This window comes from Protopterus annectens, chromosome 16.part0 (assembly GCF_019279795.1).
Source record: "Protopterus annectens isolate FY-2018-M chromosome 16.part0, PAN1.0, whole genome shotgun sequence".
Taxonomy (NCBI): domain Eukaryota; kingdom Metazoa; phylum Chordata; order Ceratodontiformes; family Protopteridae; genus Protopterus; species Protopterus annectens.
Window position 1 is genome coordinate 589,135,369 of NC_056750.1, and position 144,179 is coordinate 589,279,547.

Sequence of the window (144,179 nt, forward strand, 5' to 3'; positions counted from 1 at the left end):
TACGTTTTCTTGCATCACTATTACAGTCTGCTTTCATTCACTGTAGTACATAAGCAGAAACCACTAAGAAAAAATGTGGGCAGTCAGAGGAAAGCTACTTAATGTATAAACTGATGAACTGTTAGAATTTACACTATGGACTAATTTTCCAGCTTAAATCTAAGTAATGTCATGTTCTCATGATCACTTCAGAGAACTATGTATAGTGTCATCTCACAAATAACCCTGTTTTTTTTCTTTTAGGAATTGGGGTTATTTGTATATCTATATCAATATCTATGATGTGTATATATATATATATATATATATATATATATATATATATATATATATATATATATATATATGTCTAGATCTTTATCTATCTATACATAAGCATGTACACACGCACACTTTGTGTGTGTGTATACATGTACATGAATATGATTGTGTGTGTGTCTGTGAGAATATGAATGCCATGTGTTTAGGGTAAGTGGGAAGTATATTAGGTATGTGTGTGTTTGTGTGAATTTTTGTAGGTAAGGGTTGGATAAGTGATTAGATTGTGTGGGTGTGTGTGGAATTTAGGGTCAGGGTTAGGTTAGGACAGATTTTGTGTGTGCGCGTGTGTGTGTGTGTGTGTGTGTGTGTGTGTGTGTGTGTGTGTGTGTGTGTTGAGAGTCCAAGCTGTCTTGTTTTGAGGTAGTGTTATGGGTTAAGATACAAATTAGGATTGGGGCAGGGAAGGGTTAGAGTTAGCTTTTATTACTAAGGTGCAGCTGGGGAATGGATGCATCATCTTTGATTGATAGAAAACAACAACAGGTGATAAACAAAGGTGAATGTTGTAATTTCAACCCTAATTCACAGGGATTAGTGCTCTACCCTGGTGGCAAATACAAGTAGATAAACAAATACTGTAAATTACATGTAGCCAACTATAAAATAAATATTCCAAGCTGCATATGTCCAACTATAGTCCCATTTACCTTCAGACAATAAATGTAAACATAATTTAATCCTTTATCTTTTATAATGCAAATAAACGTAAAGTTTATGTTTTTGGATGCCTGGTTCCATGGTACAGTGAGATGGAGCCCATACTGTGACCCAGATGGCCAGGGGTTCAAGTAGCCACCTTACCACTGGAGGATCCAGGCACGAATGGTGAGCAGTGAAGGGGCGCGGCCCACTTACCTTTCTTAGAGGAAAATGAGTTGTTTAGCAGCTTGGACAGCACATATGTAAGGTGTGATTTCTCTAGTGGAGTGTAGAGAAACTAGCTTCTGTGCTTGAAGGAAGGAGGAGGGAGCTGCTTGCTGGCAATGTCCTTTGCAGAAGTGCAGAATTCCAGCACTGTCAGCCTATGGTACATTCCCTCTTCTGATCCTCTAGTACTTAAATTAGAACAGTAGGGAAAAAACAAAAATCCTTGAACCACTCTTGATGGCTGTCTGTATGATGGCTCCTCCTGGCTGACGCTCTCCCTGATGACAGATAACTAACGGACCAGCCTAAACTTTTGACACCACTAAGCACCAATACAAGTATGACAAAAAACTTCTTAAAAAAATAAAAATAATCCATGTCTGAGACAATTGAAAAAATGGCTAATTAGAAGCCTCTCACCCATCTTTACAAACTGTGACAAACTGTCTTAATGAAAGTCTAAGAAAATAAATTTATAAGCAGAACTGACACCCAATACAGTAACGAAAAAGTAGTTCAGCCATCCAGAAAAGCAAAGCAAAACAAAACATTGATAGATGGATGGATAGATAAATTGATATTGATTAGATAGAGGGATAGATATGTAGCTAGAGAGAGCAATTGTGAGCTGTAGGATATAGTCAGGCAAGCAAAGTACAACCGACATGAAAACAGTTAAGTCTTGAGTGACAGCTGGATGTGACATATTCAGTATAACATTTTGACCATCACAGGAACCATTAAACTAACAGCACTAAATGGTACACAGATGCGCACGCACACACACACACACACACACACACACACACACACACACACACACACACACACACACACACACACACATATGGATAACTTGCAATGGGTAATGATTCTTGTACTTAAGTTACATAATTGCTTCCTGCAGCTTTCACATCAGTAAATGCATCTCTGAATGCATATCAAACTTACCAACAGTGGTCACCCTGTAAATTAATGGAACTGACATGTACTGACTTTAGTTCTTTCTAGCAACATTTAGAAATGTCCAAAGGCAGTCATGACGCAGCATTGTTATAGCAGAGCTCATCTTTACAGTATTCTTTTCTTGCACAAATTGTGACCCCGTTTCACTATCATATAATACATTCTGTAATTTCAAAGTTGTGCTTTATAAGACAGGTATATTTTCATCAAAATCTGTATGTATAGGAACAAAATATTTAAATGTTATCATCTCCAGCTTAGTAGTTTTCTCCTTTTTTGGCTTACATAAAATGAAGTCTTCATTTCCATCATATGTTTGGTTTTAAAGTACTGAGGTAAGCTTTTCTAGATCGTATTTTGTTCAGGTGGCACTTTAAACTTGCAACACCTAAAATAAGTGGTAGCAAGCCTTTTTTTGAGCAAAGTGTCTAAAATCATGACTTCTAATGTAAGATGTGTGAGCCCCATCTAGGCTGGCTGAATTCTTGTCACCAGAGTCAGCTGGTAGCCAGTCTGTGGGACAGTGATACTTGTGATAGCCGAATATGTACTTATAAAATAATACAGTAACAATATTAATCATTAATTACAGTCAGTAAATCTTAAGTTTGCAAGAAATGTTGTTGGAAAAGTGATAAACGTGAGGCTACAATGTCACTTAGCAAAATACTCTCCCCTTTGCTGCTCCCCAGTGGTGTGCAAAGCAAAATGTGCTGGCATGCCAGTCACTACCTACCCATGACTTAAAATGCTTTAAATGTGTGAAATTGATACCTTAGTTTGTAGCTTATAAAACAGCAGATTACATCACAAGCTAACTAGGTAAAGTCAGTCCTAAGGCTAACAATGAAAATAAAATGTTTTTTTCAGCCTGAGTTCTACGTGAGGTAGTCCATGTTTTTTTTGTTTTTTTTTTTACAAATGAAACCACTGGAGCTCAGTACTATACATTTCTCAATCTTGGAATAAAAGGAACCTGAAACATGAAAGCAATAAACAGGATATGCTGAACACATATTATATTAAAAAATACCCTATGTGTTTAAGTGTTAGGATCCCAACATAACAAGTTGGAAACGTCTGCCCTGTAATGCTAAATCATTGTATTCTTCTTAAAACTAGATTTTTTTCTTTTCATTTTCTGGCCACACCCCGTACCTTAGCTGCTAAGCAAATAATAAAGTTAGATGTGTGTGTGTGTGTGTGTGTGTGCTGTTTATGGTGTGTGTATGTATGTATGTATGTGGGGGTGTGTCTGCATGTGGGCGTGTGTTTGTGTGTGTGTGTGTGTGTGTGTGTGTGTGTGTGTGTGTGTGTGTGTGTGTGTGTGTGTGTGCGCGTGTGTGTGAGGCTAAGCAGAAAAGTAACAGGATACAGTACACATTACTGAGCCATTACCTTTTGAAGGTTGAAAAGGGAAATAAACCAGAATGTTATCCATTCTGCTACAGCAGACATTTCCTTTTGTCCCACCCCATGATATGTTAATTCTTTTAATTAATAAATCACTAATTCCTGTGGCTTCCATTTGGAGAGGAAAAAGGAACCTCTGTTTTTGTAGCTTTTTTCCAAAAAGCTTTGACATGGCTCTGAGAATGGAAATAATAGATCCTTTGGGATCTTCTTGCAAATATGTTTCAACATGTTTATAGCACTTGCTATTGTACAGGTCACTGCGAGCCCCACCCAGGCTGGCTGCATAATTCCTGCCACCAGAGTCAAGCTTCAGAAGCCAACTCATATGAATGAAAAATACAAACTGCTATAGTTTTCCACTAACATCTTGTGTGGATAATTCCCTTCACTTAATCTTTATTCTTCTGACATTTTCATAAATGGTCTGTACTTCACTTGTTATGTGCTGTGTGTTTATTGTCTGACTTTCTTCATTGAGTAGTGGCCTAGTGCCCTCAGCTCCTTCCAAAAATGGACTCTTAGGTCCATCACACTACTATGGAAAGTGATGGCTACGTGTCCAGTACAAAAAGGCTACACTCAGTTGTCTTTTCATCCTAAACAAGTAAGTCATATGGCCAGTGTGTGCTGAAGAGTTAATGCCAGGTTTAGAAGTGTAAAATATTTCTATTTGTTCAACATTTGTGCAGTCCCTGAAACACTTTATGCCAGACCGTACACTACATACAAACTAAACACACTTTTCACATGTCTTTAACTGCTTACGTAGTAACTAGGCATGTGGTCTATTGAACCACTGAGGAACCTAGCCCAATTTCACCAGACCACTGTCTTTAAAAGGAACTTGCTAAGAGGGAATCAAACCCTGGACCACAGGAAGCAGGTCATAGACATAATCCTCAGCACTAAATGCCAGACTCCAGAAAAAAATTACACACACACACACACACACACACACACACACACACACACACACACACACACACACACACACACACAATGAACAGAAGTAAGGACTGAACCCCAGAGGATGGAGCTGTGAGACAAAGATCTTAGCAGTCACCCACCATGCTCGATGCTGCATGGATCAGGTTATAGCCATAATTGCTCTTAGAAGTTTAATGACAATGGTTCAGCAATATAATTTGTTGCAACTACAATAAAAATAAAGGACTACACATAAAGAGTGTTAATTATTCAGAGAAATTACAAAAAACAATGGCTTTATAGAATCTGACATAAATGGAGAATAAAATCCAGACATCATCAGAGCAAATATGTTTAAAATCAAAGAATCCCCACTGTTTATAGCTGCTTTCACCAACAATCCTTACCTGTATTTATTTTGTATCTGCAAGAGACATTAATTCCCACCCCAAACTCACCATACACACGCACTTACCGGTGGCAATACCAGACAGAAACAATTCATTGCAAACAGTCTTTTGACTGCATTCAGTTAGCAAGAGAAGAGTAACTGGGGGGGGGGGGGGGGGTTAGCAAGGAGTGTAAAAGACATATTTAAAAGATTTTTGACATAAGTGACTATGGGCCCTTGTTACATAATCTGCCAAATAGGAACCAATTAGTGGAGCTGCAGTGATGCAACATATTTTTCATTTATTACATTCAAGAGCAGGGAAAGGTGGCAAGCCACAGCAGTGGGTTTCCTGAGAAACCTTAAGCATTTCAGAGTGCATGGACAAAATGCCTATCAGCACTACTCGCCTTTTATCACAGTGCTTTATCATAAATCACTTTACAAAATAGATGAAATTGGAACAACCAAATACTAAGTAAAAGTTAAGAAAGCAGTTACTTATGTACTAAATAAAATATTCGTATATAAAAAAAATTAAACTGTAAGTTTCAGAATGATAGCAAAGCAACACAAAATTTAAATTCAGTAAGCAACAAAATAATTTAATAACTCAAAATCACAACAAAACATTAACATTTCAAATTAAAAATGTGCTTCAAAATACCGATAATTATAAATGATGCAGTTTACTTTCAATATAAAACTCAAAATATTAAACAACAGTAATCAAATAAAAAGTAAAAAAAAAAAAAATAAACTGGAGAGTAGATAAACACTGTAAATTCAGTTTTCCCTAAAATCATGTTGGAACAAGTCTTAGAATCCCTGAAAAATAATAAAAATAATATATCTGTGGGATAAGATAACATACTAGCCTGCAACCTAATCAGTGTCAGGTAGTACCCAAGCTTCTTCTTAAATTGCTCAACCTCAGCTTTTCTACAGGGTTTGTGCCTGATGCCTGCAGAACAGCCAGAATTACTCCCCTATATAAAGGTGGCCCATCTACAGACCCAGGTAATTATAGGTCCATCAGCCTCACCAGCCATATATGCAAAGTGATGGAATGTATCCTAGCAGAGAACTCATTTATGCAGACATAGACAAATTAAATGATCTAGACCCAGGGGCAGCTCATGCCATAGGACTGCAGCCCCCCCACCTAGTAGAAAAGAAAGAAAAAAACATAACATTCGTATAGGAGAGAACGGCATCTCTGCCCTGCAGCCCAGAAGTCTGTGTGGTAACGACCACACAGAAGAGAAGGAAACCGGCACAGAAGAGAAGGAAACCAAACTGCGTTGTTTGCAGGATCGAGGCTCCAGCCTACTATCGCGGGAAAACCAGCCACTCCAGCCTACTCAGCCAAACCGGAAGCCAACCGTTAGCTTGCACAGGCTGCCAACCGAGACCAGAAGAGTAGGAAACCTCATCTGGGGATCAAGGAACTTTAACTTTGCAGTTTGAAACCTCGTCTGGTAACTACAGGTTGCTGTTAGCTTGCGCGGGCATAGGAAACCCAAACCTCGTCTGTGGAGGGATTAGCCTGCTTCAGGGGACAGAGGAACTTGCAGGTAGTAGGAAACCTCATCTGCGGAGGGATTAGCTTGCTTCAAGGGATGGAGGAACTTGCAGTGTGTGTGTGTGTGTGTGTGTGTGTGTGTGTGTGTGTGTGTGTGTGTGTGTGTGTGTGTGTGTATGAATAATTTAAATATGTAGGATGGAAAAGGTCTTATGAGCAATTTATGCAGCTATTTTTATTATTTTTAATCTCAGGACTGGCTTTAGGCACACAAACACACACACCTACCATATTCTCATTCTAATTTGTAATGGACCCTTGAACATTTGCTTGCCTCAGGAATAAACAGACCATACAAAATATGATAATATGAGAGATACTGTTGCATACCAGTTTGTAATAATGGGGGGGAGGCGGGGGTTAATTAGCCAGTCAGCATCCAAATCTATCTATTAGTCTATTATTTTAATGAAATCAGCCACTGTCTTGTTTGCTCAGACAGTGTTTTTCATGTGACTTTCTCTCCAATAATAAGTGCTGGTTGTTGACACTGTGGTCCGATTTACGTTTGACTAGACAGATTGTTGATTTACATCCACTTGACTTGACAATTTAATCCCTTGGATTTAGTATACAGGATCAAACCCAGCCAATCAAGAGTGAATCCACATATAACTCACACTCCACTGCATATTATTGCATAAATAACCAATAAAAAAGACCTGCATCCTGTACACACAGGCAGGTAAACAAATTTAGCAGTTTAAAAAATCTAGTTCCTCCTAGTTTGTTCATTTAGGGTCTGAAGTTTGTCCTTTTTTCTGCAGTTATAAAAATGTTTAATACGGTATGGAATGAGTAGCTAAGAAAACCATGGAGGACTATAGCAGAATGATTGATATGTCTGTGGATAAGAAGAAGGAATGCCTTTCTTGAGAAAGTGCAATCACATTGTGCAATATCCAGTGCAACAGTTTTCTAAAAGCTGAATTTGGGTCAGGACTTGGTCTCTGAAGCTGCCAATTTGCTCATAGGACAAAAAGGAAAGTTTATGAGATTAATTACTAGAAATACATGAATGACATGTCCAGAATCTTTGTTTTCAGAGTTAAGGCAGTAAACTGTGTTTTCATGATACCATGGATAACATTATTTTTTATGTTAAATCAGTGGACAGAGTATGTTACTGTAATTGTTGCTATTTCTGGTCAGACCTTTGAAGGGGACTTTGAGAGATTCACCAGGTTATAAAACTATGTATAATTTTAAGAAGTTCCACTATTAATATGATTGATACCATTACTTACTGAAAACCTTTGGTAAGGTCCATCTAGTAAAATTTATCATGTGTATGTGTGTAATGCCCCACATGCTGTCTACTGGTGGCTAGAGAGAACCCATGGTGGTGAGTAGAGAATACTCAGGCTTGAACCCTGTACCTTGGGTGGAGGTGGCAAGGGGCCTGAATTCCCTACCCACCACCATTTGTAAAATAAAATTGCAGATTTTTGTCTCATATTTGTTCTGTTCCTCATAAAAGCCGTGGTTTCCTTGTGTTTGTTTTTCCTTGCAAAGTCAGTAGTGCAGTGGTGCACTGGTAGCATTGTTGCCTGACAGCTACAGGTTCTCTTGTTTGATTCTTGGCTGGGGTGCCTTCTGTGAGTCTGCATGTCCTCCCATCTTACAAGGAACATGTGTCTGGACTGTTTCTCTCTGCTCTTCTGAAAATTGGCCTTTGTTCCAAGTCAGACTTTCCTGGTTAACAAATGTTAAATAAAAATAACAGGCATTTGAATTTCAGAGTTCATATTCTTCAGAAAGTACATGATAACACAAAACCTTTTATTCTAGCAATTTTATAACGTGGATATTTGAAATTTGTCCCTATGTTTGGGACTGTATTCCCCCATTATTGGCTTTCTTCCAGGTTTTTTGTGCAAAGGTTGAAAGCTATGGTGATGACTGAATTCACTGAATATGTTTGGGGGCTGTATTCCCCCATTACTGGCTTTGCCCACGTGTTTTTGCTAAGAGGTTGAGAGCTATGGTGAGAACTGAATTCAATGAATATGTTTGGGGGCTGTATTCCCTCATTATTGGCTTTGTTCAGGTGTTTTGTGCTAACAGGTTGACAGCTATGGTGAGAACTGAATTCACTAAATGGTAGTAATTTAAGTTTCAGTCTTCCTCTGTTTCACAAAACAGATGATTTGGCATAGTGGTATGTTGTTCTGACTGTTTTGCACAGGGTCCCCTGGGTTCAAGACTTGGCAGTGAAATGTATGGTGGTAACACAGCATTTTATTCTAGCAACTTTCCAACATTATACAAGCAATGTTTAAAATGTGTCCCTTGTTTTTGGGCTTTTGCCCCCCCCCCCCAATACATTTTGGCTTTTTCCAGATTTCTTGTGCTGCAAAGCTCAGAGATAACAGAAGTTTAGTGCTGCTTATGCTGAGTCTGCTTGCATTGTTAATAGCACAACTTGCTTTTAATGCAGAAAGCTGTGGGTTCTACTCCCACAGTAGGTAGATGCATTGCTAATGCTGTACTGTGTTGCAAAGGGGGTGGATGCTGCAGTCCCTTTTGGCGAAGATACCTAGCAACTATGAACCTGTTATCAGTTTGCCATCCATTCCCTATTGCAATATTACTAGCTTATCATTCTTTTTAATGCAACACAGGTAATTTATTCCTCAAGGGCAACAGATTTATTTGTAGATGAAACAATGAAATATAAATTTGTTTGCTAGTACAACCTCTTCTTTAGTTACAGATTTCTTTAATATGGAATTATTTAGATCACTTTTACTTCAGAGATTGTGCACATTTACTGATACTGGTAGACTGTAGAAGTTTGAGTAGACTTTTATGATGGAAATGTTCTGAATTGGGCAGTTTTGTCATTATTGGTGCAAGCATTTGTTTCATTGTTTACTGGAAAAATGTTCAAAACAAGAAATTTAAAATGCCCTCTAATAACTGTACTGTATTGTGCAAGGAATTGCAAGGAATATAATTTAATACAGTCAGGAAGGTGTATCAAAGTGCACGTGTATGTTTCGTGTTCAAGGGGCCAATGATTTGAAAACAGCCCAAAGTTAATCTTTATCTGCCACTGGCAAAATGTATTTTATTTGAATGTGGGTTTCAATGCTGTTTCAATGAATGTGAGTTTCGAGGGTAGAGAAGTTTTAATGATAAGTCTATTTTCATTGTGAGACTGCATTGCTTTGTTTAGAAGATATCTATTAGTGTTTGTGATATAAAATGCAAAATAAAACTTTCAAATGAAATCCAAATCATCGCAGAAGTAAAGCAGTATGCACATTACAATGTTTATGGTAAATGGGGTAAAATAACCAAGGAATGGGACATTGGAATGGCTGCAGGGGGGAGGCTCCATTCATCCATGATTTTGTGAGGGGGTGGGCAGCAAATTCGAAGACAGCCCCAGCTGAACTATACCTCTCAACTGTCCAGATTTTTGCAGAATTAATAGATTTTTGCTTCTTATTTTGGATTTGTTCCTCATAATATTTGTGGTTTTCTGGCAAATCATTTAGAAATGAAGTCACTAAATAATGACAGACATTGAGTTTCAGACATCATAACCCTCATAAAAATGCATGATAAAGCAAGATCTGTTCTATCAACTGTCTTAAGTTTATACAAGAGCAATTTTTAGTACTGTTTGTATGTTTTCCCCCAATATATTTGGCATTGTCCAGATTTCCTGCATTAAGAGGTTGAGAGGTGCGTGCAAATAAATCGCTTTATAGAATTAGAAATATCCATACCTCTCAACTGTCCCCAATTTTGGCTCAAAATGTTGCTCTACCCCTAATAATCCCTCCGCAAAATGGCAATTTTGGAAGAAAATATGGAGGGTTTACCATTATAAATAACTGTAATGATCAGAGTTATAGATTACTTTTATTTCAGAAATGCATGCAGTTGCTCTTATTTTGTCAGCTGCTCAAGCTAACAGTACTAATATTAAAAATGTGTTCCTTCTTTGATACGTTACCAGCTGTATTGTGTGGCAATTTTGTATTTTTGCATCACATTTTAGTCTGTTTTTCATAAAATTGTGGTTCTCTGTCAAATTAGTGGCAAATCATTAGAGATTGAAGTTAGAAAATAATGGCAGACATTTGAGTTTCAGATTTCATACCCTTCAGAAAATTCATACTAATGCAAGACCTACTACTTTCTAAGTTTATAAGAGCAATATTTAAAAAATGTCCTTATTTTTGGGCCTGTGTCCCACTTCTGTGTATGGCTTTGTCCAGATTTCTTGCTCTGAGGTTGAGAGGTATGAGTGTCAGAGCCATCACCATCAGCCAGAGACATTTCAAATTGTGACATACAAGCAATCTGTCTAGTCAAAAGTAAACCGGACCACAGTGTCAACCACCAGCACTCCCCATTGTAGTTCCTCTGGATGTGTCCAAGCAAGGCAAGGAGCAGTTATGCAGTGTAAGTGTGCAGAGCATTCCCCCATCCAAGGAAGACCACAAGAACGACCGTGGCTTTTCATCTGTCCTTGATTTTGCAGAATGTTCTGGTTTTCTGTCATATTTTTATACTGTTGATTTATGCTTCTTATTATTCAGAAAATGCATGCTGTCGCAGTGCCCTGTTGCTCTGTGTTTAAGTAGCAATGCTTTAATAACCATCAGATAAGCTTGTCAGCGATTGTAAGATGCAAGTAAGCTTTAATAAGCATACTGTTAAAGAATTACCAACATTGAAAGCCTTTTCATTGTTGCCATGCAGAGAATATTTACATAACTAAATAAGGTATAGGTATTGAAATGCATATGACAGTATTTGTAATAAAGGACAGGATTACAGTATTTTCAGAATCTCATTACATTTGTTGGAGACTTGCAGTCATCTTTGCAGGCTTTACCCGTAAACTAGACAGAATGCCAATCTATCATGTGTGGTCCATAACTTGTGCAGTAATCCTTTAAGCAATTTATCTTGAGCTTGTTTCTTGTTCATTTTTTGCTTTTATCATGTCTTCCTCATGAAACAAGTAGATAGTTGTTGTCAGGCAGCAGGTCATTTTTGGATAAAAAACATTTTTACAAGTGGGGGTATCACACAGAGATTGCTACTTTCAGCATGTTACATGGTAATTTTATATAGCTGAATATAAATTATAATTAGAACTGCAGTGCAAGGAGAAGTGGTTTCAGTTGAGTGCTGCTTGTTTTTTTTTATATATATATACTTGATTTTGACTGGCATTCCAGTTTGTTTGTTTGTTTGTCTTTTGGCTTTTTCCCGGTTAGGGGTCACCACAGCGGAACTCCGGTCCACTAATGATTGGCAGTGGATTTTTTTACGAAACGCCGAGGTGCCAGCTCGATGCCCAACCTTCAACTAAGGCACGCCCATTACGCACGCTTGTCTTTCGAACGCTACCCAACCGCAGGGAGGACATGCAGACTCCACACAGAAGGCACTCCCAAGCCACGCCCAGAATTGAACGGGAGAACCTCTTGTTGTGAGGTAACGCTACCGCTGTAATGTATTTAAAAAGTACTTTATTTTTTCATGCCTCACAACCTTTGTGTTTCAATCTAGATATTAAGTAAGTTGTCATGTAGCCAATGCATTGAAATATTTTTTTCTTGTACACTTCATTTTGTCTTGATTGGACTCTAGTGATGACATTTTGGCACCCAGGGCAGCGTATTTAACTAAAGTTCTAGTTGTTGTGGCTTTGAGCATAGCCCCACCCCTTTCTAGTTAGCCACACTCCTTCCCATTGGCCCCACCCATTCCTCTGTCTCCTGCAGCCTCCCTTTAATTTTAAGTCACCAGCCGCCACTGTCTAGACCTCATTCAATCTGTTTTGTGAAGTCTGGTTCTGCCTCCTCAACCTAGTAAACTTCTCTGAGAGGGTTACAGAGGCAGTGGGTAGTGGTTACTCCATGCAAACTGTTTTTCTTGACTTACCCAAGGCTTTTGATGCTATCCATCATGCTGGTGGTATTGATAAAATAGACAAATTTAATGTAAGCCCCTATGTTGCCTGCTGAATTTCAGACCGTCTTTCCAACAGATCCCAAGTTGTGAAAGTTACTGATACTCTCTGAATGTAAAATTTTAATTAGTGAAGCGCCGAAGAAATCAGTGCTGTGCCCTTTCCTGTTTGGCATTTATTTTGCAGACTTCGAAGGCAATATCTCAGAAGTATGGTTGACCAGATTTGCTGATTACTGCAAGCTGAATACTGTTATCCACACATCTACTGTTACTAAACTGTTCCAACAAGGGCTAAAATATGAGCATGCATGCATGGTGTACTGAAAACACCATAAAGCAAAATGTAAAAATGTTTCTCATAGTGGTATTTGGCCAAAAAGCTGCTTCCACCTCAAATGTTATAAATAGTACTCCTCTTCAGATAGATACAGTCATAAGAGACCTGGATACCCATGTGGATAGTTTTCCCATTCAGTCATCATATTTTCACCTTAGTCAGGAAATCCTTCCATCTGGTCCAATTAAGTTCCAAGAAAATATCTTCAAGATCTTACAAAGTCCTCCTACCACTGTATTCTTCGTTATCAGACTCATTGTTGAATACAGTGCCCCCTTTGGTATGTACAAAGCCAAGCATATCACGCAACTGAAAAGGTCCCAGAGAATTTTAACCAAGACATTTAATGTTCTTAAATCCTTCAACTGTCCTGATAGATTCAGATTATCACAAGTCTCCTCATACTCAGCAGTATAGAGGTTGCTTTGAGGTTACCTGTTTCTCACTTTTTGAGCTATGAAAAACCCATCCTATTTGACCTCCTATTTCTTTTCAAAATCTACAAACACCTGTATTAGTGACACAAATGTACATCAACAAATAAACAAGACTCGCTGGTGGGATAGGTTCCTAAATCAATGTATTCCCAGCTGTTGGAATACGTTACCACTACAGGTCAAGCAAAGTACTATGTTCTGTACTCTTAAGGATGGTCTTGATAACTGGATGGGTCGATACCAATTTATTCCAGCAGAGCTGTAGCAGGTCAAATTAGTGCACAGTGCTGATCCCCTGGTGCTGGTGTACCTCAGCTATATGTTGAAGAGAAAAAAAAGGTCTGTTTTCTGAACTGGCACAGGTCCAATGTCCTGTACTCTCCTACTTAATGGGCAAAAAAATCTGCTTTAAAGCTGTTGTAACAAGCAGTTTGCTACAAGTCACACCATATACAAAGCACCAAAGCAAGTGCTTTGCTTCAGACTCCTAACTACAAAAATTGTTTTTTGTACAGGTGTTCAGAAATGCTTGTACAGAAATAAATACACTACATACCAATTAGCTTCTGTCAGTCATGCCCCCTAGCAACCTGTGTCTTGGGAGACTGCCCCCTTCACCCCACCCCAGCTACAATAATATTCTCCAGGGTTATCATGTACAGCCATGCTCTATTTGTAAGGTGAGCATTATTAAATACTTGAAAAGGGATGTATGACATTTTAAGTGCATTTGCTTCAAGGTGCATGTGGCTAGGCATTTTATGGTTCCTGTATTCACTTGCCTAGGCCTGTTGCTATAGTTCTATGTTTGTCCCAAACCAGAGTTTATTGTAGGATAGAATCTCCACACAGAGCCCCTCTTGGCCAGCTTATTTTAGTCACCTACAAGGCCATCGATACTCTGAAAAATATAGTTTTCCCAAAAATGCTGTAATTTAACTTGATGAGGGCTCAAGTCACTGAGTTAAACTGGTCAAGATTTAACTTGCTGAATAAAGTTAAAATTGCTTTTTGCAGGAGACCAAGGTCCTTGCTCCCCTCCCAGACACAGACACACACAAACACAGGACTCGGGGACATGTTCAGAAATTAAAATGATAAATACTTATTTTCCACAAACTCCATTTATTTGTCTCCTTTCTTCTGGAACTTCAAAACAGGAAAAAGCATTTCCAGTAAGTGTGCTGAAATTTCTCAGATTCATGCAGTTGCTTTTCAGAAAATGATACAACTTCCAATGGCAACAGTATGCTTCCAAAAACTTAAGGTAAATGTAACTTAGTGAGTTTATGTTGGTAATGGCAATTGCAAAGAGCATTAATTTTCCTGCAGGATAAAAAAACACTATCCATTCCACTTCTGCTTTTTTATTAATTTGTTAATCAGATAACTGAGAGCCACAAAAACCTCCCAAGATCGTTCTAAATTTCAACAACTAAGAAACGCCACTAAAACTGCTATTACCCAAGATAAAAAACAATACTTCTGCCACCTCCAGCAAAAACACCAGAACAACCCAAAGAAATTCTGGGCATGTTTTAACAACCTTCTGCACCCAGGTAAAACTTCCACCCCAACCCCCGAGAAATTGATAGAGAAAGGGCAGGAAGAAGTAGCCAACACCTTTAACTCCTTCTTCACTGAGACTATCCAAACTCTAGCCAGTCAACTAACCTCCACTCCCCCATCTGCTGCTCAACTGCATGTTGACACCCCTACCCCTTTCAATTTAAAGCCAGTCTCTTCCTCTTATATACGCTCCCTCTTAAAAAAACTCAAACCAACCACCCTAGCGGCTGACCACCTTCCTGCAGAATTCTTACAAATTGCGTCTGATGTTATAGCCTACCCCATATCAATCCTTATCAATAGAACTATAACTGAGACGAACATCCCCTCTATTTGGAAGACTTCTTATATCATTCCGCTTCACAAAGGAGGTACCTCCATGGAAACGTCAAATTATAGACCAATAGCAATCCTGTCCCCAATAGCGAAAATCATGGAAAGATGCATCCACAAACAACTTCTTCACTACCTAACCTTTAATCATCTCTTGTCCAATGCCCAGCACGGCTTTCACCCCCACCATAGTACAACTACTGCCCTCCTTTCCTTTGTTGACTCTATCAATAATCGTAATAACAAACTCATATCCTCTGCCCTCTTTCTGGACCTATCAAAAGCATTCGATATGGTCAGTCATCAGCTCCTTCTTAACATCCTTGAAACCCTACATCTGGACACTTCAGCACTAAACTGGTTCAATGCCTACCTCACTGGTAGGCAACAAGCTGTCCTGTGGCAAAACAGAATATCAGGACTTCTCCCTAATACCATAGGTGTTCCTCAGGGCTCGATACTGGGCCCACTTCTGTTTTCCATCTTCATAAATGACCTTCAATCAGTCATCCCTAAATCCACCTGCATCCAATATGACTAGTTGAAAAATGGTTCACTGACTTGAAACTCCTACTCAACCCAGCTAAAACGAAATTATTACTATTCTTCCCCAACGTCTTCTCACCCCTAGGTAAAGAACTCCCAAACACTAACAACATAACCTTCCATGTTAAATCCAACAATGGGACCCTCATAACCCCTGTCACTAGTACCAAATTGCTAGGTGTTACTATTGATCATAAGCTCAAATTCGACATACACATTACCCAAACCGTAAAGTCTGTTAACAAAAAACTAGGATCCATGTACAGAATTAAAAACTTCTTAACTCCTACTGCCAAATTAACTATTGCCCGTACCCATCTCCTCTCTTCCCTCCTCTATGCTTCCCCGGTCCTCTCTTTCCTCAATAAACGTGAACTTAACATGCTCTCTCTTGCCTACAACCACATTGCTAGATTTATAACAGGTTCCCCTTATCGAACCCACCATTGTCTTAACCTGAGGAAACTTGGCTGGTTGGAACTGCCTAATCTCCTCAAACTTAACCAACTCGCCGAAGCTTACAAAATAATCAACCATCCTGATAGAACTCCCTCACTGTGCAGCATTCTGACTCCATACACTAACCTCAATTGTCTCCGATCATCCAACAGCACCCAGATCCTAACCATTAAAGCTAAGAACTTGGGTGGGGATGCCCTCTACGCCAATTCCATTGGCAAGCCGTGGAACTCCCTGCCAAACTACCTTAGACTTACAACCTCGCTCAATCAGTTCAAAAACAACCTTAAAGAATATCTCACCACACAATGGCTATGCCCATGTCGTGAACCTGACTAACTACATATCTCATACCCTCCTAGTCCCACATCTCCCTAGCCCATTTCCCTTATGCAGATCTCTAAAATCTCTCATTCCTAATAGTAATGAGGATGATTCGCGATCCAGTCTATTTTCCATTAGTATATGCGAAATCAATGTTTTGTATAACCTCCTGTTTGTCCTTTTGTCTTATATAACATCTATGTAATTTTTTTTTCATTCCTGTAAATGTAATCTGTATTCTCTTTTTTGTAACTCTACTTTGAATCTTGTAATTTAAACATGTACTTACCATTTTGTATTGGAGCTTTTCTCCTCGGGCCTCTACTGAAAACGGATATGTATCCAGCTAGACTAGCCCGGTTAACAAATGTAAAATAAAAAAAAATAAATAAAAATATAACTGCACTGGACCTCATCTGATCTGCTGATCCTTTTCACCAATGATCTGAGCTAACAGGATTAGGCTAAATAAAATATATACAGTGTAGTGTAGCCAATCAGTCAACATGTTATTAGCAGGAAACTGAAGTTCCTATTGAAAACATACACAGACACAAATAAAACATGCAAATGTCATATTCACAATGACCAATGTGCAGGACTAAACTGTGGTCAGAGATCTTAACTAGAATGCTACCATCCTAACCAAGGCCCAAGTATGTTTTCTTTAATGAGACAAACTGAATAATGTACTACAATGGGGAGGAGAGACAGCAGAATGAGGGTATGAAATACTGTCTTATTCAAAACTAGCATTTTCGATGAGATTATTCTGCATGGAGGACATCATTTCCCCTGAAGATATGGTGCTTTGGGGAGGAAGACAGGACAAATCTAGAGGGATAAGAAATTAATTGGGAAGAACTACAACTGAAAGATAGAGGGGATGAAAATAGAGGTGAACTCTTGAAAAATATTGCTATATACGAAGCTGAAAAGGCAATTCAGAAAATGAAAGGAAAGACCCCAGGACATACTGGGCAACATGACAATGTGTCCATAAAGAATAAACTACTGTTTAAGGAATCTGTATATATTTTAAAATTCAACACTTTACCCTCTGTGAGGTTAAATTTAGAATGTAACTGGAGATTTTTTATTTAAATATTTAATTAGGTGTTAAGTGATTTATTGGTATATGTATATAAAGCAGGTGTTTCTTGCAAAGTTTTACTCATTGAAGGCTTTCTGCCGAGACATTAGAGATTATTAAAGCATTTTCTGGACACTGGCTGGTTATTTTTCAGTTTTGTATCATGACAATAAGTCAATAATAGCAGACAGGCTGGTAGGAGTGATTCCTTCTGTAATAAAAGAGAATCAAACTGTGTTTGCGGGGGGGGGGGGTAGGAAGATGTTGGACAATATCATAAAAACTTTGAGGATAATAGAAGCGGCACAGAATAGAGGGGAGAAGTTGGACATTTTATTATTAGATACAGAAAAATCTGTCAGTAGAGTAAGATAGAACTAGTTATTTAAGATGTAGAACAGGTTTGGATTCCCTGAAGCATAGATCAGAATGCTAGAAAAGGTTTACCTTTATAAAGCCGAATCACAGTGGTACGAATGCTCATATGAGCAACTCGTAATCTTGAAAGTGAAAACGGCGATAGTCCTTAATGTTCGAAAAACAGCAAATCAAACAGCAGATTCGCTGTTTTTCAAAAATTAATGTCGAACGAAAAAAAAAAGTGCTCCCCACCCCCTACTTTAATATTTTAACTCCGAGATCACACTACAGTGGGGAAAGGGACCATTTTACATAACCCACTATAGTGCAATCCGCCCCACAATGTCGAATGTGCAATGAGCGAATGTCACTGTGCATTTGCTCATTGCACATTCAAACCTTTTTTCGTTCAGCGTTTGCAAACTTTGCAAACAGCCTTCCGAACAATTGCTGTTTGCCCAAGTGTGAATCACCTTTCTAAATGTAAACCGCTAGAAAATGTATATGTTGAGGTAGGGATGCTCCCTCTCCTCATTATTCATGATTTACCTAGAACTAATGACTATACAGATTAGAGAGAGGTAGGAATAAGCAGGTACCAGTGTGTAACAAGCAGAGGAAAGTGCAATTGTACTCTGAGTTAGTACTATTAATGTAAACCAACCCAGTAACTGACTTCCCACATATTTGGAACATAATAAGTTTAATCAAAGTAGCAGGATATAAAATCAACTTGGGGGGAAACTCAAGTACTAGCAATCAGTATGATGCAGGAGGAGACAGAGAGAGTAGACCCTGAGGAAATATCTTAGGAGGATGTCAAGTACCTCACAATATGGCTAAAAAGAACAGTAGAGGAAACCATGCAAGTAACATATGAAATATGGTTGGCCAAATAAATAGATAGAAAGATGAAGGAATATTAAACTAGAGATAAATCAAAGGGTGCAAGTGATTCAGTTGAACTTTCTACCTCAAGTACTGCACTGTAGTATAAAACACATTGGAGGAAACTTAACATGAGCATATTGAGAAAGATTACAGATCAAATTAAATATTATTTCTGTTTAGAGAAAAAAAATTGGAAGGTAATAACGTTATCAAATGAGAAAAGAGGCTTGGGATACCTGACATCAGTGACTACGTATGGCTTGTCAAATAAATAATTTATTAAAGTTAGATGAAATCTTATCAGGCAGACTGAAAGGAGATGATATGGGAGAGGACATACATTTTGGCAAGAAATATAGATTTGTGGGAATACTTACTGGGATACACAGAGCTTGAAATGGAATTCTTATTTATGAGATTCACGAGGAGAGTGGCTAGGTCCATAAGTCAAGTAGCTAACATGCAAAAGTAAAGGAATTTCATACTTCTTATAGGTGGGAAAGGGAAAGATAAGGAGAACAACTCACTATTGTGGAAATGGAAAAAAATAAAAACACAGATAAGGGATTGGCCATAGGTGATCAAACACAGGAAGATGAAACCATGGCTGAAACTGCAGGAGGAGTATAAGTTACCTAGTGAAATGGAGTGGGAATATCAAGGATTATGAGCAAATTTTGATAAGCAAAGGAAGAACATGGTGGTAGACATGTTGCCTTGAAAAATACTACAGAAAATCAAGGAGATAAGAACCAAAGGACTTAAAACTGCAATGGGTCTAGACTCATTTAAGTTAAAGGGAAAAAATATAGTAGAATGAAGGAAAATAGGAAAGAGAACTTCAAGAGGTAGTTACAGGGCAGATTTGGGCAGATGCAATAAAGTCCCAAGATATGCAACTGAAGTGAGGAGGTTCAGAATATCTGCATTGCAGTGCCTTCATCTTTGCTTCTAACTTCAAACTTATCACTATAAAAAGACAAAACATAAACTGAGCAGCCAATCAATCAAAAGTGCATTCACGGTTGCTAAGTTACCATATCTAAGATACTTGTATAAACTAAATTAAAGATATACATACATAAATATGAAACTTCATCTCCTCTTCAGAGATCTAGCTCTTAAAGTAGGTTGTATAGATATGTATATGCTCCTTTTGTATATACATTGATGAGTCCCTCACATTTATGCATCCACAGACTAACAGGAAGTTCTTTAATCTATCTCTGGCAAATTGCAACACCCAAAACTTAGTTTATTGACACAATGCAACAGCTGCCATTCATTCTACGTGGGCAAGACAAATAGATGCTTTCGAGAGCGTATATGTGATCATTTGTACTGCACACGTAGGGAAATGAACTACAGTGCAATAGCCAAACACATGAATACTTTTGGAGCAGAGCATGTGTTTAGATTTTTAGTATTAGAAGTACTACAAGAAAGTGTTAGGAGAGGTGATTTAGTAAATACCACCTACCAAGCTGAATTAAAGTGGATCTTTAAATTTGGGGCACATTATGCCCCAGGTTTAAATGACAGTGTCTCTATACAATCTGCTTTAAGAGCTAAATCTCTGAAGAAGAGATGAGGTTTCATATTTATGTATGTATATCTTTAATTTAGATTACGCAAATATCTTAGATATGGTAACTTAGCAAGCTTGAATGCACTTGTGATTGATTGGCTGCTCAATTTATGTTTTGTCTTTTTATAGTGATAAGTTTGAATTGTGTATATGATCTGATGAAGCAATTTGCGAAAGCGCTTATCTCTGTTTTTTACTGGAAAGTGTGTTTTATTAAACAAGTATTTTATACATCTGGTATGGGCTGCTTGAAACAGTTTTTGCTGGTTTTGTACGTTGGTCTATGTTTCAGCAGTTTACCTTTCCAGGCAACATTTTTATCTACTTGTTAATAAAAGAACAAGGTCACTAATTCAGTTTTGATGCTGATTGCATCTTCATTAGTAACATCTGGACAAAATTTTGAACATCCTAGATGTATAGGGCAGCTGTCTCATATTGATAAAGTCATAAACCAAAGACATGAGCTAAACATTGTTAAGGGTATTAACTCACCTCAAATTAATCTTAATACTTCTGTATAACTTAAGGTCAAGATCCTGTGAATATAAAAGTGCAATGCTAAATAGTTTGTTGTAATATATGAGAAATCAAAACACTAACAGTTTCAACAGAACTTGCATATCTAGTAATAGCTGGTTGAAGACCAGCTACACAGGGCTTGATTTAGATGTATTTCTGTCTGGAAGTTTCATGTCAAACAAAAATATAAAACACGGAGACATCCAAGGCTGAAATCACAAACAAAAACTTTACTGTACACAAACACAAGCACTTTCACTTATCGATTCTTCAGGTGTAAAAACAGCACAATAGAACCACACCCTTTAAATACATTAATGAAATCACCTGACCAACACTTGTTAAAGACTGATATCAAGATTAAAGAAATACATACAGTTAAAAACATAACACAAAAATCGACTGAAAATATATAAAAACAGTAATCATAAGTCCATTAATTATCGCTTCACAAATCTGGACTTAAGTTTAGGTCTAAGGGGAACACATTCATTACCCCACAACCTGCATCTCCCCTCATCCTAACTATCCATTTCGCCTCCAATTCTTCAGTTCTTGAACGTATATCTCCTAACCTTACATCCTCTACTATTTTCCCAATAGCTAAAAACTTAAAACAATGTGTGGAGTTAGTATTAAGCACATGCTTAGCAAGAGCATTTGCTTTATTCTGCTTAGAAATATTATAAATATGTTCTCTAATTCGTTCTTTAAACAATCTATCAGTTTTGCCAATGTAAAAACTTTTTCACACTGTACAGTATGCGAGGTACACTATATGCTCACTAATACAAGTGGCAGATACATTAAAAGTGTATTCTTTCATTTGATCAGGATGAAAAAACTTATAAGTACTGACAGTACTTGCATCTACCACATGGCCTTGTACCAATGCTCTCTCTTTTAACAGCTTCAGATTTTGTATAACATAACCGCCGTCTCAGTAACCTGTTATTCCTAAACATAAATCTTGGTGTACTGTCCAAATATGGCAGTAACTCAGAATCCGTAGTAAGGATTCTCCAGTGTTTATTGACTATATTCATATAGTCACGAACATCTGCTGTATAACACATAGGAACTCTCAACTTAAAATTTGTTTTCTTAGAACACCTAAAACTTTCTAAATTCCTTCTTTTTGCTGAATAATATGGTTGAGCAAATGTACTCCTCTTTTGTGACACATCTCTAACATTGGATATAACCGTATCATTTTCATATCCCCTCTCATATAACTTATTTACAACTGTTTCCAAATGAGAGGTAAAATCAGTGTCTCTTACATTCAAGCATGAGGCCCTATAAGCTTGATTACGGACCACATTTCTAAAAACATGTGGGGGATGTGCACTATCTCTGTGTAATAAATGATTTACATAACACTCCTTCCTGTACAGTTTAGTATATATCCCTATAACTTAATCTCTGATTATAGTGATGTCAAGAAAATTAATTTCATTTCTAGAGCATTCATAGGTAAACCTCAGGAAGAGTGTAGAGCCATTCAGATATTCAACAAAATCAGCAAATAATTCAGGAGTACTTCCCCACAGGATGAAAAGATCATCCACAAATCTCCTGTAAAATAAAACATCATTTTTGCAGGGTCCTTGTAATACATGGTGCATTTCCCAATCTCATCCAGGAAAAAAGAGGTCATTGTTCCCCTCTACTCATCACTCATTAGACCCATTATAGAGTACAACACCCCTTTTGATATGTACCTCATAAGACATCTACAACAACTGGAAAGGCCACAGAAATACCTCGCAAAGAGGATTACCGACCTCAAACAGATGCCCTACGCAGACTGTCTCAAAAAACTCCAGCTTTACTCTGTCGCATATCGCCTATTCAGATGCGATCTCTGCCTAACATACAAAGCTAAATCAAACCCAGAGCTGTTGGACATGCTCCACTTAAAGAAATCCCAATCCCTCTGAGCTACACACTCTAGGGACCTAAACCTTGTTACCACAATAAACAGAACATGCTGGAGGGATAGATTCCTATCTCAGAGAGTTCACATACTCTGGAACAAACTACCTGTCTATATCAAACAAAGCTCCTCATTAGCACTCTTCAAGAAAAATCTTGATGACTGGATGGGAGATAGGAAATTCACCCCAGGGATCACTTCTGTGGCTCTGTTTGACAGGGGCACAGAAAAATTATTTTCTTGGGTGGCAAAAGCCAGGGTACCATTTGGCTAGGCTTATATAGGCCCTAGGTCCAATAGCCTAGTACCTACCTATGAACCTATTGGCACAGGATGTGCCCATAGCCACTCCATTGCACTGTCTAAAGTATTGCTGTTCAAACACAAATATATTGTGATGCAAAACCATTTCTAATAACCTTACTATCAAAGAAATTTTCCTTTGATCATAGTCTGAATATTTACTGCAATGCAAGTTTAGTATAGAGAATATAGTTTAGGTGGTATGTTGAAAAACATTTGTATTCAAGGACATATTGGAATGTATTTTAAATCATATGAACTAAACTTATTGAAAAAGATAATACAGTGTGAGTACTGGATCCTTCCTTTTGAATGTAGCATGCATTCTTGAAACTTGAGATGTTTATTTTTATGTCCACACTGCTGCGAAGACCCTTTTGCAGGCCTCTGCTACTTTCTTCATAAAAGTGACCTTTGTGCATTTCCTTTATGCTGCCAGCCCATCAGGATTATTATGTGAACTTGGGGTGGTAAATTTTCAGGGCTAACAGTGGCTTATCTTGTTCAAAATCAAGAACAAAAATATCCCTCTCATGCTCCTACACTTTTTTCATTGAATATCCTTCCACTTGTTGCACCCAAAACTTTTTTCCAGTTTACTTTGTTATATGGAATGTGCACCATGGTATTTAGTAAAATGCGCTCATATCATCTTTAAGTAACTAGGAACATTTTTAGGCCCTTACTTTTATATTCATGTTAAGCACATTTCATAGAGACCTTTTCTCACTACTGCATAAAACCATATATGATGGTGTCACTTTGCAGAACCTCTGACACTGAAACACTTTCTAGACAGCTTCAGTATTACTAAAGTGTTCTTTTCAGATGCTGAGAAGTTGGCAGTCTTGTTCTAACCCCAAGAGATGGCCCAATGTATGTGTTTTGCCAAAGGTTGGATAAGACTTTTGAAATAGAAAAACACTTCATAATTTAAGACTCCTAAGCAAGAATCCAGTGATAAATGCAACATAAGTTATATGCTTCCAAATGGAAAATGAGCAATCATGTCCTTATTTTAACCTATCAGTAACCAGGAATCATGGAGTAGCATACAGAGTTAGTAATTGTTTCATTTCTGATGCAAAATTAACACTAGTAAGGAAGAGTAATATTATCCATACATGGTTAACTTAGGGATTCACATCTTTACAGGAAAGAACTGGGGTACACAGCTAGAAGTTATATTCAGAAGATCAGAGGAGAGCCACCCATATATTATTGAGTATAAAGAATACCTGATCTGATGTTGTTAATTTTCTTTCCATTCATCACTGATGGGTTTGGTTCTGAGCCCTCGGAACCAAGTCAGCCTAATACCAAGCTCACGCCAGCCAAAATCTCTCGAGCTAAGCTTCTAACCATAGTGCCCTTGTCCCTGTTATCCCAGATCTTGTTTGTCCCATAGCCTTAAAGCCATGTTTCAGCCGAGCTCTCAGCTAAGTGGAAAACTTTTGATATCTTTTCAGGATTTATTTATTCATTTCCAGTTTGATTACCGGGGAAGTCCACTGGGCCCAGAGAGCCCGTTTTTAGTGGAGGCCTGGGGAGAAAAGCTCCATGAAACAGATTACAGTAAAGATAGCAGTCCAATAAAAATAAAAGTACAAATACATATCAAATAATGCAAAGCGTGAGCAATATTGCCCATAGTGGAAAAAAATTGTGCAGATATATTTTAACAAATTCACACAGTTAGTCAAAAGCTATTTACAATATTTATAGAGTGTGAGAGATCGTATGGGAATTCGCTATAGAAGGTTATAGCCAGCTATAAGGTGCTTAGGAACTCAGAAGGATACCCTCCCAGGAGCTTTTGTTAGAGTTCTAGGTAGGGAGAATGAAGTTACATTTCCATTTGGAGGAGAGGTAGGTGTAAAGCTGAGATTTTAAGTTGTTTGTGTTTGACATTGTCCTTAGTGTGGAAGGGAAGAGAGTTCCATTTCTTACCTAAGGAGAAGAAGAGGAGAAGTTGCCCATCAGGACATTTTGGTGTTCAGATCTGAGAGTTCTACTTGGGGTGTATGGGGGAAGGATGTATGTTAGATATTTTGTATATCTCATTTCTTGCTGTTAATATTGATATTTCTATAACTTTAAAGCTATAGTTAGACCTCTTACCCTTCTGTTTCTACCTATTTGGTAACTTTTAAGTACCATTAGTGATACGGCCTTTCTTCCTACCCTTTTGGTATTTCTTAAATACCATCATTGGTATTTCTTCTTCTTCTTCCCTTTTCAGCTAACTGGTTGTGTGTTTTTGATATATATTTAGATATAGTAGATATATAGACATATTAGACATAGATATAGTAGAGTCAGAACTCTTTGCTTTGGTTTTTCTGTCTAACTTGTGTGTATTTTTTCATGATGTGTGATAAAAAGGGCACGTCTGTGTTTAAGCATTGTACTTCTTGTAAGGGTAAACTGCCTTACAGTGATTCCCATGATGACTGTGTTTATTGTTTGGGGGTGCCCCATCTTTCAGTGCAAGCCCCTTGTGTGATTTGTCAAAGTTTTAGTCAGCGCACCTTGAACGAGCACAAAAACAAGCTGATTCTGAAGGGCCTCCTTAAGTCGCCCTTTTCAGAGGCCCTTTCTGCGACGGAGGTCTCATCCCTTCCAACCAAGGATAAGAAAAGGTCCCACTCTCCTCCCCTCTTCACCATCAGGTGACCAGGGCAAACCTGTTAAGCCTAAGATGCCTAAGTTATCTTTGGAGCATAAGTCCACCTCATCGGCATCAACCTCTTCCGCTCTGGCTATGACTGTTCCTATATTGGTGTCTCCGGCACCAACTACTGACCTTCCAAATACTACTTCAACTTTGGCACAGTGCACGCCTTCGATGCCTGTCTCTACGATTACGCTTGCTACTGAACCTTCCGTGTCAGCTCCGAGTGCCCCTTTGGCACAGAGTCCTTTCACTGTCTGGATAAAGACAATTTTGACGCCACTTCTTTTGGTCTCCATACTTGAGACATCAGTGCTGGTAGATTCCGCACCATGGACCCGATACTCTCCATCTACAGATTTATTTCTTGGGCAAGCATACAGTCCGTTCGTAGAATGACCTGACTCCCCTTCAGGAGTATCCACTAGATCCACCAGGAGCCTTTCCGAGCTTGACCTGGTGCGTCTTGTGGACCAGCTGTTGACAGCCAGGGGGATACCCACTGTTTCTAGCTCCCATCCTCCTGCAGGTCTTGGGTTGACTTCTCCACAGACTCCATCCTACTCTCCTCCTTTGACCATACCGGTTCCAAAGTCTTAAGCTCCAACTTCCTTTTCAGAACCCCCTGTCTCAGCACCTGTAGTGGACCTCACTGGGGCCCCAGGGCTGCCCCTTTGGCCTAAGGTCCCCGCTGAACCGAGCTTTCAACCTTGTGATTGGGCTGCAGGTTCTTCGGCTTGTGGCACGGTTCCCTCCATGATGCCAGGCGTTCTGTGTGCACCGATCCTGCTTGAGGCTCCATCCTCAGGAGCGGGTTTGACAGAGTAAGGTGTGACCCTGGTTTCGAGGTTGTCCTTCTCAGTTCTGGGCTGCCATTCCTCTTCGGGCGAACCTGCTTTCTGAGCTATGGAGAGGGCACTTGCTTCTGGAAGCATTCAACTGACGTTGGAACCCCAGAACTCTTTTCCCCCTGAGCTACAGCTGAAACAAGCCACCTCCTCGAGACACCGGGCAGGAAAGTCACAGGAGACCCTGTTACAGGGTGCCCCCTATTCCAAGTCCTCCTCAGAAGACCCCGCTGAGGAGCCGCCAAGGAAGAGATCATGCAAGAGGAAGCACATAGAGTCTCTGAAAGAGGATACAGATTTTGATGACGGTGAAAGGTCCCCATGGTCATCCCCGATGATGTCTCCTTTGGGGACATCCTTGAAATGTTGAAACAGAGGGGTGATTGAAAGCCCAATAACCCTTCTTCCGAGGAATCCATTTTTCTGCAGGCTTTCCATGCCCAGCCATCTACCTCTTGGGTAACCCTGCCTGCAGATGAGCTGGTACAACTTGTGGTACAGCGCGCCTGGAAAAACCCTGATTCTGTTGAGTTGATCCCTCAGAGACATGACAAGGTACTTTCCCCCCCCAAGGAAAACCCACATTGGTCAAGAAGTTTACCAGTCGATGCTAAGGTGGTAGCGGTGGCCATGAAAATGGACCTCGCCAAAGAGAGTCATAATGTTCAACCTCCCAACAGAGAGTACCGGGCCGTGGACAGATTAGGGAAGCGAGTTTTTCCTTCAGCGACTTTTGCCATATGGTCTCTGAATTACGTGCCACATTTTAGGAGACTACAAAGAGACTTGGTTTCCGAACTCTCTGGAACACTCACAGGACAGGTGCCTAGTGAGGTAAGGGACAGAGTTGCCTCACAGCTCGCAACCCTTGCATCGATCTCAAATTCATCCATGAGGTTGCACTCACATGCAACTGAAGAGGAAGCTAGAGCGGTGGGTTCAGGCATAGTTATGAGACGCCATGCCTGGATGTGTCTGTGTGACTTTGCAGACCCTTTCAAGTCTTCCTTCCTGAATGCTGCAATAGAAGCATCTTTCTTTTTTGGCCCTAAGGTGAAAGACACCCTGGTCAGGTGTGATCAGGACGGTAAGACCCTGTCTGCCATAGGTCTACATTTTTCCAGTCCTCAATGTTTCTTTTCCAGGAACCAGAGGAGCAGAAAATGTGGCCCAAAAAATGTCAGGGTCCTTTCCGTGCCACAAGTGGCGATGATACCCCCAAGACAGAGGGGGTAACAATTCTGGAAGGCATCTCTACTGAGGCAGAGGGGGTCTGCATAACCATGGACCCAGGGATTCTTTTACCAGCGCTCCTGAAGAGTGGCCCAATTGCTTTCCTCTGGAAGCAGTCGGGGGACATTTCTCTCTGCATCAAGCTGCCTGGCATTCAATAACTTCCGATCGTTGGGTGCAGAAGATTATAACCAGAGGCTACACCATTCCCCTCATCACTTATCCAAATCTTCCAACAAAACTTCCCGACATTCCACCCAGTCAAAGGGAAGAAGCAACTGTAGAAATAAACAAGCTGTATCAAAAAACAGTCATCCACTTAGTCCCACCAGACCAATGCAGATCCGGATTCTACTCAAGATTCTTTTTGGTGCCAAAAAAGACAAGGGACTGGAGACCAATTCTGGATCTTAGAAATTTGAACACTTCTGTTGCCCAAATGAAATTCTGGATGGTCACGGTTCAGTCCATTCTCCCTTTTCTAAGGGAAGGTGATTGGATGTGCTCGATAGATCTCTGGGATGCTTATTACCACATCAAAATAGACAAATGCTCCAGGAGTCTACTTCGCTTCCAGCTAGGAGTCCATGACTACTAGTTTCGTGCCCTGCCGTTCAAACTCTCTGTTGCCCCCAGAGTGTTCACAAAGTGCATGGCAGTGGTTGCAGCTTACTTGAGACTGCAAGGATTCCAGCTGTTTCCATATTTTGATGATTGGCTCCTTACTGCCCCCACCAAGCATCTTCTGGTAACAGCCCTGCAATACACTCTTTCCCTGGCGAGACTTTTGGTGATAACGATAAACTGGGAGAAATCCAACCTTGCTTCATCTCAGAAATATAGAATTCATTGGAGCAGTCTTCAACACCCATTCTTGTCTGGTGTCGCTCCCAGCTCACAGACTTCAGAGATTGAGGCTCCAGCTCTGGGTGGTACTCTGTCAAAACAAAGCCTCAGCGAGGGAGGTTCTTCAGGTTTTAGGATCCATGGCAGCTTCCATACCAATAGTGCCTCTTGTGAAACTGCATATGCGAATAGTTCAATGGCTTCTGCTATCTCAATGGTTTCCGAATTACCACCCTGTATGCTTTCAAATTCAGATAACCAATTGTTACAAGCAGGACCTTCTTTGGTGGATGAGGCCAGCCACAGAACTTTGGAGCCGTCCATTCCACCCCCCCAACCCAAAGCCATTCTGACCACGCATGCTTCCCTGATAGGGTGTGGGGGACTATTTCCAGGGAAAGACAGTTCAAGGTGTATGGTCCACTTTGGAGGCCAACCTGCATATCAACATTCTAGAACTGAAGGCAGTGTTGTTAATGTTGCAAGCATTCCAATCTGTTCTCCCTTTAGTCAGAAAACATGTCAGTAGTCTGGTATATCAACAATCAAGGAGGAACCAAGACCTATCCCCTGTGTTGAGAGGCCATGAAAATTTGGCAGTGGGTGATAACTTCCAACTGCTTTCTGATAGCAATGCATATCCCTGGGAATTCCAACGTAATTGCAGATAGGTTTTTGCAGATGTATTCTCCTGCCTCATGAGTGGCCCCTCAATCCCAACGTAGCGGCAGAAATTTTCAGACGGTGGAGCCAGCCTTGCGACCTATTTCCCTCTCCATCAAACAAGAAATGCATCAGCTATTTTGCCCTATTCCCCCTACAGGGGGAGTCCCTGATGGATGCTGTGACTCACGATTGTCCCACAGGATTGCTATATGCCTATCCCCCCATCCCTCTGATTCCCCAATTCATAAAGAAAGGTATTTGTTTGAAATCCAAAGTGATCCTCATAGCCCGCTTTTGGCCTCGACAAGTTTGGTTCCCCTTCCTTCGGCCTCATCTGCTATGTCGACCGTGAATTCTGGACCATCTTCCAGACCTGATTTCTCACCCCCAAGGGTTGAGTTACCCGAACCTATCCAGTCTCAAGCTGACAGCTTGGTTTCTCCACTTCCATTAATTGCCTTGCAGGATGACCTTCCGTCACTTGTACGTGACATTATTCTGGCCTGTCATAAGCCATCCACCAGAAGACTATATCTAGACAAACGGAAGAGGCTCTCTATATGATCTAAGAAAAGGGTGCTAGATCCATACTCTGGTCCAGTCACAGCAGTTGTACAATACCTGTCAAAATTCTTCGAAGATGGAGCTGCATCTTCTACCATACAACTACATCTAGTGGCTATCTCTAACTATCATGATGGGTTGGATGATTCTCCCCTCATCTCACTTCGATTATGCAAAACCTTTCTTAAAAGGGTCTCTCACATTAGGCCTCCAATTAGACAACCCATAGAGCCATGGAACCTCACATTAGTTTTTCAGTGCTTAACTCAACCCCCTTTTGAACCTGCAGCGAAGTGTGACCTCAAATTCTTATCTTGGAAGTCCCTTTTCCTGGTAGCCATCACATCAGCCAAACAAATTTCTGAGCTTCAGGCATTATGCATTAAAAGGCCCTATTTAATCTTCCACAAGGACAGAATACCACTCCGGACAAAACCCATCTTTTCTCCCCATTTCAGATTTTTTCCATCAATCAGACCATTGATTTGCCAGTAATTTTACCAAACTTTACTAATAAAGGGGAATACTGTCTACATTCTTTGGATGTACACAGACAACTGAGGTTTTATTTAGACAGGACCAAAGCAATAAGTAAAACTGACCAACTTTTCATTTCCTTCTCTGGGCCTAGAATTGGAAATTCTGTCTCCAAGGTCACTTTATCAAAATGGTTTAGGGACTGCATATGCTACATCTGTTCACTTGCAAAAAAACCTGTACCACAGGATGTTAAAGCCCACTGTACGAGATCTATGGAAATGTCTGTAGCCTTCCATTCCAGAGCTTCTATGGATATCTGTGCAGCAGCCACATGGGCTAACCCCCCCCCCACACTTTTATTAATCATTACAAATTGGATGTGGTCTCCAGAGGGAGAGTTGCCTTTGGCTCAGTGGTGCTCAGGAACGTTCTTCCTTAAGGGCCGCCCAAGGAACACAAGGTAGCTGGGGATTCTGTCCCATCAGTGATGAATGGAAAGAAGGTTAACAAAATCAGATAAAGAAGTTATGTCTTACCATAACGTTCCATCTGTGTTGTTGATCTACTTTTATTCATAACTTCCCACACTCCTTCCCCCTCTAAAGGCTCCTGGGGGATGCTTTGGGTCCAAGTGGTGAATTAGGGCATTTGTGCAGAAATGGCCTCTGCTTTACTAGTACAAGATGGGCAAACTCGATCTGAGGTAACAGGGAGAAGGGCACTGTGGGTAGAAGCTTAGCTCAAGAGTTTTTGGCTGGCGTGAGCTTGGTATTAGGCCGACTCAGTTCCACCTCGGAACTGAACCCATCAGTGATGAATGAAAGAAGATCAACAACACTGATGGAACATTATGGTAAGACATAACTTTTTGACATTGGTGGACTTAAGTATTTCATCCCAGTTGAAACAGAGAAGCCCTTTTAAGTGTTGTTTGCCTTCTCTGTGAAAGACTTTAATCCTCATTCTATTGTTTTACTTTTGAATTTGTACTAGAAAGAGGAACTTTTTCTTAAGCTTGTATGGACCAACGATATTTCCTTTGCCAAAGGGTTTAATGTATTTGAAGATTACTCTCCAGAACATGTGGCACAAAGGATGCCATTTAACTCCACCAAGTAAATTCCTTTACAGAACTGAATCGGATTTTCTCTCCTCCTTATTTGCTAAGTTTGAGACATGGGTAAATAATTCTGCCATCCTTTATAAAAAAAATAACAGTGAACTTTAATCACATTTAAGTCAAGATAACTTTTTGTTAAATAAAGGTTTCCAATGAAAACAAAAATATCTAAGACTGAAAGCTAGCGATGAAGAAGATGTTGTAAGATGCATCTCTCATCTGCAAGATGCTGAAGGTGAGCCAAAACTGTCTGTAAAGATTACAACGGACTGCATGGGGTATTACTTTAAAAGGTGTTAAGGATGACAAAAAAAAGCTGAAAATTTCTATAGGGATTACAGTAGCTAGCACAACCTATTATTTTAGAAGGTATACAGCTGGATGATTTTGTGTGGGTGGGTGTTTAGATAATCATTAATATCTTGAAACAATCTGAATACAAGTGGCAAGTGAGATAGTAGAGCTTGTGTTACACAATTTCAGGTGTATATTAAATTCAGAAGAAACTTACAAGGGTTTAAATTCTCAGTCTTGGTGGAATTTTTAATAAAGTGCTTACCTCTAGCCACTGGATAAAGGTTAAAGAGTCAAGTGATGGTTCATTTAGTACATTAAATATCTGAGCCATAAATACATTTAGTTTAAAAAACTCCTTCTATCCATTTTCTAAACCAGACTTCCCCATCCTCATATATAGTATCTAGCTCATTCCATAGGCTTCCCAGTGAATCATGCCTAGTGTACATCAACAGGGAGTTCCCTGACCAGCTGACTCCTCTTAATCCAACAAAATGCTTGTAGTTGACCTGGATTAAATAGTTATTGTTCTGTCAGCAGCCTGTTAAAGGTGTTAAGTAGATGATTTTCCAAGTTAATAGTATTTGATTTATAATTTTGATTCTGTTGGAATGTTTTGCTATTACCTTATCAGATCGAGTTTTAGATGGGGAGTGATGGGTTATAAATATTTTAAAAAATATCAATGAATGTGGGATATATCCGTTCATGTGGCTGATATCTTTTTGAAAGTTTAATTGATTTGGAATAGGGTATGTTTGATTTTTATATATATTTTCATAAGTATTTTATTATATTTTGTAGTTTTTCATTTTGATTTTAAAGTGTGTTTAATACTTGAGCAATTTGGGGATTAGAATGTTTTTTGGGGATGGAGTTAAGAATTCATTTAAATGGCTGTCAACCAATGAAATGCTTGAATTTGTTGTGATGGTCTTTTAGGTCTATTTAAACTTGTTTTGCATTTTGATTTGTTATCTGATGAAGTTCATGAAAAATGAAGTGGACGAAAGTGTTTATCTTAAATTTCAATAAATTATTGGTGGGTCAGCATATCGTTTCCTTGTCAACCTCTGTATTTTTGTTTTTCACTGGTTTGAGTTGTTTATTAGGTCAGTGACTCCTCTTAATCCACAGGTACAGTGGCTTTGCATGAACATTCTTACTGATGGTCAAGTTCCTTACTATATTAAAGAGAGGAGCATATGTGCAAGAACCTCTACCTTATGCTATAATAGCGTAGGCTGAATAATCTTCCCCAGTGCCACAGGCAATTCATCCCATGTTTTTGGACTATGCATCAAGAATTATAACTATTTAATCCAGCATGTATTTTTCTGGACATAATACACAATATGATCCATAAGCCTCAGGCAAGAATATATTTTCTGAGGATGTTCCTTATAATTGCTTATAGTTACTCACCAGAAAATAGCTTTCTCTCTCCCTGGTTTAAAGTTTAAGATTTCAAGTACAGTAGACGATGAGAGAAATTGAAATCTGAAGGCCAGAGTTAACAGGTGATCCAGAGTGCATTAACGTGTGTGCATAATATATACATATATATATATATATATATATATATATATATATATATATATATATATACATATATATATACATATGCTGTGTGTGGGTGTGTGTGTGTGTGTATCTGTGTGTATATATATATATATATATATATATATATATATATATATATATATATATATATATATAAAATCATGTTGCAAGCTTAGATGTTTTCTAACTTTTTAATATACTAATATAGAACCCACAAAACAATTGTAAAAAAATAGTTAAACTAAGTATCTAGTAACTGGTTTATTATTCCTATCCTTTGGCAGCATAGGAAACTACTGTGTTGTGTGTCAGCTTCATTTTCAAACCAGTGGACATTTTTTAGTTCAGTAAAAATACCAATTAAGAATAAATATGCTTTTTATATCACATAGGTATTGCAGAAATGAAAATGAAATACTGTAAAAAGCACTCCTTATCAATTAAAAACAGGCTTTGTACCAAATGAATGAACAACTGCAACTGTTACCCTTTGCAGAAGAACAGGGCCTTCCATGGAACCAGGAAACTATTGACTCATAAACCTAACTAGTCTCATATGTAAAGCCAAGAAAGAAAAATTATGGACTTGATAAATACTGACATAAGAATCTTTCACACATTGGATCTAACCCATTTTGGCTTCCTCAAGGGCAGGTGATGCGTACTTAACCTGCTGGACTTCTTCAAGAAGGTCACCAAAGCAATGAACCAGTAGCATAGCTAGGGCATCTGCCCAAGATGTAAAGTGTTGGGGGGCACAATCAACCGATCCCAACTGGTGTGTAACGCAAAACCATTTTTAAAAAGCCAGTATTGCATTTGCAGTCAAACCTGAGCACCATCATGCTCTGTGCGTTGTCTAAACTGTAGCAATTATAGTTGCTACAGTTTAAAAGTAAAAAAAAAATCTTTTTTTTAATGAATACTTGACCACAGAAGTGCTCCTTGCAGGCAGGATATAAACTGTAGCAACTGTTTGCTACATTTGTAACAAGGAGTATGCTACAGTTTAAAAAGAAGAAATTAAATTATTATTATTTTTTTTAAACTAAAATATGAATGCTGTAGTGCTCTATACAGGTGGGGTATAATCTATAGCAGCTGTTTGCTACAATCGTAACAAGCAGTTTGCTACACTTTAAAAAGAAGAAATTATTATTTTTTTTTTAAACTAAAACATGAATGCTGTAGCACTCCATGCAGACGGAGGTGTAAACTGTAGCAACTGTTTACTACAGTTTAAAAGAACACAAAATTATTTTTTTCTATTTAAACATGTTATAGGAGGGTTGGGGGCAGGGCAGAGAAACAGGATATGAATGGTTGGGACAGTAGGGATTTGGGGGGCATGTCATACAGCTGGCTACCTGGTTGGTGTGCCCGTAGAAGGAATGCCCATTTTTGTTTCACTCTTCAGTGGAAGAGCTGGGTGGTTGTCATATATCTCACTGTAATATGCCAATCATTGGCATGTATCACAGTGAAATGCCTTTTTCTTTCTTTTTTTTTTTTTGCACTTCACTTAAAGAACTGAGGGGGGCGTGGCACTGGTTCTTAGTACCAGCCCTAGACACTGGTTGCACCAGCTATGCTTTTGCAGTGGACAAAGGTCAAACAGTGCATACTGCTACCTCAACCTGGTCAAAGCATTTGACACAATCGGCATTGTAGATAAGCTTACAAAACTGGATATAAACCCCTATGGTATCCTCAGAACAGCCAGCTGGCTCAAACATATGGCACAGAGATACCTTTCTAAAAGGGCCTAAACAATATATCTTACATGGACTGAGTCAAAGCTTTGTCACTATGCTCAGTGTCCTACAGACTGCTAAGAAGTGACCTGTGTCTCCTATACGAGGCATCCTGTAACCCAATACTGATGGATTTACTGCACATCAGTAAGTTAAGTGGCATCAGAAATATTTGGTCTAGGGATGTAAACCTGTTCTGCAGCATCAGCAGAATGTTTTGGAGGGACAGGTATATCTACCAGAGGATAATGCTGCTCTTGAACAGACTCTGCAACTATTTAAAAAAAGGTCATCCCTGTCCATATTTAACAGCAGCTTGGATCTATGAATGGTAAACAGAAAACTTACCCCAGAACTGCCACCTGTACTACTAATGGACAGAGGCAACTTCTAAATGCTTTATCCCATGCATGGATCCTTTTAAATTATCTGTGATATAATCCCCATTATTTTTACTACAGATAACATATAATTATCAACTGTGAGGAGGGTAAGGCCAATCTAACACCAAATGGGATAGGATAATTCAAGCACCAAAAGGGAAATTGACTAGCCTTAAAATGTCCCACAAGGGCAGCTAGCCTAGTACTTACCTATGACTCTATAAAAGAAATCAGGATAGGGGAGTCTACCTCCAGAAAAAGGCTATTCACTAGTGGAGTCCCCCAGGGCTCAGTGCTGGGAATGCTCTTTTTTGCCTTCTGCTTCTCTAAGGTAAAGGCCAATGTCAAAGGCCAAATTAGGAGTAGCTATAGAATCCCCTCAAAGACACAACAGTCTTCTGTGAAGGCATCACAAAGACTGGTAACTGGTGTCAGGGTCATGGTTTACAGCTTAATGACAACAAATGTATAAAATGTATAATAATAGTATCTTTCAGAAAGATGATCATCCTGGGAAATTACTTCATTGGTAATATACCCTGAGAGTTGACCCTGTAGTCAGGGACTTGGGAGCACATGTAGACAGTGGCTTGGCCTTTGACCACCATGTGTCCAGTGTAGTAAGGAAATAATTCCATCATGCACAACATATAAACAATGGTATGGCATCTAGATCCAAGGATGTCCATGTTCTGTTGTACTCTGCCCTCATTAGACCAATCATTGAGGTACAATGCCCCCTTTGACATGTACCTAACCAGAGGTTCCTGACAAAATGAATATATGTTATAGCCAACATGTCCTACATAGACTGTCTCAAAGCCTTATCCTTATACCCAGTCTCTTGCAGGCTGCTGAGAAGCAATCTACATTTGAACTATAAAGTATTTTGTGATCCAGCCCTTTTGGACCAGTTGCACATCTGCAAAACAAGAAGCTTAAAGAATGCACAATCTAGGGATCTAAACTTCATCTGCAATGTAAATAAAACATGGAGGGAGAGGTATGTGTCTCAGAGAAAATTCCTCCTCTAGAACAGGCTTCCCATCCATGTTCTTGCAGTTATTCAACCACAATTTGGATCAGTGGATGGGGAATCATGAATTTACCCTTGGTCTGTCACCTTCATCCATTAGAAAGGAGAAGCATGTAAATGCTCAACCACTGTTGCCCAAATAATACCCTGCATAAAGTGAGTGGTATCATAACCTGTCCAGTGCATTTAGGAAGCATGGCTAGGCTTAAAAAGGCCCTTTGGGGTCACTAGCCGAGAAATCACCTATTAAACTATGAAGGTTTACTGTGAACTGATCTCTAATTGCTCGTTTTATTGTTTCTTTGAATGTGTCTGCTCCAGGTACTACTTGTGTTGTGATTGAATGCAATATAGTACAGTAAAACATTAAAAATGTAGCATTTATTGCATTCTAAAGTCACTGAGTGTTGAAAACAGGAATATCATTGTTTTCATGCTTTGGCAATGATCTTTATTCCAAGTTGTTGTAGCCTTAGATTCAGAATATATGTTTGCGGGGTACATAGACCATACTCTCCCACACAAGAGTTGTAGGGCCATTGCTCCCTGCAAAAGTACTTAGTCATAATTTTAACTTTTTTTCAGGAATGCCCCTTCTTGAGTTTGTGTTCAGAGCTTATAGTTAGTGTAGGGGATTTCCTGTGGACATGTACAAGTAATCATGTCTAGATCTTGTGGATTTCAAGGGAACATAGTAGTCCCTTTTTAAAACTTACCATGAGTATGTTTAATTGTGTAAGCCAACTCTGATAAACTGAAAAGAAAATGTCAGTTTATCAGAGATTTAAAGCTATTGGCTGCAAATAAGGTTTATCCCAGAGTAATGAGCTTGATTTGTTTCATTCCCTACTTGAATACTCTGAGAATCTTGAGTAAGATAGTTAAGCAGACAATACTTAAATAAATGCAATAAAATAAAGATACTTTATGATATCTGATCCTGTCACAATGATAAAAAAGGCTTTTCTTTAAGCAGTACCCAAATAATAATGGCTGTTTGGATATTGATCAAAACTAATTAAACTATCTATAGTTCTGTGAGAATTCTAATTTAGTTTTGTACATAAATGAATTACTTTCCTAGGTATTTGAATGATATTTTTTTTTTTACTTAATTGAGACATATATTACTAGAGAAGAAGGGCTGAGCCATGTGAGGCAATAAACATAAACAAAGAGCAGTAGTAGTAGTAATACATATAATTTGTCTTCTTTGATCCAAGGCTCACCCACAGAGATAAACTTTACTTAAAGACTGATTGGTTTCAGTACTGTATAAAAGTTATAGTTTTGGATTTCAGGGAGGTAGACGTTTAATTTATTTTCTTTTCTATCCTCTCATATGTCTAGTTTAGTCCAGATTTTAACAACAGCTACAACATCCTTTAACAGGGTGACCCCAGAATTTAAGTTCAAATAGGGAAATCTATACTAATTCTGAGACTGTAGTATCTCACAGTATTCTCCCTGCTCTAAGGTACAGCAATCCATGAATTAGTGTGTGTGTGTGTGTATATGTGTGTGTGTTTATATATATATATATATATATATATATATATATATATATATATATATATATATATATATATATATATGTTCTGTATAAGGGGTGAAGATGTTTTTTTCTGATTCTATTGTAAAAGTTGTTTATCTTGCCTCACTTACAGATTTATCCATACAGAAATATCTGTAACTGCTATTATTATAGTCTGGTGGGATTTAAAAACAACTCTCCATAGTATATTAATTTAGGTTGTGCATGTAGCAGCACTTTGTAATTATTTTATTCATCCACAGTGGAAATGTAGCTAATGATGTCTTAGAAGGAGAATATGGGTCACTCGGTCTGCATGTGTTACTGTACTAGATAATGTACTTTACAACATCTAAAGAGTCTAGGTATGTAGCTAAGGAAGCCTCCAGAAAATTTCCACAATCATGGGAAGAGTTAGTCACAGTAATATTAGTGTTTTTACTGACTGTAACCCGTACCATGACAATGTCCTTAGAAAATAATTCTGCTGCACCAGGGACTGTTTGATTCTTGACTTCTTAAATAACTTGACAATCCATCAAAATAATTTCCAAGATTGTGACCCTTTTTCTCCATCATTCATATGTCGTGAAGTTAATAGCTTTTATGAATTGTTAAAGAAGAACTTAATGGCTTTTCTACATGGCAGAAGTATAAAATAGATTACAGTCTCACTAAGCAAAATGGTTGGCCGTAAAAGTCTATGCTAATAAGGAGATTGTAATGAAGTCTGCTGTTAAAGTGGAAGTGCTGTCATTAAATTTAGCCATATAATTAAGGACTTGGATGTCCCTGTGATGGAAAAGGTAAACCAGTCATTTTTGGCTTTGTTAGAAAAGAGTATAAAAGAGTATTTTTTTAACATAATAACTTCTGGAAAGTCGTTTGCAAAATTTTACCATATTCATTTATTTTACTGTTCGCTGAATATCCACAAGAAATGTCACCCTACCCCAAGACCAAAAAATGTGGAGATTTTGTATAAATCAATCCTTTGTGACTTTGGGATGGAGACCATTATATTTCTATGTAAGTTCTAATTTAGTTTTGTACATCAGTGAGTTACTTTCTCTATATTTGAATAATTTATATATAAAATACATACTTGCATTGGTATGTAAGTTTCAGGCGTTATGTGGTGTTGTATTGCTTTGTTCTGTAACCTATGAGTAAATGTAACCTGGGTGTATATGCCATACACCAATTGTTCTGACAAGTGTATTGTGTACATGTACCTTGGAGCTTTTCTTCCCGAGCCTCCCCTGAAAATGTACATTAATCTAGTCAGACCATTCCGGTTAACAAATGTAAAATAAATAAAACTTAACTGAGGTGTATTCCTACAGAAAAGGGGCAGAGCTATGGGAGACAATTTTGCCCCTAATTATACAAATATTTTCAGGGACAAAGTGGGAAATCAATGCAGTTACAAAACTGTTTATTACTATGTTAAATTAAAATTATATTGCAAATATACAGTTGACCTTTTTCCTTATTTTACAGGCAAACTGAAGAGCTAATATATTTTAGAAAAATTTGCTTGAATGATTTTGATGTTTCTTTTTTCATAGTATGCATAAACAAAATATTGTTTCATTAAATATTACAGTATTTCTGGAATAAACATCTCTAAAAAAATGTCCTGTATTGAAAACCTATCACAGCATACAGCATTTTTACCATTAGCGTTCACTCCAAGCATTTAGTATTTCACAGAATTTATACTAAGGCCATCAAGAATTTAAAAGAGTGGCAAAATAAATTGCTCAAAACCACCATGAAGATTTAATTTTTATTGGCTTCACTTTGCCCTCCTACCTGTCAGTCATCAGCCCCTCTCAAAAGTCATTATGGGATAGGGCATCATTAAACAAGTGGTGGCTTGTCAGATTTTTCTTTAAGCCTTACTGTCCTTGCCCCAGCATTTGCGATAAACTGTGTGTGCAACATGCATTATCACTGTACCATCTCTCACCTCCACAAGGGGCTGATGTTAGCAGGACATCCTTGCCACCAACAAGAGGCACTGCATGGTTGTTCCCCTCGTTCTCCAACCAATCAGTTAGATTCTGTGCATGATCTTCTCAGCACATACACCTCCAGGATAAGCCACTCCTATCCTCCCTGCCTGTGCCATCAGGCATTCATGGTGCTAATTGAATTTGGACCACCTGGATATATTTAGGGCTTTAACCCTTTATGCCACTAGCACAAGATGCATTCATTGTATGATTAATTCATCTTCATAGATACTTTACATGTTCTTAGTGCAGATGGTATAAGACAAAAATGTTATTTTTAATCATGAAGACACTAGTTGATGCATTAATTTAATGTAATGTATTATGTTAGAATAAAATTTAAATTATGCTATTATTTTTACTGTAACTGAAAAGATTCCAAGATTGCCCTGGCTTTTCTCCTGATTTTTGGTTATCTTCATGCAGTTTCAATGATCTATTTCTTTGACTGAAACACTTGCACTATATTCTACTACCTTCTACTGTTACTTTTTCATCTTTCTTTCTTTACCTGGGGATTTGTAAACTTTTTATCTTTTTCCAGTATTCTATGAGTTTCAGCAAATCTATAGACTGTCTTTTGGAGAGAAAATGCAATCTCAATTTATGAGGCAAAATTTTCGCCAGCTTCGCTTCTATGGTGGCTCAGTGCGTGATGCAGTGGTACAATGGTTAGTGTTGTTGCCTCACAGCAAGAGGGTCTCTGGTACGATTCTCTGCTGGGGTGCCTTCTGTGTGGAGTCAGCTTGTCCGCCCTGTGTTCGCATGGGTTTCCTCTGGGTGGTTTGGTTTCCTCCCACATTCCAAAGACATGTCTGGAGTGTTTCTCCCTGGGCCTGCTCCGAGAATGGGTCCTGTCCCAGTTGGACTTTCCTGGTAAACAAATGTTAAATAAATAAAATGGCTGCACGTGATCAAGAGCTTAAATTTAGCTCTCTCCGTGTGAAAAACGAAACTGAGAGATAAGGGTTAGTAATTCGTACAGTTTTACTAAAATTCAATGACTGGCTAGTAACTACACTTCCTGGATGTCAGCAAAGATGAAACTTTAGACAGCCTGAAAGACAAACAACAAAAAAGTGAAGAGAAAAAAAAAACACACTAACTGGGCAGAATCCTGCAGCTGTTCATCAAAAAAACAGTTCAAGCTCTGTTTTAGTGCAAGAGATGGCTTCTAGTAATTTAAATTTAGAGTGAAAAATAAATCAAATGCGCTGGAATATATCGACTCAAATAATGAAAGGCTGGAAAAAATGGAAGAAGTTTTAAATAGCTATTCAGATTTATTTTTTATTTTATTTTACATTTGTTAACCAGGGGTGTCTAACTGAGCCGAAAAGGCCCTTTTTCATCAGAGACCTGGGGAGAAAAGCTCCACATAGAAAAATTACCGATACATTTAGATATTTAGACATGATCAGTATACACACAAATTACAATAGACATGTTTTTACAGTGGTATGCAGCACATCAACAGTTACAGTGGAGAGAACAAACAAAATATTAATTTAAAAATAAAGGTAATTAATAGATTTGTGATGTACAGCTGAAATTTGAAACATAGGTAGAATACATACATGGTACACATATACAGTGCATACATTGTACATTAGCCAGTGTTTGTGAGTAGGAGTGAAAACTATTATCAAGTACTCTAGGTTTAGTGTGTGTACCTTATCTGCTTTCACTGGCCTGGGGAGCATTGCCAACTTTTCTTGAGATGTTGTCTAATAAGGTTTTTAAAGGAGGCTTTGAACGATGTGTTTTGTATGCTAATGGGGAGAGAGTTCCATTTTTTAGCCACTGAACTAATATATAGTGTGTCTACAAAGCTATTGTAGCTGTTGGTGACTTCTAGTAGTAGTTTGCTTGATGATCTAAAAGGCATTTTGGCTGAGTGATGTACTAGGTTTTTGAGGGCAGGGCAGTTATTGGGGAGGTAATAGAGTGACAGAGGCAGAGCTTATTGTAGGTTAGGAGGTTGGGCAGTTCAAGCCAGTGGAGCTGTCTCAAAGCAGTACAATGATGAATTCTATATGAGCAATTTGCAGCAAAGTGGGCAATTCTGTTATAGCAGGCTTCCATTTTGCCTAGTTCAGTTTTGTTGAGATTAGTCAGAATGGGAGATGCATAGAGTAGGGTGGATAGAAGTTGGGAGCGAGCAATGGCTATCAGATATCTGAAGAAGCATAGTTTTTTCTATGCGAAAGCGCTCATTTTACTCTACAGTAAAACTTGTTTTTATGCTACAAGCGGAGTCATTTATTCGTGGTGATTCCTTCTGTTTTGGATATTATTTACCAGCTACACAGTTGTCGGAAGGGATCTTTGATTACCAGCAACAGTTCTTATCTACAAAAACATTGCAATTAACAATTAAGATCAGGGGAATGTGATAAAAAATGGTGATGTATAATCAAATTGAAGGAAAGTCTCCCAAAATAGATGATATTCCTGTGGAAGTTTGGAAACTAGGAGGGAAGAAAGTGATAAAGATCTGGAAAGTGTTGTTTAACTGTATTTTGAAAGGAGGGGAGCAGCAACATCCTGGAAGAAAGCTGTGGTGGCTGTAATATCTAAAGATGGTAAAGACCCATCAGATTCAGCTTCATAGAGGCCCATTTCAATTTTAAACCATGATTATAAAGTGTTTATGCTCATAATAGCTAAAAGAATGGCAACTGTGTTGCCAAAATTTACATATATGGATTTGTGGAGGGGAGGCAAACATTTGACAACATTAATAGAACAATGATGAACCAGAGGGAAGCAGAATGTAAGAAAATACCACTGTTGTTAGTGAGTGTTGATGCAGAGAAAGCATATGACAGAGTACACTGGTAGGACAATGGAAGTATTTGCATTCCCTGATACATTAATAAGGTTAATTAGGAGGCTATATGAGGGATGGCTTGGAGGAAATATTGAAGTGGGAGGATTCCTTTCTGAAAAGTTGTCAGAAGAGAGGAATCAAGCAGTGGTAACCTCTTTCCTCTTTGTTGTTTGCATTATATTTAGAACCATTGGCAAAGAAAATAAAGGACTCAGAAATTCAAGGATATAGTTGGTATGGTAATCAAGAAAAGTTGGCTTTATTAGCACATGATATTGTTTTGTACCTGATAAAACGATAAAAGGACATTTCAGTGTTATGGAAGATTCTGATGCAGTATCAAGTCTTTTCAGGACATAAAAGTAATGAAGGTAAAGCAAAGGCTATAGCTGTAAACTATGTACCCACACATGATTTGGTTGTGCAATAACCATATTTATGGAGACATGATAATTTGAAGTATTTAGTTATATGGAGTAAAAAGGATTCTGTTATGACACCTAGGAATATCTGAGAAGAGACAAAAGAGAAGATAATATAAAAACTGAGAAACTGGAAGCTCTTGCTTTTGGATATGGATAACAAGGTACAAGCAGTGAAAATGTTTTTAGTCCCTTCATTTTTTATACAGGCCAGGGATACTTTTATCAACCAGAGGAGAAGTTATGGACAGTACTTAATGAAGAGTTGAATGATTTTATTTGAGAGGAGAAAAAGGCAAGGGTCAAGTGGGGATAAGTTAATCATTCTAATATAACAAGGTGCTTTAGGATTTCCTGATTTAAAATGTTAATCTAGAGCTACACAGTTAAGGCTCATATACATAACACAAATAGAAAGTTATAATTTAAAGTAGAAAGGGAAGGTGATGAGGTAGGTGGGAAATTCAAGAAATAAGGAAAGGGTGAGGGTTTGGATGCATATCCTTAAGGAGAATAACAACAACCGTACAGAATATAATTATTAATATTATATTCATAAAGTAGCAGATTAGGTTAGAAAAGATTGGGAAGTGAGATTGGATGAGCAATTCCTAAGGAAACAATGGGAGGACATATGTTTGTTTCCCAAATATGCAACAAAGTCTGGAAGATTTAGGATTTTTGCTTGGAAGTGTCTGCATAGATATTTGTATACCCCAAGCAGACTCCAAAGGATTTTTCCTAAGGTAGATGGCAAATGTTGGAGGTGTGATGGGGAAGACAAATGTAACTGGGAATATGTTTTGGGAGTGTAATGATTTGACAGTCTTTAAAAATTCCCTGCAAAGTACTCTGTTAGAAATATTGGGTGAGGAAATGGGTGTAACTGAGGAAATTATTTGTTGAGCTGGGATATAAGATTTGAATTACCTAGACATAGCAAGGTCTTAAGTTTATTTCTGGTGGCTGCCAAAAAGCAATTACTAGAAAATAGAAATCAAAAGTCTAAATCAACTGTGTTTTAAGTACTGAATATTGTAGCAGAGATAAAAGCACTAGAAGGGGATCTGCAGAAAAGGGTAGGAATAAATTGCATAGAAAATATGGAAATTGTGGGAACAATACATGCAGAATAAGGTTTTGGAAGAGGAGGAGTTAGGTTTAAGGGAAAGCATGAACTGATCACTTTCTGTTACATTGAATTGATGATAAATATAAAAAAAAACAATATATGTGATGTAAAAAATTGCAACTGGGAATAAGTTAATATAGTTTGTTTTCTTTTATATAAATGTATGTTTGCCTATGTCTTAAGTGATAATTCAATAAAGGTGTTTAAAACACACATTATAATTAAATAAAACAAATATCCCTTGTAAAACATGTCTTTAGCTTTAATACCAGAAAAAGAAACTAAGCCTAAAAGTCATAACACTTCAGAAAAGGAAGGCAGAAAATTGCCTTTCTCAAAATGTATTTCTGGTATTAATGTGCATCTCTCCGAACTGCAAGAAACATTATAGGTTGCTATGAAGAAAATGTTTCCATAAGTCTGCAGTATTAACACTAATTTGGCTGAATTATTTTATTTTATTTATTTGATATTTGTTAACTGAGTTAATCCGACTAGGCTAAAGGCCTTTTTTCAGCGGAGTCCCGAGGAGAAAAGCTCCACGAGTTCAGTTACCAAAAGTAGTAAATTAACAATAGACACATGATTAGCATAGATAAATTATTAAGATAGTAGCAAAAAATTCAAGGGATAAGAAAAAATTAACAAATGGTTACATATGAACAAATAATATGAGAATAAAAATACAGTAATAGCATGGTACCAAATATGACAAAATATAGACTTTAGGGGCGGTCAGGAGGAGAAACCAGTGCTCTGGGTTCCTGCTCGAAGTAGCTGGCATGAACACTCTTTTGAGATTTGATTTTCACACACACACACACACACACACACACACACACACACACACACACACACACACACACACACACACCTACCTACCTGGGAAAGGCTGGCACAGATTTACCAGGTATGCCCCCTCTGCTTAGACTATAAGGTAGATACTGCCACCAGAATACTCCAGAGCCAGCTACTGTATGTCTCTTGCAAGGGTGCCCAATTATACTGAGTAAAATTAATACTAATACAAATGGTAGTGTTTGACCAATGCAGCAAGGCTTTCAGTAGTGGCCACAGTGTCACCAAATAAATATAAGTACTCTCAAAGGTTAAAATATTCTCTAAAAGACCAGCCACAATGAAAAGTTTAAATATATTTAATAATACATAATAAAAGAACATAAAGCTACTAAATATCTATTTACAATAAACAATAGAGTTTCAATCATGGGAAATATTAAAAATAACACAGTTGGAAAGGTTCACACAACTACAGAAAAATAATATTTAACTGATCTCACTATGTTTTCCTGACTAATCTAATGAATTATTGCCCCCTAGTTCACTTCGTAGAGCAAGGCAAAATGAAGTGGGTGAGTGGCCCTAAGACTTCTGCCTCATCTGATATTAAAGCATCGTTTCAGTACTGGCTTACAGAATGACATCACGCACACATCTGGTCATTTGACTTCTGGTTCTCATACTATCCCCTTTACCAGAAATTGAAGCAGAATCTAACACATATGTGTCATAATACACACACAGAGCTTTGCTAAGATGTGTTTTGGCATCTGGAAGCTATAGAACCATTTCAAAAAATTCCACCCTTCCAGGGTAGTAATTAGTTTACCTCTAAGGACAATACAGTAGGATTCCTAGTCCTGGTTTTCACAGACATTTTGTCTCTAGCTGCACTCATAACTGTAAGATAGAATCTTTGTGGCCTAAACCAGGTAATTTAATTTCAGACTATTTTTCAAAGTTAGCTGGACTGAAATTAACCTCTTGTCTTCTCTTCCAGGATCCTGTGTTACAATATATTAATTTCAACATTTACAATGCAGTCTGACATACAGATATGTTTCTTTTCTCTCCAGCAGGATCCACTCTTGGTACATTTTTAACACAAGCAGCTTTGCAAATGCATTTTTCAACACAAGCATCTGTACAAATCAGCTTAATATACAAATGACTTGTAGTTCTTTACCAAACTCCAGCTAGCTATGTGCCACTGCCATACTTCTCCTGGCAGGGGGTTGGGAGGGTGGCCTAATGGTTAAGGTGTTTGCCTTACAAACACAAGGTGCAGGGTTTAAGTCTCACAAGGGATAATTGGCTAGGCTTAAAATGGCTCACAAGGGCAGTTAGCTTAGTACTAATCTATGAATCTATAGCTGGCAATGCCTCACATCATCACGGTTCTCATTAGGTCTCTCTCAGCCCACTCTTCTATGGTTTAAAAGCAATCTATCCAATAGGTATCAGTCAGTAAAATGGCACTCTACTTTCTCTCCATACTTAGCAGTCACTGTTGGTATACCTGAAGGCTCTATCCTTGGTCCCCTCCTCTTTAACATTCTCACCAACACCCTCCACATAGCCACGTAATAGGCCTCTGTAATATAGTACACTGATGGCTCCATACTCATTTGCACATTTGACAATGTGACACACCTCCAAAAAAATACTCAGGAAACTTTAACAGGAACTGAAATGTGTCTTTGTAATTCACAACTCATTCTCAACCATAAAAAAAAAAAAACTATTTTCTCCAAACCCCTCTCCTATGGAAAAACAAAAGTTAAAGTCCTCTCTCTTGATAGTATAACCATTCCAGTCACTTCTCTTAACAAATTATTGAGGATGATAGTGGATGATATTCTTAAATTTGACCTGTGTATACAAATTTGCTTAAGAACTTATCAAAACAAGGGATGCTTTATAGAGCCCAAACCCTTCTCACCGACACAACTAAGGCTAGACTTGCCACTACTTATCTCCTCCCCACACTTCATTATGGTGCTCCTATCCTTACTAATCTTCAGTTATCACAAAAATCAAAACTTGAACAACAGTGTAACAAAGTTGCAAAATTTGCAGCAAAAACCCATATCAGAACCCACCACTGTATGACACTAAAAGGCCTAAATTGGTTAAAATTACCCCATCAATTAACATATACACAGCTTCTTACCACTTATAAAATTATCCAAAATCCATCTTCTTGTCCAACACTAAATAACGTTTTACACAATGTGTTCCTAATCAGTCATTAATATCCTATGACCAAATACTCCCATCTGTCCACAAACCTATAAAATTTGCTGGGATTTGTTTGTACTCATAGCATGTTGTTAAGGTCTGGAACTCCTTATCTGTATCCACCCATCCTTCAAAACCATTCTGAAGGACTTCCTAGTAAAAAGGTGGCTCTGTTCTTGCTCAACACCAGGATAAACGATATGCCTAAATGTAGACAAATACCTATTCACACTTTACATCTCCTTGCACTCCTTTTTCTCTCATTTATCAATTTATTTCCCTGGGTTTCTCTCTAAATGTACTATAAGCCTGTTTTTCTCTTACTTCAGATTGCAATTACTGATTGTATTATACTAAGTTACCTTTAATTTCTGTATAGACTGGATACAATTTCGTTAACTATTTATAGAACTCATGTCTATTAACCTATTTTTTTTTTCATATTATGCCTAATTTGGTGTAATTATTTAAACTGTATTTTTTTTATTTTTAAAGACTGTAAAATTATTATTCTTAAAATGTTTTGTAATAATTTGGAGCTTTTCTCCCTGGGCCTCCACTGAAAATGGCTCCTACATTACGAGCACAATGGAAAAATGCTTCTTTTCAACTTCTGTTCAGATAAATTAGAAGAAATAGAAACTCACATTTTTCATTTATAGCAGCCTTTTCTTAGATGCAGCTTGCAGTTTAAAAAATAATTTAATGATGTAGTTTACGTGTTGTGGATATTTAAGAGTTTAAACAAAACTTCATTTTAATACTAAAGTGTTATCTTTTACTGCAGGCTGACCTCATGAGAATCAAAGCCTGTACCTTGTATCTCTAAGGTAAACACCTTAACCATTATGCCAACCTCCTGTGCTTTATTTTTCCAGCTAGCCTTATTTTGCTATTGATACTGTATATTACAGTTTCTGGTACAAGACTGTAGCCTTTTAGTGCCGTTCTCTCACTGTAGAAGTCCATCTTGAAAGTCTGCATTTGTAAATAAATTATTTCTTTGGTGTAGTGAAAAATTTCCAAACCATTTTTTTGCTTTCATTAAGTTTCCATCACCATAATGTTTGTTTTAGAGCGCCTTCTGTTTGGAGTCTGCATGTCCTCCCCGCGGTCAAGTGACGTTTAAAGACATACAGGTAGGTGCATGCGTGAATGGGTGTGCCTTCTTTGAAGGCTGGGCATCGGGCTAGCAACTCGGCACCATAAAAATCCACTACCAACCATTAGTGGACTGGAGTTCTGCTCTGACGACCCCTAACCGGGAAATGCCGAAAGACATTAGTTTTAGTAATTTTACTCTAAATTTTAGATACAGTTTTAACTGCGTAGCTTGATACCATATCTTAATTCATATTGAACATGCTAATAGAATTGTTTCTGTTTTGCTAATTGTTATCACTTATCTCTACTAGTTTTATTCCATTCTTTCAGTCTCCTGCATGTTTACATTTTAGGTCTGTATGTTTTTATTGTTCCACATGTTTTACTATCCCATTTTACTGTTTGACACTGTTTGATCTTAAAGGAGGTAAACGTCTTTTCCATTTCTGTATATGGGCTGACAGTTATATTAGTCTTCTTGTAACCAGATCTTTTCTCTTATAATTCCTTCCTCATATCTAATTTTAGTATCACCATCGTTTTACATGTTTTAAATTTTCTGTGGATTTCATGTTTTTACTGCAGGCTGACCTCAGAGCTGATATTCTTTTGTGCCACTGTTCCATCACTGGTGCTGTTGTAAGTTCTCTTTTTATTTTAGATACGTGTACTAGCCAATATTTGTATAGTGTGAATTATACGCTCTGGCTCTACATTGCTCTTTCATGTAACCAACTTTTTTTAAGATTCATTTTTTTCCAATAAACCCATATTTAAGCAAATTCTTCACATCGTTTCTACTTAAAATACTCCTCTTAAATTCCCAGACAAGATGCTATTTTTGTGGTCCTTTTACTACGGTGTGTAAATAAAGGTGGTGTGTTATTTCTCATTCTCCTCTCTCATGTACATTCTTGTTCAGATTTACTTTGAGCCACTCTAATTGTCATCAGCATACTTTAACATCAGCTTACCTTAGTACATTGGACTCTGGATAGTATCTAGTATAAAATGACAGCTTCTCAGTGCTTTTCTTATCTTATACGGAAGCCTACACTTCTAAACAAATTATGTATTTGCAGTAGCAATAAATATCAAATCAGGCTATTCTCTACATTTTATATCTTAGTTTTCATCACTATGATATTTTGGTATCTGTTTTGCAGGCATAGTCTGGGCTAAAATTCCAGTCTGAGCTAGACAGTTGGCTACATTATTATATGTTCTATATAATTTCCTCTTTTGTGCACCTGCTGGTTCATCCAGCTTTGCTTCAGGTCATTCTGATTGTTAGGGCATTTCAACCTAACATCATTTTGTTTCTCCAGACTCTGAATATTGTACTTTGTTGTGTCTAAGTGCATCTTTTCATTACTTTTAGCTCAGTAAATAAGACTATGCTGAAAGTCTGTATAAACAAATTTTCTCTTTGGAGTAGTGATACATTTTACACCAAAGCTGCCTATCTTTCTGGATGCTCTTTCTCATTCTGTCTTCTAAGTACCTGCTAGTTCATGCAGCTTTCCTTTGGATCTCTCTGGTTATTTGTTCATAGATTCACAGATTAGTACTAAGCTAACTGCACTTGTGGGCCATTTTAAGCCTAGCCAATAACCCCATGTGAGAATCAAACCCTGTACCTTATTTTTCCATCTAGCCTTATTTTGCTATTGATACTATATATTACAGTTTCTGGTACAAGACTGTAGCTTTTTAGTGCCTTTCCCTCATTGTACAAGTCCATCCTGAAAGTCTACTTTTTGTAAATTAATTCGTTCTTTGGTCTAGTGAAAATTTCCAAACCAGATTCCAGTCCAGTTTTTTTGCTTTCATTAAGTTTCCATTACCATAATGTTTATTATTATTTTTTTTTTAATAAAGTTGTTTCTGTTTTGCTATGTGTTAACACTTATCTGTATTAGTTTTATTTCATTCCCTCAGTCTCCTGCATATTTACATTTTAGGTCTGTATGTTTTTATTTTTTCCACGATTTACTATCCAATTTTATTTAGCATTGTTTGATATTAAAGGAGGTAAACACCTTTTCCATATCTGTACATGGACTGAAATTTATATTAGTCTTCTCTTAACAAGATCTTTTCCCTTATAATCCCTTCCTCATATTTAATTTTAGTATCACTATCCATGTTCTTAGTGTTTCACTGTTGCAGTCATTACATTTGGGCAATCTGCTGGCAGGTTGCCCTCAGTCGGCCTGGGTCCTGCGTCTGCCGCCGTCCCCTCCTCCATAACATCAGGTCGTCAGGGGCACAAAACATGCAGCTGATGCCATTTTCTTCAGTCTTTCTTTCCGCGAGGTGCCCGAAGCAGAAGCATTTCGCAAGTGCCGGTCGGCCGACTATTGAAATATTCGAGTTTGAGTTTCAGAACCAAAGTTTTCAATAAAGTTAAGTACCCCGTTGGGGAAACTTTTTTCTTGCTCCATACCGATGTCAGAAAAAGTTAATAATTGTATTACTTGTGGGAAGCAAATACCTCGTAAGGATTTCCATTTATACTGTATTCCTTGCCTAGGCCCTGATCACAACGTGCCTGGCTGTCGTTTTTGTGCTAGATTTAACCAACGCACTATTAAGCGTCGATATATTTTTGCCTCAAAGCATTTTGGAAACAGATTTAACTACCCAGAAATGTAATTGGATAGCAATCTGACTACCGGAGTACATAAAAAATGCAAAGAAAAGGACAGAGAAAGGCAGTGGAGATCTAAAACCGACAAAGAAGCTTCTCCTAAGCCATTTGCCGGTTTGGCAGTACTCAGTGAGGTGTTTTCGCAGCCCCTGATACCCGCTACCTTTGAGTCACAGGCCTCTACCGACACCCATGTGGAGTCCGGCATGCCGCAAGATACTCAAGGTATTGGACCGACAGATGTATCTCCCTCGGATGGGTCCGGAGCCGCTGAGCAGGCATCGGCTTCTGAGGGTGTATTCAGAACTCAGCATTTGTATATCAAACCAACGAAAGCTGCAAAACCAAAGACAAAAGCAACTTCTAAAACAAAAAAAAACAATGCATGAGCCACGTGCACAGGCCTCTATGCCTGAAAAACCAATGATCAAAATGACTGAAGACCTTAATCAGGGTTTCCCATCCCCCTCCAGATAAGAGGCCTAGGCAAGACACTGATTATGAATCTTCAGATCTGGTTTCTATTTCTGCTGATTCCTCTTCTGATCCGGAATTATCTATACCTCCCTATGAGGATTCTGATGCAGAGGAATCTATTCCATCTGCTTCTCCTCCTGAGGATTATTCATTTGGGGAAACCTTGCGTACTTTGAGGGAGCATTTTCACTGGGAGAGTCAAGATTTCTCAGAATCAAAAAAGAGGCTCAGGGATTTCCTTCTACTCCCTCAGCACAGGCCTTTAGCCATTCCCCATTTTAGACATTGTGGATGATGTGTTTTCGGAGTCAAGCCTGACCCCTGACTCTCTACCTCCGGCTCCCAGTAAGCCTGACAGATATTACAGGGTCCCTGACTCACATAACTTTTTATTTAGAAACCCTGCTGCTGATCCTGAAACTATTTCACAGGGTCCAAAGGGGGTTAAGGCCTCAACAGCAAAAAATCCTACCCCCTCTGACAGAGATTCAAGGGCACTGGACAGATGGGGAAAAAAGGTTTATACATCTGCAACCTTGGCAATCAGGGCCTTAAACTGTCAATTTCATATGCTTAAGTATCAACATGTTATGGGATTGCTGAAACAGAAAATGATGTTGATTTCTGAATGTGCAGAATATAAAGAATTGCAGCAATTATTGCATGCAGCTGAACAGGTTGGAAAGCATACTTTGCAATGTGGTTTTGACTCCTTAGAGGCCTCCTGCAGGGCCGCAGTTACTGGATCTGTGATTAGGAGGCATGGCTGGCTGAAGGAACAAAATTTGCCTGATCATGTTAAAGCTAAATTGCTAGATGCACCTTTACAGCATGATACTCTGTTTGGTATTAAGGCAGAAGAGGTTTTAAAGAAAATGGAAGACAAAGCTAACTCTATGCAAACTGTTAAAGACTTCTTACAAGTGCAACCACCAAGATTCAGTAGACACTGGCCTACAAAGAATTGGTCCTTTCCTGTGTCAGACAGAGTTCAAAGGGGCAAATTCTGATGCCCTAAGGGCTCCAGATACCAGGTGCAAGATTCATGCAGGTCAAAGCAATGGGGCGCTTCTACCTCCAAATCTGGAGGAGATAAAGCGCAAACCTACAGAAAACAGTCCCAATGACTTCCCTCTGCCTACACCAAGCACTTATCTTTTGGCAGCACCCTTAGGGGGAAAATTAGCACTTTTTGCTCAAAATTGGCAGTTAATAACCCAGGACAAGTGGGTACTAAACATAGTATCACAGGGATACAGATTCCATTTCCAGACTCTACCAATGGCAAACGGTTGGCCAAATCTGCCAAAAAATCAATGGGCAGAGGCACAGAAACAGGTTACGTCCCTCAGGGATATGCCGGCCATTCAGCCAGTACCAGAACAGGAGAAAGGACAAGGTTTTTACTCGACTGTTCTTGGTACCCAGAAAGGACAAGGCCTGGCGGCCAATACTGGATTTATCGATTTTGAACACTTACCTGGACATTCCAGGTAAGCAGCTTCTGCCCATGCTGGGCAAGAATGCTTGGCTGGTGACATTAGACCTCAAAGAGGCATACCTGCATGTCTCAATAAGACAGTCGTGCAGAAGATACCTCAGATTCAAGGCTGGCTTAATGCATTACCAATTCTCTGCACTTCCCTTTGGCTTATCTACTGCGCCCAGGGTCTTCACAAAGTGCCTGGCACCAGTAATTGCATTTTGCAGACAAAAAAGTATAGAAATATATCCTTACTTGGACGACTGTCTCATTCAAGCAGAGAGCAAGGACATTCTTCTTCAACACCTGGCATTTGTGAAAAGGCTTCTAACATGCCTAGGGTACACAATAAACAAAAAGAAATCACAACTGGTACCCTCTCAAAAGATAACATTCCTGGGTGCAATCTTAAACACAACTGCCCAGATGGCTTACTTCACGCCATACAAGCAAAGGCATCTGATTGTTTACTTCAAACTGATGGCAACAAAAACCCAGTTATCTGCAAGACAAATTCTGCAGGCTTTGGGCTTCATGGCATCCTGCATCCTACTGATTCCATATGCAAGACTGCATATGAGGAAACTTCAATGGTACCTAAAAAGTTTATGGAGTCAACATTCACACAGTCTGGAAACAATGATTCCTCTCATACCCTGCCTACAACAGGAGTTTCTATGGTGGGCAAGGGCATATCACCAAAACATGGGACGGCCCTTCACTCTACCTCCTGCCAGCCAAACCTTAACAACAGACGCATCAGATTATGCCAGGGGGGCCCACATGGCAGGAAGATGCATTCAGGGCATATGGACCCCAAAACAAATGCATCTGCATATCAACCAGAAAGAGATACTAGCTGTTCAAAATGCCCTAACAGCCTTCAAGGACTTACTTCATCCAGGATAACTACTGATAAAGACGGACAACACCACGATAATGTGGTATATAAACAGTCAAGGGGGAACACACTCTTACCCCCTTTGCAGATTAGCCATGGCACTGTGGGACACAGCTTTGACCTACCAAATACATCTTCAAACTCAATTCCTGCCAGGAAAGCAAAATACTCCGGCAGACGACTTAAGCAGAAACCTTATGGACCCTCATGAGTGGAAACTAAATCCACAAGTCTTCAGCATGATAACAGAGAAATGGGGGAGCCCAGACATAGATTTATTTGCCTGTCCTCAAAATTACCAATTGAAAAGATTCTGCACAAGGACTTACAAGCCAAGCATGGAAAGTGGACGCCCTATCCTTCAGCTGGAAAAACCTTTCAGTTTACGCCTTTCCTTTGCTGCCTCTTCTTCCCAAGGTCCTACTAAAAGTCAGACAAGAGAAACCAAAGATGATACTAATTGCCTCAGACTGGCCCTGCCAATACTGTTACCCAGTCCTAAGGAACCTGTCTGAATACCCAGCTTGGACCTTACCTCAAATACCTCAACTGCTGTCCCAGCAAAACAATCAGATCCTGCACAATGAACTCCAGACACTGAACCTGGCGGCATGGCTGATCATGCAGTGATACAAACAACTCATCTCAGTAAAGCTGTGATGGTTGTCATTTTGGAAGCCAGAAGGCCTAGTACTAGAAAATCTTATGCTGATAAATGGAAGAGATTCTGTGCTTGGAATCAAGCACAAGGAACGGATACAGCAGAACCAAATATTCCTCAGATATTACAATACTTAACTGAGATGCTTGACAAAGGCCTATATTTCTCATCAATTAAAATCCATGCCTCTGCCATTTTGGCTCATTACAATACAGAGCCACCAGTCTTTTCTCATCCTTTACTAAAGCAGTATCTTAGAGGAGCCACAAATTTAAGGCCTCCAAGAAGATCGCCATTACCTGCATGGGACCGCAATTATGTATTGGATAAAATCACCCTGCCTCCTTTTGAACCAGCTGCTATCGCTGATATGAAGTTCTTATCATAGAAAACAGCTCTGCTACTAGCAATTACTTCAGCAAGAAGAGTCTCAGAGCTACAGACCCTCATGGCTGAAGAGCCTTTTATCATATTCCACCCAGACAGGGTGTCTCTGAGGAAAATTCTACATTTATGCCTAAGGTGGTGTCCATTGTGGCTCTTAACCAAACACTTCATCTGCCAACCTTTTATCCAAATCCACAGAACAAGGGGGAGAGAATTCTGCATTCCTTGGACGTACACAGACAGCTAAGATTTTACTTGAGCAGGACTAAAGCTCTAAGAAAAACTGAGCAATTACTAGTGACATATGCTGCAGGATCAGAAGGAAAGGCTATTTCAAAGCAGACAATTTCAAAGTGGATAAGCCACTGCATTAGTTTCTGCTACTTACACCATGGTAAACCTGTGCCCAAGGGCATTAGGTCTCATTCCACCAGAGCTGCAGCTACTTCAGCAGCCTTTCTCAGAGGAGTACCAACCAAATACATTCTAGAGGCTGCTACTTGGAGTTCTGTTCACACCTTTGCAAAGCATTATCACTTGCCTCTCTACAATAAGTCCAGGGCAGGCTTTGCCACTGCAGTTCTGCAGAGCCTTATAGCCACACCTAATGCTGTTTAGCTCCAGCCGCCCAACCATAGCTTTGGGATTCTACCCAAATGTAGTGACTGCAACAGTGAAACACAAAGAACACAGTACAGTTGTGTACACTTACCATAAATGTAGATGTTCGAGTGTATTCACTGTTGAAGTCCAGGTTACCCACCCGCCATCCCCCAGTCATTCTGCAGTTTATCTTTCCTTCTCTATCTTCTACAACCTATGTGGTGTATTTGCTTTTAGATGAAGGTAAAGTTTATATTGATGCATGTAGATATATATATTTATATATTTTTGCTACCTTTTTGGGGGCACCTGACATCTGGGGCAAGAAAAACTGAAGAAAATGGTGTCGGCTGCATGTTTTGTGCCCCTGATGACCCATCGTCATGGAGAAGGGGACGGCGGCTGACGCAGGACCAAGGACTTTGGAATTCAGGCCGACTGAGGGCAACCTGCCAGCAGATTGCCCAAATGTAATGATTGCAACAGTGAATACACTCGAACATCTACATTTATGGTAAGTGTACACAACTGTACTTTTTATCATGTTTTAAGTTTTCTGTGAGCTTCATTTTTTAATTTTTCCCCAAAACATCTTATCTTACATTTATATAAATGAAAAACATATAAAATTATATCACTTTAGTTGCAAACCATTTACATCACAGACACCATTGAAACAACTGTAGTTGTAAACATTGTACATTACTTATAAACCATCCAGCCATTGTCAGTTAAGCATTATGTGGCTCATTCAAATCCTGTCTCTTAAACCTTGTTTCTGATCTGCATATATTGTTCCCACATTTTTCCTATGTAGTTTACTCCTTCTCTTTTCCAAGATAGTTTCATGTTTTAATTTTATTTCATGCAAATATAGCTGGGATCTTGTTTCAGTGTTGTACCTTCTATAGAAAACCATTAAATAATAATATTTTAGAACTGTGTTCATATCTATCTTAATTGGGTTAATTCGATTATATGCATTAATTGCTAACTTGAATTTTACTCATGGATATATTCATTCTGTTTTGTATCACTTTTGGACATAGAAGATATGGGTTACACTTGTGGTAGGTCCAAAATAGGTTTAATATTGATGTGTATTTGAGGTTATTCTTTCTTGGCCCATAAGGCTGTCCTTAGCCACATGGTTTTATTCTTACAATTGTTTTCCTTGTATGGGTACTATGTTATATTTTCTTACTGCAACCCATTTTAACCAAGTTTGTTGTAATTTTGCATTTCTTGGCCCATTCTTAATTTTTCTTCATGAAATTTTAAAGATAATTTGGGTCTGATGGTTAATAGTGCATGAATTGTCCTGGTGACAACGTGTTTTAAATTTTGGGCTGGACACCAAGTAAATGTAATACATTATTTTTTATAGCACTACCTGCTTTAGTAAAGATTTGTACAAGGCAGTGGACTAACCTTGCAAGAGATTTTCTTGACAAGATTTTCTTCCTGTATAAGTTTGTTTGTGTCTTTCGGCTTTTCCTGGTTAGGGGTCGCCACAGCAGAATTCCGGTCCGCTAATGATTGGCAGTAGATTTTTACATGCCGAGTTGCCAGCCCTGATGCACAACCTTCAACGAAGGTATGCCCATTAATGCATGTCTCCACACAGAAGACGCTCTAGCTGAGAATCGAACAGGACAACGTCTTCCTGTGAGGCGACAACGCTACCAGAGCATCACCACAGCAGTGCATTTTCTTCCTGTATAAGTAATTATTCAGATCATACAAGCTGACTTACAAGTTCAAGAAAAAATCACAAATATGGAAAGCATCATGGAGATGCTTAAAAAAATTAAGTTGGACCTGGATTTTTATGTTGCATGCAGTTATTTTCACTAGAGGGTCTTATTCCTTAATGTTTTAAATTTCCAAATGTGTTTGTTTTCTTTTGTTCTCAGTTAAGTAGTGCAAGTTTTCTTTCTGTGTTTCACCTATTCACTGGACCAGTTGTTTGCTTTGTTTCTTTTTGCACATTGAAAACTTAAAAAAAAAAATAAAAAAACAGCTTTTCTTGTTACTGAATTTCTGCCAATTTTTTTTTTTTTGTAACTGGAAACAATTTAAATTTTAACCACTGTATCCTCTGCAAAACACAATACACACAATAGCTCATGCACCAGTGTCTCACCTGTCAAGCCCATAAGACTAAACAGTAAACCTAATATATTAGTCATACGAGACTCCATCGTGCGACACACGGGATGTCCCTCTCAACAGGCTGGATAAGGAGAAGGTGACAGTCAGCTGTCTGTCAGGTGCCAGGATCTGCCATATCACATATGCACTCGTCTGTCAACAACAGGTACCATTATGACTCTGTCATAGGCCATGTTGGTGTGAACCATGGGCACCGGAACCATAGAGCGAGGTGGAAGGACCGCCCCCCCCCCCCCCCCCCACTTTTGCAACCAACTTACACATATACAAACTCTGAGATCGCATTACAGTGAGGAAAGGGTAAATTTCCCGATTCCCACTATAGTGCAGTCTCCGTTCAGCTGCATCAATAAATGTGCATAGTGCAAGTTAACTGCTGCTTTAATATCCATTATTCCACATACTGCTACCAAGATGAACTGATCATCTTGGCAGCAGTATTTGGAATAATGGATATTAAAGCATCAGTTAACGAACTTACTCTCAGCAAAGGCAAACAGAATAAGGTTCCCATTCCACAATAGGTTCATAGATTAGTACTAGGCTAACAGCCGTTGTGGGCCATTTTAAGCTTAGCCAATTACCCCATGTGAGAACCAAATCTTGCACCTTGTGTATGTAAGGTAATCATTATACCAACTTCCCACCGTATACATCTTCAATTTGTAAAGCTCTTTCCAGTTGTGAGAATCAAACCTTGCACCTAGGGGGTTGAAAGGCATATACCTTAAACACTGTACCACTTGGCCTTTCAGTTACCTGCTTCACAGCTAGCAATGTATGCTGATTATGTAACGCTCGTATAGACTTGTTGTAGAACGGGAACCTTATTCTGTTTGCTTTTGCTGAGAGTAAGTTAACTGCTGCTACTGTTTAAACAGTTAGGTTCTTCGAAATGAAAGACAGGAAAAGTTACTAGTTTGTCATCTTTCCGTATCAGACTGTTAAATCTGCAGTCTGAAAGTCCAACTGTATTTGGGATTCTACTCTGCATTTAGCAGCTAATTTCTCTTTCCAGTCTTGTCTTTATTCCCTTTAAGATACTTAAGATGTTTAGCCAGTCAATCGGTTGGTGGGAGGAGGGACAACAAAGACATGTTATGCAGCCAGCTGCCAGGCAGAAAAGTTAAACAAGAAAGTGCTGAAAACGGGGGAAAAACATACTGACGTTATAGTACTCTAAACTACTACAGAAGTTGAGGGTGGGGTATAGGGAATAGCAGTTACAGCAGGGTTTCCTTAATAGGGCTGAGTAGGTAGTACCATGTTGCTGATTTCTGTAGGGAAAGAAATTCATCCTGAACACTTCAATCAGCATAAATCAAAAGCAACTCACTTTTGTAATCCCCCCACAGGATGGTATAGTCCTAAACTGTTGTACCGTCTCTCCCGATGTAACACTGCTAAAAAAAAAATCATGCACCTGGAGAATGTGGAGCTTAGAAAGGCCAGTTAAAAAAGTTGTATTGTTGATATTTTGCTAAAGTGAATGTGCAAGGGAATGAAAAAAAAAGTAAAGCTAAATATACTTTTAAAAGTATGCTGTATGTTTTCTTTCAAAGATTTTAACTGTTCTTTAGAAAGAAACCATCATTCTGAATAACCAGCCCAGCAACATTTTAAATAATAATTAAGAGCTGCCATAAGTTGTACAGTGCAAAATAAAAGTTAATGCACTTGATTATTTTGGGACTTCATGTGTAAAATGGCTTGCATTTAAGTAGCTAGAATTTGCTTTTGTGTCTTCTTAATTATTCTGAATACTGGCTGCATGGACTGAAAAGCTTCTCAGCTATACAGCTGCTCATGGCCCCTAACATCTTGAACTCAGGCCAGCTGTCCCTTCACCCTTACCCCCATCCACTTATGACTTTGCCTTATTTTGTATGTTAAGGTAATTTACTGTAATATATAATGGAATGCATTATTGACAGTTACTTTGAAAAGTGGGAATAAAGATCTGGAATAACAGTGAATATGAATTCAACCTTTGTATGAGACGGTGCACTTTTACTTCTTGTTTTTGATTTTACTAAACCATAGTGCAGGAAAAAGAAGTTATGTCTTACCATAACGTTCCGTCTGTATTGTTGATCCTTGTCCACTCATTACGTAGGGGTTATGGTTCCGATATCGGAACCGAGCCGGCCATATTCCAAGCTCGCGCCAGTGATAAACTCTCAAGCTAAGCAATCTCTTACCCATAACCCCCCTCTCCATGTTGCCTCAGATTGAGTTTGCAAGTCAGAAAAAGGTAGAGGCTATCTCTGGTCAAATGACCTAAAGAGAAGGATGGTGAGATCCACTAGAAGCCATAGGAGGGGGAAGGAGGGAGGGTCATAATGAGTGGACGAGGATCAACAATACAGATGGAACGTTATGGTAAGGCATAATTCTTTATCTGATATTGTTAATCCTCGTCCACTTCCTTACGTATGGGACAGAGTCCCCAGCTACCACTATTCCTGGGAGGCTTTCATGGAAGGACATTCCTGAGCACCATAGAACCAAAAGATGCTCTTCCCCTGGAGGCCAAGTCCAACTTGTAATGATTGATAAAGGTATGAGGAGTGGCCCAAGTTGCAGCTGCACAGATGTCATGTAAAGAAGCTCTGGCATGGAAGGCAGCAGAAGTTGCCACTGACCTTGTTGAATGAGCCTTGATGGTAGTTGGCAAAGAAGTATTGTATACCGAATAAATACGGGTCACAGTGTCTTTTAACCATCTAGCCAATGTGACCTTAGCAACAGCACATCCTAATCTAGATCCAGAAAAAGCCAAGAATAACTGATCTGATTTACGGAAAGATTTAGTCCTTTGCAAATAGAAACGGAGTTGTCTGTGTACGTCTAGGGTATGTAGGCAGTACTGTCCCTCATTAGAATGGTCAGGAAAAAATACTGGCAATTCAGTGGTCTGATTAATAGACAATTCAGAAATGACTTTTGGCAAGAAGGAAGGGTTAGTTCTTAAGGATACCCTGTCTGGATGAAAAATCAAGTATGGACTCTTTGTACATAGGGCCTGAAGATCAGAGATACGTCTGGCAGAAGTAATAGCGACCAAAAACAAGGTCTTCCACAACAGATATTTGAGGTCGCATGAAGCAGCTGGTTCAAAAGGGGGCAATGTCAGAGCTTGAAGAACCAAAGATAAATCCCAAAGTTGAATAGGTTCTCTGAAAGGGGGTTTCAGATGATTCACACCCTTTATGAAGGCTTTACATAACTTGTGAGACATGAGGGAGGAGTCTTGGACATCCTCATGGAAATTAGAGATCGCAGCCAAATGTACTCTAATGGTAGATGCTGACAGCCCCGATTGAAATAGGGCGGTTAGATATTCGAGTACAATCGACACCGGTGCTGAAAAGGGATCAATTTCCTTATTTTTCAGCTAACAGGTAAATCTTTTCCATTTGCCTAGATAAGTCATTCTAGTGGAAGGCTTACGAGATGCAATAAGAATGTCCCGTACTTGTGAGGGAAGATAATTTTGCCTGGCAATCAAGGGAATTGGAGGAGCCAAGCTGTGAGCTTCAGACTGTGCAGGCTGGGGTGAATCAGATTCTGCGGATGGGAGATCAACTCCGAGGTTGGACGAAGAATCCATGGTTGATCTAGCAGGTGAGGCCACAGAAAGGGGAACCAAATCTGACGAGGCCAATATGGAGCAATAAGGATCACTTTGCTCTTCAATCGATGGGCTTTCTTTAGAAACTGGGGAATGAGGGGAGTGGGTGGGAAGGCATAAAGAAGACCTGAGGGCCAATCGTGAACTAGAGCATCCCTGGGTGACTGTCCCAGAAGAGAGGTAGTTGCTGCATTTGAAGTTGGTCAGGGATGCAAAGAGGTCGCAGCACAGATGGCCTCAACAGTGAAAGATCTCCGCCTCTATGAGAGGATTCAGGGACCACTCGTGAGGTTGAAGAATGCACCTGCTGAGTCTGTCTGCTATCACGTTGGAACTCCCGGGAATGTGCGTTGCTAGAAGAAAGCAGTTGGTAGCCATCACCCATTGCCATATCCTCATGGCCTCTCGACAGAGGGGGTAGGATTTGGTTCCACCCTGTTTGTTGATGTACCAGACTACCGCCATGTTGTCTGATTGTATCGCAATTGTCCCTGACGGCAGCAAGGGATGGAATGCCTGCAACGCCAGAAGCACCGCTCTCAGCTCTAAGACATTTATATGCAGATGGGCCTCCACTTCGGACCAGGTGCCTTGGACTGTCTGACCCTGACATAGCCCTCCCCTCCCCATCAGGGAGGCGTCCGTGGTCACTGTAGCCTTGGGCTGCTGAGGAGAGTAGGGGCAAGACCATTGTGATGGGTTGTGGTTCAACCACCACTTTAGATCTTGTTTGTATCTCTGAGTTATGTGAATCTTGGCTGAAAGGGGAAGCTGGAAAGGATACCATTGGGTGAGCAGTAGCCATTGTAGAAGCCTCATGTGAAACCTGGCTAAGGAGACAATGGTGATGCAAGCTGCCATGGAGCCCAACAGCTGCAGGATCGAGTGAGCTGTGGGCTTTTCCATTGAGAGAACTGGTAATAGTTGCTGTCTGATTCTTGATATTCTGTGTTTCGGTATGGACGCTCTGCAAGTTTTTGAGTCCAAAATGACCCCTATGAATTCTGTGGACTGAGAAGGGGTGAGATTGGATTTCTGCCAGTTTATTGTTATGCCCAACTTTTCGATAGTATTGAGAGAGTATGCCAGGGCTTCCTCCAATAGGAGTCTGGTGGGGGCGGAGAGGAGCCAGTCGTCTAGATATGGAAAAACCTGAAAACCTTGAAGTCGCAGGTGAGCTGTGACAACTGCCATGCACTTTGTAAACACTCTGGGGGCTGTAGAGAGTCCAAAGGGCAGTACTCTGAGCTGGTAATGACTGGCTCCCGCACAGAAGCACAGGAATCTTCTTGGTGGTCTGTCCACCTTTATGTGGTAGTACGCATCCTGAAGATCTATTGAGCACATCCAATCGTCTTTTTGCAAGAGAGGAATGATAGACTGTATAGTGACCATCCGAAATTTTTGCACACTCACAAATTTGTTTAGCACACTGAGATCCGAAATTGGTCTCCAGTCCCCGGTTTTCTTTGGCACCAAAAATAGTCTCGAGTAGAACCTGGATCCTATCTGGTCTGTTGGGACTACTTGGATGACTCTTTTGTTTAGCAGCTTTGTAATCTCTAGAGCTGCTTCTTCCCTTTGACTGGGTGGAACATCGGAAATCTTGATGGAGGGACAGGACAAAGTTCGAAGGAGATCTTGTAACCTCTGGTTATTATCCTTTGTACCCAAGAATCGTTGATAATGGTTAGCCAGGCAGAAGGGTACAAAGAGAAACGTCCCCCAACCACTTCCAGAGGAAAGGGGTTGGGCCGCTCTTCAGGAGCGCTGGTAGGATTGCCCGGAGAAGAAATCTCTGGAACCCTGATTACACGGACCCCCTCTGCCCCGAAAGGGGCATCTTCCTTGTGAGTTTCCCCCTCTGCCCCTAGGGGGAAAAATCAGCCTGTGTGTCATGGAAAGGACCCTGAGATTTTCTGTACCACATATTCCCACACTTTTGGTTCTTGCACGTTGGGGGGGGAGACTAATGGACACCTATGGCAGACAGGGTCTTACAGTCCTGTTCACACCTCGCCAATGTAGTTTTGACTTTGGGTCCAAACAAGGAGGAGGACTCGATGGGAGCATTGAGAAAAGGAAGCCTTGAAGGGTTCTGCGAAATTACATAAGCGCATCCAGGCATGTCGTCTCAAAACAATGCCTGAACTCACTGCTCTAGTCACTCCTTCTGATGCATGGGACACCAAGTGCATGGACGAGTTCGAAACTGATTCAGTAGTGGCCAGCTGAGGGGCCACTTTGTCATGGACCTCATCAGACATGGCACCTGCCAAAGTTTCAGAGAGCTCAGATACTAGGTCTCTTTGAAGCCTGGTGAAGTGTGCCACATGAAGTGTGCCATATAATTCAGGGACCTGATAGCAAAGGTTGCTGCTGCAAAGGTGTGCTTCCCTATCCTATCCAATGCCCTGGACTCTTTGTTGGGCGGATGGACAGTATGGCTCTCCTCTTCTGCCAGGTCTTTCATAGTTGCGGCTGCCACCACCAGAGCATCTACAGGGAGACCTTTAGACCAATGAGGTTCAGAAGCAGGGGGGGACAAGATTTTGTCTGGCCTCCGGGGAATGGCCCCAACAGTCTCAGGGGTCTTCCATGCACGCTGCACAACGAGCCGGACCAGTTCGTCTGCAGGTGGGGTAACCCAGGAGGTAGAGGGCCGAAGTTGTCGGATCCGAGAGAGTCGGATCCGAAGCAGAAATCTTTGCTTTCTTTCTTGGTTGATGAGAGTCCCCAGCCAGGGACGAAGGAAGAGATTTAGCCTTAGAAGCATCCTTAGACTTCTTTTTATGGGATCTTGGAGGATTGAGGCCTCCGACCCAGAAATAGCCTCTGAAAAGGGAGACTTTAGTAACCCTTTCAGCAAAAATTTATTTTTCCTCTCTATCAGTGTCCTGTTGGAAAAATTCTTACAAATCCCACAGGGTGGGTCAACAGTTAAGTGAGGCGCACCTAAACAGAAAACACACAAAGAATGTGCATCTGAAGTAGGTAGTTTATGTCCACAATCATAATATATTTTAAAACCAGTACTACCTGTTTTATCTGTCATGTTAAAGGAAAGGCAAATACAAACAATAATACAAAAACACAAAATTACTCGAAGGAAAGAAAGAAAGGGCTATCTACCAACTATGGTAATCAACTGATATCTTACATTAGATAAAAAAGGGTGAAAGTGAATAAAAAATTTTTAGAAAATGAAAGAAAAGGGAGTTGCTAAATAAGGTAAGAGAAATCAGAAAATCAACTTTTCTGAGAGAAAAAGTCCTTATTTTGAAATAAAAGGACAAAAAAAGGTTTCACTTAGCTCATGAGCAACAGCCTGACACAACCTGATGGCGATGCAGCAAACGAAATCTGGGATAACAGGGAGAGGGGGATTATGGGTAAGAGATTGCTTAGCTCGAGAGTTTATCGCTGGCGCGAGCTTGGTATATGGCTGGCTCGGTTCCAGTATCGGAACCGTAACCCATACGTAAGGAAGTGGACAAGGATTAACAATATCAGATTGTAACTTTTGGCAAGTGTTGTGTGAATCAGTTTTTCTTATTCAACTTCTTTCACTCAGCCTGCATAAATGTAGTTAAGTTTCTGTTTTGTTTCACCATTTAATTCCCACTCATGTAGTATCACTGTGGTCTTTCAAAATAGGTCCTTTAAGTCTTTGTTTTATATATAACCCTTTCATATCATCCTTCATTTACATTTTTGTTATTATATTGCCCCTTTAGATGCTCATCACTCCATCTCTACTTATTTATGCGCTTCCCTTCATAGGTCAGTTTCTAGTTAGTAGTCCATCGTTTTAATTTACAGTCAATAACTGCAAGGCAAGTTGCTGATTTCATTCCTATCATTTCAGTTAAATCTGCACTGTTGTACATTTTCTACATTTTCACTACCTGTCTTTCCAATGTTTATTTACTTATAACTGTATTAATAGTTGTCTCTTCAGGGAATACACCTTTCTCTCCCTGCACGCAGATCCCTCTTATTTTATGTGCAACTCATTTCTCTTCCTGTGCTCCTAGAAAAACTTTTATCTCCACTACTGTTAATTCTAGGATGACTTTTGTACATTTTCTGTCATAGTCTTTAGTTACATGTTCTGCTTTCATTAGTTATTATGCATACTGCTGTAGTTCTTGATTTATTATTGTGTATAATGCCACTCTTCCTAAACCTGCATATCTGTACTGCTGACTATCCAAAATTTGAAATACCTTATATTAAAAAATACCTTATATTAAAAAATACCTGGTAGGGTGTTTTTTGGCCTGGGATGTGGTCTTCAGACCAGTTCCCTTACCTAGTTAACATATACATGTACAATCATTGTCACTTTATTACACACCTAGTATCCAAAACCAGGTATGCTTTAATACTTACATTTTAAACTAGAGCAGCACCTTACTGTTGGACGACATTTACAGTCCCAGGAATGCTCAGACCTTTCCACCATGTAAATTATCCATTATAAACAGTGCATGGAAAATCAGACCAGTTTACATGTGAGCTACGGTGACTGCTTTGGAGTTGTTTATCCTGTGTTGACAGGTTATTAGCCTCATTTCAGGGGAGACCCAAGGTTGTATACTGCTACAGGAAATTTGGCCAGAACATCATGGAACTTCCTCAACTCTTTTCAGTAGGTGTCATGGGATCTCTCTTATCCACCTGAGCTACCACCACCTCAAGCAGATGATCCCTTGATTCAACATCTCAGCCAAAGGACAGTACACTCAGGAGTACAGCACCCCCCTTATACTGCACTGCAGTGTCAGCATTCAGTGGAAATTAAACCCACATCCTTCTGCACCAAAGGTGAGTGTGCTACCCACTGCTCCATTGTTACTGTTGAGTTTCTGGCTAGTTCATTTAAATTAATTTATTAGATTTGGAAACTGTCCTGCTTCACTTTAAGGTGACTAGGAGCAGACCTTTAGTTTAATTTCCTAAAATTATATGTATTTGGGACCTCTAAAGACACCATTGGTACTTTCTTCTACTTACCCTTTTCCATGACTACCACTACTAAAGCCTTTTGGCATGGCCAGGAGAATTTAGAAGACAAGGTTCTACTGAGAACTAGAGTGACTGATAAATGAGTAACAGATTTATCAGACAATATGATGGTGCAAAGTACTCTGAGGCTGTAGCAAGATGGTCTACTGTAAATAAATGTCCTGTTTTTTTTTTTTTTTTCCTTTTTAATGTTGCCCTAAAAGAATGAAGCTCAAGACAGCATTTTCTATGAGATCCTTGTTTCTCTTTGTACCAGTGATTTAAGGAATACCTTACATGTACCTAGCCACTAATAGGTTTGTTTAGTGTTGTATTAATACAGTCTCCGTTAAGTGAAGAGCTGTTACTTTGCTGTTATGGGCAGATTCACTCATTGAATGTACTACCTTAATTTCTATATCAGCACTTTCAGTTGTTAGTCACACATTACGCTTTCTAATAACTTGGAGTGTGGCACTAATTACAGCACAGTCTGATACCTGACTAGCAGTTGATGTATCCCTAGGTTTGGGTAATGGTCAAGACAACAGATTGAATGCTGTAGCATATTTAATGCATGCTTGCATGCTGTGTCTGGACTTGGGCCAGCAGGGGCTGCTTGTGGTGTGTGGTTTGTTAAGCAAACCAAACTAAAGCCAGAGCACCAAACAACTAAAACTAGTCAAAGGAAAAGTACAAGTCTGCAAGATGTGCCATGTGTGAGCTTTGTTGTTTTGTGGACCTCCACAACAGCTACCAAAATGTTTTATAAGGGTCTGTAAACACTAAGTTTTGTGTTTGGCCATCTTTAGAACCAGCTGTCTTGTTGTGTTCAGTGGTTTTGTCACAGTACATCACTCATTTGATTGTAGCAGTGTCAATAAAAAAAAAGAAAGGCAGGAAGCTAAGTGACAGTATGATTTTGTGGACCAGTAAATAAGCACAAGCTAACTACTTTTATATTAAGTGGTTTATATACTGGTTTGAATATGGACATTAGTTGGGGTAGGGCAATGGAGATAACTACAGAGAGGAGAGTATTTTTTCTCTGTTTATTTGCTAAGTTTTTCTGCATAGCTGCCTAGCTTGAGCATTTTCTGGCTTGTTAAACTTGATTTCTGTATTAGTAGCTGTATTTAGAGCACAACCAAAAGCTGTTTGCTGAATTTCCTGTTTGCACTTAATTTTAAATCGTTTTTTTCTTAAAACTTGCATATTTTCTGTCCTTGACCTAGCACTCTTGTGTGGGGTCATTTACTGCACTGTTATAACTTGATATTACTTGTGAACCTCTGCTATCTCTGTAAAAAACAAAAACAAAAAAAATCTTGCTTTTTCCCACTTTTCTGAGAGTTAAAAGTTCAGTTACAGGCTTGCTGTTCCTGAACTGTTTGAAAGTTTCTGTGAGGCCATTTTTGCTTGGGCTGAAGGAGGGTCTCTGTGTTTATCAGTGGGAGTGACTAACATTGAGCAGCTTCCCTGCCCCGGAGAGGTGGTTACTGACTTGAAACTGTAGTTTTATTGGCCACTAGGGGTCATTTCCATAACTCCTTCATCTTCCTCTCTTAAAACCTAGTTGCCTCGTGGTTTGAGCGTCTTTTCAGGCTTGTTGGCTGTTGGTGAAGCACCCTCCAAGAGGAAAAACGCTGAGAGAAGAAGGGAGCCACTTTTGAGATTTTAAGTATTTTTTCTCTGTTTATTTGCTAAGTTTTTCTGCATAGCTGCCTAGCTTGAGCATTTTCTGGCTTGTTAAACTTGATTTCTGTATTAGTAGCTGTATTTAGAGCACAACCAAAAGCTGTTTGCTGAATTTCCTGTTTGCACTTAATTTTAAATCGCTTTTTTCTTAAAACTTGCATATTTTCTGTCCTTGACCTAGCACTCTTGTGTGGGGTCATTTACTGCACTGTTATAACTTGATATTACTTGTGAACCTCTGCTATCTCTGTAAAAAACAAAAACAAAAAAAAAATCTTGCTTTTTTCCCACTTTTCTGAGAGTTAAAAAAGTTCAGTTACAGGCTTGCTGTTCCTGAACTGTTTGAAAGTTTCTGTGAGGCCATTTTTGCTTGGGCTGAAGGAGGGTCTCTGTGTTTATCAGTGGGAGTGACTAACATTGAGCAGCTTCCCTGCCCCCCGGAGAGGTGGTTACTGACTTGAAACTGTAGTTTTATTGGCCACTAGGGGTCATTTCCATAACTCCTTCATTTGTCCTCGGAGGAGTGGTTTAGGGCAGTGACTTGTGGTTTGTTGGCCAATTTGGGTCATTTCCTGTCTTTTCCAGCCCCCTGCTATAAAGCACGCTTTAGCGATTTAGCCCGATTTAGCACGGAGTTGCTACTGTTGCACACTAGGGCAGCCGGTTAAGCAGGTTTAAACTATTCGGCTACCTAAAGTCCACTCTTCAAATTTTCCTTAAAACTACCTTCCTCGAACTATACTACTGATCTAATCAGCGTATCCTATAATTAAAAGATCATCTCTACTTGACTCCAAGTAGACTATTCTCTATCTGTTAAACGTAGCACTTGCTCCTACAGTACTTATTACCTTGATACGGCACTCTTGTCATAGATAGTACCCCAAAAAGGCAACCCCCCATTTCTCGGTCACCCACGTCCCCGGAATCTTTTTAAAGTTTTTGTCTATTCCTTCTAGCATGTCGAGGGATCAGTTGCTAGTGTCCTCTCCTGCTCAGCTGGTGAACCTGGGAATATTGAGGCAATGTTACAATTGCCTCATGTACACAGACAACCCTCTCCTCCTCCCACAAAACACAAATACATGCGAGAGATGCAACTACACGGCCAAACTGGAGGCTGAGCTCTCTCAACATAGGACTGGCAAGACCAGTCAGGAGGAGAAGGTTACCACACACACTATAGACCCAGTCTCACATATTACCATTACAACCTCAAATCATACACATAAACACACAAAGACATACTCGGAGGCTCTGATCAAAAATCTACCAAAACAGCAGAGGCCACCAAAGCAGACACCCAAACAACCACCACCTCAGAACACAACACCTGCAACACATAGACCTCACAGTCAGAGTGTCAAACAGTCACAGCCCTTAAGGCCAAACACAATGCCAGACACACTAGTCATTGGTGACTCCATAGTCAGACACACTGACGTCCCGCTCACCAGACTGAGTAAGGAGAAGGTCACAGTAAGCTGCCTGTCGGGCGCTAGAATCCGCCACATAACGCAAGCACTCAGGTCTCTCAACAGCAGGTACAAATATGATTCAATCATTGTCCACGCTGGTGTAAACGACCTGAGACGTACCTCCTTGGACTACATGAAAAGAGACATTGAGGAGCTCTCTGATTATGTAGCCCAGACAGGTATGACCCTGACCTTGAGCAGTATCCTACCTTCACCAAGAATGATGCCACAATACAGAGATAAGATGATCAGCTTTAACAATTGGCTTAAACACTGGTGTCATTCAAAGGGGATCCAGTGTCTGTCTGCCTGGGATGACATGCTGGACAAGCCACGCTGCCAAGGGACGGCTTGCACCTGTCACCCTGGGATTCCGGATATTGGCAAAGGCTCTTGCCACCCCATAGTGCCTTTTTTAGGCAAGGCTCAAATTCTAAACCTACCACCCTAGAACACAAAAAAGGAAAAAAACTAAGGGTAATGCTGCTCAATGCCAGAAGTCTAAATCTCAAAATGCACGCACTCGAGGCCCTTCTCAGTATGGAGAACATCGATGTCTGTGCTGTGACAGAAACCTGGTTCAAGACTCCTGTGAGCACCCGCGCTATCAGGTTTTACCTCATATCATGCGTTCCGGCCCCAAAATCTGGACAATACCAAGAAAGGAGGGGGTATCCATATTCATCAAGGACACCCACACCTCAAGACTGGTGGCAACGCACGATGCATCGGAGACCATCCAGGTGCAATTAACCATAGGCAAGACTGCTCTGCAAATTGTAGCATGTTACAGGCCACCCTCACAAACTCAGGAACCTCACATGGCCTTCCTGAAAACACTAGAGGGGATAAATGTATCACCAAACACCATCATACTAGGTGACTTCAATTACCCTAATATAGACTGGGAACACTACTCAAGCCCAAACACCCTAGCCCAAAAGTTCCTGGAATTCATAAACTCAAATGCCATGGAACAACTAGTCACCATCCCCACAAGAGGAGATAACATACTTGATCTCATCATCACGAACATGGGAGCACAATGTTCAACACGGAGGTGTACCCCTCACTGGTGAGATCAGACCACAAACTAATCTCGCTGGAGGTCCTCATCCCACCCCACCTGAAATAAAAAGACCACAGTAAAGAACTTCTCAAAAAACGACTTCAGACTTCTAAAGACTAGTGTGGCCGCCTTTAAGGCCCCGAGCGCGGAAAACAGTACTCAAGCCGCTGAATCACTTACAAATGCCTTCTACCAGCACCTGCAGGACTGCATGGATAAGGCAATCCCAAGCAAAACAAAGACTCTTTGTACCAAAGGCAAGCATCCAGTCTGGTGGACCCCAGCCATAAACAAACTCTACAACAAAAGGAGGAAGCTACTACAAGATAGAGCAAAATCCTTAAAAGGTAAGACACCCTTGATCACTATAAGTAAAAACTAAGAGCTCTCATAAAATCATCCAAAGCAAATTTCGAGAGAAAAATAGCTAAAGACTCAAGACAATCATAAGGCCTTCTTTAGCTATGTTAGAAACCTGGGAGGAAACTCCCAGATATGCTCAGAGCTAGTTCAAAATGATGTGAAGATTACTGATCCTACAGACATTGCCAACATACTGGCTGACAGGTTCAGTGCAAACTTCTCCCCTCCCCAAAAGGAGAGATATCTATACCAAACGATTGCAGCCCCCAAACATCTCCAGCGCCCAAGTGAGAACTGCTCTCTCCAAAGCAAAAACACAGCATCCATGGGACCTGATGGTGTCCCCGGCTGTGTGCTCCATGAACTCAATGAGGAATTAAACCCACAGCTAGGACAGCTGTTTAATCAAAGTCTTACCTCTGGATACATTCCAGGGAGTGGCGCACTGCAACTGTGGTACCACTTCACAAAGGCGGTGCCTCCACCGACCCTGGAAATTACCGGCCCATTAGCTTGACAAGCCTTATCTGCAAAGCCATGGAGAGGATCATAATGGACCTCATAAATAAAGACATAGGGAATTTGCAGACTTTGGATCCAACCCAGTTTGGCTTTGTCAAAGGCAGATCATGCCTTTTAAACTTGGTTGACTTTTTCAAACAGTCACCAAAGCCATTGATGAGGAAAGGCAGTCCATACAGCCTACCTCGATCTGGCTAAGGCCTTCGATACAATACCCCATTCGGGTATCATTGAAAAACTCATCAGCTTAAATGTCAACCCATACATCACAAGATGGGTTGCAAACTGGCTGAGTGACAGAACCCACAGGGTCAGAGCTGCTGGCGCCATGTCAGACTCAAAGCCTGTCACAAGTGGTGTCCCACAGGGCTCAGTCCTGGGCCCACTCTTGTTTGGCATCTACTTTTCCAAGTACAAGCAAACACAGGAGGGTTATGGCTGACAAAGTTTGCAGATGACTGCAAACTGGGCCATAGTAGAAAACACATCTGACACAGATATCCTTCAGAAGGGTCTCACAGAAACGGATAACTGGTGCCAGAGCCACGGCCTAAAGTTAAATGCCAAAAAATGCATAGTCATACCCTTCGGGAAAAACAAGGTTACCCCTAGCTACCAAATAGGTGGCAATCCACTGAGCACAGAAGAAGTTATCAGGGACCTGGGGACCCAGGTTGATAGTAGTCTGTCATTCGACACCCATGTAGCTAAAGTAGTTAGGAAGACCTTCTACATTGCCCACCTTATCATGAAGGGATTCTCATCTAGATCAAGGGAGGTCATAGTCTCCCTTTACTCATCACTCATCAGACCAATGATTGAGTACAATGCCCCATTCGGAATGTATCTGACCCGACACTTGCAGCAGCTGGAGAGGCCACAAAAGTTCCTCACCAAAAGGATAAAGGGTCTCAAAAATCTGTCCTATGCTGCCCGACTGAAAGAACTCCAGCTCTATTCAGTCGCCACGCTTGCTCAGAGGTGACCTTTGCCTAACATACAAGGCCATGTCAAACCCAGATTTGATGAATATGCTTCACCTCAAAAATCTAGATCCATCAGAGCCACAAGGGCGGGAGACTTAAACCTTGACACGGCTATTAATAGGACGTGCTGGAGGGATAGATTCATCACCCAAAGACTCCCTATGCTGTGGAACAAAATCCCGGTACATGTGAGGCAGAGCACCTCGCTGGCCTTGTTCAAGAGAAATCTTGACCAATGGATGGGAGATCGCAGATATACCCCAGGGATTACCTCAGTGTCACTGCTCGACAGAGGCACAGAAAAATAATGGGTATAGTTCCCCATACTAAAGGGGTGGCCTAAGCCACAAAACGATGGGCTAGGCTTGTAAATGCCCTCGGGCAGATAGCCTAGTATGAACCTATGAACCTATGAACTGCAGCATGGATGACCACAGTTACTAAAGTAGTATGGATCACGGTGTGCATGTTTGTGTGTGTGTGTGTGTGTGGGGGGGGGGGGGATGGGGGATGCAGGCAACAGTGTGAAATCTAGGAATACAACCTGAAAAAAAAAAAACCTGCTCATGCTTATGTCATCACACACCACCAGTGTAGCCCACGGCGTTATCTGTGTGCAGAGAAACTCAAGAAACCCAAGAAATTCCAGCTGTACTCGGTTGCATACCGCCTACTCAGAGGTGATCTCTGCCTGACATACAAGGCCATGTCCAACCCAGAATTGATGGACATGCTCCACCTAAAGAAAACCATATCCCTTCGAGCCACATGCTCCAGGGATGTAAACCTCAACACAACAATAAATAGGATGTGCTGCAGTGATAGATTTCTGTACCAGAGACTTCCCATGCTCTGGAACAAGATTCCAATCTACATTAGGCAGAGCTTCTTGCTAACCCTCTTCAAGAGAAACCTTGACGAGTGGATGGGAAACAGAAAGTTTACCCCAGGGATCACTTCAGTGGCTGTGCTGGACAGAGGCACAGGGAACTAATCTAAGTCGGTGGCGAAAGCCAACACATTTCGGCTAGGCTTATAAATGCCTTCGGGCAGAGATAGCCTAGTACCTACCTATGAACCTATGCAGAGGCATGTGTCACGATGTCAGCACCAACAGACCGTGCTAGCCTGCCCTGTGAGCCTGAAAGAACTGATTTTTTTAAATACTCATGGCAGCTGATAGGCTCGGGAATTAGGTTTTCCATCATAACAGTACCTAGTTTCAAAAGACGTTTTGCATGATTTTTATTTGGGGACTTGAGGTCTCAAAAATAACTGCAGAATTTCACTTTTGGCTCTATAGTAGGAAGTATTTTGCTGGCTTTGTAAGAAAATGACAGATATAGACAGATAGATGTTGAAGAGGAAAGGTAGACAAATACTCCATAAGTGCCTTACACCCATTTAATCTTGAGTGGATCGTGTACACTGAATTATCTCTTCTGCAGTAAATAAAAAACATTTTCTCAATTCAAATCATTAGTGAGTATGTGTACAACACATCTAAGTGTGAATGTTTAAAGTTGAAAAGGTAATCTAGAAGCAAATAATAGGTGTTATGACCAAGGCCAATAATTTCTCACAGATGGTTCACGGATTTGTTTCATACCACATTACCAATAACTAATAAAACAGATAATATTATGAAAATGGGTTGCCTTTGGAAAGATGATCCATATTATTATTATACATTTTACCAATTTTCATTTTAAGTTATAAAATAAAACAAGATGATGTTCTATGCACAATAAATCCTAAAGTGTTTGTCATTTAATATGATGTTTGCTATTAGATTATTTTGGCTGGCCTGCTGTGTCTCCAGCACCAAGTCATTTTAGCAATACACTAACTGTGGTGGTGGTGCTGCGGTAGCGTTGTCGCCTCACAGTAAGACGTTGTCCTGTTCGATTCTCAGCTAGAGCATCTTCTGTGTGGAGACATACGTGAATGGGCATACCTTCATTGAAAGTTGTGCGTCAGGGCCGGCAACTCGGCACGTAAAAATCTACTGCTAATCATTAGCGAACCGGAGTTCCGCTGTGGCGACCCCTAACCGGGAAAAGCCAAAAGACACAGCAACAACAACAACTAGTGCTAAGGCAGAAGCCAGGGAGGCGCTATCAGTACATGCTCCTAAATGAGCTGGGGTGGCCTCACTTTCTGAATCCCCTGCACCTTATCCGTCACTAATCTTTCGAATCCAGCCACTTAATGTGATCTTAATGGATGTTACAAGGACACGGTTTATTTTCTAGCCTTTCATCTTCATCTCTTCCTCTTCCCAGATCCCTTAGAAAAGCTCCCCTGCCTTCCCGTCTTGGTGTGAACTGTCATTGTAAGATGTATTGATAAGTAAAACAAACTATAATTGAATGGAGAGACAGAAAAGGAACAGAAATACAAAGACAGATGGAAGTCAAAGCTCCTTGTTGATTGCTTAGAGGGGTTTGATATTGTTCTGCGTCATACTTTACAGTTTCTGAATATATAGTCACTTTTAAGTTCCATGCTCATTGCTGACCCTTGTTATCTTTCCTCTAGGGATAAGACATTGGGTAAAATCTGGGTAAAACTGGTTATGTTTGTAAAGGCTTTTGAGACATTAGCCTAGTAATCTGCTATGAATTTATTAACTTATGATGCATAATATATAGTTTTAACTTCAGAACCTATATAAACTTAGAGTTGCAGTATAGTAGACTAGAAAATATTTGGATGCATAATATCCATGCATAGTATGCGCAAGCACAAAAATTAAACATTTTCCCCAACCTTCAGTACTTTTCCATATATGCACATTCCTGCAGTGAATTTGAAGCTATCATCAGTTTCTCTGCCTCATTCTCTGTCGCTGTTTTAGAAGCTAATGTTGCAGAGAGGAGCAGCCTGTATCTAACCAAATCACATCTTGCCATCTGCACTCACTCCAGGTTAGTCTGAACCAGATTTCTACAAATCAATAGCACTGGGTGAGGGTTTTGGGTCTAAGGCAGACAGTGAAGAGGTCATTGGGGAAAATGTTTCATTTGGTGCTTGTGCATACATAGAAAAGGTACCGAAGGTTGAGGAAAATGTTTAATTTTTGTGCTTGTGCATACTATACGTGGGCAAAGTACGTAAGGGATCCTTGGAGGAAGTATTCATTTTGATGTAATTTTGTTTTTACTTATACTGTGAAAGTCATTGGGGAAAATGCTTTATTTTTGTGCTTGTGCATACATGGAAAGATAATTAAGGAAACTTTGAGAGAAATGATTCATTTTGATGTCATTTGGTAGTGCTTGTGCATACATGGACAGACATTTAAGAGGGTTGTTAGGGGAAATGCTTCATTTTTTGTGCTTGTGCATACATGGACAAACCTGACTGAAGGGGTCATTGGAGAGAATGTTTCATTTTATTGCTTGTGCATACATAGACAAAGTAATGAAGGGGTCACTGGGAAAAATGTTTAATTTTTGTGCTTGTGCATACACGGACAAAGTACACAAGGATCCTTGGGGGAAATGATTCATTTTGATGTCATTTGGTGCTTACTATGCATACAAACACACTACTGAAAAAGTCATTCCTGTCCACTGATAAGTTGTACAGAAAATGGTAACATACTTCAGAATGGCCTGCTTGATTTAACAGTACTGCCATTGCTTCTTTAACACACACCAATTCATATCAACACAGGTTGGCGTAATTTCTATTTGTGTAAAAAAGTATGTGCAATTATCCTTAATGAAACTTAGCTTGCATCACACTGATGCACCTGTAATGGTAATAAATACCTTTAAAAACATTTGCCCTTTTTAAATCACTAAGTGCCCCTCTTGCCCCCCCCCCCCAAGTCTTCAACTGCTTCCGGCACCAGTGGTGTGAACAACTTGAGACGTACCTCTGTAGACTATATGAAGAGAGGCATGACTGAGCTCTCAGCCTGTGTGTCTCAGGCAGGTATGTTCTTTGCCTTAAGCAGCATTTTACCTTCACCTAGATTGATGTCTCTATACAAATAGAAAATGATTGACTTCAATAATTGGCTTAGTTTTTGGTGTCATTTTAAGGGGATCCAGTATCTGTCAGCCTGTGATGACATGATCGACAAGACCTTGATGCTTTACCAGAGATGGTCTTCATCTGTCACACCTGGGATTTCGGCTACTGGCTAAGGCTCCTGCCACCCCATAGTGCCTTTTTTAGGCAGTGTCACAAGGACAAAACTCCTCACGTAAAAATACCAACCAAAAACAACCTCAAGTTGCTAAACGCTAGGAGTCTTAACATGAAACTGCACTGAATGGAAGCAGTTCTCACCCTGGAGGATGCAGACATTTGTGCAGTCATGGAGACCTAGCCCAAGGCTGGGGAGTGCATACCAGGTTACACCTCCTTCCACACGTTCAGACCACAAACGGAAGCCAAGAAAACTAAAGGAGGCGGTGTATCAATATTCATCAAGGGTAAATACACCTCCAGATTGGTCAAAAGTATGATGCCCTAGAGATACTTTAGGTGCAATTAACTGTTGGTAGGATGCCTATTCAAGTCATTGCCAGCTACAGAAGAACCCCCTCCATACATCAGGACACCCACTTTGCCTATTTGGATCAACTTGAGTCTATCAAGATACATCCTAATACCATAGTTTTGGGTGACTTTAACTACCCTAGCATTGACTGGGTGAATTAATCATGCTCAAACTCACCTGCCCAAAGGAGCCTTGACTTTGTCAACTCCAATCCCTGGACCAGCTGGTTGACACTCCCACTAGGGGTGCCAACATCCTTGACCTGGTGCTTGAAATTATGGGAGACCACTGTAGCTCCCACACTGTGAGTTTATCCCTGGTAAGATCTGACCACATATCAGTCTCATTTGAGGTAACTAACACACCTGACCCTCCTCTAGCAGCAACTAGACTAAAAAACTTCTCCAAAGCAGATTATGACCTCTTACAGGATGCTATAAATAGCTTCATTGCACCTCTTCCTTCAGATAGAACCAGTAACTATGCTGAGCTCTACACTAATGCCCCATACAAACACCTGTATAACTGCATTGACTTGGCAGTACCTTTTAGGACCAAAGCAAGCTTGCCTGGTGGACAACTACCATTAACAGGCTTTACAATAAAAGGACGAAACTGCTGTCCAAGGGTAAGAAGGAGCGGGCAGCAAAATGGAGACACTGCCTCCTCAGCTTAAATAAGCAAATAAGACTTCTTGTGAAGTCCTCCAAGGCAAACTATGAATCCATGTTAGCTTCCTCAACCAAAGACAACCATAAGACATTCTTTAGTTACATCTGTAACCCAAAAGGTAAGGCTCAGATTTAACCTGATAGACAACAAGTTTGGTGAAAACTTCACTCCCCCATCCCCACTACACATACTTCATGACATCCCTACCACCTGTCCACTGTCTTGTATCACTAAAGAGCAGGGCATAAATGCCCTCTCTAAGGCCAAAAACACATCATAAGTAGGACGTGATAACATCCCAGGCTTTGTCCTACATGGGCTCAAACAAGAATTAGCATCACCATTGGCTGCTCTTTTCAAACACATGCTAAGCACAGGCTTCATCCCGGCTGAATGGAAAACAGCCACTGTTATCCCCGTGCACAAAGGTGGAGCTTCTACTGACCCTGGGAACTACAAACCTATTAGTCTGACTAGCTTTATCTGCAAGGCCCATGGTGAGAATCATCAGGGACCTTATCAACAAAGATATTGGTAATCTCCAAACACTAGAGCCCTACCCAGTTTGGATTTGTCAAGGGGAGATTGTGCTCGTTAACCTTGTGGACTTCTTTGAGACAGTCACAAGGGCCCTGAATGAGGGGAAATCTGTGCATACGGCCAACCTAGACCTGGCCAAGGCATTTGACACTATTCCTCACTCAGGCATCATTGACAAACTCTCCCAGCTAGACATCAACCCTTATATCGTAAGGTGGGTTGCGAAATGGCTCTCTGATAGAACCCATACAGTCAAAATAGGGGAATCCACCTCCAACAGCAGTCCTGTTACCAGTGGTGTTCCACAGGGATTGGTCCTGGGGCCTCTACTGTTTGGAATCTGTTTCTCTGAAGTACAAGCTGAAACCAACAGACTGCAAACTGGGTGTGACCATAGAATCTCCAAACTATGTCAAAATCCTTCAAAGAAAGTCTTACGCAAATAAATAATTGTTGCCAAAGTCATGGCCTCAAATTCAATGCAAAAAAATATTTTATCATCCCTTTCAGCAAGAGCGATGTTCCTGCAAATTACCACTTCAATGGCAATACCCTAAGTAAACACTCAATAGTGAGAGATCTGGGCAGTCAGGTTGACAGCAACCTTGCCTTTGATGACAGTGTCTCCCGAGTGGTAAGAAGGGCATTCTGTATGGCTCACCTCATAAGTAAGGGCATTGTCTCATGACAAAGTGAAGTTATAACCTCCCTGTACTCTTCACTCATTAGGACAGAATTTGAGTATAATGCCCCTTTTGGCATGTATCTATCAAAGCACCTGCAGCAATTGGAGAGACTACAAAGGTTCCTCACAAAGAAAATTCAAGGTCTTCAGCAGTTGTCCTATGTGGATTGGCTGAAATCACTGTCACTTTATTCTGTTTCATACATACTACTCAGAGGTGATCTCTGCCTTGCAAATAAGGTGAGTTCTGACCCTGGTTTATCGGAAATGCTGCACATCCACAAGTCAAATGGCACATGGGTTACTCGCTCTGAAGACCTAAACCTGATATGTGACATCAATAGAACCTGCTTGAGGGGCAGATTTGTCTCCCAGAGGTTACTACATCTTTGGAATAGACTCCCACTTCAAATCAAACAGAGCACCTCAATGGTCCTCTTCAGACGCAGTCTGGATGATTGGATGTTTAACCATAAATTTACCCTGGGGGTTCCACCTGTGCTGCCTCTTGGACAGGGGCAGTAGATGCTGATCATGGTAACAAGGTTAAAATTTGGCTAGGCTTGTAAGGGCCCTCGGGCCATTAGCCTGGTAACTTCCTATGATCCTCTGTTGAAGTCAGAAATTCTTACTCTGTGATCTATGTACTTCTAAAGAGTATGCCTAGTCCCTCATACTTTAGTGATTCAATCGATTCATGTATATGATTATGAATTTTGCAGCCTTTGAACAAAACAACCTAAAAAGGTACAGTTATTTTTTGCAAGGAAAAGTTTATGGTTGGAACATTTAAAATATTCAGAAAAGTTTCATGAGTTGTCATTATATTCTGTTTCTTATAAGTTACTTTGAGTTGACCTTTGCCTGGCCAATAAGGCAACAGCCGATCCAGTTCTATTTAAAAGACTATGCCTGGAATGCATTCTTGGGGAAGCTATCACCAGATCAGGATACCTATTGCTAAAATTAATATCATTAATATAAACAGATAGCAGCTACATTGCAAAAGAAAAAACCTTGAGAGTAAGAAAGGCTTAGCATGATTGGGAAGTCTTATCTCGGCATCTTTCTCCATTGTTCTGAGCCTTTCCAATTCAGAGACCATTCTAACACTGACATTTTACTCTTATATTACATCACCATGGAGAGTGGTCTTGTGGGCAGAGCTGCATAATAATGCACCAGTCCAGAGGAGCAGATAATGTTAATTAGCCAGCATTCTTCCCCTGGAAATGTCAGTGTTTTCCGATTTGCTTGCCTTAGCAAGTCAGAGAATCACTCGGCTAAGTAAACTTTTACTCTGGGAGGAAAAACTGACCATTGTAAAAATGCTGTGGTCACCCATTCACTCATAAGGGAGTACTGACAGTGCAGGTAAGTCCACTGAAATGCAGAATGGGGGAGGTGTTAGTGGATATATAAGTGGATATGTCTCTGCATATCTTTAGGGGCATGAATGTCTGTGCATGTGAAAGTGTGTCTACTTGGGTGGTCAGACTAGGTTATTAGGTAGGAAATTAAGAAGCAGAATGCATGCGCGCTCGCGTGTGTGTGCGTGTGTGTGTGTGTGTGTGTGTGTGTGTGTGTGTGTGTGTGTGTGTGTGTGTGTGTGTGTGTGTGTTGAACCATGTATATGGGTGAATGAGTGTTTCACTGAGTTTGATCAACTGAGCAGCTTTTTGCTGATGGGTGTGAGTATGATTGTGTGTGGGTAGGGTTACACATGAATGGGTGTCTGAATGCATGTGTATGCGTACTGGGTGGCTTTGTCAGTGTGATTCATGGGCCACAAGGGAGAACACAAGCGTGGTTAGCTCTTTCTCATTGTTGCAATAGCTGTCTCTAAATTTTCTCATAGTTATTTACAATCAAAGGAAGTCAGTCATTCACTTCCTGCAAAAATAATCTTGATATATCTGTATATATATAGTGTGTGTTTGTGTGTGTGTGTCTGTGTGTGTATATATATATATATATATATATATATATATATGCACACGCACACACACAAATGACGTGGAGTAAGATCTCCTTCACCACCGAAACTCCCTTACTTAAAAATAGTAACTCCATGGTTACACAGCCACAGACGAAGCAGAAAAGCCTGCACATAGTAACTCACTTTGGCTATACCAATTGTAATTTACAGTGGAGAGCATGTTGTATTCACCGAAGAAATAGAATAGTCCCACTATCATTGTCTTACTATATATTATTGTATTCACCAAAGAAATGAGGTAGTCTCACTGTCATCTGTGTTATATTTTTAATTTCCCCAATAAAATGTTGTAGTCTCACAGCCATCTGTTTTATTATATATTACTGTATTCACCGAAAAAATGGTATAATTTCACTGTCACTGTTTTATTATATATTTTTAAATTCCCCAAAATAATGGTGTGGTTCATAGGTTGGTACTAGGCTATCAGCCCTAGGGTCTATACAAGCCTAGCCATAACAATTCCCTGGCTATTTCTTCCCACATTATTTACTTTCCTGGACCCCTGTCTAGCAGGGCGACTGACGTGATCCCTGGGGTGAATTTCCTTTCTCACTGCTATCTGTTTTATTATGTATTCTGGGATTCACCAAAGAAGTGGTGTTGTCTCACTGTCATTGTTTTGTTATATAGTTTTAAATTCAAATTCCCAATAAAATGGTGTAGTCTCACTGTCATCTGTTTAATGATGTATTATTGTGTTCAACGAAGAAATGGTGTAGTCTCACTGCCACCTGTTTTATTATATATTGTGTTTGTGTAACAAAAAGTGCAGGACTACTGCGGTGGTGGTGCTGCGGTAGCGTTGTCATCTTACAGTAAGACGTTGTCATCTTACAGTAAGACGTTGTCCTGTTCGATTCTCAGATAGAGCGGCTTCTGTGTGGAGACATGCGTGAATGGGTGTACCTTCGTTGAAGGTTATGCGTCACGGCCAGCAACTCGGCACGTAAAAATCTGCTGCCAATCACTAGTGGACTGGAGTTCCACTGTGGTGACCCCTAACCGGGAAAAGCTGAAAGACACAACAACAAAAAGTGCAGGACTATATACTTGGCATTATACCCAGCCACTGATCAACAGACAGATAATACAGTAATGTTGTATTTACTTAGATAAGAAGTAAAAAGCATCAATCGTAATAAAGATATGAACTGTTTATCAACCACTGTTCCAGTTATTGTCATTTAATGCAATCTGCTTAATTGCCCTTGGATTAAAGCCTTTGTTGTAATTTCCATGTCTTTTCATATATATATATATATATATATATATATATATATATATCCCCCCGTTACTGCTACATGTAACTTAGATCTGAGGAAGCTCTGACAGTGGCAAAAGCACACATCTCTTGTTTTAACTTAATAAACCATGGTTTAAACAAGCAATACCAGCTTGAATCCTTTTTTCATATTTTTACTAAAAATACAAAATGATCTATAACACAAGATCTTATATAAAAAGCTTTGACGACGGTCCATTTTAATAATTCATATGCCAATATCAAGAGTAATCATTCCTTTACAATTATTTTTCCATTTTTGTGTTTTGTTCTTCCTTAAGGAAATTATTCACTACCCTTAAGGCTGGAAAGCTACACTTCCTCTGTACTAGGTTACGTTGTTCAGTTTATATAACCAAGCTGTTAATAAATTTTCTAGGTAGGTCACATCTTTAGTCCATTTCTGGTGAGCTATCTGGGATTCTCTGTTAAGAAGCAAAACGTTGAACAGTGGACCATAGACACAATCCAAATCCCTGTTAATAGACTGTATTGCGAGTTCTCTGGCATAATTCTCATGATATAAAACAATGCTGTCCTAGTCCAGTGATTAACTTTAAGATATGGCAACATTCTGTCCTTAAGCAGGGATTCCATTTTGCTTGTAGCAGAGTGTCCATTATATCAACATTGTATCTATAAGGAAGGATTCCATGATTTTATTTACGACCGACTGCAAACTGGCTGGGTATTTTTCATCATCCTCTTCCTTTCTTTGACTTTTATGAAAAAGTTTCATATTTACCCTATTCCAGTCATTAGGAACCTTACCCAACTCCTATGATTTACTAAAATGTAGCAGTATTTCCAGTTCTCTGCACCTTTCTTTAGGAATGACAGTTGACATATCATCAGTGCAACTTAAAATGAATGAAAAAGGGAAAGCCTAAAGCAATTTTAAAATTCTCAAATAATATTTTAATATTAAGCTGTCAGTTACAGGAATTATAGTACCAAAAGTAATAGTGACAAGCAAACAAAGTTTCTCACATGATTTTTTTGTGTTTCTCTGAGGCGTTGTATCTTGCAGCAATTGTAGTATTGTTTTTTAGTATTTATTTCGCTGTTTATTTTTTTTCTTTTACAAAATGCTGTTTGTTTCCATCCCATGTGTCCCTGAAGTGTAAAAAGATGTCCTGACCTGGCCTTCAGCAGACATTAAACATAAGTTTATCAAGTATATTTAAAGAAACTGAAAATGAATCTCATGGTAACTGTTAAAATCAAATATTGTTTTTAATAACTTAGACAGAACTGTGTAAAATCAAAACAAAATAGTTCCATTTTCCTTTTTCTTTTTTTTTAATTCAAAATTGTTGTTTCAAATAAAACAGTTAAAGTGGGTGTTTTAATCGGTTTACTATCAAAATTTAGATAGTCACCTACGAGAAGCTTGGAAGGTCAAAAGGTTGTTTTAACATTCGCGTAATGTTGATCTGGAAAATGTTCGACTCCACATTAGCGAATGGTGGTGTGCATTCGCTAATGTGGAATCGATGTTCTGATAACAGATTGCACTACAGTGCGGATCAGAAAATATACCTTTTTCTCACAGTAGTGCGATCTTGGAGTTGAAATATATAATATGTAGGGAGAGCTGCCCCCCCACATGGGGATTCAGGGGGGGGGGGCTTGCCCCTCTGCAAAACGTTACCAGTAACATGGACTTTCGACATTGGAATTTAAGGTGTTCAAATGTCGATTCCATGTTACCATTTCCGAAATTTTTGGAATTCGTTATTACCAATTTCAGCAAAGTGGGTTGATCAAAAGGTGGAAAATTATTTTGAGTTTCCACATTTTGATAGTAAACCGTTTTAATCTATCTAAACAGAACATTCATTTTTCAGAAGAATATGAAGTCTGAAACTCAAAAGTATATCATTATTTAGTGACTTCATTTCTCAACAAATTTTATTAGAAACGGACTAAAAATATGAGGCAAAAATCTGAACATTCCTCAAATATCCGAACAATTGAGTGGTATAGTTTGTCTTAAATTTAGAGCACTACACTAAAGTGTTGGGTGCTGCCAGTATCAAAAGTGAGCTCACCAAGATGTTACATCATATGTCAAGGCTGGGGGTAAGGTGGGAAACACTTCATAGATAAGCAAGGTATTTATTTCACTATTAAAATATAACAAATATGGTACTGTCGTTTTGGTTTATGCAAGGTAGCCTTTTTTTCTTAAGGAAGATGGTGGCAGTCTGGACACACAGCAGTTGTACTAAGCAGAGTCTAGTACTGATTAACAGTGCCCCATTCCTAATTTCCCTAGTTGGGCTTCAGTGAAGCTGTAAAAATATACAGTAGTCTTCAGTACTCATAGATGAGTGTAGAGTGGACAAGGTTCCAGCTTGTTGAGTTAATTTGCTTGTTGCAGAAAACCCTGATCACCGTTTCTCAGCAATCACTGGTGCACTTTGTTTGTGTGTTGCCATTGATTCTCTTTATGTGAAGTTTTCTCCATAGTTATACAACTGTAAAGTTTGTATATCTAAGACAGTGGTTATGGGAGGTCAGTCTTATCACATAGTGGGAGCATGGCAACTTGGTATGTGTTTTGCTGAGCTGAATCTTCAGCCAGTGTGGTCATTCTGGTTAAATCTACATGAAATGTTATCTTACTGAAACATAGATGAAACTGTAGATACTGAATGTATTTTTATTAAGTAAATGTAAAACCATACCCATCCGCGGTGGTGGTGCTGCGGTAGCATTGTCGCCTCACAGTAAGACGCTGTCCGGTTCGATTCTCAGCTAGAGCGTCTTCTGAGTGGTGACATGCGTGAATGGGCGTACCTTCGTTGAAGGTTGTGCATCAGGGCTGGTAACTCAGCACGTAAAAATCAACTACCAATCATTAGCGGTCCGGAGTTCCACTGTGGCGACCCCTAACCGGGAAAAGTCGAAAGACACAACAACAAAATTACAAAAATGTAAAGCCATACCTGTGGTATTCACTGGGTTGTTAAGCAAACAGGGAATAAACTGCTACTTACTTATTTTTAGCTTGCTAACATACAGATTGCTTTCAGTCAGTTAGCCATCATAAGCCTGCTGTGCAGAGCTGTTGCATGGCAATCATGCAATGTTTATACGGGCTAATGCCAGTTTACGTGGCTTGCATTCCATCAATGTCCATTTTCTGATTCTGTTGTAGAACTACTTAGCTGTCATGGAAAACTCACAATAAGAATGTGTCTAGAGGTGTGTGACACACTGGATACATTAATCAGCCGTAACTCCCCTAGCAGGAGCTCATAAACAATTGTCTGTGTTGGCTAGTCAGTTCCTGCATGTACACTTATCTTCAACACTTTTAAAGCTCTGGGCATAGCTCTCATTTCCTTCCGCGTAATATGTAGGGAATGCTCGTAAGGTACGCACACTCCATGGACTTTTTAAGACTCCAGATGACTGTCTTGTAAATATTTTGAGACACTTTTTGTCAGGATACGTGCAGGAATGACAGATAAAAAATGAATACATTAGATTTGATTCTGAGGTTGTGTCTGCCAAAGGCATCATTTAACAGTGTTCATAAGCAATGCAAAGCTGTGACATGAACCTCGTATATCCAAGGTACTTTCCCACTGTGGCAACACTTATGGCTTGCCTATACAGCACTAAGAATATCTAACACCATTTCTGGAGACAAGAACACTTTTGTCTTTACTAAGTACAGAATGAGTCTTAGAAATTGAATCTTCTTTGATAAAATGTGGGTGATGACCTGATTTTTAAATTTACATTTATTTACTGTACTTAGGATGAAACAAATATCAGTAAAGCAATATGCAAATAATTAAAGTATGTGTATATGTATCTCTAAGTTACTATACTGTATAATGATGTTATGAAGCAAGACACTAAAAGTAAAATAACATAGTATATCCATAAAGGGAGGGTTTGCTATACATGGCTGACACACACACATACACACACTGAATGTCTCTGAGGCATAGTCATATGAAACATCCAAACTACAGATTTTTTTCTACACTAGCATTTTTCAAGTTTTTCTTTTTTGTTCTTGAAATAAATAATGTGCTTCTTTTTGTAGGCACAAGTGGATATTTAAGCACTGTATTACCATCAATAACTTAGTAACTTACGCCAGCTCAAAAGCTCAAGTAATTGCAAAACTTATGTTCATCCAGTAAAAAGTATTACATCACATCTGTGTTCCGGTGCCTTTGTGTTTTCTGTTAGTGGACGAATACAGCAGTTTTTAATAGTTTTTCTTCTGTGCATGGGTAAGTAATATAAGTAGAGAAGGGGAAAATGTTTTCAAGTGGAACCTATATGGTTAATGAAGACTGGATTCACGTCGACCAGTATTCATTTATAGGATTTAAGTCAGATTCACTGATTTTGTTACAGATGGGTGGTTCATAATATTAAATTAGCTTGCAACTGTAGCTACTGGTTGATTAAATATACTGCTTCACATCATCAGTAAAGCTAGTGTAAGTATGCAGGAAATTAATATGGAAGTGTGAAGCATTAAAAGTAGTGGTAATGCAGTTCATGAAGTAGAGTCCGTTTGTCAAGTTATGAATTCAGCCTGCCTCCACTGTGAACAAAGGCTATGTACCATCTTTTTACAGCAAGTACTAGGATGCTTACTGGTGAAGTACAGCTGTTGTTCTACAGTGGTTTATTGCAAATTTAAAAGGTCTATATTTCTAAAATCTTTTTTTTCTCCTTTTTCTTGAGAAGCATGATTTGGGTCAATTTTACTGCTGAATCAGGACTTGGGTATGTATCCTTAAGCCAAAACAGCATCTCTAAGAGCTTCTTGATCTTACAAGATAAAGTTTTATAGTAAGTATCTAACCCAATGTTGTTTGATTCTTGAAACTATTTTTACAACAGCCTCATCTTCGGCTATAATTTTGATGAGACTGCTTTGACCTGCTGGAAGACGTTTGCTTCCCATTAGCATGACAATAGTTTTTATTCTGTTAGAGTTCAGCAGTAGCTGAAATCTCTAGGTTATATGAGTTTTATGGGAGGTTGGTTTTACATAAATGAATATGTGTGAAGGTAGCCAATCAACGGAGTATCAGGACTCTGTGCTGCAGTGAGTATGCATTTATAAAATTAAATTGAATGATATGTAAGGTTATAATTATGCCCTAAACAAAGAGGGAATTCTCTGATTTGAAGAGGTTTAGAGATTATGTATAGTGGACTGATACTCAGGATGTGGAAAACACTGATGTTTCTTACGTCTGATAAGGGATGATAAGGGGGGTAGGGTTAAGTTCATTACCTCAGTGATACAAGGTTGAATTCTGACCTCTGGCTATTGGCCAGGCTTGGATTATTCAGCAGCCTGATAACCTAGTATTTACCTATGAACCTGTATTCCATGGTGGTTTAAATCCATCTGCTAAACTTGAAGGAGATAAAGATGAGATGGCAAAAAAAAAAACATTGACTTCTTTGTAATTAGTGAACTATAAATAAACCAGACCAGTCATTTTACATCATCTAGTCATCATTTCTTCTACTGTGGATAAGAATTTTGCAGACGAAGTTGTGTAGCTCACATAGTTAATACAAGGGCATTAACATTTAGTTACTGGAGGATATGAAGCATTTGATAAAGAGATAGTTGTAAGCCCTGGTGCAAAATGGAAGATGTTGTTTCAGAAACAGATTGCTGAAGAACCACTGTTACAATAAGAAGGATCATATTCAAGGTAATGAGTAATAGAGGAACAGAGGATAAATGCCACTGGATCAGTCTTGGTACCTTTTGCCTATATTCAGTAGAGTTTTGATGCCACAGTATTGAGAAGGATGATTTTTAGCTGTAGAGGGTGATAGATGGATAAATATTCAATGTGGTATGAAACAAGTTGAAAGATAACTTAAAGCATATTACACAATGACTATGGAATATAGCATTACTGATTGTTCTCCTTTTCAGATATGAAATAAGGGAAGACTGTTACATATCTGAGAGGTCCCATGGTTCGGGGCATAAAGTCCTTACTGCATCCCAGATTACCTATGTTCAATTAGGCATGGGTGCTGGAGTGGCCACAAGGAGAGGATGAGTGTGAGTGGCCAGTATCAGCTCACCCATCCTGTGGGAGAGAGGTAGCAGCCTAAACTCTCACTAAGGCCTTTAAGGACCATGAACCCCTTTAAATGCTCATTAAATTTATGCATCCCGACCTAGTTATCTAGATGTGCTTTAAATATTGGTAAGCTTATTGAAAGTGGCTGTAAACTGGAAGTTAATGCCAGAGTCCGGTAATGGCCTGTGTAATGGAGGTGTTCCCTTTTCATAGTCATATTTTTCAAAACCACAAATCTGGTATTTTAATTTCTAACCAGTCTGATGGGAACACTTTTCTCCAACCCAATAGCGCTTGTAGGAAAGGATAATTTAAAGTTCTGTAAACTAGACATGACTTACCTTTTATCAACCAATGTGATCCACTATATAAGTTTAGTTTGGCTTATACTATTTAGTAGACAAGATCTTTCTGCAAAAGAACCCTATTCAGACACTCCCTTTCTACTTATGCTAACACTCCTGTTAGTGATTTAAATAGACCATGCAAAACAATAGTATTTCTTGACACGAATATTCTTAGTATCGCTCACATAGTTTTCATGGTGTGCGGCTGAATAATGAGAGAATATGAATGAAAAGTTAAAGCTGAGTATGCAGTAATGCCAATGTCTAATACAAAACATCTCGGACATTACCTAGTAATCCAGACTAAATGGTATCTTAATGTTATTTCTCTCAAAATGTAGGACATCAAGTCTCAATCCAAAGTGTGTAGCACACAGCCTTATTTTAAGAAATAAGTTGTTTAGCCTAACATAATCATTGTTTTTGATATAAGACTATCCAATATGTAATCAGTATATTTTATGAAATCTGCATTTGTCAGTTAAGGGAAAAGATGTAAAAAAGAAGTGATGTACTCACCATAAAGTTCCGGGTCTGTGTTATACATTCGAACTTTCAAAATTTTGAGTACCATATGGTCGATATTTGAAAGTTTGAATATGTAATAAAAAAAAAAAAAAAACATACCTTAACAGTGCGAGCAGGGGAGCAAGCCCCCCTGCACCCCCCACACCCCCCCTACTTAAATATACCAACTCCGAGACCGCACTTCAGTGCAGAAAAGGGAAATTCTCCCATTCTACACCGTACGGTGCCATTAAAGTCAACCTTCAAACACTTGAAATGTCGATCCTATGGTCTCGACCATATGACGATCGACATTTCAAGTGTTCGTTTATTTGACATAGACCCAAAGTTCCATCTGTGTTGTCCAGTTTCATTCTTCCTCAACTAGTGGGTTTGGATCTGATCCTCAGATCCGACTCGGCCGTTACACTAGCTTGTGGCCACCAAAAAAGTCTGAAGCTCCTTCCCTGCCCATAATGCTCCAATCCCTAATATCCCTCAGATCTTATTTAATGCTGGACAGGAAGACTATTATAGTATGCCATATCTGGAGCTCAACACAAAGGACAGTTGTGTCCTTGAAGCCTCTCATTCCTCCAGAAGTCAGTCATTAAAAAGGATGGGAGTTGTTGCGTGGGGAATTGAGGAATAATGTAAATGGACAACACTGATGGAATGTTATGGTGAGTAAGTGACTTCTTTATCCAATGTCAATTTTCATTCATTACTGAACTAATGGGACAGTGTCCCCAGCTACCTAAAATCCTGGGAGGACTCTAAGGAAAGATATTCCCGAATACAGTTGAGCCAAAGGCTGCTCTTCCCATCAAGACCAAATCTACTTTGTAATAAGTGATAAAAGTATGAGGATTTGACCAAGTTGCAGCCGCACATATATCATCCATAGAAGCTTCAGACTGGAACACAGAAGAAGCAGACATAGATATAGCTGAATGAGCTTTTAAAGATTTTGGTAAGGGGAGAGTCAACTTGTTATAAGCAAATGAAATGCAATCTGTCAACCATCTAGCTAGAGTTACCTTTGTAGAAAGACAAACAGGCTGTGCCTCATTCCTAGGAGCAAATAAATCCAGAAATAGTCGCCAAAGTAAAAAAAAATGTTTAATAGGACAAAACAATCTACCAATGTTGCACATGTTTATACAGTAATTTCACGATATATTGGTTTACATTGGGTTAATGAACTATTGTTAGAACATAAAGTAGGCCACAACAAAATAAACCTTATAATAGAACTTTTGGAGGTAGTATTAACAAACCATTTTACATCATTTGATAATAAATATTATCTACAATTAGTTGGAATAGCCATGGGATCGGCTTGTGGGGGAGCATATGCTAATAGTGTCATGGCATACTGGGAAAGGAAATATGTCTTTCAGTCTAACTATCATACCCATATAAACTTTTAATACAGGTTTCAGGATGACATTAGCATTATTTGGAAAGGATCCTTAAAAGTTTTGGAAGAATTTTTAGAATATATTAACACTACAACTACGTTCTTGCATTTTACTTGGGTAGTAAATAAGGGCCACTTGGACTATTTAGATGTGCATTTGTTTAAAGATGAGAATTATGAAGTATATGCAACAACAATTTGTAGAAATAAAATGTATTTGAACTCCTTCTTACACTACAGCAGCTCACAACCGGAACATCAAAAAAGGTCAGTTGTAAAGAGACGATTGGTGTGAGCTGCTCGTATGGTGTCTAGACAGGAAGATTTCTTAAATGAATGTTCCAATTTGAGATCCATGTTTATAAAAAGGGCTTACCCAGTAGATTTAGTCAATAATTTAATAGAAGAGGTCATTAGAAAAAGAGAAAATGGACATTTTAGGCCTATTGTTAACAGAGAGAAAGGACCAAGTGAATTACTATCTTTTAGGGAGGGAGTTGCTAGTGTTCCATCTTTTGATAACACAACAACAGAGGCTGAAATTGGTTTCAGAAGGTTTTTGACCATTACTTTCACTCATGATTTCCACACTTTAAGATAGGTTTTTAATAAAAACTGGGAAATTTTGAGCTAAGACTAACATCAGAACTCATTTAGGTGACAAACCTGTCATTATCTATGGGAGAGGTAGGAACATGAAAGACTTGTTGAGAACTAGTCAGGTTTCTTGCTCACAGGTACATTTTTGTATGTATAAGTGTGGAACATGTAACTGGTGCCATAAGGTCAGAACAGGACATGAATTTGAAGTCAAGAATTTCAAAATAAAAATTAGCTAGCTACAATTGTAACTCAAAAGCTATAGTATATTTAGCCATTTGTGAACCATGCTCAGTTTTTTATATAGGAAAAACTGAGAGAAGATTTAATCAGAGAATTTATGAGCATGAATATGCTATTAAAAATGAAATCTTAATAATGCCCTAGCCTGTCATATTCATGAAAATGTCAGCCATTCATTCAAGTTCATGGCAATCGACCATGTGGAATTAATGAAAGGACACCATGGGTTACCAGTTTAGAACTTAAAGAATTAAAATGGCAGATATTTTTACAAGCTGATAGATGGCCAGGCATAAATGATAGAGTTTCAGTTGTCCCCAGTTTTGAAATTAAAGGCACTTGAAAGAAGGAAGCTAGAGAAGGAAAATTAATGCTGCTCCTTTCTAAGTGATTTTATAGTAGATATAGTTCATGAATGAACCAGAATGTGGTGAAAAAAGTGTTTCACATTTTTTAACATATTTTAAGTAGTTATATATATTTTTGATAAGATTGTAAGTGAATAATGTGATGCAGTTGTTTTAATTCAATGCATTCATTTTGTATTTACCATGTAACACATATTTTATAGAACATATAGTAGATTTTATTCAGGCATTTTAGGGGTTTATGTTCCTTTAAGTGTTTCAGCCAATTAGAACTTGAGTGTGAATATTTAAATGTTAGAAATGCACTTGAATGTTGTCTGATGAAGTTTATATTGATAAACGAAACCGGTAACCTGCTACCTGTTGTGTGCGACGTTGTTGGATTGTTTTGTCCTATTAAACAAAGTTTTTTCAACTTTGGTGAGTATTTCTGGATTTATTTGCTCCTAGAAACGAGGCACAGCCTGTTTGTCTTTCTGCGGTTTGTTTCATTTGGTTCTTTAGAGTTACCTTTGTAACTGGTTCACCCAATTTAGTATGTGCAAAGGAGATAAATAGTTGATTTGTCTTTCTAATTTCTTTTGTTCTGTGTAAGTAAAAACATAATTGTCTGTGACATCCAAAAAGTGCAACATATATTCCCTTTTATTTGCAAATTTAGGAAAGACTGTTGGATTCTGACACCACCTTAGGAAGGAAGGAAGGAAGCATTGGTACATAACTTTACCCTATCCTTATGAAAAATCAAATATGGAGGCTTAGAAGATAATGCTTGAAGTTCTGAACTTCTAGAAGATGTAATTGTGACTAGAAAGATAGATGTTATGTGGTCCTATCTCGCCTACATTCTTTACTCACGGGTTCGGAGCCGAGAATCGGCTCCGACTCGGCCAACTATTTCTCTAGCACAAAGTCTCTAATTGGCTGGGCTAACCCAGTATCCCAAGATGCACCTCGCCCTATCCCCAGATCTCGTTTGCCGCTTGTAGAGTTAGGATGTGGTCTCACTTGGCTGTGGCTAAGTACCCTTTTCAAATACTTTTTCTAAGTATTTGAACAGTCTGTTGTATTGTAAAATCTATTTGTATAGCTAGTCTTCTATTTGGACAAGTTCTTGTGAATGTTTGTGAGTACTGTGTTTTTTCTGTGGTATCCCTCTGTTTCGTGGGCTAGGCCCGTTTAAGTTAGAGGACCTAGTCCTCTCCAGTGTTGTTCCCTTGTAAATTGTGCTGGTTTTTGCTTTGTCGGTGGTTAGTTCCCCTCCAAAGAAACATTTAAATTAGAGTTTTCTTGGCCGTTAGTGTGATTTGTTTTTTCCCGCCTTCCTCTTGTGTTTGTCTCTGTCGGTTGAGAGTTGTGCGGTTGTTTACCATGTCTAAAGAGCAGAAAGAACATAAACCCTCTGGGTTTAAGAAGTGTACGAAATGTGGCTACAAAATGTCCATTACAGATGGGCATTCCATCTGCGTTTATTGTCTTGGTGCTATTCACCTGCAAGAGTCCTGCAGTTTTTGCCACATTTTTAGCCCTAGGGTACTGCAGGAAAGAAAAAATAAGCTGATTTTGAAGGGCCTGATTAAGCCCTCCTTTGAGGAGGCCTTAGATTCTTCTTCGTCCTCGAGTGCTAAGTCTAAGCCTTCTAAGGCCAAGAAAAGGTCTGCAGCTCCTTGTTTACCATGTCTAAAGAGCAGAAAGAACATAAACCCTCTGGGTTTAAGAAGTGTATGAAATGTGGCTACAAAATGTCCATTACAGATGGGCATTCCATCTGTGTTTATTGTCTTGGTACTATTCACCTGCAAGAGTCCTGCATTTTTTGCCAAGTTTTTAGCCCTAGGGTACTGCAGGAAAGAAAAGATAAGCTGATTTTGAAGGGCCTGATTAAGCCCTCCTTTGAGGAGGCCTTAGATTCTTCTTCGTCCTCGAGTGCTACGTCTAAGCCTTCTAAGGCCAAGAAAAGGTCTCCGGCTCTGTCTGCCTCTTCGGAGCCATCGGAGAAGGTTTCAAAAGTGGATACTTCCTCCTCGGCTCCATTGTCGTCGGGGCCGCAAGAGAAGGTTTCGGAAATGGATACTACCTCCTGAGTTCCATTGTCCTCGGGGCCGCAGGAGGTATCTGTTGTACTGGAGTCGACCTCCTATTCAGAGCCGGTCACCCAGTGTCTGGCATGAGTCTCCAGGTAGGAGATCCTGATCTCCTTCTATTTCTTCCAAATCCTCTAGGCTGTCTGATTTGGATGCGGATAGGGTGGTCCAGAGGCTCCTGCAGTCGCCAGTGTTAGCAAAACTGTTTTCGGCTCCGACCCAGTCAACTCCGGAGCCAGTCCCTATCCTGGTACCGATGATTCCTCCTCCGAGCACTCATGAGTCGTCAGAGCCGGAGTGCTCCGCGTCAAGTGATGTTCTCGTGTCGGCTCCGATACCCCATGTGAATTTATTGGAGCCGACGTCGGCTCCAACCATGTCAGTTCCGTCCTCTGGTTTCAGTACTCGGGTTTCCTCAGTCAGACCCGAGGGGGATACCTCGGGACTCCTGTCTGTTCCGAGCCACCCTCCTGGTGCATCGGCTCGGGGAATCTCGACTCCGGTCATGGTCTTGGAGACGGGTCGGTCCTCGGATTCGGGGGGACCTGCCTTTGAGGCCATGAGGAGTGCACTGGCCAGATCGTCAGTTACATCACCTGGATCGGTCACTCCATCTCCCTACATCCTGGCTAGAGCCTCTGACACCCCCCTATCCATGGATGGTGGAGCCCGGAGGTCTGGGGATACCCCCTTGAGCAGTCCCCTACTTTCTGAGGGCCCCTCAGAGTCAGTGCCTGAGGAGCCCCCTAGAAAGAAGTTGTGCAAGAGGAAGCACATAGACTCCCAGGACGAGTCCCTCACTTCTGATACCGACCTCGAGGAATCAGAGGGGTCCTCCAAGTCGTCCTCCAATGACGTCTCTTTCTCTGACATCCTGGAGATTTTGAGGCAGAGAGGTGACTGGCCCTCCAAGACCCCCTCTGAGGAGGAGTTGGTATTCCTCAAGGCCTTCGGAGCTCAACCCTCCACCTCCTGGGTGTCTCCACGAACTTCTGGATTTGATTTGTTGAAGGGTGTGGGAGTACCCTGATTCCGTGGAACCGGTGCCCAGACGTCCAAATAAGTTCCTTTCTGCTCCCCCGGGGAAAGAGTTCCTGACCAAAGGGGTTTCGGTAGATGCCTTGGTGGTGGCAGCAGCCACTCAGCAGGAAGTTGCAGAGGCTTCTTCTTCCGTCCATCCTCCTAACAAGGAGTCCAGGAGTATGGACCGGTACGGGAAGCGTACCTTGTCTTCTGCGACCTTTACCTTGCGGTCGCTGAATTACCTCTGTCATTTCACTCGGTTCCAAAGAGATCTTCTTAAGGAGCTAGGAGATACTCTGACGGTAACATGCCTGAGGCGGTAGCGCAGACTGTTAACGCCCAGTTGTCTACCCTTGGTTCCATTGCCAACTCGTCCATGAGGCTCATATCTTATGCAGCCGAAGGGGTGAGTAGGGAAGCTAGCTCAGGTGTAGCTCTCAGAAGGCAAGCCTGGATGCACCTGTGTCATTTCGCGGAGGCCTTTAAGTCTTCCTTCACTGACGCCCCCTTTGATGGGTCCTCTCTCTTCGGGACCAAAGTGAAAGACACCCTCACCAGATGCGAACAGGAGGGAAAGACCCTATCTGCCGTAGGGGCCCATTTCTCTCTCCCTTCTAGGCCTTACCCCAAGGCTCAGAGAGGAGGGAAAATGTGGTTCAAAAAGTCTCAAAGTTCCTTTCCCGCAGCTCAAGGTGAGTCCCCCTCCAGAGGCAGAGGAGGGGGGAATTATTCTGGAAGACACCGTCCTAGAGGCAGAGGAGGCCCCCGCAACTTGGGAGACCGCGATTCCTTTCACGGATCTTCCTTTCAGCATTCCTGAAGCATTGCCCAACTGTGCTGTTCTGGTGCCAGTCAGGGGCCGAATTTCGTTGCACCCGGAAGCCTGGGAAAGCATCACCCAGGATTGTTGGATGCTTCGAATAGTTACCGGAGGTTACAGTATCCCCTTTTTATCAACACCTCCTCCAGTCAGAAGAATCCCGGACGTCCCACCCAGTCAACAGGATCAAGCAGCACTAGAAGTTGCAAAGCTGCTAGAAAAAGGAGTCATCCAACCAGTCCCCTCAGACCATATCGGATCAGGAACTTACTCAAAAATCTTTTTGGTGCCGAAAAGAACAGGGGACCTGAGACCCATTCTGGATCTCAGTCGACTGAATCACTACGTTCTGAAGTCCAAGTTCCAAATGGCCATGCTTCAGTCCATTTTTCCATTGCTGGAAAAAGGAGTATGGATGTGCTCCATCGATCTCAAGGATGCCTATTACCACATCAAAATGGACAAGGCATCCAGGAGTCATTTACACTTCCAGCTAGGAGCCAGTCACTTCCAGTTTCGTGCCCTGCTCGTTGGTCTCACCACAGCCCCCAGGGTGTTTACCAAGTGTTTTGCAGTGGTGACAGCTCACCTGAGACGTCAGGGAATCCAGGTGTTTCCTTATCTGGACGACTGGCTTTTCACTGCCCCCACCTGGCATCTGCCCGTTCAAGCCAGGGAGACTACCATTGCACTTTGTCAACAACTAGGAATTACTTTGAACTGGGAAAAGTCTGCCTTGCTGCCCTCACAGCATGTTGTTTTTATAGGCGCAGGGCTAGACTATTCAAATGTGGGCCTTTCTGCCACAAGAGAGAATGAGTGTTGCAGTCTCAGATTCACACACTGTTGCCCCTCAAAAGAGTTCAAGCCAGGTTAGTTCTCCAGCTTTTGGGCTCCATGGCCGCCACCATCATGCTGGTGCCTCTGGCCAGGTTACACATGCGGATCCTGCAATGGCTCCTTTCGGTCCAGTGGTCGTTTCAGAAACTTCATCTTTCCCACTTGATACTTCTCATGGAACGGTGCAAACAGGACCTCCGCTGGTGGCTACGTTCCGCCAGTCTGGACAAAGGGAGAAGCTTGATTCCTATGTCTCCAGTGGCCACGGTGACCACGGACGCCTCCCAGATGGGGTGGGGGGGCATTATCTTGGCAGGACAGTCCAAGGCACATGGCAAGATCACGAGGTACACCTGCACATCAGTGTTCTGGAGATGAGAGCGGTGTTTCTAGCGTTGCAAGCACTCCAAGACTGTCTACCTCTGGGAACGATTGCAATTCACTCGGACAGCATGTCCGTAGCGTGGTACCTGAACAAGCAGGGGGGAACCAAGTCTTATCCCCTCTGCAGAGAGGCCATGCGAGTGTGGCATTGGGCAGTATCTTCCCAATGGTTTCTAGTGGCAATGCACATTCCGGGAAAGTCCAGTGTGATAGCGGACAGGCTGAGCAGAGCTATTCTGATGCCTTATGAGTTATCCCTGAACAACCGAGTGGCGGTTCAAATTTTCAACAGGTGGGGTCAGCCTTGCCGCGATCTCTTCGCCAGTCCCCTCAATGCCAAATGCAGCAAGTACTTCACACTGATCCCCCCACAGGGAGAGTCACCCAGGGACGCCCTAGCCCACGATTGGTCCCCCGGTCTGGTCTATGCTTTACCTCCATTTCCTCTGTTACCAAGAGTGATTCAGAAAGCCATATCCTTGGGAAGCAGGATGATTCTTGTTGCTCCACACAGGCCTAGACAAGTATGGTTCCCCTTTCTTCAGCAGTATACAGTGGACGGTCCTTGGACTCTGGACCCAGTGCCAGACCTCCTGATTCACATATCAGGACAACTCCATCCATCCCTGCAAACCCTCAGGTTGACAGCCTGGCTGCTCCACTTCCATCACTAGTTAGACAATATTCCTTTTCACCTGAGGTGGTACACATCTTGTCTTCGTCTCATAAGTCTTCCACCAGAAAGATTTATTCCAGCAAATGGAAGAGATTCTCCATTTGGGCTCAGGCCCAAGGTTTGGACCCCTTCACAGCCCCAATTCCGCCGGTCTTAGATTTTTTAGCCATGCTTTTCCGTCAGGGCTCTGTGCCCACTACCATTAAGGTACAGTTGGCTGCAATTTCCAATTTTCACACATCTTACGAGCCCTCTCTTATGGGCCATAAACTCTGTAAGGCCTTCCTGAAAGCCGCGTGGTTACTTCACCCTCCTGTTTCAGAACCTGTCATGCCATGGGATCTAAACCTTGTGCTACAAGCCATCACTTCACCGCCCTTTGAACCGGCTGCCACCTGTGAACTGAAATTCTTATCTTGGAAGATGGCGTTTCAAATAGCCATTACATCGGCCAGAAGAGTATCAGAACTTCAAGCTCTGTCCATTAAACCTCCGTACTTGACCTTTCATAAGCTAGAGAGAGTTGATCTACCATTTAAAAAGCCATGTTGGTAAAGGTCTAAATTAGCAGAATGTTTTATGTTGTTTCATATTTTTTACCAGGTAATATTCAAAACATTTCCCAAGAAGAGAGGTAAGGCTAATAGGTCTAAAGTTCTGAACCATTGTTCTTGTAAATGAACAGAATATAAGATAGCTTTCAGTCCTGTAGGACAATGGCACCTGAAAGCAGAATTTTAAATAACATATATAAAGTATCTATTAATAAATTACAAATCTTCTCAGTGCCAGGATGCCAGTGAGTGCTCTCCCAGACAGCTGTGAAAAATGAAATCAAGTGTAATTGGGGAGGCTTGATTGTTGGCAGGAGTGTGGACAAAAGCATACAGAAGAAAAGCACACATTTTAGAGGTCTAATAACATTAATAGCAAGCATTTTACATTCATATATTAAAAAAGCTTTACTATTATTTAGTAAAGAAATCCGTTTGTAGTCATAAGATTTGTAGGATTTATAGGCTAGAATAGATGATATATAACACTAGTAGATATATAATAGAATTATAGATAATAAAATAATTTCTAATGTGCAAACATTTTCCAGAGTTGCACTGAAAGTATAGTATTCACAGTTTTAAGGTTCAAACCAGATTATTTTATGAGGGTATATTCACAATTTTAAGGTTCAAACCAGATTATTTTATGAGAGTAATTGGTTATCCATGAAGGAGTAACTGAGTCGGAGATTTCCAAGATGGCTGCACATTGAGTAACAGCTTAATTCTGGCTCTCACAATATGAAAACAGAATCTTAGCAGAGAAAACCAGTGGATCTGGATTTCTGAGTAAATTTCTAGTAAGTGCACTGCCTGAATGCCAGGGAAAAAACAAATACAGAGGACTTGAAGGAAAATCAGCTACAAAAGGTGATGAAAAAAAAAAGACTGAGAAAAGTTCTGTAGCAGTAAAGCAAAAAGAAGTCCAAGCTCCAGACATGACTTCCAGTAACCGTGAGGAAAGTATAAAGCAATTGCATACAGACTTTATCCAATCAAACAATAAAAGGCTGGAAAAAATGGAAGAAGCTGTAAACAGATACTCAGATGAGATGATAAAACTGCAAAACTCAGAGGTTGAAATGAAGAAAAGGCTGGCTGAATAAAAGAATGCAGAAGAACAGATGTTTCAAAAGATAATAGAATTAGAGGACAGAGCATTATGAGAAAAACTGAGAAATTCTGCTGTACCTGAGAAGCTGGAAGGAATATACTGTATTAATTTTTATGAAAGCACAAATAACCAACTGAACTGATGTTCCACAACAGGAATTGTTAATTGAAAGGGCACATTGTGTGTACGCTCCAAGAGAAAACAACCACAACCTTTAATAGTAAAAATGCAATATTACCAGCAAAAGGAGTTGAACCTGACAAAACTGTGGCAGAAGGACAAAGTACTAAAAGTAGGAGACAGCAGAGTGTTGTGGAGAATATATACTCATTGTATACCAGACAGAAGAGGAATAAATTTATTCCATTATATAGGGAATGCCAAGAAGCAGGCATGAGATTTAATCTGCTGTACTCAGCAATCTTCAACATATTTTTCCCTGGGGGACCAAAAAAAATTTTTGATGAAGTACATGCTAAGGAAGAAATACAAACATCTGTCTAACAAAAAGTGAGCTGTGAAACAGAAGGAGATTCTATTTCTTGTTCTTCTGGTAATAAAGACCACAGAGAGACTGTGCCAATGAAATCCTTTCCAGAGTTTCAACGGAAAATGCTTGAGAGGGGGAAAAAAGCACAGAAGTTGACTTGAAGAATCGAGCGTGCACTGGAAATGAAGCAGAGACAGGGTTTGGGAGATGGAGATGAACAAGAATAGAAAAAGAAAATCTGGAAATATTGGACTTTCTTGGAATTTGTTAAACTTGTAGGGGACTCTAAAGCTTATGCCCTACTTCATATCATTAACCTTTGGAGATTGAAATCTGTAACTTGGAAATTGACAAATGTGGGATTACATAGCAATAATTATATTTATGAAAACAGGACTGAACAAGAAAATCTGGAAATATTGGACTTGTTTGGACATTGTTAAACTTGTAGGAGACTCTGCATATGCCCTACTTCATGTCATTAATGTTCAGAAAAAAAAACAGGAGAGGGGAAAAGGAAGGCGAGAGTTAACTGTAAGTAAAACAAAACTTTTTCTTAACAGTATTACTTTAAGTGGTGCATGATTTTTGTCTGCATGTTACAAAGTAAAATTTTTTCAGTTATTTTTAAGTGTAATCGGGATACTAATATAAATAGATGTTTCTGTTTATTCTTTTTTTTTCTTTCTCCCTTCTTTCTTTCTCCTTGTTCAGTTTTAAGAAATATAGGCACTGCAACATAAAAAAGGGCTCTGGTTAAAACAGCATGACAAAAGAAAAATTAGTGATGAAAACAAGCAAAAAAATAGTAGTTACCCAAATGCCTATACTGTTTCTATTTTACCATCTCACTGCCTACGAACAAACACTTGACCATGGTATTCACTACCAAAATGGTCAAACAGACACCCACAACTTCACACATAACACCAAACACTTTATCATCCCCAGCACACTGAATATACCACCTTCTATAAAATACCACCCCTGTACAGCCACAAAACGTAATCCCAAAGACTATATGAAACTTATAAACAATCTCCTAAAGCTCAGAATATCCTGTTACTATAACCTTATAACACATGGAGACATTCATCCCAACCCTGGCCCAATCAAGCTACCCTTGAATTACTCCCACTAGTTCCCTCCTAGCATTTCAACTAAATATTAGAAGTATTAACAATAAGATTCCCAGCCTGCACGCCCTCCTAGCAACCCATTCTCCAGACATTGTGTCTTATGGAAACCTGGCTAAAACCCAGTACTACTGACAATGAGATACTACCTCCAGGATACAATATTCACTGGTTAGATCATGCTACAAGGAAAGGAGGTGTGATAGCAGTCCTTTACAAAAATACTCTAACCGTTAATAGAGACACCATTCAACCTCCCCAGTTCATTAACGTGGAACTCCTCATACCCAAGCTACAGATTAACCAAAACAAACACTTGAACATCATCTGTGCATACATTCCACCAGGCAACAACCTAAATACCCTAGAAGATCTCCTTTACTGATTATCCACTACCTCTCCCCACGAAACTGTAGTTCTTGGTGATTTTAACACTGACTGGCACCCCTGCTTCTCCGACCCCCCCCCCACCCACCCATATAAACTTATCTGGGTTTAAACAGACCATAACCTCTCCCACTAGGATAAACAAACCAACCAACAGGGAAAGTATCCTAGACTGGATCCTAGTTAATAACCAACCCCAACTGTACACAGCTGGTACTCTCCCTAATGACCTCAGCGACCATTGTCTAACCTATATCATAAAACATAAGGCAGGAAACCCTCACCAGCCCAAATATAAAACCGTTGGAAACAGGAAAAACTTTGATGCTGCTATATTCCAAAATTAATTAAAAGCAGTTGACTGGTCAAAACTAAAAAAATCTAACATTAGAGGAGGCCATAGATCACTTTAACACTAAATTCCTAAGTATTCTTGATTCCCATGCTCTAGCACGTACAATAAAAACTACATCAAATACAGCACCATGGCTCACAAAAGATACCAAAGCTAAAATCAAAACTAGAAACAGAGCCTGGGCCAGCTGGAGAACAACTAAAGCCCCACATGACCATCTAAAATATCATCAACTCAGCAATGACACAAAAATATCTGTTTTACTGGATAAAAAAAGCTTCTACCAAAATCTCCTACAAAAACACCATAACAACCTTCAAAAGTTCTGGGCAGGCTTAAATCAACTACTTTGTCTAGGTCATTCCACCACCCCAACCCTGGCTAATTACAACCATAGTTTACCAGAGACCATAGCTAGCACCTTTAGTAACTTTTTCACTGAAACAATCAAATCCCTAGCAAATCAACTAACCCCCTCTGACTTAAACCACAAGCCTAATCTACCCAATAATCACCCCAAATTTAGCTTCCAGCCAATATCAACTAGTTTTATCAAAACACTTCTAAAAAAACTAAAACCCACCACCCTCGCTACTGACGTCCTCCCTGCAGAGTACCTACAAATAGCTGCAGATGCCATTGCATATCCCATATCTATCCTCATCAACAGAACCTTATCCAAAAACGCTATCCCCTCCCTCTGGAAAATATCTCCCGTCATCCATCCAGCTATAGACACATTGCCATTCTTTCCCCACTAGCCAAAATAATGGAGAAATGTGTACACAAGCAACTAATGCAATACCTTACACACAATAACTTACTATCTAACTCCCAGCACGGTTTCAGGCCATACCACAACACCACCTCAGCCCTCTTTTCCTTTACTACTGCCATAAACCAAAACAGGAATGACAATAGGCTAACCTCCCACCCTCTTTCTTGACCTATCAAAAGCCTTTGACATGGTCAACCATGAACTTCTCATTCTTTCAATAAAATCTATTTCCCTCAACAAGCCTGCTTATCCAGTGGTTTCAGTCCTACCTGACTGGTAGACAACAGGCGGTAGTATGGCAGGGCAATCTCTCCAGCCAGCTACCTCTCACACTTAGTGTCCCTCAAGGGTCCATACTAGGTCCACTACTCTTCTCTATTTTTATCAACAACCTTCACACTGCTATCCCTAAAGCTACCTGCATTCAATATGCAGATGATTCCACTCTGATCTGCTCAGAGACCTCCCCATCCGAACTGCAAACCTTAACCCAAAATACATTTAGCACTATCGAGAACTGGCTCAACAACCAAATCCTACTTCCGAACCCCAATAAAACTAAACTTCTACTCTTCTCCCCCACTAGTAGATCCACGACACTTTCATTCTTTGACACATATAACAATGGTACCACTATTTCCCCAGATAATCACACCAAACTGCTAGGTGTTATCCTAGACAATAATCTCAAATTTGACCTACAGGTCAACAAAACCATACAGACCATCAATAAGAAGCTTGGATCACTGTATAGAAACAAGACATTTTTAACCCCACTGGCTAGGACTGCAATTGCCCGATCACACCTACTCTCTACTCTTTTATATGCCTCGCCTGTACTCTCAAACCTCAACAAAAATGAATTAGGTAAGCTGTCCCATAGCTACAGTCATATTGCCAGATTGGCCACTAGCTCTACCTATAGAACCCACCACTGCCAGAACCTTAAACAACTAGAGTGGCTAGAACTGCCCAGCTTAATTCAATTCAATCAGCTCTTAATAGCGCACAAAATTTTGTACCACCCTGAGGATACCCCCTCACTTAAAAATATTATTAAGCCATATAGCAACCTAACATCCCTACGGTCAGCCGATAAACTATTGGTCCACACCCACAAAGCTAATAACTCTGCTGGTAAATCCCTGTTTGCCAGCTTCATTGGCAAAACGTGGAATTCGTTGCCAAACTATGTAACCCTACAATCCTCCAAAAGTCTCTTCAAAAAAAACCTCAGACAGTATCTGAAAGTGAATTGGCTATGCCCATGTACCAACCCTGATTAAGTTATAAACTAAAAGCATATTCTGTATAACTATCATAACTTGTAACTACATCACCAAGCTCTGCTTCCAGTCTGATGTCTCTTACTTTTAATTGTGTCTGTCCATGAGAATTACTAAGCCATTGTATATAATCACTTTGTTTTTATAATTGTTTGCTAACTTCTGTGTAATCTATGTAAGTTTGTCTATGTGGAGCTTTTCTCCCCAGACCTGCACTGAAAATGGACATGTATCCAGTCAGAAAAATAAATAAATAAAATAGTGTACTTTTTCTCATTCTTGAATATAAAATGACTGGGTTAAAGCCATTAGCTTTATATATTAACACGTTTAACAGAAAGCAAGTAAATGAAAAATAATATTGAATATTATAAGGTCTTTTTCCTAGTAAATAGTCCTGTACCTGGCTCTCATGTCACTAGAAGACAATCTGATAAAGAGAAATGGCTTGGAGAAAATATTTTCTGAAAGCATTCAAGTGGAGAACTACAAAGATAAGGCACAACTAGACAGTATTTAATAGAATCACAGCCTCTACCATGCGTCTTATTATGGACAATCTTTCTTTCTATTTAGCTCAAGTCTGTGTGTGTGGCTGTCAGTTTAAAACTTTTGTTCACGTCTGGGAGATAAAACTTCAATATTTGAAGATTTACATAGTTTTGTGTGTTGTTATTAAGTTAGTAGGTTTTAGGGGGGTGTGTGTGTGTGTGTGTGTGTGTGTGTGTGTGTGTGTGTGTGTGTGTGTGTGTGTGTGTGTGTGTGTGTGTGTGCATTTTTATTTGAGGATTTTCAATAAAACAAAAAGTTTTGGAAGATGTGACATAGGCTGAAATACAGATGACAAGAAACAGTTGTATAAAGGATTATTGTGCCAAACAGTGCATGTATGTAACACAAGCACTGGAACTAGACGTTTAACAAAAAAGCTGTAATACATATATGAATAATAATCCCTGAAGAATATGATTCTTTCTATAATGTCTTTAAAGGTTAATGGTCTCACAGAAAAATACAAAAGAAAGAGTAGTGAACTATATTAAAAATGTACAGTGCAAATAGCTATACTACAGGAGACACACTTGGAAAGAAATGAACATGTGAATTTGATAAAGAAAGGTTTTCAGGGAGGTTATTCAGTGGAATACCTTGGGCAAAAGAACAGTGCTCCAATAGTAGCAGAAGAGGGAAAAAAAGACAATAATGGTAGATTTGTAGTACTAAGGAGCTACTGGCAAGGGAGTAGGATCACACTGGTATGCATCTGTATTCCACCAAAAACTGCTATAATGGAGCTAAAGAAAATCCCAGGAGAAATAATCAGCTTTCAGCAAGGAATATAACTTATAGGTGGAGACTGGAATTTGCTTTGCTGCAGTGACGATGTGCCAGGGGGGTCCAGAAAGGGAACTATAACAAAGGAGGGTAGATTTTTAAGGAAATTAATGAAATATTTGGCATGGAAGGTTGTACGTATTATTCCCCAAGATACAAAAATTGGGCAAGGCTAGACGGAATTTACATTTCACAGGAATATGCGCATTTAATTGAAAGCCTGGCTACCTTGATACCCACCCAATAACTATTTCAGATCATGTGACAATAGTAACTAAAATAAAAACACAGGGTAATGAAATAAACATGAGACAATGGCACTTTCCCACCTATTGCTGAAAAGAGGAGGAATTTAAGGAATGGGTTTTGGAAATTATTCAGCAGCTATTAGAGAACTTTGAAACTTCTTCTGAAAATAAAGCTAGGGAGTAGGATAAAATTAAAGTGGAATTTAAAAATAGGGTGGAAATAAAAGAAAGGGAGATATGGTTAAGAAGTAACAAGAATTATTTAGAGGGACTGACAAATATTAAAGTATTGCAAAATAGGAAGAATTTCACAGAACAATGAGGAGCAGCTACAGAATGCTAAACAGAAAATAAGAAATTACCTCAATAAAATGCATGAGTTTAGAAGGATTGCAGTTAAGCAACTGTTTTTTTAATAATAACTCTAGAGCACAAAAACTTTTAGCAGAACAACTTGGGCAACAGAAAGTAGAAAGGCTGTCACCAAGCTTAGGGAGCCTATAACAAGGAAGATACAAAGGGATCCTGTAGAATTATTAGAAATAATTTGGAAATTCTATGAAAGTCTTTATAAAGCAGAGAAATATGGAAATCAAGAAAAGGTACAAATGGAAATGTTTATGGAAGAATTAAATATGCCAAGGCTAGAGGGAGGGAGGCTCTATTACTTACAGTTAGATAGGAGGAGATGAGATAAAAATGGTGATGTATAACCAGTTTACAGAATATATGGTATTTCTGTGGAAGTTTGGAAGCTAGCAGGGAAAAAAATGATAAAGATCCGTAAGGTTTTGTTTAAGAATATTTTTAAAAGGAGGAGAAGTACCAACGTCCTGGAAGAAAGTGGTAGTAGCTGTAATACCTAAAGAGTGTAAAGATCCATCAGATTCAGCTTCATACAGGCCCATTTCAATACTAAGTCATGATTATAAAGTGTTTTGTCTATAATGGCTAAAAGAATGGTAAAAGTGATGCCAAACTGATAGATATGGATCAGTGTGTTTTGTGAAAGGGAGGCAAACATTTGACAACATAAACAGGACAGTGATGATCCAGAGGAAAGCAGAATTTAAGAAAATACCACTGTTGCTGTTGGGTCTTAATGCAGAAAAAGCATTTGACAGAGTAAGCTGGGATGTTATGAGCACAGCAATAGAAACATTTGCATTCCCTGATAAAATTATAAGGTTGATTAGGAGGATATACGAAGGTTCAGAGGAGAAAATTAAAGTGGGTGGGGTCCTCTCTTATAGTCTCTGCTTGAGCAGAGGAACCAGGCAGGGTTTTCCTTTCTCCGTTATATGCATTATATTTAGGACAATTGGCAAAGAAAATAAGGGACTCAGAACGTCAAGGATGTAAATGGTATGGTAGTCAGGAAAAGCTGTCTCTATTTGCAGATGACATTATGTTATACCCAACAAAACCAGGAAGGGACATTACAGTGCTGTGGAACATAGTGAGACAGTTTCAGACCTTTTTGGGATACAAAATTAATGAAGCTAAAACAAAAGCTATAGCGGTAAAGTATGTACCCACATACGAATTGTTTCAGCAATATCCATACTTATGGGGGACATAAGATGTAGTATTTAGGAGTAGAGATTAAAAATACCAGTGTGGCAGCTAAGGATATGTGAGAAGAGACTAAACAAAACATAATACAAAAACTGAGAAAATGGAAGCTCTGTTATATGGATATTGATAGTAAGATACAAGCAATTAAAATGTTTTTAGTCCCTTTAGTCTTATACTCTGGTCAGACATATTTTTATCAACCAGAGGAGAAGTGGATAGCAATTAATAAAGAGCTGAAGGATTTTATCTGGGAGGGAAAGAGTCAAATGGGATAAACGTATTCTTCCAAAAGAATAGAGAGGAGTGGTATTAACTGAGTTGAAGGGGTATTTCAGAGCAACACAGTTAAGGCTCCTATACATAGTGCAAGAAGAAAACTATAATTCAGAGTGGAAAGAAATGAGGAAACGGGGGGGGGGGGTTGAGTAACAGGGAGAGACTGGGATTTTGGATGCAGCCCTTTAAGGAGAACAGTCATCATACAGAATATTATATCCATAAAGTAGCAGAAGGTCTTCTAAGAACTAAGCCAACAGAGGAATGGAGAAAGGAGATTCTGCCTATAGGGATGACTACAATTAGGGACACAGACAATAGGCAAGAGGTGCAGGAATATATTGGAGAAAACCGGCAAAGGAACCATGGTATTGGGAGCAAATAACTCAAGAGGGAAAGGTAATAAAATGGGGAGACACTAAGAACTTATTTGGATTGCAGGCTAGAGATTGCCTTCCGTATCAAGTATTGATATCAGAGTATAGACAAAGAGAAAGAAATAGGGGGTACTAAAAGAAAGACCAGCATTGGTAGAGTTTTTAGTAGAATCTAGAACAGAAGTTGCCTTAAAGAAATGAATAATTAGTAGAGTATATAAAATATTGCAAGATAACTATAAGAATCAATTAGAGGAGGTTAGGAAGGATTGGGGAGAGAGATTAGATGTGAAATTCACAAAGAAACAATGGGGGGATATATGTATGTCTCCAAAATATGCAACAAAATCTAGAAGATTTAGGATCTGTGCCTGGAAGTGTTTACATAGGTATTTGTTTTATCCCAAGCAGACTTCAAATAGTTTTTCTTCAGGTAGACAGCAAATCTTGGAGGTGTGATGGGGAAGAAAGAGGTAACTGGAAACATATTTTCTGGGAATGTAATGAGTTGACAGACTTTAAAGATTCCCTGCAGACTGCTCTGTCGGAGATGCTGGGTGAGAAAATTGGAGTGACTTGGAAAATGATTTTTTTGAGCTATGATACAGAATCAGAATTGCCTAGATATAGTAAGACCTTGCAGAGTCTAATTATGATAGCAGTGTCTTTCGGCTTTTCCCAGTTAGGGGTCGCCACAGTAGATCAACTGTCTGCAGATTGATTGACAGTGGATTTTTACGGTGTCGAGTGGCCAGCCTGACATCCAGCCTTCACAGAAGGCACACCCACCTACCTGCATGTCTTTAAAGCCCACTCAGCTGCAGGAAGGACATGCAGACTGCACACAGAATAAACTCCAGCTGAGAATCGAACTGAAGGACCTCTTGCTGTGAGACAACAATGCAGAGTCTAATTATGATGACTGCCAAAAAAGCAATAACTAGAAAATGGAAATCAAAGTCTAAACCAACTTTAACTTTACTAGAAGTAGCAAAGATAGTAACAGAAGTAAAACAACTGGAATTGGGATCTTTAGAAAAGGGTAGGAGCAAATTACATAAGAAGACATGGGAAATCATCATCATCATCTTTCGGCTTTTCCCGTTCGGGGTCGCCACAGCGGATCATCTCTTTCCATTTCTTCCTATCCTCTGCATCTTGCTGTGTCACACGAACCGCCTGCATGTCCTCTCTCACCACGTCCGTAAACCTTATCTTAGGCCTTCCTCTTTTCCTCTTACCTGGCAGCTCCATCCTTGGCATCTTTTTCCCAATATAGCCATTATCCCTCCTCAGCACATGTCCAAACCAACGCAATCTCGTCTCTCTTGCTTTGTCTCCAAACTGTCCAACATGAGCTGACCCTCTAATATACTGATTCCTAATCCTATCCATCCTAGTCACACCGAGTGCAAATCTTAACATCCTTAACTCTGCCACATCCAGCACTGACTCCTGCCTTTTTGTCAATGCCACTGTCTCCAACCCATATAACATAGCTGGTCTCACTACCCTCTTGTAGACCTTCCCTTTCACTCTTACTGGTACCCGTCTGTCACAAATCACTCCTGACACTCTTCTCCACCCATTCCACCCTGCCTGTACTCTCTTCTTCACCTCTCTTCCACACTCACCATTACTTTGAACTATTGATCCCAAGTACTTAAATTCGTCCACCTTTACCAACTCTACTCCCTGCATCCTCACCATTCCTCTACCCTCCTTCTCATTTACACACATATATTCTGTCTTAGCCCTGCTGACCTTCATTCCTCTGCTCTCTAGAGCATATCTCCACCTCTCCAGAGTCTCCTCAACCTGATTCCTACTCTCACTACAGATCATAATGTCATCTGCAAACATCATAGTCCACAGGGCTTCCTGTCTGATCTCATCTGTCAACCTGTCCATCACCACTGCAAATAAGAAAGGACTCGGAGCTGATCCTTGATGTAATCCCACCTCCACCTTAAATGGATCTGTCATTCCCACTGCAGTCCTCACCACTGTCACACTACCCTCGTACATATCCTGTACCACTCTTACATACTTCTCTGCCACTCCCGACTTCCTCATACAATACCACAACTCTTCTCTAGGCACCCTGTCATATGCTTTCTCTAAATCTACAAAGACACAATGCAACTCCTCCTGACCTTCTCTGTATTTCTCCAATAACCCTGTCAGAGCAAACATTGCATCTGTAGTGCTCTTTCCTGGCATGAAACCATACTGCTGATCACTAATCATCACCTCCCTTCTTAACCTAGCTTCTACTACTCTTTCCCATAATTTCAAGCTGTGACTGATCAATTTTATCCCTCTGTAGTTACTGCAGCTCTGCACATCACCCTTATTCTTAAAGATAGGTACCAAAACACTTTTTCTCCACTCCTCAGGCATCCTCTGACTTTCCAAAATGTCATTAAACAATCTAGTTAAAAATTCCACTGCCATTTCTCCTAAGCACCTGCATGCTTCTATTGGTATGTCATCTGGGCCAACAGCCTTTCCATTCTTCATCCTCTTCATAGCTGTCCTTACTTCCTCCTTGCTAATCTGTTTCACTTCCTGATTCACTATCCCCACGTCATCCAACCTTCTCTCTCTCTCATTCTCTTCATTCATCAGCCTCTCAAAATACTCTTTCCATCTACTCAACACACTCTCCTCTCTTGTGAGTACCTTTCCCTCACTATCCTTTATCACCCTTACTTGCTACACATCTTTCCCAGCTCTGTCCCTCTGTCTAGCCAATCGGTACAGGTCCTTTTCTCCCTCTTTAGTGTCCAATTTCTCATACAACTCTCCATATGCCTTAGCCTTAGCTTTCGCCACCTCTCTCTTTGCCATGCGCCTCATCTCCTTATACTCATGTCTACTTTCTTCATCTCTTTGACAATCCCACTTCTTCTTTGCCAGCCTCTTCCTCTGTATACTCCCCTGTACTTCCTCATTCCACCACCAGGTCTCCCTGTCCTCTTTCCTCTGTCCAGATGTCACACCAAGCACCTTTCTAGCAGTCTCCCTTACTAGTTCTGCTGTAGTTACCCAGCTATTCTGTAACTCTCCACTGCCTCCCAGTGCATGTCTTAACTCTTCCCTAAACTCCACTTCACAATCACTCTTTTTTAACTTTCACCATTTAATCCTTGGCACTGCTTTCACACTCCTCCTCCTCTTCTTGATCACCAACGTCATCCTACAGACCACCATTCTATGCTGCTTAACTACACTTTCCCCTGCCACCACTTTACAGTCTCCAATCTCCTTCAGACTGGCCCTCCTACATAGGATATAATCCACCTGTGTGCATCTTCCTCCACTCTTGTACGTCACCCTATGCTCCTCCCTTTTCTTAAAATACGTATTCACCACAGCCACGTCCATCCTTTTCATAAAATCCACAATCATCTGACCTTCTGCATTCCTCTCCTTAACACCATACCTACCCATCACTTCCTCATCCCCTCTGTTCACTTCACCAACATGCCCATTAAAAGTCTGCTCCAATCACTAGTCTCTCATCCTTGGGTACACTCATACATGCAGAGGAGAAGGAACAATGTTTAAAAGAAGGTAGGGTTTGAATGAGCTTATGTAATGGTTGACTAACAATTATTGGATATGTTAAAAGTGATGTATAACGTTTGCAGCTACAGATGTGTCGGCACAGTTTGAAATGTGTAATGTTTGCAACTGAGACTGTGTCTCTGTGGTTTATTTTAATTTATATAAATGTAACATGGTCTATGTCATACACGATAATTTATTAATAAAGATGTTTCTCGTTTTAAAAAAAGGACTAATGAGTCATGTCACTTCAGTCAAGACTTGCAAAATGAATGGGCAAGTTATCAAACTTGCTATTAGGTCTGTTGACCTTGGAATTAGTTATGTTGGTTATGAGGGTTAGGGAGCACAGCACAAAGCATTCAAGTGTGGACCCCTTTGCCCTTTGGCATATCAGTTTTGCCAGAATAGATTTCACTCAGCTGACTTTCAGTGGATAAACCAATAATCTTCTTTTGGGTGCATTATCATATGTATGTCTACATTTATGTGTTAATCCATGTGTGATTACCACACAGAAACAATAAGTAATCTGAGTGTTCATTTTCAGAACCACCCAAGTACAGTACAGAACATCTGCAAGCAAAAGATGATTATGTGTAGGTTGTCACACAGTCCAACAAGGTATACTGACTAATTAACAATCTGCAGGTAGCTTTAAACATGAAGTAAGCACAATAACTGCATGCTGCCCCTCTTTGGGAGTCAAAGTAACTCCTCAAACTGTGTTATATCACACTTAGAAATATTTAAAAATAAAACTGACAGTGGAAAACATCAACTTTAATTAAAAAAAATACAAAAACACATTCTTCCAAGGAGAGGGCCTTCTTATTCTCCCAAATGGGGGTTATTCCCTGTGCCCCTGCTTCTCTAAATATTTTAACCTTGATATTGCACAGCCTTAGTGGTAAAGAGGAAACTTTCTTACCACTTAATTTCCTCAGTCTTAAGAAAATCAAATCAGAACAGTCATTCAACTTAATACAGTCAAATTTCCCAGTGCACAGTAACTTTGCTCTGTGTAACTCATGTAGCCATCTTCTATGACTGTTGTTTGGTAAGGATATAGTGAGAAGATGCACAAAGCAGAGAAAATAAGAGTCATGAATGATTGCGCTGAACAGGAAGGTGACCACAGTGAAGGCACATAGCTGCAAAGGAGGGCCTAATGTTCAATGTTAGGTGCAACACATAAAGATCAGCTTTACTAAATTCAGATGCAGTACTCCAGTTAATGTGATACAGACTTAATTATTATGAACATGGTGAATCCTGGGCTTCTTGAAATAAATAAGCTTCATGAATCAGACTGCAGTGTATACTGGCTTTAAGGTTTAGTATATTTATTGAGCTAGATCTGCAGATATGATTTTGTGGTCTAAGCTTGCTTAGTAATAAAATAACTTGGGACACCTCCCTTGTAATCTGTTTGTATTTAGGTTGCAAGGAAATAACTTGAAATGTGTTGTTCAATGCCAGGAAGTTTACATAGGATGACAATAAACAAGTATCTACTAAGTGGATGAAAAAGGTATGTCTCCCAGATTAGAGTTGTGGGATGTAATAACAAGTAGAAACAGTCCTTTCTGATAATGATTGGAATGTTAAACTGATATGACAAAGCCTTGATGAGAAGAAGAATATGTCAGTTTTAATCAGTTTATCTTCCCGACTCACTTGCCCACTTGTCACTCACCGTCCTGACTAAGGCACGGATTTATTAAACATTTAACTGTGCTCACACATGAGGCATAAGTAAGGGGCCCCCTCTAAAATTCTTGCACATGATCACTGAGGACTGAGAAGGAATTGTAAAGCAAACAGCTCTTCAAATTCTCACATCATTATCATCTCACAGTATTCTCTACTTCTTAAGACTTCCTTTATTGCATGTTGGAAACAGTGGGGAATTACAGAATTAATTATGTTTGTAATGTACTACAAATACACTATATCAAAGGTAGTTTTAGGGAAAAAAGCTTGAGGCAATTATTTCTAACATGCGTGTATTTAATAAAAGCTAGACTTTAGAATCACAGGATAACTAAAATAATTATTAAGACTCCATCTGTAGTTTGCATAGATTGTTGAAGATATATTTTTAAATAAAATATAATTAAGAATAAAGACATCTTGTTCTGTAGCTTAAACTTATATAGGAACAGCATGTAAGAAAATTCAAAGCACAAATGTATTTGATAGACAAGACTGGCCTGCTTCATGCCTCAAGTAATGGTATGTATTGTTAAAGACCAAACAATTGAAATTAATACTTTGAAATCATAACATCTGACTGAATGCTCATACCCAAGTAGAGAGAAAGCAGTAAGTGACTTCGCCTTCGATGTGACAGATCTTAAGAGCAAACACATTACATCTGGAGTGTAAAAATCAGATGTGGGCCAAGATGGATTTGGGCAAATGTGATTCTCTTGAAAATACATGAACTGGGGTGAATGAGACATGACCCACACCTAGCACCAAATGTATGCGCTTGCGCCATATGACCTAGTGTCCAGAAACTGAAATCAGCAGCTAAAAGTGGAGCTTAAACCTGAGTATTACAAACCCTTTCAAAGTCACCACTGTCAAACTTGTATAACTGAATGCTGTTAAGAAAGGTAGCACGTAAACATTGCACGTGACAATCAATAGTCCGGCAGTTAGCACAGAAGGCTGAAGCTCTGATTTTCTAACGAGTTGCTCCCTGTTTCAAGTGCACTGAGTTTGAGCCTTTCTATTCTCATTTGCGTACTGTGTGACCTTGAGAGAGTCCTTAACCTGATGGTGGTTTGAGGCAGTTGGGAGTTTTGGCTATGCTATTAAATGGTCTACTGGACTGTATGCCTAGTAACCACCTATGAATTGTCCTTCAATACTTTATTGAAATATTATTCATTACCTTGTTAACCAGAAGTCTGTGCAAAGGCTGGGATCCCTCTAGTCAGTGGAAGAGTATAGGGTTTGGTATGGAGTGCCATATTATAGCCTGATAATATGGCAGCCTCCCAGAGTCAGGATCCTTATTTTTTTTCTGAAGTCTTGCTATGTATTCACATGCTGATTTCTATGCTATTCAGTAATGCCAAACTGAAACAGTGTAATTTATTTTCATTTTATTTACAGTTTTCTATATGATGATATTAATTATATTATGTATATAACAGAGATATGAACTGTTTTATGTATTTTTGGTTTAGCGTAAGTGTGTAATGTGTTTTATGTCATTGATTTGATTGATTGCATTATTTAAGGAAGTAAGATTTATGTAAGGAAGTAAGATGTGAAGTATGTTCACTTTGATGAAGTTCCATTTTTTAAAATAAGGAGCAAAAGCTTCCAGTCAGTAAAATGTTTGGACGTTGTCTGACATCCAAATGTTTGTTATTTTATATTTATTGTTCTCGCACTGAAAGTGGTTTTGGTTACTAATTTTGGTGAAAGGGTATGTCCTATTAGAGTATTTTTGTCAGAAGACAAATGAAAATATATGTCTGAATTGTTAGGGTTTAATACTTGCTTAGCTATATGTTTATTAAAAGACAATATAGGAAATCCAAAATTCACAACATTTGATCATTAATTTTAATTAGGTAATGGACCTTGAATGTGAGCAACCCTCACTGGATATTCAAAGTTCTACAGCAGGGTCTAAAGTACAGGTGTCACCCAGTGAATATCAAGAGTCCTAATCTGTCAAGAACCTATGGTACAGTGACTGAAATTATCTCCAAAGCCACAATTCACTTCCCCCTTTCTAACCATGACTTTACCATTACAATGTCCTCCTTTTGAAGATTTACTTTTATGGCTAGCACTTAACCAGCTGTTATCACACACCTCATTGATCTTACTTCTTTATGCTCTTCTGTCTTTCAACTAAATATCCCCTGCATCTATTTACTGCTAGTCTACTGTATGTCACAATGTACTCTCCTGTCTTACAACTCAGCAGCTACTTCATCCACTTACCACTATTCTTCTGTGCCTTAGAAGCTATTCCTAGCATTTCCCTTACTCCACCTACTGCAGCCAAGTCACTCATCTATGAATAGGTTCATAGGTAGGTACTAGGCTATTGGCCCTAGGGCCTATATAAGCCTAGCCAAAAAATGTACTCTGGCTTTCGCCACCCAAGAAAATTATTTTCCTGTGCCCGTCGAGCAGAGCCACAGAAGTGATCCCTGGGGTGAATTTCCCATTTCCCATCCAATCATCAAGATTTTTCTTGAAGAGTGCTAATGAGGAGCTCTGTTTGACATAGATAGGTAGTCTGTTCCAGAGTATGGGAAGTCTCTGGGACAGGAATCTATCCCTCCAGCATGTTCTATTTATTGTGGTGACAAGGTTTAGGTCCCTAGAGCGTGTAGCTTGGATGGATTGGGATTTATTTAGGTGGAGCATGTCCAACAGCTCTGGGTTTAACATAGCTTTGTATGTTAGGCAGAGATCGCCCCTGAGTAGGCGACATGCGATGGAGTAAAGCTGTAGTTTTTTGAGACGGTCTGCGTAGGGCATCTGTTTGAGGCCAGTAATCCTCTTTCTGAGATATTTCTGTGGTCTTTTCAGTTGTTGTAGATGTCTTGTGAGGTACATACCAAAAGGGGCATTGTACTCTATAATGGGTCTAATGAGTGATGAGTAGAGGGGAACAATGACCTCTTTTTTTCTGGATGAGAATCCTTTTGTGATGAGATGAGCCACATAGAAGGATTTCCTGATCACTGTGGCGATGTGATTATCAAAGGAGAGACTACTGTCCACCTGTGTCCCAAGGTCTCTTATCACATTTACGGCATTAAGTAGACTACCAACTATGTGGTAGTTCATGGGTAAAGAGTTTTTACCAAAGGGGATGACAATACACTTTTTGGCATTGAGCTTCAGGCCATGGCTTTGACACCAGGTATCTGTCTCAGTGAGGCCCTTTTGTAGTTTGTCCACATCATTAGGAGTTTCGATTATGGCTCCTAGTTTGCAGTCATCTGCAAACTTTGTATATAAGCCTAAACCTAGATGCCAATGTTAATAACGTCCCCTGTGCTGTAGCAGCTCAACCTGTTTCTGTTGATTGCTCACATGTCTTACATGTTGTAAAATATTCAAGGTCCTTAGCCATGTCTCATAGACAATGCAAATAAGTTGTTTCTGTACTGCAGTAGCTGCTCTTAGTTTTTGTTATTGTTCAACATATTTTGTTTCTTTTCTCTTTTGCTTTAATAGTTAAAACTACCTACTCATTTCTTTAATGTGCATTTTTCAGGGAGCTTTTCATCTCCCTGTATCATCTGTAGATCCCCTACCCAGTGCCCCACATCCATTGCTGGGTGTACCAGCCACTGCTTACCCCCCAGACTTCCTCCAATAAGGCTGGGGCCAGAGTAGATCTTAAAGGCATCCTTGGGTTCTTGCTGTCTACATCTCCTTTGGGGTTTCATCTTATGACCTACCCCATTACTCTCCCCTTCCCTCTCAGTTTTTGGGGTATTGTCTGAGGGTATCTGGTAGTTTGTCTGGCATATCTCCCTGCCTCAACAGTGGTTCAGCCATGCCCTCCCCTGTCCCACCCTTTTTAACCACTCCTTCCAATTGCAGCATCCTCAGTCTCCACCAGAGATTGTTGCAGGAGATGCCTACAGAGCTATCTTCCCAAGAATAGTAACTTTAATTCCCTCCCTCCATTCTACCAGTTGCCCATGCTGCTCATCTATCCTGGGTCAGCTCAGCAATAGTTAGGGTTTTATCCCTTTGTGCCATGGAAGGAGCTAATAATAAGCATTTTTTGCCTTGTAACCATTATCTTATCATTGTTGGTAATGTTTTTATTAGACTTGAACTCTTGTCTCTTACTGTACACTTTTGAAAACATAATGTATGTATTTTGTGTGCAGATTTTCTCCTCAAGCCCTTGCTGAAAGGGGCCTTGTGCCCTGCTGGACTATTCCAGTAACAAAAGTTAATTCATTAATAAATAAATGGCCCTATAGATTTACAGCTCCCACTATACCAAGTGGGTCAAAGGCCTACTAAAATTTTCAATATATTAGCACTTTTTATTAACACAGGAGCCAAAGAAATAGTTTTGGTGAACAGTCCATAACCATTTGCATGTTGTCATGTTTTCCCATTGTTCTGAACATTTATCTGTTTCATGAATCAGAATTTTGCTGTAAGCAAATAACCAAAATAATAGGGTATGAAAAGCAACATTATATATGAATACTGTTTATTGAGATTATCATTTCTTGCACTTTTTGTTGCACAGTTCAATAAAATGTCCATATGTGCTCGACTACACGCATATATAATTTTACTGCATAGATGTATTTCAATAGACTGACACGCTATCTGAGATCAGTTTCTCTGCATTGTTCCCACTGAATGCCAATATAGAATCTAGTCCTGAATGGAATTAAGCAGGTAATCAGAGAACTAAAGAATGAATGCATTTAAACAGCTCTCTTTTGAATTATACTAGTAACTACATACAGTATTGTAGTCCATCTTCACTGTTTTAAACCATAGTGTGCCTTCTTTTTGACAGGGAACGAAAAGTTTACATCTATTGGTAATACATTCACTTTCAGGCCGGTAAATTGAAGATGTGAGTCCAAAGGAGAAAAATTAAATTAAAGTCTACTAACGACCTTATTTTTTAAACTATTTTAGCTTGCTAGATTGTGTCATTAGAGTCTTGACAAAAAGGCACAGCAAATTATAAAATTGTGCCACGGACTCATTTTTTACATATTCATTTGAACTTGTGCTGTCAGTTTCTAATGTCAAATAATGCAGTCTGATGTATTCAGGTCAATACCGCTTCAAAAAGTTTACCCACAGTGTTAATGCTTTCAGGTGCCACTGCTCCAAGACATCCCAGGACAATAATCAGACCATGTTACCTCAAAAGCTGCAGTTTTCTATTCAGGGTGAGTGTCAGCAATCAAAGCTGGAGCTGCTGTTCTGGGAGTAGCTGTACTGACACCTAGTGGAGACTTTGTTTCAACACAGCAGTGAAAAGGGTTGAGAAAAGGTTTCCAGTAGGAATTACATACATGGTGTAACAAGGATAGATACATTTACAGAAGCGTGTGTGTCAACAAGGCTGAGCTGCAGTAGACTCACTCAAACAGGCTGATACGGGAGTAAAAGGGAATTAAGACAGTGTAAAACATTAATGGCTGCCTGTGAATCATCCTCCTGTACATAAGACATGAATTGTTAATAGAATGACAGCTGGCAAGCAAGAGAGAATGAGTCAGAAAAAATATGCTTGTATCACAACTTTTGTGTCTAAATTATTAAGGATTGATGATGGTACACATCTCACTGGTAGTAAAGAAACCGAAAACAGCACCCAGTAAAAATATATATTACATAGTGCAAGTTGTAAATGGAAAATGGATTTGTAAGTTGAATCAACTAAAATATTAGAATATTGCACAAAAGTGTTTCTGAGATTGTAAAAACATGTTTCTTGTCACACTTATCATAAGCCTGGAGACTTTTTGCTTACTAAGATAATCAGTACATTGTCTATATATCAGGACAAAAAAGAAGGAAGAGATCTGATATGATTGTCTGCGACTGTTATGACAATGAAAACAGAGCAACATCTGGAGTGAGCAAAATAAGTGCCAGCAAGTCAAGTCACTGGATGCAAAGAATTCAAACAAACTCACACATTAGCTTTGGAAATCTGCTGTTTTAATTCAGATGTGTTTACATAAAAATGACAAGACTAGCAAAAAAGATAAAGTTGCCAGATAGTATTCCATGGTTCCATGGTAACCAGGGAAACATTTGTCCAATATGAACAAAGCTAAAATGCTAGGAAGAGAGTGTGTGTGCATGCCTGTGCATGCACACACTTGTGTGTGTGTCTGCTTACTATGTCTATAATACAGGCAGAACTACAAACAGTGGAAGTACTGCCCTCCCTAAGTACCACCACGACACACTCACAGGTGGGTGCACACCATCTCCTCAATACACTAAACCACAGAGCAAAGCAGCTTGATCACATTGGCTGTAAATAACAGCTGCAGTACACACACTTTCTTTTTACATGTATTGAACTCAGTATTTTACAAGCTAACATGTCAGTTAGTGTTTTTAGCTGATGGAAAGCCCGAATGCATCCCAGCACTCACTCACTTCAATATTCTCAATCTGAGATCACTACACCTCAGTGAAACAGAAATTGCTGGCATATAATGAAATGCTCTTTCTCCGAGGTGCACTGACTTCAGACCACCCAACACTTGCTTTAATTCAAGTAGCTGTGATCTTGCTCTAGTTAAAGGTGAGCAATGAAATAACTGCAAATCATAACTCAAACCAGATTGCTTGAGCAAATGAAATTCAGGCTTTGCTGTCCCAAGTAAGTGACTGTATTGTTATTATTTATGAATATTCCACCTAATGAAGCATCATGTTCCAGTTCCCATTTTTAAAGATGTGCACAGTAACACTTTTCCCAGTACTTATGCTGTATGTATTTCTTCTGGGGAAGCACCTGTTGAATGTGAGTCCTTTTCATCTTTTTTTATACTCAACATGACTTGTTATGATAGTGCTACCCGTATCAGCAGTGAGCACACTGAAAAGGGAGCAGATTAGATAACTATGTTGCATGAATGCGTGTTGCAAGAGACAAGGAAGAAAGGTATGGAACTGGTAGCAGGACAGAGAGACCTGATAGAAAAATCATCTCTCTTCCACAGACAGGCTGAATCTCAGCTCAGGAGGTACAGACGTGTTTAGAGCAAAGTTGAAAAGCAATGTCTTAGGAATAGCACATTTAAACTAAGAAGGAAAGGGGTGTGGTTGTCAATGAAGCAGAACAGAAGTTTAGGTACACAGCCACTGAGGCAGTAGACAGAAGAAAAAAATATGGCAGAGGAACAAACACAGGTGATTCAGAGCATGCTGGGGTAGCACAGGTGGTGATAGAAGTGTAACTAAGATGGGGCAAAGGGGGCAGCCACCCTAGACACAAGTTTGGAGGTAAAGTTGCAGTACCAGTATTAATTTCTGTACCAGCATTTCTGAATATCACTATGGAAATTAATTGCAATCTTTGCTTCAGCATTTTGAGTGTGCTTCTAAGTTGCTACAAGCTGCTTGCTGGGTTACCACCATTTTTTTTATTTTTATTTTTTTAATAAAGATATATATATATTTTTCTACACACTTCAGTATGAGGGTTGGCTGCATAAGACCTCGAGCTCCAGAAAAGTAAGGAGCATCAAAAGAGAAGCAGACATTTTTTTTGGTTTTGCTCCCCAACTAAGAGTTGAGGGGTGTCAGACTGGGGAGTGGCACTGAGTACTGGATGTGCTAGCTATGGCTCTGAGTAATAATGCTGAAGGGGAGGGAGCAGGGAGGATATTGCCACAAAGCATGGGCCAATAAAATAAGAGGTGAGACACAAAGGTGTTTGGGTAAAGGATGGAGATTGAGTACTGATCTCCATGAAAAATGACTTAAAGCATGAGGTTGGGGAGGAAGACAAAAATTATCCCATTACAGACATAAGCAAGTAGGCAGGTTCAGAATCAAAGGTGAATTCCCTGACAGCTATAGTGAAGGAAGTGGAAGGAGTGCCTGTGAATTAGTGCAGTATATCAGCCCAGCTTCCTAGCACAGCAAGGGAACAGGATAAGAAACTGGGGGAGCAAATAAAAGAGTGATGGAGGAAGAGGAATAAAGTAATACTTATGGAGAAAATCTGAATTTACCATTACTAATCTAGGAATTTATAGCTCCAGAACACAGAGGGAATGGGAGTTCATTGATGCTTTAGATTAGGTGGGTTTCAGCCAACTAGTGCAGAATTGTTTAAGAAAAGATACAATTCTGGATGTTGTATAAGTAACACTTAAGGGTTATGGATGCCCAGGTGAAGGCACTATTAGCCAACACTAAATATAAGTGGATCAGAATGAGGAAAGGACAAGAATACAAAAGCAAAGATAACGGTGTGGTATTTTCATGGTATTAATTATGATGAGCTGGGGTTAAAGCTCTAAGATGAGTTAGGTGGTGTGGCAAATAGGGGGATTAGGCAAGCTATGAGAAGGGGTCAGAGTCAAAGAACTCAGAGCTATGAACAAGACTGTGAGGAACAGGCAAAAAGGAAAAAAGAGACGACAGTAAATGGGGCTGTATGCAAGAATGTAATATTACAGATTACGGCAAAAATACTGCAAACAAGAAGTGGTAACTGGAGGGTTGAAAAGTGGATGAGACGCAATACAACAAAACAAGCAGAAGGGAAGCAAATGTGCAAGCTGAATGGAAACTGGCAAAAAAAACTCACAAGCTCAAATAAGGATGTATATGATAGAAAGGAGGAAGAAAGGGAGGGAGAGACCTGGCCAGTCCAAGCAAAGACAGGATAAAGATCACAGATGAGTGAGGGAAGATAAAGGTATTGGTTGAATATTTTGCATCAGTTTTCACAAAGAAAATCAAGAGAAAGATCATATGATATGAGGGAGGCAAGGCAGAGTAGTAAAAATGGTTCATAGATATGAAGATGGGGGGGTGAAGTAGAAACCATCTACCCCCCCAAACCAAACCAGAATACCAAGTACTGTTAGGCAGCATCAGAAATGTTGCCTCACCATGCTGTCAAGGAAATAAAAAAATGTTCAAGAAAAGGCAATGAGTGACTGCTGAACAAACATAACATCTGATGATGAGTGAATTTAATCATTTCTGGCATTCACAGTCTTCAAATTAGTTAATGCAGGTGAGTAACAGAGAAGGCAATGTACTACACGTTTGTACTATTTCTGATACTACTAACAATGTACCTTGTATAACAGTCATAATGATTACAGTTTATAATAAACATTGTAAATATGGCATTTGCATTAGCCTATATATTCTGAAACAGTGAAACAGTTGCAATTAACACTGTTTTATAAATCTCCTACACAGATATAACTGCACAGGCAAAACATAAAACTTAAAATGCCTCTAGATGATTTGCCTTAATTGACTTGCCAAAAAAGTTCTCTGCTTGGATGGTGTTTCAAACCAGAAGACTCCTCTTATCCTTTAAACAATGAAGCTGAACATTCTCAATGGACTTGACTTTCCTTTCAAGCTGGAAAATGTAAATTCAAATCAAGATCAAATAGAAAGGTGATACAGATCCCATTATATGCTTGGTTGTAAGCAAAACAGACAATGTGAAGTTGTTCAATCTCGCTGTTCATTTTTTTACTGATGGGGGTGGGGTCGGAGCCGATCCCTCGGCTCCGATACGGTCAGTTGCAAAGCTCGAGGTCTTCAAATAGCTTGAAGCCAAGTCCCCTATCCCATGATGCACCTGAAATTACCTCAGATCTAGTTTGCTGCTGCAACAGATCAGAGGTTCTGATTTAGCTCGGGCCAGTTAAGCTGTTTTTTCATTACTATCTTATTCAAAATTTTTGCTATTCAGTATACTTAGATAGTTAGGATTGTTGATAAAGCTCTTATAGCTTTTCACTGTGTTTTCCCTTCCAATTTACTGTTCTTAATAAATTTCTAGTTGGCCTCTTTTAGGCCTGGTTTAGTAGTAGTTTTCTTTACTTGGTGTGGTCTGTCTAACCTTCTGCTTTTTATAAATAAGGCTTAGTACAGTAAACCTTAGATAATTAGATAAGGTTATTGTTTATTTTTTAGCTTGCAGTGACCTTTGTCACATTTTCTGAGATAGTTATAGCTTAGATAGTTCTAGTCATTTGCTGTGTGGTCTGTCTAGCCTTCTGCATTTCTAGATAAAGCTTAGCTCCTATTAGTGTTGAAGTTACAGTAAACCTTGGTTTATTTAGATAAGGTTGTTGTTTCCTAGCAGCTATCTCCTTTTGCATATTCTGCTTGTGTGATATCACATTTATACTTGTTATATTGTGTGTGTGTGTGTGTGTGTGTGTGTGTGTGTGTGTGTGTGTGTGTGAGTGCGTGTGTGATTTAGCCTGCTTTTATATAAGGTTTGGATGCAGATTTACTATTGTGTGATTTAGCCTGCAAGTTTTCCAGGCTTCTGTGAATAATTACTGTTGAATTTTTTTGTGGTAACAGTAATTTTTTCTGACATTAATATGGCTGACCAAGATAAGCACCCTATGACTGGCTTCAAAAAGCACCCAAAGTGTGGCCAAAAGATGTCTGTTACAGATGGCCACGTTAATTGTGTTTACTGTCTAGGGGCACTGCATTTGCAAGACAGTTGTTCCATTTGTCATTCCTTCTCCTCAAGGGTCCTGCAGGAAAGGAAGTGGAAACTTATTGATAGAGGGTTGCTTAAGCCTTCGTTCCAGGAAGCCTTGAGTGACCAGGATGGATCCAGCAAGTCCTCAAAGTCTTCCAAGACATCGGACTGCAAGAAATCAAAAAAGTCTTCGACTTTGGCTCCACTGCCATCGGAGCTGACAGTCTTTACTTTTCGGAGCCGGTCCCCAGTCTTGGAACCGGTGTCCAAAGCACCGGAGAGTCCAATTCTCCAGTCGGTATCACCTTCAGTACGCTCCTCTCAATCATCTTATCAGCCTGTCGGATCTGGATCATGTGGTACAAAAGCTGTTATTGGCACCAGCATTAGCAAAAATGTTATCGGCTTCGACCCAAATGGCTTCGGAGCCAAAGACCATTGCACCGACTCTAACTATTCCTCCTCTGAGCCATACTGGTTCTTCAGAGTAGAGTCAGAGGAGGCAGACCTGATGTCAGTGGAACCCTCGGAGTCGACGCCTGCTCCATTGTCTTTGTCTCCGTAGACTCTGACGTCCTCGGTGCCGATCGAGGACTCTAGGAGCCGACACTCTTTGCTTGGGTCCGGGGAGGACAGTCGGACTGACTTGTCAGTTCCGACTTTGCCTCTTGGGGCCTCGGCTCGGATGAGCTCGGCTCCTACCTTGGGCTCGGAGCCCACTGCCCTGGTGCCGGGGGTGTCGATGGTTTCTTCAGATCTGTCGGCTCCCTCGAATCGGAGCAGAGGTGCTTTCGATGCCATGAGGAGAGTCATGTCTCCTAGGACATCCTCAACCTTAGGTCTGCCTTCCTCCTCCCCTAAAGTGCCTGTGTTTGCTTCTGCCTCATACGTCCTGACCAAGCGTAGAGACACAGAGCCTCAGGAAGCCCCATTGGGTGGCCCCTGCTCTTCCGAGACCTCACCAGAAGCTTCCACTGATGAGGTTCCTAGGAAGAGATTGTGCAAGAGGAAACACCTAGACTCCCCACATGAATCTCTAACATTGGATACTGACTTAGATGAGTCAGAATGGTCCCCACGGTCCCCCTCTGAGGATATCTCCTTCGCTGAGATACTTGAGATCCTTAGGCAGAGGCTAATCAGGATCTCAGCCCTCCACCTCTTGGATGTCTCCGCCCTTCGATGAGCTGATGCAGCTGGTCTCTCAAAGGGTGTGGGAGTCTCCGGATACTATGGAGCCTGTCCCTAGGAGGCCTAATAAATTAATTTCTGCCCCCTCGACAAAACATTCTTAACAAAAGGTGTTCTGGTTGATGCCATGGTGGTGGCAGCAGCCACCAAAAAAGGAAATGTCTGAGACTTCCTCGTCTATCCATCCTCCTAACAGAGACTCCAGGATTATGGATAGATATGGGAAGCGCATGTTTACTTCAGCGACCTTTGCTCTCCGTTTGCTGAACTATTTAACCCATTTTACTAGGTTGCAAAGAGATCTCCTTAAGGAGTTAGGAGACTCTCAACAGGGTACAGTAGCTGCAGGAGCTTCTGACAAAGTTGCCGCCCAGCTTGCTACCCTCAGTTCTATTGTCAACTCATCCATGTGCCTCATCTCTTATGCAGCTGATGGAACGAGTAGGGCAGCAGGTATAGGAGTTGCTCTTAGGAGACATTCCTGGATGTGCTTGTGTTCCTTCATGGAGCCTTTCAAGTCTTCATTCATGAACACTCCCTTTGATGGCTTGTCTCTTTTCGGGCCGAAAGTGAAGGAAACCTTAACCAGGTGTGAACAGGATGGAAGGACTCTGCCGTCGGGGTCTGTTTGTCCACCCCTACCTGACCCTAACGCTAAAGGTCAAAGGGGAGGAAAAATGTGGTTCTGAAAAGCCCAAGGAGCCTTTCAGGACACATGTGGTGAATCCCCCTCCAGGGGCAGAGGAGGGGGCAATAATAGAAGACGTCACCCTTGTGGCAGAGGGGGTCCGCAACACCAGGGCGACAGAGATCACTTCTCTGGGAAGCCCTACCAGTGCTCCTGAAAGGAGGCCCGACTGTCCTACTCTGGAGGCAGCCGGGGGTCGCTTATCTTTGTATCCAGATGCCTGGCTCAAAATAACAAAAGACAACTGGGTACAAAGTATCATTTCCAGAGGATACTTCATTCCATTCGCCACACCCCCTCCAATCATAAGAAAAATCCCAGACGTTCCATCCAGTTACAGGGAACAGGCAAACAATAGAGATCCAAACATTGCTAAGAAAGTCATCCAACCAGTCCCAACAGACCAGACAGGATCCGGAACTTACTCAAGATTCGTTTTGGCTCCAAAGATGACTGGGGACTGGAGACCCATAATGGACCTCAGCAGACTGAACAAATACATAAAGAAAGAGAAGTTTTGGATGGTTACACTTCAGTCTATACTTCTCTTCTTAGGGAAAGACAATTGGATGTGCTCGATAAATGTCAAGGATGCGTACTACCACATAAAAATGGCCAGACCATCCAGGGATCACCTGCGCTTCCGGCTGGGAGCCAATCATTACCAGTTTCGAGCCCTGCCCTTTGGTCTCACTACAGCCCCCAGAGTATTCACCAAACGCATGGCAGTGGTTACAGCTCACCTGAGGCGTCTAGGATTCCAGGTGTTTCTGTATCTAGTTGATTGGCTCCTTACCGCCACCACCAGGCATCAACTCATTCAGGCCAAGGAGTCCACTCTGTCACTCTGCAATCATTTGGGCATTACAATCAACTCAGAAAAATCTGCCTTGTTGCTATCGTAGTATATCGTTTTTATCAGGGCAGAGTTGGATACCACCACCACCACACTAAGGCTTCCTATAGAAAGATTATTTCTTCTTCATCAACATGTCAGCATTCTGATATCAAAAGACAGAGCACCAGCATCAGAAGTTCTGAAATTATTTGGGCATGATGGCAGCAGCAATTCTAGCCATACCACTAGCTCATGTGCACATACGGATTCTACAACGGCTGTTGTTCACTTAATGATCTTACCAAGAGCTCCCCATGACTCACATTATAATGATCACAAATTCTTGCAAAAAAGATCTTCAGTGGTGGTTGACCTCCCTTCAAGTCATGATAGGATGACCATTTGTGCTACCCCCTCCAGCGGCCACAGTAACCACGGATGCTTCATTGATAGAGTGGGGGGGGGGGCATTTTCAGGAAAAGACTGCCAAAGGCACATGGACTGATCAAGAGACACATCTGCATGTCAATGTCCTGGAGATGAGAGCAGTACTTTTGGCATTGCAATACTTTAAGGATTCTCTCTTCCTCTGGGTACGATTGCGATTCAGACAGACATGCCGGTGGTCTGGTATTTGAACTAACAAGAAGGAAGCAGGTCTTACACTCTTTGTCGTGAGGCTCTCAGTGTTTGGCAGTGGGTAGTTTCCACCCAGTGCTTTCTGTTGGCAATGCACATCCCAGGGAGATCCAATGTGATAGCAGACAAACTGAGAGGGGCAATCTTATTGCCCCATGAGTGGTCCCTCAAGAAAGAAATAGCAGATAGGATATTCCACAGGTGAGGCTATCCTTGCTGCAACCTTTTTGCCAGTCACATGAACATGAAATGCCGAAGCTACTTTGCTCTGATTCCCCCTCTGGGGGAAGCCCCAACGGATGCCCTCATACACGATTGGCCTCCAGGTCTCCTCTATGCATTTCAACCAATCCCGTTGATACCCAAGGTTCTACAGAAAGCAAAAACCCTGGGAAGGACCATCATTCTAATAGTCCCTCATTGGCCTTGTCAGATTTGGTTCCTCTTCCTTCGACTTCATCTTTTGGAGGATCCTTGGATTCTGGACCCAGTTTCAGACCTTTTGACTCATGCGTCGGGGATCTTCATCCTTCTCTGCAGTCCCTGAAGCTCACAGCTTGGCTGCTCCAATTCCCATCATAGCCAGGTTCCATAACCTTTCCAATGCGAAAAGATCCTTTTGTCTTCTCATAAATCTTCTACTAGAAAGGTATATCTTAGCAAATGGAAAAAAATTTCTATATGGGCCTCTAATAATAATATTGATTCTTACCAAGCCCCTATGGCATCCATCTTGGAGTTCTTGACTATGATTTTTAACAAAGGAGCTGCAGCAGCAACAGTTCGGGTTCAATTGGCTGGTATTTCTAATTTTCAGCTTGGATTTGAAGGACTGAATGTCATGTCTCACAAGTTATCCAAAGCTTTTCTCAAAGGGACTTTTCATGTTAGACCACCTGTGAAATCTCCCTGTTCTCCATGGAATCTAAATTTTATGCTTTCCTGCATAATTCGTCCCCCTTTTGAACTATCTTCATCTTATGATCTCAAATTTTTGTCTTGGAAGACCATCTTTCTGGTAGCTATTACTTCTGCCCACAGCGTGTCAGAGCTTCAGGCTTTATCTATCAAGCCTCCCTATTTGATATTCCATGCTGACAGAGTCTCACTTAGAACAAACCCCTCATTCTTGCCCAAAGTTTGCACTGAAACCAATCTCAACCAAGTTATTGGTTTGCCAGTCTTCTTCCCCAACCATTCTAACAATTTAGAGTATATGCTGCACAAATGTGATGTTCACAGACAGCTCAGATTTTATTTGGATAGAACAAAAGATTTCAGAAAAACAGACCAGCTTTTTGTTTCATTTTCAGACTCCAGGAAGGGGAGACCAGTGGCTAAAACAACTCTGTCTAAATGGTTATCTGATTGTATCACCTTTGTCTATTCAGCTGCCAATATGCCTTTGCAACACAAAATTAAAGCGCACTCAACCAGAGCAGTTTCTGCATCATCTGCCTTTTCTGCCAAACTTCCCAGTGATAACATTTGTGGAGCAGCCACTTGGTCAAAATCCCATATCTTTATCACTCATTACAAAGTTGACAAAGCCTCCAGGGACAAGGCCTCCTTTGGATCCATGGTCCTGAGAAATATACTCCTGTGAACCACCCGAGATTAATGGTGCATGGGACGCTACCCATCAGTAAAGAATGAATGGCGAGAATGAACAACTTCACATAAAGAAGTTATGTACTTACCATAAAGTTCCATGTGAGTTCATCTCGCCTTCATTCTTACGTCCCTCCCTCCTACCCCCTCCTGGGCCGAGAGATGTCAGAGATGCTGGATCTGTCCTGGTTACTCAATCCTTCTATTCCTTTCTCTTGGGGGGGGGGTGAAAGAATGACATATGGTATTGTTATACGCAGCAAACAAGATATGAGGTAATTCCAGGTGCATCATGAGATAGGGACTTGGCCTCAAGCTATTTGAAGACCTCGAGCTTTGCAATTGGCCATATCGGAACCGAGGGATCGGCTCCAGCCCCCCATCAGTAAAGAATGAAGGCAAGATGAACAACTCACATGGAACATTATGGTAAGTACAGAACTTCTTTTTCTCGGACATAAAAGCCTTACATCACTGCATGTCAGGCAATTGGGCTAAGAAATGAGTAGGACATACAAATAGAAAATCCTTGTGGCTGTACATATGCTGCTGCAATGGGATACCTTAAGGTCCTCCCAGCCAGTGGGAGAGTTTTGGATTAGGTGCAGCAGGGAGTTAAGAGTGACTCCTGGCATCTGAGATTCAGGAGAGGCACCAGTGTGAGTCGATGGTTTTCTGTATAGGGGCAAGACAATGATTAAAAAAAAAGAGTTGAGCTTAAATGAATGTTACTTAAATATGCAGGGATTAAAGGAGCACCAAAACCATTTCTGAATTATGTCTTATGACAGGAAAAGTGAAAGGAAAGGGGTAAGAAAAACTAAAGCCTAAACTAACATTCTGTAGATGAATTTTTTATTATTATTTTATATAAAATTAAAAAAAAAATTGGCAGGGGAAGGCCTAAGGTCTGCTTAGCTACCTGAGTGTTATAGCATACCCCTACACAGTTGTACATCATTTCCACCTTCCCATCCCATTTTTACAGCTCCAGTAATCCTAAAACTGCTTAGTTTTATTACATTCCATCACCTCCTAAAATAAACCTTTCCTGAAAGCATAATCATTTCCAAAAGTAGTATTTTTGCAAGTGTAATTTAATATTCCTCAAATATTTTCTCAGTAACACACTTATGTGAGCCTTATCCTATCTCTTTTATGTACTTCGTTACCTTATAAAACAGCAAATAGTAGATGGAGTGGTATGCTTTTCTTTATTATCCTTGGACACACCAGTCCTAACACTGCATACTGCCATCCCAGCTGGGAATGCATTTTTATTTAAATTAATCATTGCATCTTAACAGGAAATAATATAAACTGTTGGCAAAGAAGTGTCTCATTGACTTTCTACTGAAGGAATATGTTCAACACTCAAATCATATATTAGAGATCAGGGGGTACCTTTTCCCCCACTTTCCACAATGTGACTGAGCAGAAAACATATCCTTTCTTCTTATAGGTTCATAGGTAGGTACTAGGCCATCGGCCCAAGGACCTACATAAGCCTAGCCAGCAAGGTTCCATAGCTTACGCCACCCAAGAAAGTTATTTTCCTGTGCCACTGTCCAGCAGAGACACAGAAGTGATCCCCGGGGTGTATTTCCTATTTCCCATCCACTCATCAAGATTTTTCTTGAAGAGTGCTAATGAAGAACTTTGCTTGACATAGATGGGTAGCTTGTTCCAGAGTATAGGAAGTCTCTGGGACAGGAATCTATCCCTCCAGCATGTCCTGTTTATTGTAGTGACAAGGTTTAGGTCCCTAGAGCATGTAGCTCGGAGGGATTGGGATTTCTTTAGGTGTAGCATGTCCAACAGCTCTGGGTTTGACATAGCTTTATATATTAAGCAAAGATCACCTCAGAGTAGGCGATATGCTATGGAGTAAAGCTGGAGTTTTTTGAGGCGGTCAGTGTAGGGCATTTGTTTGAGGCCAGTAATCCTCTTTGTGAGGTACTTCTGTGGCCTTTCCAGCTGCTGCAGATGTCTTGTGAGGTACATTCCAAAAGGGGCATTGTACTCTGTAATGGGTCTAATGAGTAGAGGGGAACAATGACCTTTTTTCCTGGATGGGAACCCTATTATGATGAGGTGTGCCACTTAGTAGGACTTCCTGACTACTGTGGCGATGTGACTATCAAAGGAGAGACTACTGTCCACCAGGGTCCCAAGGTCTCTTATCACGCATTCGGTGTTAAGTAGATTGCTGCCTATGTGGTAGTTCATAGGTACAGAGTTTTTACCAAAGGGGATGACACTGCACTTTTTGGCATTGAGCTTGAGGCCATGGCTCTGACACCAGGCATCTGTCTCATTGAGGCCCTTCTGTAGGATGTCCACATCATTTGGGGACTTGACTATGGCTCCTAGTTTGTAGTCATCTGCAAACTTCGTTAGCCAGAGGCTTTCAGAGAAGTAGATACCAAACATGAGAGGTCCCAGGACGGAACCCTGTGATACTCCACTTGTCACTGCTTTAAGGTCAGATTTGGAGTCTGCAACTTTTACAGTGTGGGTTCTGTCAGTGAGCCAGTTGGCAACCCATCTTGTGACGTAGGGATTTATACCTAGTTTAGTGAGTTTAGCTATAATTCCAGAATAGGGATGGTGTTGAAAGCCTTGGCGAGGTCAAGATAGGCTGTGTGAACCACCTTACCCTCATCCACAGCTTTGGTGACTACCTCAAAGAAGTCGATCAGTTTCAGAGGCATGATCTGCCTTTCACAAACCCGAACTGGGTGGGATCCAGAGTTTGGAGAATACCAATGTCTTTGTTTATGAGTTCCGTGATGATACGTTCCATGGCTTTGCAGACCAGGCTCGTCAGGCTAATAGGTCGATAGTTCCCAGGATCAGTGGTGGCTCCCCCTTTGTGGAGTGGGATAACTGTTGCTGTGCACCATTCAGTGGGCACAAAGCCTGATGCGAGGCTATTATTGAACATGGTGCTTAAGTGGGGAGCCAGTTCGTGTAAAACACAGCCTGGGATGTTGTCCGGTCCCATGGATGCTGTGTTTCTGGCTTTAGAGAGTGCAGCTTTTACCTGCGTAGTTGTGATTACAGGGACTCTGCATTCTTCCTGTATAGATATGGGCCCTATAGGGGGTGAGGGGGGGTAAAGTTAGCACTGAACCGATCTGCCAGGATGTTGGCAATATCAGTTGGTTCTGTAATTTTCATGCCTTTGTGCTGTAACTCAGAGCAGATCTGGGTGTTGCCATCTAGATTCTTGACATAGCTATAGAATGCTTTGTGGTTGTCCTTGGATTTAGTGGCAATTTTGTTTTCTTCCATTATTAAAATAAATATCAGGGTTGTTTTGGACTTTGTACTGCTCAAAAATAACCAAATGAAAAAAGTGTTGACAAGACTGTAAAAACTGATAAACATCGCAAACAAACACACGTCTGCCAAAGAAGAGAGTAACCTCTATCTCTGGTGCCAAAATGCCTGTCCACTTCCAATGAGAAATTCAAAATATGACCACTGAATTATTTTTAAATCTGGTTTATTCCATAAAAAATAGTTGAGTGCTTTCATCCTAGTATCATATAGGACTTCATCAGAACAAAGAATGCAATATAATAATCAGTATATATACCTAGGTCCAACCCTAGTTAATTGAATTAATTAAATAAACATTACATCATCTTAAAGGAATGTGCCATCAATAAATAAACGTATTACACCATGTTACAAACTATTGTTACAATACAGAAATATTTTAACAATGTGTAAATAATATCATGTAAAACATTAAAATATACTGGTAATAAAAAATTGATTAGGTAATTCAGAGTTTTGCTTATCTAAGTTTTAATACAGGGGCAATATATATTACTTAGTTAAAGCCTGGTTCACTATTTGCTTCCAATAGTAATTGCTATATTAACTCTCTGTATGCAAGATTGTCCTCCCATTGACCCCCTCTGGGGTATTTTTTAATTTGTCGAAGACATAAAACTTAAAAAACCCTTTTGGACAACTTCTAAGGTGCTTTGCCATGGCAGTTTTATCGTTATTCTTGGTTATATCATATAAATGCTCATATACACACTTTTTTAGGGGTCTTTCATTTTTTTCCAGCCTTGCAAGAACTGCAATCATCACAAATAGTAATGTATATAACCTCATTGCTGTTACAATTGTAATATTTCTCTGCACATATGTACCTTCCCCTAGATTCCAAGTTTATACTATCCATATTACCAAAGTAGGGGTACTGTTTACATGCCCCTCATTTATAAGTACCCTTTCTTGCATTTGGGTATCCCGTAACTCCTCCTATTTTCCTTTCATGTATATTTTTTAATGATCTTCCTTTTTTGTATATAATGTTAGGAGGTTCATTTAATATCTTTAGTGACATTGGTAACAGTTTAAACATGTTTCAGTATTTGAAAATCACCTCCTTAATAAATTTTGTGTCTTGATTAAACTCTAAAGATAAAGCTTTTGTGTAATGTTAGTAATTTTTGAAGTCTAACTGGGTGGGTACTTTCTACCCCTGAAAGTGTATTGTGAGAGTTACTGTCAGTGATGATTGGTATATATCTTTTAGCCCACACTGTAACAACTTCCTTTTGTACATCATCAGTGACTGATGAGGGGTATCCTCTTTGCAAGAACATTCTTCTTACAAAAATCACATTCTTGTATCAAATCACCAAATTGGGAAGTCGTATAGGCTGCCCTGACATATTATCCCGTAATTATATTCCTTTTTTGAGAAAAGGGACGTTCACTTATTGAAGTGTAAAAAAGAATTACAGTAAGTAGGTTTACAATATATTTATGATATATTTTAGATATATAACGCTTATGCTCATTGTCTTTCGATATGGAGATAGCAAGATAGTTGAAGTTTTTTTTGTGTATTTGATGAGTAAATTTTTAAAAAGTAGTTGTATTTTGCAAATAATCAATAAATTAATGTAGAAGAAACCAAGAGGAGCAACTAGGCTGATGCAGAGTCACAAGTATAAATGAAAAGCAAAATCCTCAGGTTAAAATCCAAATGAAAGGCAAAATCCTCAGGTTAAAATCCAACTTTAATTCCACTGCAGGTCAGATAAGCGCTTTCATTCATTCATTTGAGCTTCATCAGATCATGTAACAAAGACCTTCAAGTACATAGGCTACATTTATACAGTTAAAACATCTCCTATTGGCCTATCAAAAGCTGCTTCTTGTTTACATATTCATGAGTTAATCTAAGCTTAAAAATATATGCACATATAAACATGTTGAGACGTATAAAATGACAAAGTAAATATAAAAAACATATAAAAACTCTCCATGAACACTCAAGATGCTCTAATAAATATGTATATATAGATATATATGTCAAAAGAAATATATTTCAAGGGGTAAAAACATATATGTTCCATCATTTATTATAAAATCTACAAACATTCCTCCGTTTGTTTAACATAGGTTTAATGGAGGCTCTCTCATTGAGACCTAAACCCCTATCTGCTCTCAATCTAACTATCCACATACTCTCCTTGCTCTCAGTATGGTTCCTGATGTCACCTCCTCGTATACTGGGTTTAATATTCTCAAGAGCTCTAAATAAGAAATAATGTTCAGGACCTGCTTGGGCTACGTGCTTAGCTAAGGCATTGTGAGGTGAAGCCTTCCTAATGTGGTAAAGATGTTCTCTTATCCTGTCTTTAAAACGACGATTGGTTTTGCCAACATAAAATGCATTGCATATTTGGCACACTGCCAAATAAACTATATGAGTAGTATCACAGGTAGCTACAGCACGTATGCTAAAGTTAGTGTGCATGTCAGGATGTTCAAAAAATGGACTGGGGTCAAGAGAATTACAATAATTACAGCGTCCACATGGATGTTCTTCATCTCACATTGCTGCAGTCCTTACACTTGGGTAGTCCGCTGTCCTCGGTCGGCCCGACTATCAAAGTATAAGGCTGACGTCGGTCAAGGCGCATTTGACTGACATCAGGACGTCAGGGTACAAATGCGCATGACCGACGTCATATCCCCAGTCTTTTTTGCCGCATGGTCCGATGCAGAAGCAGCTTTGCAAGTGCCGGTTGGCGTTCTGAAATTTTTCGATTCCGGAGTTTCAGACCGACTCAAAGTTGGCTAAGTACCCCGTTGGGGAATATTTTAGTTTTTTCTTGCCTCAGTGGTTTACCGGATGTCAGAAAAAGTGAATAATTGTATTTCTTGTGGGAAACAGATACCGCATAGAGATTATCATACTTTGTGTATTCCTTGTTTAGGGCCTGAGCACGACGTTGTTGGGTGCCGCTCTTGTGCTAGATTCAATAAGCGCACTATAAAGAGACGGTTAGATTGTGCCAGGTTAGTCTTCGGGAAGTGGTGCAATTATAAAATGCCGTCGGATGCTCCGACGCCGCTCTCAAGAAGCGCAAGGACAAAGCAGTTAAGCCTAGGCTAGAAGAACCGTCCGTACCAGACGCCGGTTCTTTAGAGGTGTCGGTGGAGCCGGTGGTTCCACCGGAGGTTTCTTTGGGTTCCCAGGGAGAGACTTTGTTGTTGCAGGATGTGGCCTCTCAGGAGGCAGGTCAGGCTGAAGGGGCTTCTCAGGTTACTATACTACCCTCTCTTCCTAAGGTGGTTAGGCCTTCTCCTTCTGTTTCCAAGGCTTCTCCCAGAGGCAGGCCAGGTTTAGCTTCAGCTGGTGTCACCCCTAGTTCTTCTGGAACTGTGCCCAAGAAACATATGCTTAAAATGGCAGAAGATTTGATTACTTTGATTAGGGGTTCCTTGCCCCCTCCTGATAAGAGGCCTAGGGTGGAGCCTGAGTTAGGGAGTTTTGAGCAGGCTTCGGATGTTTCAGAGTCTTCGGCTGAAGACTTGCAGGAGTATTCTCCTTATTCTGATTCTGAGGGGGATGATTCTACTCCTTCTGCTTCTCCTCCTGAGGATTTTTCATTTTCAGAAACTCTTCATTCCATGAGGGAACATTTTAAGTGGGAAGGTCAGGACTTCTCTGATTCCAGGAAAAGGCTTAGGAATTTTTGTTTTACCCCAGCATAGGCCTTTGGCTATACCTCCTGTTTTGGATGTGGTGGAAGATGTTTTTCAGAGGCTTCTCTTAATCCTGATTCTTTGCCTCCTGCTCCTGTTAAACCGGATAGGTATTACAGGGTGCCTGAAGCTCATAAGTATCTTTTTAAGAGTCCTAGGGCGGACCCAGAAACTGTTAGTCAGGGGCCTAAAGGTGTTAAGGCTTCTGTTGTCAAGAATCCGGTTCCTTCTGATAAAGAGGCCAGGGCTTTGGATAGATGGGGAAAGAAAGTTTATACTTCCTCCACTCTAGCTATGAGGGCTTTGAATTGCCAGTTTCACATGTTGAAATACCAAAATTATCTCCTTTCACAATTGAAGTCTAAGGTTGATGCTCTGGCGGAAGGTATTGATTGTTTGTTTTCTTTATCTTGTGTTTTGCTTGCATTCTGTTTAACAGCATATTAAAACTTCAAAAGAGACCACAGCTCTCTCTGTTCTGAGTCAGGCAGAATTTTTCCCCTCCCTCCCACCCATTTAAGTTGTCTTGTTAAATACCACTGTCTTTCTAGTTGCCCGCCTCTTATGTTAATCTGACCATATATCTCATTTCTCTCTACTTTCACTGGCTTATGTGAGTAATCACAAAACCATCACTTTTGAAATCCCACCCCTTCAATTATTTAAATTTATTGGCCATCCTACAGTATTTCATAGTACCAAAATACAAAAGTAACCACCCCTTTCAGTCCATCTTGCTGTAAAATAGTAACTCTCCACTAAACCTTAACTTTTTAAACAGGTAAAACTCAAGTTACCTACTTTCATATCTAACTTCTCTAGTGCACACTGCAGAGTGCATTCTTTTCAATCTTACCTTTAAGCATCCCTGTTACTAGCACTTTCTCTAATACCTAAAAGATCATCTCTACTTGACTCCAAGTAGACTTTTCTCTATCTGTTAAACCTAGCACTTGCTCCTACAGTACTTATTACCTTGATACGGCACTCTTATAGATAGCACCCCAAAAGGCAAACCCCCATTTCTCGGTCATCTCTTTTAAAGTTTTTTTGTCTAGTCCTTCTAGCATGTCGAGGGATCAGTTGCTAGTGTCCTCTCCTGCTCAGCTGGTGAACCTGGGAATATTGAGGCAATGTTACAATTGCCTCATGTACACAGACAACCCTCTCCTCCTCCCACAAAACACAAATACATGCGAGAGATGCAACTATACGGCCAAACTGGAGGCTGAGCTCTCTCAACATAGGACTGGCAAGACCAGTCAGGAGGAGAAGGTTACCACACACACTATAGACCCAGTCTCACATAGTACCATCACAACCTCAAATCATACACATAAACACACAAAGACATACTCGGCTCTGATCAAAAATCTACCAAAACAGCAGAGGCCACCAAAGCAGACACCCAAACAACCACCACCTCAGAACACAACACCTGCAACACATAGACCTCACAGTCAGAGTGTCAAACAGTCACAGCCCTTAAGGCCAAACACAATGCCAGACACACTAGTCATTGGTGACTCCATAGTCAGACACACTGACGTCCCGCCACCAGACTGAGTAAGGAGAAGGTCACAGTAAGCTGCCTGTCGGGCGCTAGAATCCGCCACATAACGCAAGCACTCAGGTCTCTCAACAGCAGGTACAAATATGACTCAGTCATTGTCCACGCTGGTGTAAACGACCTGAGACGTACCTCCTTGGACTACATGAAAAGAGACATTGAGGAGCTCTCTGATTATGTAGCCCAGGCAGGTATGACCCTGACCTTGAGCAGTATCCTACCTTCACCAAGAATGATGCCACAATACAGAGATAAGATGATCAGCTTTAACAATTGGCTTAAACTCTGGTGCCATTCAAAGGGGATCCAGTGTCTGTCTGCCTGGGATGACATGCTGGACAAGCCTCGCTGCTTTAAGGGACGGCTTGCACCTGTCACCCTGGGATTCCGGATATTGGCAAAGGCTCTTGCCACCCCATAGTGCCTTTTTAGGCAAGGCTCAAATTCTAAACCTACCACCCTAGAACACAAAAAGGAAAAAACTAAGGGTAATGCTGCTCAATCCCAGAAGTCTAAATCTCAAAATGCACGCACTCGAGGCCCTTCTCAGTATGGAGAACATCGATGTCTGTGCAGTGACAGAAACCTGGTTCAAGGCTCCTGAGAGCACCCCAGCACTATCAGGTTTTACCTCTTATCATGTGTTCCGCCCCAAAATCCGGACAATACCAAGAAAGGAGGGGGTATCCATATTCATCAAAGACACCCACACCTCAAGACTGGTGGCAACGCACGATGCATCGGAGACCATCCAGGTGCAATTAACCATAGGCAAGACTGCTCTGCAAATTGTAGCATGTTACAGGCCACCCTCACAAACTCAGGAACCTCACATGGCCTTCCTGAAAACACTAGAGGGATAAATGTATCACCAAACACCATCATACTAGGTGACTTCAATTACCCTAATATAGACTGGGAACACTACTCAAGCCCAAACACCCTAGCCCAAAAGTTCCTGGAATTCATAAACTCAAATGCCATGGAACAACTAGTCACCATCCCCACAAGAGGAGAAAACATACTTGATCTCATCATCACGAACATGGGAGCACAATGTTCAACACCGGAAGTATACCCTCACTGGTGAGATCAGATCACAAACTAATCTCGCTGGAGGTCCTCATCCCACCCCCACCTGAAATAAAAAAGACCACAGTAAAGAACTTCTCGCAAGCCGACTTCACACTTCTAAAGACTAGTGTGGTCTCCTTTAATGCCCCGAGCCGACGGAAAACAGTACTCAAGCCGCTGAATCACTTACAAATGCCTTCTACCAGCACCTGCAGGACTGCATGGATAAGGCAATCCCAAGCAAAACAAAGACTCTTTGTACCAAAGGCAAGCGTCCACTCTGGTGGACCCCAGCCATAAACAAACTCTACAACAAAAGGAGGAAGCTACTACAAGATAGAGCAAAGTCCTTAAAAGGTAAGACACCCTTGATCACTATAAGTAAAAAACTAAGAGCTCTCATAAAATCATCCAAAGCAAATTTTGAGAGAAAAATAGCTAAAAACTTAAAAGACAATCATAAGGCCTTCTTTAGCTATGTTAGAAACCTGGGAGGAAACTCCCAGATATGCTCAGAACTAGTTCAAAATGATGTGAAGATTACTGATCCTACAGACATTGCCAACATACTGGCTGACAGGTTCAGTGCAAACTTCTCCCTCCCCCAAAAGGAGAGATATCTATACCAAGCCATTGCAGCCCCCAAACATCTCCAACGCCCAAGTGAGAACTGCTCTCTCCAAAGCAAAAAACACAGCATCCATAGGACCTGATGGTGTCCCCGGCTGTGTGCTCCACAAACTCAACGAGGAATTAAACCCACAGCTAGGACAGCTGTTTAATCATAGTCTTACCTCTGGATACGCACTCCAGGGAGTGGCGCACTGCAACTGTGGTCCCACTTCACAAAGGCGGTGCCTCCACCGACCCTGGAAATTACCGGCCCATTAGCTTGACGAGCCTTATCTGCAAAGCCATGGAGAGGATCATAATGGACCTCATAAATAAAGACATAGGGAATTTGCAGACTTTGGATCCATCCCAGTTTGGCTTTGTCAAAGGCAGATCATGCCTTCTAAACTTGGTTGACTTTTTCAAAACAGTCACCAAAGCCATTGATGAGGGAAAGGCAGTCCATACAGCCTACCTCGATCTGGCGAAGGCCTTTGATACAATACCCCACTCGGGTATCATTGAAAAACTCATCAGCTTAAATGTTAACCCATACATCACAAGATGGGTTGCAAACTGGCTGAGTGACAGAACCCACAGGGTCAGAGTTGCTGGCGCCATGTCAGACTCAAAGCCTGTCACAAGTGGTGTACCACAGGGCTCAGTCCTGGGCCCACTCTTGTTTGGCATCTACTTTTCCAAGTACAAGCAAACACAGGAGGGTTATGGCTGACAAAGTTTGCAGATGACTGCAAACTGGCGCCATAGTAGAAAACACATCTGACACAGATATCCTTCAGAAGGGTCTCACAGAAACGGATAACTGGTGCCAGAGCCACGGCCTAAAGTTAAATGCCAAGAATGCATAGTCATACCCTTCGGGAAAAACAAGGTTACCCCTAGCTACCAAATAGGTGGCAATCCACTGAGTACAGAAGAAGTTATCAGGGACCTGGGGACCCAGGTTGATAGTAGTCTGTCATTCGACACCCATGTAGCTAAAGTAGTTAGGAAGACCTTCTACATTGCCCACCTTATCATGAAGGGATTCTCATCTAGATCAAGGGAGGTCATAGTCTCCCTATACTCATCACTCATCAGACCAATGATTGAGTACAATGCCCCATTCGGAATGTATCTGACCCGACACTTGCAGCAGCTGGAGAGGCCACAAAAGTTCCTCACCAAAAGGATAAAGGGTCTCAAACATCTGTCCTATGCTGCCCGACTGAAAGAACTCCAGCTCTATTCAGTCGCTACCGCTGCTCAGAGGTGACCTTTGCCTAACATACAAGGCCATGTCAAACCCAGATTTGATGAATATGCTTCACCTCAAAAAATCTAGATCCGTCAGAGCCACAAGGGCGGGAGACTTAAACCTCGACACGGCTATTAGTAGGACGTGCTGGAGGGATAGATTCATCACCCAAAGACTCCCTATGCTGTGGAATAAAATCCCGGTATATGTGAGGCAGAGCACCTCGCTGGCCTTGTTCAAGAGAAATCTTGACCAATGGATGGGAGATCGCAGATATACCCCAGGGATTACCTCAGTGTCACTGCTCAACAGAGGCACAGCAAAATAATGGGTATAGTTCCTCATACTAAAGGGGTGGCGTAAGCCACAAAACTATGGGCTAGGCTTGTAAATGCCCTCGGGCAGATAGCCTAGTATGAACCTATGAACCTATGAACCTATAAAGAGTTGCAAGATTTAGTGCATGTTTCTGAACAGGTGGGTAAGCATTCTTTGCAATGTGGTTTTGATGCTGTACAGGCTTCGTCTAGGGTGGCTGCCACTGGATCAGTTATTCGCAGGCACGCCTGGCTGAGGGATCAGAATTTATCTGACCATGTTAAAACAAGGATTTTAGATGCTCCCTTACAATCTGATGTGTTGTTTGGTTCTCCTGTTGAGTCAGTTTTAAAGAAAATGGAGGACAAGGCTAAGTCTATGCAGACTGTTAAAGATTTTTTGCAGGTTCAGCCTCCAAAGTTTAGTAGAAATTGGCCTGCTAAGGGGTGGACGTATCCTTCTTATGATTCCCAGTCTAGGGGTAGAGCTAGACGTGGTATAGGCAGAGCTCAGGGCTCTTTCAGGCCTAGAACAGGGAGTTCTCCTGCACAGTCTTCGGGTGAGGGCAGGGGTCAGTCCTTTCGTAAACAGACCCAATGACCTACCTTTTCAGCTGCCAGAGCCTTCTCGTCTGGCAGCACCTTTGGGAGGAAGGTTGGCACTTTTCAAAGAAAATTGGAGTTTAATTACCCAAGACAGATGGGTATTGGATATCATACACCACGGTTACAGGTTTTATTTCCATACCTTGCCTCCTTTCAAGGGCATGCCAAACGTTCCTCCTCCACAAAGAATAGAGGCTCACAAGCAAATTTCTCTGTTACTCCATATAGGGGCCATTCAGCCGGTCCCTATGCCAGAGGTGGGCCTAGGATTTTATTCTCGCTTGTTCCTTGTACCAAAGAAAGGGAACACGTGGAGACCAATTTTGGACTTATCTATCCTCAACACTTATCTGGACATTCCCAAGTTCAAAATGTTGACGTTACAGCAGCTTTTGCCTCTGCTGGGCAAAGATCATTGGATGGTAACTTTAGATCTCAAGGAGGCTTATCTTCATGTTCCTATCAGACTGAGTTGCAGGAAGTATCTGCGTTTTCGAGCTGGGAATTCTCATTATCAGTTCTCTGCATTGCCCTTTGGCTTATCTACTGCGCCCAGAGTGTTCACGAAAGTTCTGGCTCCAGTGATAGCTTTCCTCAGGTTGAAAGGAATACAGATTTATCCTTACTTGGACGATTGCCTGATTCTGGCTCAAGGAAAGGACGAACTTCTTCATCATCTACACTATGTGATAGCAGTGCTAAGATGCCTGGGGTATTCTGTGAACGAAATAAAGTCCAGTCTAGTACCCTCTCAGGACATGTGCTTTCTGGGTGTGAGACTGAATACAGCATCCCAGATGGCCTTTTTGACCCCGGACAAACAAAAGAATCTTTCCCTTTACTTTCATCAGTTGTCTCATCTGTCCAGGCTGACTGCAAGGACAGTCCTTCAAGCCTTGGGGTTCATGGCATCTTGTATTCTGGTGCTTCCCAATGCCAAACTGCATATGAGGAAGCTGCAATGGTATCTCAAAAATGTATGGACACAGCACTGCCAGGATTTGGACACTGTCATTCAAATAATACCTTGCATTCAAAAGGAATTTTTGTGGTGGGCTCAGGAATGTCACCTAAACAAGGGACTCTCTGTGACCCGGCCAGAGGCGAGTCAGATTCTAACGACAGATGCCTCAGACATAGCTTGGGGAGCTCATCTGAATGGAAAGTGGATACAAGACAAGTGGCCTGCCAGACTACAGCATCTACATATCAACTTGAAAGAGATGTTAGCAGTCCAGTTTGCATTAATAGCTTTCAAGGATTTACTTCTTCCAGGGCAGGTGTTGATTCTAACAGACAACACAACTGTCATGTGGTACATCAACAAGCAAGGCGGAACGCATTCTTATCCCCTCTGCAAGCAAGCAATGATTTTGTGGGAGACTGCTCTCAGTTTACAGCTAAATCTTCAGGCAAGGTTTCTGCCAGGAGCACAGAACTCCTTAGCAGATGTGTTGAGCAGACAAATTATGGATCCCCACGAGTGGAAATTGGATCCTCATGTATTTCAGAAATTGACAGTGTCTTGGGGAACTCCAGACATAGATCTGTTCGCTTCTCCACTAAACCACCAGCTGCCAAAGTTTTGCACAAAAAGGTTTCATCCCACAGCTTGGAAAGTGGATGCTCTTTCTTTCAATTGGAGCAATCTTCATGTGTATGCCTTTCCACCTCTGCCTCTCCTCCCAAAGGTACTACTAAAGGCCAGACAAGACAAGCCAAGGATGATTTTGATAGCTCCAGATTGGCCTCGACAGCATTTGGTACCCATTACTGAGAAGCCTGGTACGGAAGCCTCCATGGCCTTTACCTTCGATTCCACACCTGTTGTCTCAGGAGGACAGTCATTTGCTCAATGTCAAGCTTCACTCTCTGCACCTAACAGCCTGGCATATTCTGTTTTGAACCGTAGTGGGCCTCCGCTTCCACAGCAAGTTTTGAATGTTATTTTGGAAGCTAGAAGGCCTAGTACAAGGAAAGTGTACGCAGATAAATGGAAGAGATTTTTATTTTGGAGTGCAGCAAAGGATTTTGATGTTTCTGAGCCTAATTTAAGTGTGGCTCTTCAATATCTTACTGAGTTACTGGACAAAGGTTTGTCCTTCTCTTCTATTAAGGTTCATGCTGCAGCAATTTCAGCTCACTATGATTGTGACCCACCATTGTTTTCTCATCCTTTGTTCAAGCAATTTCTTAGAGGGGCAAAGAATATAAGACCCCCACGAAGAGCTCCTACGCCTGCTTGGGATCTCAATTTTGTGTTGGAGAAACTCACTCTACAACCTTTTGAGCCTGCAGCTACTGCTGAGTTAAAGTTTTTATCATGGAAGACTGCTTTTTTGTTGGCTATTACCTCTGCAAGAAGGGTTTCTGAGTTACAGGCCCTTATGGCAGTTGAGCCTTTCTTAATTTTCCATAAGGATAGGGTATCTTTACGCACTAATCCTTCCTTTATGCCTAAAGTGGTTTCTAGTGTGGCTTTAAACCAAACTATTCATTTGCCTACTTTTTATGCAAATCCCCAAAATAAAGGGGAAAAGATTTTGCACACTTTAGATGTACACAGGCAGTTGCGATATTATTTGGACAGAACTAAGGGGTTCAGGCAGTCTCAGCAGTTATTTGTTTCTTTTGCTTTGAGTTCTCAGGGCAAGCCTGTGTCAAAACAAACTATTTCTAAGTGGATTGGGTTTTGCATTGCTTTCTGTTATTCCCATCATGGCAAGGAAATTCCAGCTGGGATTAGGCCTCATTCCACTAGGGCTACTGCCACTTGACAGCTTTTTGAGGGGTGGCAACTAAGGATATTTTGGAGGCAGCTACTTGGAGTTCAGTGCATACTTTCTCTAGGCATTATCACCTTCCACTTTACTCTAAATCCAGGGCTGGTTTTGCCACTGCTGTTTTGCAGGGCATTTTGGCAGCTCCTGCTTCCTTATAGTTTAGCCATCCTCCCTTACCTCTGCTTTGGGATTCTACCCAAGTGTAAGGACTGCAGCAATGTGAGATGAAGAACATAGTACAGTTTTGTACCTACCATAAATGTAGATGTTCAAGATCCACATTGCTGCAGTCCAATTTACCTCCCTCCTTCCCTCTTGGAGGCGGTTGTGTGGGTTGGGTTGTTAATAGGGTGTATATTGTATATATT